We start from the raw sequence: 124,055 nt of genomic DNA on the forward strand, positions 1-124,055 counted from the left end.
GCTAGAGTAAGGCTAATTTTTACTTCCTCAGGGTTATACTGGAGTACACCCCTTACTTCCAAATACCATAATTCAGGTTTTTCCTTGGGCACTTCTTTAATGGCATATAAAACAAAATTTTCTTTCCTATAATAGGGTTTAATCATATTTGCATGCACAACTCTTCTGCCTTCTTCTCCTGAATTACATAATTCACGTCACTCAGTTTAGAGACCACTTTAAATGAACTTGCCAAGCCAATTGGAGTTTACTGTATTTCCTTTAATAGGTTTCAACATTAGCACTTCGTCTCCAGGATTAAATGCTCTTTCCCTGGCCCTCTTGTAGTACCAGAGTTTTTGCTTTCCTTGATGGCTCTTTACGTTTTCTGCTGCTAACTCAAGAGACTGCTGCAAGTTCATCAGTGCATCGATATATTGGACCACTGACTCAGGATCCTTCTATGTTCCTCCCAGTTTTGCCAGAGTAGATCTAGGGATCCCTGGGCTTTCCTTCCACATAATAGTTCAAAAGGACTAAATCCTGTACTTTCCTGGGGTACAGATCTATAAGCATACAATAATGGTTGCTGTCAGTTTCTACATCAGAACCTTATGCAAATAAAAAGTGTTTACTTGGTATTAAAATGATAACTGGCTTTGTGCATGAGGTGCACAGTTCACATGTTGAAGAGGATCTTCTTTCTAGTCACCACTTGGCTACCCAAATAGTTAACAGAAAAGAGCCTGCAAATGATGAAGGAAAACTTAGGCTTCTGTGGTAGAAGGTAGTCTTGCAAATTGTTCTGGTCCCCTTAAAGATGCATTTCATTACTAAAAACATACTTAATAGAGTAAGCACACCAATATTTTAGCAAAATGTTTCAGCTTCTGCCCTTTACACCTGGTCTGGTCAAAAACTATGCAGTTTCCAAAATGGTAGTTATAGAACTTAGAGGGCCTAGTAAATCACCTGGTGACACCAGATACATTACATGTGCTGCTTATATATTACTTCATACCACTTAAGGCACTCTCTGGGCAGTTTATAATTTAATTGTGCACACTAAACATTGCCCCCATCCCCCCCCCCAGCAAGCTGGGTATTCGATTTACTGACTTTGGAAGGATGGAAGGCAGAGTCAACCCAGATCCAGGTACCTGAACCCAGGATTGAACTCAGGTCATTAATAGAGTCTTGGCTGCACCACTGGGCTCATTTATATTATATTATGGGAAGTAGCAAGTATGTGATTCTATCCACAGTATTAACAAACTAGTACCACAACTGTATGCCATTTAATCTAATTTAAACTTAGTCCAAAGAATTAATGATAGTGGGTGTCTCAAAGATAGCTGGTACCTATTAAGATGATTCCACTCTCTTGTAAGGACCAGAATCATAGAGCGGGATCAAGTCTTATGTTAGATGCCATCAAGTCAGAATTAGTAATCCTTATATGGCTTTTAAGGTAAGTGATAGTCAATAAGCAGTTTTACCATTCTCCCCCATGAGTTTTCATGGACAAGCATAGATTCAAATCCAGATGTCATGAGTCCTCGTATGTCACTTTGTCCATCACACCACATTGGGTAACTGGTTCATAGTAATCATTTCAATTAAATGGATGGGGCCTAAGTTAGTCATGCAAAAACCATAGTAGTAACCAAACAGATGCATAAAGGAAGAGAGAGCTAACTTGTGCAAATGCTAAGTAAGCTACAGTTAGGGTCTTAACATTTAAATCAAGAATTATAACTACAAAATAACTAAACTTCTAGTTTTGGTAATGCTATGAGCCCTGGAAGACATTCAACACAACCCAAATGGCAGTGCGACATGAGGACATTGTTCTTCAGTAAATAATACTGTACAGTACTGTTGATTTGGTTAAAACTGCCTCACCTTGTGAGCAAAATAAATCTTATCTGAAATTATCTGATATGGGCTTTGTCCTATTTCTTGTGCTCCCCATCCCCAGCCAAAAGGAGCATTGTGTTTCAATATAAGGCAATGGGGAGGGGATATGCTATATGTCTGGCAGATTGCTGTATAGTCTAGCAAGATTGGGAAAGATTTGCCAATCAACAGGCTGAAATCTGAAACTGCACCTCAGACCTGAGTCTGAAGTCCCCATGTTGAAACTTGGTTTTAACAAAGGAGTTTGCCACGCACACCTCGCCATGAATTTATTTATTTGATTTATATACAGCCCCTTTAGAGGAACCCCTACTCTGGACAGTTTATAAATGAAAACTTAGAATACCACAGAACACTATATAATCAATATGGTGGTGCATCAAGCTAATTAAAACTAAAGCACCAGTTGTGCCTGTTTCTTGAGAGGTCTGATTTGGCCATGGTGACACATGCTCTAGTTACATCTCGGCTGGATTACTGTAATGTGCTCTATGTGGTGCTGCCTCTGGAAAGTGTTTGGAAACTTCAGAGGGTCCAAAATGCCACAGCCAGATTGTTAACTGAGGCTGGTTACAGGTAACATATACTGTACTGTAACTCCCCATTACAACAACTCCACTGGCTGTTCTGTTTCCAGGCGCAATTCAAGGTGTTGATTTTAACCTATAAAGCCCTAAATGGCTTGGGTCCAAGCTATCCAAAAGACCCTATCTACCTCTGTTTACTTAATTGGGCATTAAGAGGGGGGGGCTTTCTATGGGGACATAGAAGAGAGCCTTCTTTGTTACTGATCCCAGACTCTGGAAAGACCCCATCTTTGTAGTCCTTCTGCAAGCAGGCAAAGATATTTCTCATCAGACAGGCTTTCCTTTAGTGGCTGGCAGTCTGAGAGGGTTTTTTTAAAAAATTAGATTGTTGTGCTCTGTTGCTTTTAAGTGTGTTTTAAGTATTAATTTTATTTACTGATTTAATATGGTATTTGTTTAATTCTTTTCAAATATTTGTATATTTACTGTTTTTAACTATTAAATATTATCCTTTTAATGCTGTAAGCCATCTTGGGTCTTTTTAAGGAGAAAGGTGTAAAAAAACTTAAATCAATACATAGATATAAAATTAATACAAAAAGGAAAGAGAGCACAAGAAAAGAATAATTTAATTGTTGGAGTTTGTTCTCTTCTGCACTATGCATAACACTGTGGTGCCCACTCTGAAGACCAAAGCGTCTTTGTTTGAGGTCTGCCTGAGCTGTAGTTTGAAAATCACACATCTAATGCAACCAGTGCTTTTTAAAACATACTTCTAAGAAACTAGCCTGGCGCAACCATCTGCCACGAACTTTTGGGACTCTTAATTTTTCTGCACTATGGACAAAAGAAGACATCGGTGCATGCCCGAGAAAGTGGACTTTGATCCACGACAGCAAGCAGACTGTATGATTTTTTTAGTGGTCTAACAAAAGTATCACCTACTCTTGCACTGTATTGTGTAAGAACCACATGTCTCTCTTCTATTTTTTCGGTACTTTCTGTAAAATCACCCAAACTGACTCTCCCAGTTGAAGGAAATACGTCAGAGAAAGCAGCTGCAAGCTTCGTCTCCAATCAAGTCGAGCGCCGGTCTGAAGAGACGACGGCATAATCGGACCAATCCGCAAAGGTGAAACGCGTGACGTTGAAGACTCGTTGAAAGCTCGCTATAGCCAATCAAAACGATCCTAATTGGCAAAGAAGGCGGAGAAAGGGTGTGCGCGCACGGATGTCCGTTAGTGCTAAGGCAGCGCCCGCGCGCCTAGCGGGACTGGCGTGAAGACTGCGCGAGCGCGGGGGAAACCTGCGGTCCTGAGGCAGCGACGGGCAGAAGGTGGCTACCCGCCTTCTTCTTTGGCGACAACGGAAGCCGGTGGCGGCGTTGTAGCTCCACCCTCGGAAAGAGAAAGAGAGTGTGCCCCGAGGTGGCCGCTGAGGCAAGCGGTAGCGGCGTCGGGTTCGACATCTTCTAGGCCGCTGTGGGCGGGGCTTATTCGGACTTGGCCGGCCCTTTTGGGCCTAGCGCGCTTTCGGGATGTCGGCACAGGCCCAAATGCGTGCCATGCTGGACCAGCTTATGGGCACCTCTCGGGACGGTAAGAAGTGTCGCCTGCTCAGGGACAGCGGGGACTTGTCTCATCCGGAACCGTGGGGGAAGAGACCGAGCAGAAAAGGCCTAGTTCGATGCTTGGCAATGGTTGCGACTTGGTTCTTTTCTCCTCCCCCACAAGGGCGGGGTTTAGTCAGGGTGATAGGCCGGTGCTCTGGTGCTGCCACCACGAGTTGCAAGGCGGCAATGAACAGAGCTGTGTATGTGTGCAGGTGTGGAACGAGAGCGCCATGGGACTCAGTTGCGGGGGGGGGGGGTGGCGGCGGCGGCGGCGGTTCAGTGATGACTCTTCCTTGGACGAAAGAAAGATGTCTCTCTTATCTGCAGCGCTTGTAGATGCAAAATTGAATTAGCAGCCCTAAACAAAATATCTGGCCAAAATATCTAGTTAACATCAAAATGTGACATTGGTAATGTTGTAGTTCATCGTAGCTCATCAGTGAAACAGCAGTTCGCCTTATTCGGACTTGGAACTGGGAAGGTATTGGCTGGTTTTGGCCATATGCAATTATAGTGTCTGGTTTGTTTGTTTGTCTCTCTTTAATGGCAGTCCTACTGGCTATCTGGCCCAAACCAGCATTTCAGGTCAATACTGTGCAGCTAATTTTGAAAGCATTATATTGAGATAATTTGGTGTGGTTTTATGGTTAAGCTACTTCTGAGTACTCCATACCTTGAAAATACTGGAAGAGGTAGTCATAAGTTGTAATAGATTTGATGGCACATCATCGATTGATTACTATTTGGTATCAGCTAGTGGTGAGCAAAAATACAAAATAAAAAAATAAATTGTAGCTGGAAGTTTTTTGGCACTCGGGAATTTGGCATTAAAAATATGTCCTCACAGGCCTCTTATAAATTTGAGTAGGCACTGAAGGCAGATTTTATTTCCTGTAGCAGATCCTGTTATTAGGGACATACTAATAAATAAATAATAGAAAATATTCAGGCCTGTGTACTACAATGAGGAAAAACAGACTGCTGTCCAATAAATAGGCAGTCTGTCTTGAGGAGAGAGAGAGAAAAATCAAGCTACAGTACAGGAGTTTACAAATCCTTAGATTGCTAGGTATGTCTGTTAAGTGGTATTACATACTATTTAATATGAATCTGTTTTTATCCTTGGGAAAGGTGATGATAGATTCTTATCATTTGTGACATCATTCATTGTTATATTCTGATAGATTTATTCTTTGTAAAATCATCTTATTATAACAATTCAGATTCTGTTTATCCATTGTGAACTATAATTTTTTTCTGGGAGTATGGCTGCTGACTTAATTATCATTACCCCCCCCCAATTCTAAATTTGATTTTTCGCTTGTTTCCATTGTCTTTTTGTTCTGTTATCACTTCACCTTTTATTGTGAAGGCACTTGGGATTATTTTTCTGATTATGAATCAAAATAAGAAATCTTGAACTACACAAGTGAAATCAAACTTATGTAAAGAGCATCATACTGGTCCTCAAATTTTTGTGTGTGTCTTGATCCTTGTGTAATGATTACAAGCGAGAATTACTGAGGATTCTGGTTTTAGTTTACAAGTAGTGGATTTTTGTGTACAATTTTATTGCTTCTGCTTGTTTCTTTTTCACAGGAGGAGTGACTTAAAAACAGGAAGTAGTAAATGCAGTGACTGTTGCTAAATAAAATAACAGTCGAACAAACTGCAAGTTTTCTGATAAAATCAAATTAATTGTTCATAAAATATACATTAATTTGTCTTTTGTTGATAGAGTCAACAAAAGAGATTAGTTTTGCATTTAAAACTTATCCTATATGAAACATATTGCAGTAGATTAATCTGAAAGTTTGCAGACTTTTGAAAACATTTGTCTAGATAGCTGTTATATTAGGGCTTGTCCACACAGCTCAGTTGAAGCAGGGTGGATCAAGCTAAATAGGGTCACTTATTTAAATAAAAATACCAGCAAAAGAACAGAAGAAAGGGGGCAGCATAGTGTTCTTTAGAAGGGAGATCCATAGCTTGGTAACAGCTACAGGTCCTCTCTTGTATCACAATCAAATATAATTATGAAGATGATGGGGCAAAAGGAAAGCCTTCTCTTGAAGATCTTCAGACATGTGGAGCTTCATGCATAGAGATACAGGAGGTGGATGTACTGAATACTGAAACATAAATATGAGCTGAATAATCCCATAAACAAAACAAAATAACATGCCAAAGCCTATTAACCCTCACCTAGTCCATTACTGATCCTAGACACTCATTTATGCCTTCATTTGCTACACTGGGAACCAGTTGAGTGTCTGACAGTACACTCCAGATAACTTGATCCTGTGGTTTCACTAGATTTTGAAACTCATAGGAGACAGAAAGGTAAAATTATATGGAACACTATATATATGTCATGATGCAGAGCATTCCCCAGCTTTACCTTCTGTAACTAGGCTATTTAGAGAAGACTAAAGTCACTTGGAATGGCACCCATTTCAGAGAGACACATCTGGAAGTGTACCATGATACAGTACTGTGTCAGAAGCCCCGGAGCAGTCCAGAAGAATTAGCAGGATCCCTTTATCTAATTGGTTAGTTAGAAAGGTGGCCGATACAGTTTAAAAAAGCAACAACAGAGAGAGCCATGTGGTCCTTTGTACAATACAAATGTAGAAAAAAATGATACCTTTATTTAGACTATTAAAATCAAGTTTTCAACACAAGCTTTCGTGAATAAATTTACTTATTCAGGCATTGTGCAGAAAAATTATAAATGAATGTCCCAGAAATGGTCATGCCAGAAGTCTGCCAGCTGTATTTCTTAGGTGAGCTCATAGCTTGATTTTAAAAATAGGCAGCATGAATAGGGGGCAGGGGGGACATTCAGGAGCTGCCTTCTCTTGTGGAAGCTGAGTGGAAAATTTCAACCAAATAGTAAACACACACACACAAACTGGTTGAAACCACTTCTGAGTTCTAAAATGTATGTTTAAAAGAAAAAAGGTATAAAATATTATGACACTATTTTGTTCCCTTTATCCTCACTTCTTTCCCCACTCTAATTTTGGCAGTGCGCTGAGGTAGAATGATGTGGCTGGTTCTTTGGAAGTTTGTCAGTTATAGTTAGTGCAGTTATGAAAAGTGCAAAAATTTAATTCACGGTGACCCCGTGAATGACTGACTTCCACAATGCACTGTCAACTGCACTGCTCAACTTTTGCAAACTCAACTTTTATGGAGTCAATCCATTTCACAATTTGGTCTTTCTGTCTTCCAACTTTTCCCAACTTTATGTTCTTTTTTGATGAGTTCTGTCTTCTTGTGATGTGCCCAAAATATACAGTACAGTAATACTCTCAGTTTCATTGTTTTTGCCTCTAGAGAGAGTTCAGGCTTGATCTGATCTAGGACTAGTTTGTTTTTCTAGTAGTCCATGGTATATGCAAAACTTTCCTCCAGTACCACATTTCAGTTGAATAGATTTGTTTTCCTGCTGGCTTTCATCATTGCCCAGCTTTCATATCTGTACATAGTAATTGGGATTATAATAGTGTGGATGATCTTATCCTTGGTCTCCAATGTTACATCCTTACACTTGATGATGTTTCCTATTATGTTCATAACTGACCTATCAAGTATCAGTCTTTTGATTTCTTGGCTGCAGACTCCATTTGGATTGATGATTGAAATGATCCTCATTAGATGTTCTAGAGAATTTACAAATTCTCTAACCGTTTCAATATCTTCGTTGTCAACATTAAAGTTATTCTACAAGCATGCTTTTTGTCTTCTTAATATTCCACTGTAGTTATGTAGCGAAATGCCAAAAGGTGACATCATTCCTACCTGTCCATCACAGAAGCTCAAGGGGGAGGAGCCAAGGATAGGGCAGGAGGGGCAGAGTTAGAGAGAGACAGTGAGAGAGTTAGTTGAACAGTTAGAGAGAGACAGTGGGAGATGTGGAATGGCAGTTGGAGTTCAGGTTTAGGAGAATGAAGGAGAGGGTTAGTGAATTGAGCTGAGAGTGTTAGGAGAGGAAATTGAGAAGTTTAAACAGTACAGTATTGAAGCAGGAATGAAAGTAAAAGCACTACAAGAGAGATACAGTATTGATTGAAAGTACTGTATAATAAAAATGATTGCCTAGATGATCCGATACTGTACATGTTAACACCTGAAACAGTTCATATTTGATTTACCTTTATGATCTGTTTGACAATAAAAGAATACTTAATTAAACCTCCGATTCCTAAGTTCTATAACCCTTAGTGTTGGCAGCACACATGTATGACATAAGTTGGTATTACGAGAATACCTGGTGGCAGTGTGAAAGAGCGTGTTCCTTTGTGAGGGCCAAATAAATATGGGCAACAAAGGGTAGATTGCCACAAGTACTAATACTGAACTCCAGCGTTAGTTGACTGAAATCATCTCCTGTGCAAAAAATATGAGGAGCTGTTTTGAACTTAGGAGCTAGATTCCTTTCTAGCTAGTTAGACTGGGTCCCCCTAGCTTCCTCTTCAGAAAGAAGGCTCCCAGTTAGCACTGGGAAAGAAATAGAATGGGGGATGGTTACGCTTAGCTCAGCCTCAAAGCCTTCCAGTTGAGGCACATTTAGGTTTCTGCTAAAGATAAGCCCGAATTAATGTGGACTCCCACAACTAAATTTGTTGGCGTGGCAGCCCAGGGGCCATGTGTCCACTCTCCCCATCTTCTGGCTGGCTGGGCCACTTACCTTGTGTCATGTGCCACTGAAGTCCTTCTTCTCCGGTGGCACTCCAATCCAGGCAAGAGCTCAGGATGCCCATCTCTGCCTCCTCTGGCAGCCAGCCACTCCAATGAGCCGCCCAGAGTAGACTATGTCTAGATGGGCGGCATATAAATGCAATAAATAAATAAATAAATAAATAAATAAATAAATAAATAAATAAATAAATAAATAAATAAATAAATAAATAAATAAATAAATAAATAAATGAGGAGGCAGGATGGGGAATTCTCCCCATGCAGCCAATGAGTGGTTGACTGTCAAGGGAGGCAGGAACAGGCAGCTCGATACATCAGTGGGAATGGGGTGGGGGCAGTGTAAAAAGACCCAGAGAACTGACAAATTGATTCATGGTTTGTTGGATTACTGGGGGCAAATTTGTTGGTTGTCAACCTTGACGAACCAAGACAAACCACCATTCTAGCAGTTTATCCCATCTTTAGTCAAGATTAATGCAAAGCTTGTACAGTGGACCCTCGAATTACAGATGGCTCGACTTACAGACTTTTTGAGTTACAGACTTCTCTGGCTGCAAAATTTAGGTTCGACTTGCAGCTGGAGAATCGACCTACAGACCAGAAAATACCAAAATGGAACAAAAATGGAACAAAAACAGCCGGTTACGGGATTAATCAGTTTTCAATGCATTGTAGGTCAATGGAGACTTGACCTACAGACTTTTCGACCTGCACCCACCATTCCAATACGGATTAATTCCGTAAGTAGAGGGTCCACTGTAGCATTAAGCATCTGACTTCTACTTTATATCATCCTGAAACTAATGGACTTGTAGAAAGGTTTAATGTAATTTTGGTTCATATGATTGAAGCATATACAGTGGTGCCTTGACTTACGAATGCCCTGACCTACATACGTTTTGAGTTACGAACAGCTCCGGACGCTAAATATTGCTTCAAGTTACGAACGGAGCTTTGACTTACGAACAAAAAACTTTCCTGCCCTTTTTTTTTGACCTAAGTTCATTTTAGGTCAAAAGAAGAAAAAATAAAAAATTCTCCCCCTAGTGGTAGAGTATGGATTAACTGGCTTTGCATTAGTTACTATGGGAACTAATGCTTTGACTTACGAACTGTGCCTTGGCATAAGGACAAAAAACAGCCAGACCGGATTAATTTGTTTTCAATGCATTTCTATGGGAAATGGTGCTTTGACTTACAAATGTTTTGACTTATGGCCACCGTTCCAAGACGGATTAAGTTCGTAAGTCAAGGCACCACTGTATGGCTGAAAATCCAAATAGTTTGGATATAAAGCTACAACCTCTGTTATATGTTTATTGGGATGTACCCAAGGAGAATTTGGGATTCAGCCTCATTGAGTTGCTGTATAGAAGGAATGTTCTCTTGACCTTCTGAGAAAGAACTGGGAGCCAGAATCTGAAAAAGATCCTTAAGCTGTCACCAGTTACATGAACAATCTTTTAAACACTTTGAGAACTGCTTTAAAGGCTGCTGGAGAAAATCTACAAAAAGTGCAGTGAAGGCAAAAGAACTGGTATCATCAGAAAGCCAGAAGAAAACTTTATGAGCCTGAAGATGATGCTGATGCTTCAGCTGGGGGAATAAACTGCATTTGGCATGAACTGTACCAGTTAAAATAATATCAAAAGGGAATAATATAAATTATTTTATAGAAATGGATGATAGAAGCACTAAAATGGTACATACCAATATGATATTGTACTCTAACAGGAGAAACCTTTTGTTATATGCTGTAAATAAAAGAAAGTGGTGAGGAAGACCTGCATTTACTCTGTTGGGACAGAGCAGATACTCCCATGTGTGATCCAGAAGGGGAAAGCATTGGAGATGTCAACAAGTTTAATGATGTGGAAGGGCCCCTTGCGTCATGAGAGTTTCTAGAATCGCACTTCAGAAGCTCATCTCGACCTAATGGTAAAGCTACCTTGCAAGGTTGTCATTCACAAGTAAACCAACATGGAGAAATAAAGAATTTTATATGGAACAAGCACCAGATTTCCTCACCCGAGGGTACCCAGGGTTTGTTTGCAGGTTGGAAAAAGGGCTACCGTATATGATATAAAACATAGGAAAAAAACACACGAGTAACAACAATACCAATTTTGAAAGGATTTCAATGAGGTGTTGTGGATAAATGTCTTTTCAGAAGAAATGAACATCTTACATATATTCATTTGTAAATGATTAATTACTACTGGTAATGAACAATACTGTAACTAAATAGTAACATTACTAAGCTGTTGTCAAATGGTTTAGATTTAGGCATCCTTCAGTCTCGAGAGACTGTGGTATCGTGCTCTCTATGGAGGACTTGGAACAGCGTCTAGTGTGGCTGAGAAGGCCAATTTGAGGGTGACAATCCCTTCCACACTGAAGACAAATACAATCTGTACCCCGTCTAGCTCCCTGATTTTGCTGCTTTCGTGGCTGCCTCGTTGCCTCGGCCTGCTGGACAAGGGTCTCTTCAAATTGGGAGAGGCCATGATGCACCGCCTGCCTCCAGGCTGAACACTCAGATGTCAAGGTTTCCCATCTGTTGAGATCCTGCTTGTATTGCAGCTGTGGTCTCCCTCTGAGGCAATTTCCCTGCACTAATTCTCCATACAGGAGATCTTTTGGAATCCAGCGATCAGCCATTCTTACAACATGCCCAAGCCAACGTAGACATTGCTATTTCAGTAATGTATACATGCTAAAAATTCCAGCTCGATCTAGTACTACTCTATTTGGAACTTTGTCCTGCCAGGTGATACCAAAAATGCATCGGAGACAACACATCTGGAACGTGTTCACCTTCCTCTTCTGCCGTGCACAAAGGGTCCAGGACTCACTGCAGTACAGGAGTGTGTTCAGGACACAGGCTCTATAGACCTAGATCTTGGTGTATGCCGTCAACGTCTTATTGAGCCATACTCTCTTTGTGAGTTTTGAGAACCTGGTACTGTAGCTGCTTTACCAATGTGTTTATCCAACTCGACATCTAGGGAGAGAGTGTCAGAGATCGTTGAGCCAAGGTTCACAAATGCATGAACAACCTCCAATTCTTGTGTGGAGATGGTAATAGAAGGAGGCGAGTCCATGCCCTGGCCCATGACTTGTGTTTTCTTCAGGCTGATTGTTAGTCCAAAGTCTTGGCAGGCCTTGCTAAAACAATTCATGAGTTGTTGGAGGTCTTCAGCAGAGTGGGCAACAATGGTTGCATGATCGGTGAAGAGGAAGTCCTGCATGCATCTCAGTTGGACTTTGGTCTTTGCTCTCAGTTTAGAGAGATTAAAGAGCTTTCCATCTGACTTAGCTTGGAGATAAACACCATCTGTTGCAGTTCCAAAGGCGTTCTTCAGCATGACAGCATAAAAGATCCCCAACAAAGTTGGCGTGAGGACACAGCCCTGTTTCACTCCGCTTTGGCTGTCAAAGGGATCTGATGTTGAGCCATCAAAAACTACAGTGCCTTCATTCCCTCATGAAAGGACCTGATGATGCTAAGGAATAGAGGTGGACATCCAATCTTGGGGAGTATTTTAAAAAGGCCATCCCTGCTAACCAAGTCAAAGGCCTTTGTGAGATCTATGATGGCCACAAAGAGTGGCTGTTATTGTTCCCTGCATTTCTCCTGCAACTGTCTGAGGGAAAATACCATGACAGTGGTGGATCTATTAGCTCAAAATCCACACTGTGATTCTGGATATACTCTGTCTGCAGGAACCTGGAGCCTCTCAAGCACAACACAGGCAAGCAGCTTCCCTACAACATTGAGAGGAGAGATGCCACGGTAGTTATTGCAGTTGCCTCTGTCTCCTTTGTTCTTGTACAATGTGACAGTGTTTGCATCCTTCATGTCCTGTGGTACTCCAACTTTGCTCCAGCAAAGACGAAAGACTTCATACAGTTCGGTGGCGATGATCTCTTTACAGCACTTCAACAGGGATGTTATCCTTTCCAGGTGCCTTGCCGGAGGTGAGGGAATCCAAGGCCGCTTTTATTTCTGCTAAGGTTGGTTCGCTCTCCAACTCTTCCAAGACAGGTAGGCACTCAATGTTATTTAGTTCCTATTTGGTTACTACATTCTCTCTGGAATATAGCTCAGAGTAGTGCTGCACCTAGCGGTCTATCTGCTGTGCTCGGTCCTGGATGATCACGCCTGTAGCAGACTTCAAGGGAGCAGATTTCTTCTGTAATCAACCTAAAGCCTACTTGATACTATCATACATTCCATTGATGTTATCTGTTTTTGCTGCTAACTATCTGAGAGCAGAGTTGAAGCCAATAATCATTGGAACATCTGGCAGCCTGTTGGACTTTGGCTATGAGCAGCTCGAAGAGCTTGCAAGTTGTACTCACTAGGACATGCTTTGTATGCTGCTAGAGCTCTCTTTTTATCCTCGATGACTGGCTTCAACTCCTCTGAATGGGCTTTGAACCAGTCTGCTGTCTTTTTGGTCTTCTTGCCAAATGTGGACAAGGCAGTGTTATAAACAGCATTCTTGAAATGTTCCCATTGTTCAGGTGCATTTGCATCAGCCGGGCCTGGAAGGGTTTCCTCAAGCGCTTGGCAAATTCCTCCACTTTTCTTTGATTGTGAGTCTTGCTGATGTCAATATGTGGTCTTCCTTCCTTTTTCGTTTGATACTATCTCTTTGTTCGCAATTTTACTCTACTACACACCAGGGAGTGATCAGTATCACAATCAGCACTCTGGTAACTGTGTGTGATCGTAATACTAGGAAGGCTAGAACATCTGATGAGGATCAAATCGAGCTGATGCCAATGCTTGGATCTTGGATGTCTCCAAGAAACTGTTGAAGCTTTGTATTAAAGAACGTGTTGTTGACACAAAGACCATAATAACAGCAAAACTCCAGCAAGTGTTGGCCATTTTCATTCATCTTTCCAATTCCAAAATGGCTAGACAAGTGGGCCAAGAATTGTGATCAGCACCAACTCTAGTGTTAAAGTCTCCGAGAATGAACATTGGCTCTCTCCCAGGGACTTTTTTGATAGTAGGTGCCAGATTGTTGTAGAATTTGTCTTTCACTTCTGTTGTGGATGACAGTGTTGGTGCATATGCACTAATGAGGGTGTCCGGTCCTGCTGATGAGGGGAGCTGCAGAGACAGGATTCTTTCATTCCCCATAGTAGTTGGAATAATGGATCTCAGAAGAGTATTTCTGACTGCAAAGCCAACACCATATTCCATGGTCTCATTCAATGGTTTTCCCTGCCAGAAGAATGAGAAGTTTTTTTCTTTGACAGATCCCGAGTCTGGCAATCCTGTCTCTTGTAGAGCAACAATGTCCATCTGCAATCTACTCAGTTCCATTTCGTTGACAGCTGTCTTGCGTATGTTATCTATTTCCTGCAGGTTGTCAGAAAAGCCGTAGTCAATGACCAGGGGTCATTGTCCATACATTCCAGGTGCCCAACTTTAGGGCAGAAGTTTTCTAATGATTGTTGCATGGTGCAGGGTTATTGATCTGCTTGTTGGCTTTCACCCTAAACCCCACGCACCCCGCGAGGTTAACAGCGAGGTAGCACCTTTGCCATACCATTTCAAATAAATTATAATAAAGGTAAAGGTGCAAGAAAAAATAGATTAGAAAAGGTAAAGGTAAAATTGCTAAATATATATGAAATATATTATAAATTTGGAATACAATTTTATTATTTATTTATTTATTTATTTATTTATTTATTTAATTTTATTTATATCTCGCCTATCTGGTTGGTTAAGAACACTCTAGGCGGCTAACAACATAAAATAAGACAAGAAATATATATAAAAACAATTTTTACATGATAGAAACATTAAACAAGAAGGGAGCTAATGGTAGGAAAGAGAGTTCATTGTTCTTTATTGCGAACCTTGTTTGGAGGTTCGCAATGAAGCAATATTTTCTAAGGGGGGAAGGCATGTGACCAGACCCCTGTCCAGTGTGCTTGGTAACAGAGAACCAAGGTGATTAGCTGAGTGATGCATGTGGCCAGCATATCCTGGAGCCTGAAGGAGAAGGGAGCTGAAGGGCTGGAAAAAAGGAGAATAAAAGTGTAACTGAAGAAAGGGGTATATTGTTGGGTTGTAACTGAAGAAGAACTGAAGCTTAGATCTGTTTCCAAATTGATGTCGCTTTGTAGTGAAGAGAATATCAGTTTTAATTCTTTAACCACTGGATCTGTTGTGATTAATGGCTAATGTCAAACTTTTTAAGGGAAAGCTATTTTTAACAGTGACAAGCCTAGGTTGGGATTAGTCACATACATCTAATCTACCGTATGAATGAAGCCAATTGGGAGGGATAGCTAGTATTTCATAAGGCTGAATCAAGGTTCAGGATTGTCATAATGGATAATGGAGAAGTGGGTCCAAAAACCCAAAATGAGCTTCAACAGGGAAGAATGTGAAATTGACCAAGATTTAAAATACATGCTTTAGTTAAACACCACCAGGAGTAGTATGTCTACTTGTGGTGCATCATAAAGAGGATATTGAGCTGGAGCTTCTCCATAGGATGATGACCAAGATGTAAAGGTCTGAAAACTGACTGCTGTGAAGAATGGAGTTAGTCCAACTCCTTATCTTTTTAGACTGAAACAGAGAAGATTGAAAGATCCTGTGACAGCACCTCTGAAGGCAATATACTTTACAAAGCCAAACTGTGGTTCATGCCCATCTCTACAGTTTAACTAATTTTCTCATCATGTTGCCTGTATTTCAACAAAAAAATTTAAGTTTAAATAAAAAATATTAAACTTTTACAGCAGGACCCCTGTATCCAATGGGAATTGATTCCTAGCCCACCTGGGGAATGCTGAACAGTGCAGATGAAAGAGAGAGAATATTTTTTAACACTTTCAGACTGTAAATAAGTGAATCAGCAGATATTGATCTCATGTATATGGGGGTCCTATTGTATATCTGATAAAGTTAATTAGAGCAGGGAGATAGTGTTAGTGGGCTTCAGCATGACAAAAATGAGGGACGTGATGAAAACGAAAGCTTAGTCTAGTGTTACTAGAGGAAATTGCAGAGAACCTCAGGCTTTCATTTTTTTCTAACAGGCACAAGGAGCCAATTTAAAATTTCCACTTACGTTGTTTAGTGTTGTATCTAAGACTACATTCTGTGATGTGTTTGAGTGGGAGTATTTGGGAGAAACTTCCTGATCTTATGCTGTATCACTGGTATACAGTATTTAAAATACATGTTTCCCTGCACACCTTCCATCTGTGAAGTTGCAGAGAACCTCAGGCTTTCATTTTTTTCTAACAGGCACAAGGAGCCAATTTAAAATTTCCACTTACGTTGTTTAGTGTTGTATCTAAGACTACATTCTGTGATGTGTTTGAGTGGGAGTATTTGGGAGAAACTTCCTGATCTTATGCTGTATCACTGGTATACAGTATTTAAAATACATGTTTCCCTGCACACCTTCCATCTGTGGAGATGCTTTCAGTGCTATGTTTATAGGTATGTTAGTAAGAATAGTCTGCAAAAGTTGCAAGGCAATATAGATTTAAGCTGTTAGTGCTTTGTGACTTGTCCAGGTGTTGCATTGCTACTGATTTTTTTTTGTTTCTCTGGCTTCTAAATAGGAATCTGCATAGTCCGTGGCACAGTCTACATGCATCAAGTGCCAAAAAAGTTATTTGTAGGGACCCTGGTATCATTTGTAATGTGGAAGAAAAACTGTTGTGAATGGAACTATGAATGGAAGGGAAACTGTGGGTTAGTTTGAAGCGAGCAATTATCGGTAGGTAGGTGACATGTGTTGCCAGTCTTCCTGCCTGAATTGTGAACATCATCAGATCTTGGATGTCCACACTAATGTTGGACAGTATGTCCAGAAAGCCCAGTATGTTATAATGGATGCTGTGACTTAGACCTTATTTACTATGCCCTAACTTGATCTAATATTTTTCTTAATTGTAAGAAATTTTTCTTATGTGTTTTTCTTATTATGATCTCCACTGGGCTATGTTGTGGTAGGATATGAATCATTTAAAATTTACAGGGAGCTGTGCTTTAATATCTAGAATGGACATGCTATTAGAGACACAGCAATTATCCTCATGGTTAGGTTTTTCCTAGATGAATTGCTTCCTATGTAATTGCTTCAATTTCTGTCAGATAGCATATTCTGTGGAAATATGGTTTGGGCCAGACACCTTGTAAAAAAAGGAAGCTGCTGTTTCTAAAGATGAATTTAATTTTGTGATCACATAACATTGTTACAGTGGCAAGAATAAACCTCTCTGAGGATGTTAGAATAGGCAACACATAGAGTAATATAACCGTATTCTCAGTTCACGTTGAATTTTTAAATGACTTTGGTACAATAGTTGTGAACAAAGAGCTATACTGGCAATCAGATATGAACTTATCTTTTAAGTACATAAGCAAAATACTGTTTTGAGTTTGCTTATAATTTGTTGAGGCTCTTGTCACAATTCATTTTTGTGTAGGGGTTTGCATATTGAGATAAGCCACAACAGCTAAAAAGAAACCTAAGTGAATTTCTTCCGACACAAAGAAATATAAGCAAGACTGGATAATATTTCAGATACTAGGCATTAGGTATTTTGGATTGCTGGATTGTCTGAAGGAAAGAAGAAGCAGCTAAACAGAACATCTATACGTTGGGTTTAATTATTATTTTTTTTGCAGCCATCCTTTAAGGAAGGCAATTTCTTTCAGTAAATTTGCCCCTGAAAAACAAGTTAACACATGCCATTAAACATACAGTAATTCAGATTTCCTACTATTCTTTACATTTAACATGTTTTCCTAGATGCTTTAATGAAAATGCTGGCAGAGTGTATTATATACAAATTGAACAATCTGGCCCCTTGTTTTATTTATAAAGGTTCAATGTATCTATGCCTGCCTACTTCATTCTGCAAGGGAGTGTCAGAAAGGCCCCGCATTCGCCGAGCCGTGAGTTATTGCTGACTTTTCAGATGTGTTAATTAATGTGGAACCAGCAACTTGTGTCTTTAAAAAAGAGAGAGAGAGGGAGATAGAGAGGAAAACTGGTGGGAGAATACCCAGTTCCTCAAATATTCTGCAGTAGCAGGCATGACTTTTAAAGACAACTCTAAATTTCCAATTAGTGTAAAATTATTAAATCTAGAGATTTAGCTTCTGAAAACCTATTGTTGAACTACTCTGAAGCTGTTCTAGTTTGTTTATTACCTATCAAATTATACTTTTGATAGACCTTAATTTCCAAAACAAATGCTCAGTTTAAGTGGAATACAGCCCATCTGAAAGTGTTAGTTCTGCATAGGGCAGATAGTTAAAACTGGTATTACACATTGGAATGGCCAGATAACGCATTTGGACACACAATCACTACTGCTGAGTTGCCTGTTTCAAGCTTATTGGAATAAGATAGTAATTACCTTTGCAATGGGAAACATCTGTACACTTTGAGATGAATGAAGTTGAGAATGTTGCAAACACATCCCTTTCCTAGCAGCCTTCCTCTGCTTCAGTAATTCATCAGTAGGTTTTCATATTACATGACTACCATTTAAGGAATAAATAAAACAACCCAAATAACAAAGAGTTGTATAACTGCTGCTGCATCTTTACACTAAGTATACTTTTTGCGGGGACCTCCATTTCCAGTTTAAGATACTACCTATTCTGCTATACCTTTTCTTTACATCCTGCAAAAAATCAGTACCTAGGCTTTGAGTTTATAATATAGACCTAATGTTTCCGACTTGTTCACAGATGTGATTGATTAGACTTGCAATTGGACTTCCATGTGTGGTAAGCAGGCTGATGCTTTTGTGTTTATAGTAGTCTCTGTTAATGCAGATGCAATGTGCCCAGTTATGGTTTTCATTTCTCTTAAATACTGTTGCTTGTAGACATTTTTATTTCTTTCAGTGTTCTAGGTTTATAAAAAATTTTTTAGCCTTTCTTGTACCTGTCTGAAATAAAAGCATCAGTGCCATGAATAAGGTGAAGTAATGGCAACTGTTAATCAAGATATGTTTAGCAAATCTTTGGTAGGCTGTTCATGCTAATGCCAACTGTAGTTCACATGAGCAGGAACAGAGAATTGTGACATCTATGCACATGTTTTTTGAAGCAATGAATGTTCATCCAATGCAGATCTGTTTTTCACTTTTTCATTATTTTTGTGTTATGTGGTGCATAAATTAATGCCAACATATAATCAGGTTATAATACTATAACTTTTTCATATATTAGCTAAAGTCTAGTGGTAGGTCACAGCTAGAGTAGGCCCATTGCATCAGTGGAACATACAGAGGAATTAAATCACCAGATCCCTGCTAATTGAGTGGGCCTGCTCTACTTACGACTTACTACTGATTTCAGCTTCTGCATTATGAGATTCTTTCAGTGTGAAACAGAATGTTCATTTGAATTAAAGCAAAAGTACACCAGTGTGTAAAATATTCTCTATGTTTCTAATCAGAAATGTGTATTTCTGTGTTTCAGGAGATACCACCCGTCAGCGAATCAAATTCAGCGACGACAGAGTGTGCAAAAGCCATCTTCTCAACTGCTGTCCTCATGATGTCCTTTCTGGAACAGTGCGTATTTTGTACCATATTTTGGCTCTTATTTTTTTCTTCACAACAAAATAGACCTTAATATTAGCTCTGACATGGGAGAAATTTGTGATCCCAAATTATGTCTTAGAGTTGAGGCGGAGGGGCTAAACTATTTAATCTTTTGTGGGGGCTGTAAAACTAAGTTACAGTGTTCCATGAATTTAGGTCTCTGACATGTTTTTACTGTTGAAATGATTGGAAAAGAAATAAATATAATATTGAAGGTCCAGCAAAAATGTGTTTTGAAACTTGGGTGGAGATTAATTTTGCTTAACCATAGCAGAATAACGTACCTTACTGGAAAACATTATAACATATCCCCATAAATTTTAACCCATCTGGTGAACATATTTGCTTTTTAATGGATTTTTAGCATTGTTGCAATGTTATTCCATTGTACTGAATTATACGTACTGCTGATTTTCACATTCGAGTCATCTTTCTGTGTCATTTTAATACATGTTCTGCTTCTACTTTCCCGTTGCTGGCCACATAGCTAAATAACTCTTCCCCGTCAGTGTTTTTGTGAAGTAGTGTAAAGACTTGAATGCATTCTTTAATGTTGTTGATGTCTATGAGAATATTATCCAGACTCCAAACAACTCCCAATACAACAGTCTTTAATTATAAAATTTCTTAATCTTACTGTGCTTAAAGAACGTTCCAAGGGACCTGAGATTAATTTGATCTCTGCCTCTGAGGCAGAGCGAAAGAGAATTGTAATTGTGAATTTTTTTCCCCAGCTGCCACATTTGCACATTGGTTTCTTTCTAGTATTAAACTATAACTTTAGAAGGTGTGCTTGGAGAGGCTGTGTTTGGAGAGGCTGTGAATTCGTAGCTCTGTTGATCACTTGGCACTTTCCAATGTAGTATAGGGACTAAACTTAAATGATGCTATATAAACTTTTTTGCAGATTGTTAGATCCTACAGCAAAGTTGTTATCCATCAGCAAATGTTTTACAGTTATGAAACATATTTTAGTGCACTAGACTGTTGCATATACAATCTGAAAAGTTCAAATTAATATTTGAGTTTTCTCTTCTTTCTGTCAACTTAAATATGGTCGTATCTCTAGAGTTACTTTTAATAAACTTTTTACTGTGGTTGATTCATTGTGGACAAGACAAAATTAATTTAGGCTAGGGTTGTAGAACCTTGGCCTTCAAGGTATCTAGAACTTTGAACTCCCAAAAACCCCTGATAACAGATTGTGAGACTTGTAGTCCAAAACTTTTCAGGGCCTAAAGTTCCCCACCACTGTTCTGCAAGATAGATTTTGGTTGCAGATTGCCAGTTAGCCAAACAGTTTTGTTTGTGTCTTTGAAATGTTTTTCCTCACAGGAATTTGTACACATAATTCTTTTTCTAATAAGCATCATTCTGCTGTTGGAGAGCTTTCTAAGTTTTTCATCTCTAATGGAATCTTTGGGTGAGAGGAAGTATCCGTGATATCACTCTTGTGAGCACACATTGACACTTTTCTTGTCTTATAAGGTGGGGGTCCATTGAGGTTTCTGCTGTACACATCACATGGCAGCAGATGTTCAGATAAAATATTCTTGAAGTAATATCCTAAGGTGACCTGAATTACAATCTTATATAACCCTCAATAAGATAGAAAAAACCAATAAAAATTATTTGTTTCATGCTTTTGGAAACCTGTTTAGAAGTAGAGTTTCAGACTGAAGACTGTGCGTTTTGAAGCACTGAGTCCTTTCTTGCAATTTTGTAGGAAGTTTAACCTGTATGTTTCTTGTTTGTGCTTTCATCAAGGATAATTTCTGTTTTATAATTGGTTGGATAGAATAACTACATTATAGCATTAGTGATTCATATTTATTTATTTACTTCTTTTGTTTACATTTCTGTTCTGCCCAATTAGTAGCAGAGCCACTGCTCTGGGTGGCTAACACAGAAACATCAAAATAATATAATAATAGAAACAACAACAGCAGCAACAAAAATTAAAAAAAGTCCAACAATTCAGAAAAGAGATCATGGTACAATAATATTAAGCACAGACAAATTATATGAAAAATAAAGGTAAAAGAAAATAATAGGCAGCCAGTGAATTCATACAGCTGAGTATCTAAATCTGTTTCTATGAAGCAGGGTTTCACTTAAATAATCATGTATGTAAGCCAGCGGTGTCCCAAACTCCTAAGCTTTTAGGAGTTTTCAGCATTGTATCACAATACAGTGAGCCCACAGCCCATCAGAATTCATGCTTTCCAGACAAATTTGGTTCTGATTATACAGACTGTTTGCTTTTAAGGTATGTTTTAATCCCACTGAAATCAGTTGAGATTAAGTTACTATTAATGTGTAATTTAGTGGAACTAAGCATGATTAATAAGTGGAATAACTCCATGAGCTTGGAAGGGAGGGGAAGTGAAACAGAGGAACTGATTTTGCTGTACCTTCAAAGATGGATGTGTGAGAGCTTTGTTACTTGACTTAAATTTATTTTTTATTATTTTTATGTAGCTCTCTCTTTCTTTTAGAGTGATGTAATAAACCTGATCAGTTCCAGGGCTGGTGCATTCTCCACTCTCTGTGATTTAGAGTTAGGGTATCGGAAAAACAGAAAGGCTTTTGGTTCTTCTGTGCTGCCCTAACATTCTTAGAACCCCCGTTTTTTCTTTTCTCAAGTGTCAAAAGAGCACTAGCTGCAGACCTTCCCACAGTCTCACAGAAAAGGCTTACAGGTTGGACCAACATTTGCTCCCTCAGAAAGGGTGATTTTCTCTCTCTGAGTATGCTTTTTTAAAAATCCTAGGCCCCTTGTTACAGCCTCCAGTGGGCCATAAAATTGGGATCTAACCTCATATGTATAAAATTCAGAAATTGATTTTAAATATTTTTCCGTGTATAAAACAACACTTTTCCCTAAAATCATTAGAGGAAAAATTGAGGGTCATATTGTACACCAGGGGTCAGGGAACTTATTTACCCTTTACCCCCCCCCAAAAAAAAATTCATATAAGCTGACATTACCCCCTTGATTTGAAAGTAAGGAAATGATACAGTATTTGAATTCAAAGTCTTATTGAATCTATTCAATACTATGGTTCATAGTTTTGAGTCAGTCTCTCTCTCTCTCTCTCTCTCTCTCTCTCTCTCTCTCTCTCTCTCTCTCTCTCTCTCTCTCTCTCACACACACACACACACACACACACACACACACACACACACACACACACACACACACACACACACACACACACACACACAAAAACAAAACCAGCCTCCCTCCCTCCATTTTCTCCATATATTTAAACAAGCTTGATGAAGCCACTCTTTTTTCCTGCCTTAATTCAAGCTTTGCCTGTTCTTTTTTCAGAGTCAGTCTCTCTCTCACACACACACACATCCACCCTCCCTCCCTCCATTTTCTACATACATTTAAATAAGCTTGATGATGCCCTCCGTCTCTCTCACCTTCCCTTGCTAACTGGATCCTTTCCCTCCTCCTGCTTGCTTGCAGTCATCTACAGCGGAAGCAGTCATTTACAAGCCCCAGATTGATTGATTGATTGCCTAGGGCTATTCCACAGCTGTAACCAAACAAGCATGCTTATCTCTGATCTCTGAAAGAACGAATTTACAAGTGCCCTGCTGCAACCAAGGAAGTAACAGGGAGAGGTGGCTTACAGTTTGAGGTTTGGCTGCAGGGGGTGGGAGGGGGTAGTGTTCTGCTCATTACTTACAGGATTTTCACTTTCACCCCATTTGGGGTAATTAACCCCAGTTTCCCGACCACTGTTGTACACGAAAGGAGGCGGAGGCAAAGGAGCAGCCGCACTCGGCCGCCTCTCACAGCTATCCATTGACTGCTGCTGCTGCTGCCAGATCGCCTCCTCCTCCTCCTGCTGCCAGGGCTCATCTCTAGCTCACGCTGCCTTGTCACCTGCCCGAAAGGAGCCTGCGAGTAGCGCTGGCAGAGGCAATCTGGCAGCTGTGGCAACAGTTAATGGGCAGCAGCGAGAGGTGGCCAAGTGCGGCTGCTCGTTTGCCTCTGCCTTCTCCTGCTGCTGCCTCCTCCTCCGGATTGCCTTCTCCAGCGCCACTCGCAGGCTCCCTTCAGGCAGGGGACAAGGCAGCAACATGATCGGGCAGTGGAGGCAGCAGGAAACAGAGGCGGAGCCGCCCCTCACGGCTGCCCATTAACTCTTCCTCTGCCTCCATCAAGGGACAAGATTAGGAGGTCATCATATACATTGGGGTGTCGTATACACGGAAAATACGATATGTAGTGGTTGAAGTTTAGAAATAAATGGTTCCTATGACTATCATACTTGTATTTTGAAACTGCACATATGTTACTGCAGTCACACTGATTTGAAAACTGGCTGGGCTCAGGTAGCCAAAACCTGTAGTGACTGTAATGTCTCTGCTCCAGCTAGGAGGATGGGTATGATTTTATCTTTGATATCACATTAAATTTTTAAAGGAAGTCAGTTATCCTTAGAAGCACAGGGTAACTGACAAACCATCACAGCACACAAAGTGCACACTAGAAAGATGGGATATTTTCTCTACATGGTGCTTCCATAGAGCAGCATAACTTGAGAAACATTCTCTAGTTGAATGTGAGAAAAGAAAGGGAACTACAAGAACAAGGAGGATGAGCCAATTAGTAGATGTCAGGTGTTAATTTCTTTACCTCTCAAAATCAGCATTGTGATCTGAACTTTGTATCTAGAGAAATCCATACTTGCTTCTATTTACATACAAAAGCTGTTTCATTTTTGTCTTGTGGCAGCAGCCTGCATGCATAGAGGAAAGCTCCTCCAAAAGTTGGGAGCCCTCCAGAGCATCAGTCCATTTGGTACGAAGGACTGCTGCAGATAACAAAACTGACTCATCTCTCTTAATTCCCATGTGTGTATCAAAGCACTTTGTATCCATGCTTAGATCCAAGTGTGAATATTTAAATTTTCCAAAATAAATTTTGACAAGCAATTGCAGGTATTTGAAAAACATCACCAAGAATCTTTTGATCTGAATTTGAATGAAACTGTAGCACAGAAGTGACAGCTGAGCAGGAACAAAGCTAATGATGCAGTGGTTTTACACCCTGGGTTAATTCCCCAAGACTCTAAAGAAAAGAAAAAGTCACGACAGTTAAGCAGTTTCTTGGGCATGTACATCACACCACAAAAGTCCTTAAGTTTGTAATGTAGTTACACCCCTAGTGTCATCTTTGTGTTCTTCTCCTATAGGAGTGAGGCATCTTAGAATAGCTATACCACCTTTAGATGCAGTAGCTCCAAATAGTGATCTGCTGCGTCCAAGAAGCTCCTCTCATTCCTGTACTTCTTTCACCATTTATTTTATCTCAAAATTGTCATCTGGAACAATTTGTTCTTTTTATTTCTCATAACATGACTGATGTATTCTAACTTTATGCATATTATACATTTTATGATTTCTTGGTCTTTATTCGTTGCATTTTTCTTAGTCACGTTCTTAGCATCATGAAGTAAATCTACATTTCAAGTACTTCTGTCTTTTTATAGAAGAGTGTGTTAAGGTCCATAGTTCTATGCCATTCATATAGTAGAACCAAGTACACATAGGAACATATAGAATACATACCATAGAAATAATTGCATTAATAAAAACTTTGTATACGAAAGAATTTAAGGTGTTGAAGACTGTATTGAATGGTACAATCACTACAAAGCTAGATTCTAGTATATAATTTTAAGGACGTATCTATTTAAAGATAAAATAAAATCATTTTTATGTAAAAATATATAACGTGTAAGTTTTTTCTTTTTGAATAATTATTAATAATATCACTAATGATATTAATGATGATTTGAAATTATTAATAGTGTCAAATGATTGATCAATGAACGATAACCACTACTTTTTTGTCAAAGGTAAGAACTGCTCATTTTGAAATGGCTTTCAGAAATGGTTCTCTTCTGCACAAGGCACAAGACTTTGTTCCCTCCCTCTCTCCCTCTCTCCAAGGTCACCCTTACTGGAAGGCTATGGCATAGGTTTTTAGTATTTCTTTAGACTACATTGAATTTTTACAGTGTATTTGGAGTAGAGTTGCCCTTTTTTGTCTATGATCACAGTCATTTTCACAGCATTGCACATATTTTAATATTTTCAATGCATTTTTAGGAATGTAATGCCTCGGACTAGTGCTGGAAAACTTTGGGGGGCACATATTGGCCCCTATCCCCTACTGCTGACTGTATCAGATCTGGAAATTACTGATTTTGGCATATGTGTTTTGAAAAAATGAAAACAGGAAGTGCCTGAAGTGGGATTTAATCCTTTGGTATAGTGCAGAGATTTGAGAAATCTGCCCAAGGTCCCCAGTGCAAGAATCGTTGCTCTTGGAGTCCTTTAGGAATGGAAATACAGTGGTGCCTTGCAAGACGATTGCCTCGCGGGATGATTAATCTGCAAGGTGATGGGGGTTTGCGATCGCTGTTGCGCTTTGCAAGACTTTTTTTCTTATGGACAATTTTCGCAAGACCATGTTTGGGTCTATGCTTCGCAAGACGGATTTTTTTTTTTTAGACCGATGCTTTGCAAGATGGTTCCCCGCCCCATTGGAACGCATTAAGTAGATTTCAATGCATTCCATTGGGGAGCTGTGTTTTGCAAGATTTTTTTTTTTTTAAGACCAATGCTTCGCAATACTTTTTGCTTCCCCATTGGAACACATTAAGTAGATTTCAGTGCATTCCAATGGGGAACCGCGTTTCACAAGACAATGTTTTTTATGGACAATTCCCCCCCATTGGAACGCATTAAATTGATTTCAGTGCATTCCAGTGGGGAACCGCGTTTTGCAAGATGATATTTTTGCAAGACAGCGATTTTTGCGGAACGAATTAACATTGTCTTGCGAGGCAGCACTGTAGAGCTTTTTTTGAACTTCCAAAAATTTTTCAAATGCGTAGGTCTCAGGTGGCCCTGGCTACTATGAAAATACCTTTGGTGGGTTGCATGCAGCCATAGATTTCATGGTGCCAACCCCAGTTTAAGCTTTAAAGAAGCTAATTTATATATCTTGTGGTTGGAAGTTCTCAAACTGAAGTTGAGAGTTCTCTCGGGGGTTGTATCATTTTGCATCATTTGTTATCTTCATTTTTCTCAGTCAAAAGACAGATCCAAGAATAGAGAATCAATTTGTACTAGATGGGTTATGCTCCCCTTTGAAAAATAAGGTTAGCAGTTTAGATGTCCTCTTGAAAGGCATGGGTCTAGATGCTCAGATACTGTAGTGCATTTGCACACTTAAGGTCAGTTCATACCATGCATGTACCGATTTAGATATGGTGATCACCGTTCCCTCTAAGGTGTGTGCACGGGTGGGTGCGCAGAGCTCCATTGAAGCTGCTCGAGGGCAGCTGGTTTATTTCCCAATTTGGTTGAAGCCCCGACCCTCTGCGCATACATGGGACAAGGCTTCTGTGCAGCAGGAACGACAATTAGAGGGAATGTTGATGGTGATACATGGACACAGTTAAAACCTGTTCAGAGTTTGGTAACACACATTTTGTGGAGTTGACTTTGAATATTGTAGAAAGGTTTCAGCTGGTCCAGATGCACAAATTTATCAGGGAAAAGAGTAAGACTTTTTTAGGATTTACCAGCTTTTCAAGGGTTATTGAAAAAAGCTACATTGTATAGGTGAAGTTCAAACAGTTGTCTGTTGCAGTAGTTTATCAGCATATCTTTACTGAGGCTTGTGGATACTGTATTTTTCTGTGTATAAGATGCTACTTTTTCCTAAAATCATTGCACTAAATATTGAGGTGCACCTTATACATGGAAGTAAGCTGAGGTACCTGAGGAGAGAACAAAATGGCCTGTACCTTGCCTCTGTAAACAGGCTTCCTTCAGTCACGAGGCTTAGGTTCCTACAGTCAGGAGACTTAGCTTCCTCCAGTCATGAGCCTTATGGAAGTGACGTCAGCTGATGCTGTACAAACCAATTGGAACACACCTCATTGGAGGTGGAGCCTGTAAGCTCAGATGAAACAGAGACTCCTAATGTCTGAGTGTTCTGAGCCCAGAGGCTGAATAATGAATAAATTTTCTTAATTTGGGGGTTAGAAAGGGGGGGGGGGTTCCTTATGAATGGAAAAATACAATACTTCCATGCAAACTAGATTTGCTCACTTGCTGTTCTAAGCATTTCAGATACATTGTTTAGGGCTCATGTAATGGCTTATGTAACAGTGGAAGAAAATATGCCTTGCAAATATTTATTTAATGCTTTTGTTTAAAATTCTACTTCTTTTTTTCCATTTAGAGAATGGACCTTGGAGAATGTCTGAAGGTGCATGACCTAGCACTAAGAGCAGATTATGAAATCGCATCGAAAGAACAAGACTTTTTTTTTGAGCTTGATGTATGTTTTGCCATTGAACTGTTATATAAAGACTGGGAAAAACACAATGTGGAAACAGATTAATGTGTGGTGTAGTTAGCATTCCATCATATCCTCCAAAACATTGCACTCAGAATACTTGCAAGTTTCCAGAAGATTGGTTTTGAAGGCTCTGCCTTCTGTACCTTAGCACATATTAAGATTGGAATGTTTCCTTAAGAATTACGTTCAAGAAAGGTATAATAAGTGTAATCTCTTAAGAAGAATTCTTTAGCACCACTTCTTGTAGTACAAAACCTGATGTCTGTAGTGAGTTGAGTTTTCTTGGAAATCAGAAAAGTAGGTCTTACTCTTTTGACATTTTTGTGGGAAAGAGCTAGGCTTGGTGATGCTAACACTGTGCCTACAGGTGTTGTACTGACCCTGTTCGCCTAGCTGTCCTCATTCAGATTATTAATAGTGGCACCTATTACTGCCTTAGGACCTGCAAAATGTATTGCAGGTGGTATACTTTACAGATTCTGAAATGACTGCTATATGACAAGAAGTGGGAGCTGAGTGACTCTCACAGAAAGCTGCTATAAGCTGCCACACTAAGACCATCACAGATGCGGAAACAGAGCAACATTAATAGAAGACAGAGCAATTGGCAGAAAATTGAACAGTGGGAGGAGGAAGCAGAACAACCAGGATGGAATGGGAGTTGGGAGGAAAGAGAGAAAATGGATGCCATGGAGAGAATTGAGCAGAGGGAGGGAGGAAGCTGAGACAGTATGCATGTGGATAAGTTCAATCTTGAGGGGCTCAGGTAGCCGGCTCAGCCTTCTATCCTTCCAAGGTTAATAAATTGAATCTCCAGCTTGCTGTAAGGACTGTGTAACCTGTATAGTTAAACTGTAAAGTGCCCAGAGAGTGCTTCTGCTGGCATCCTGTGCAAAAATTACAAAGTTTTTTTTATATAATGACTACAGTTCACTCCAATATAACAAACTTACCTTAAGTCCTTGCAAGTCATTTCAGACATCCACCTGATCAAATGTTAGAATAATATGGCAGAGCTAAATCACACCTGAGACTTTCTTTGTATTGACAAAGAAAAGCAAATAGCTAAGAAGTATGGGCTTCATGTAAAGAAGAATAATACCCTAGCTTGGCAACCTCTAGTTTTAAAGAAGTGGTATCTCCTGGTCTGGGGAATGCTGAGCAATGAAATTTTGTTTCTTGGTGTGAAGTCAAGACTGTTCTTTCCACACTTTAATTACTGATTCTCTCAATTTCAGCAGTAGAGTTATGTGTGTTAGAGACTAAAGTGTTCATGTACATTCTGAACTACAGTATTTGCTTTAGGATCTCCTATAAAAGGTAGATGGTGAGTTGGTGATATCATTGGTAAAATAGATAACATAGGTAGTGAAACAGAAAATTTTAACAGACAGGTTTAACAGACACTTAATCTGCCCTCCCAAAAACCACAAAGACGTATTGTTAAGCCAAAAGCTTTGCATTATGAAGACTTGCTAATTTTCAGCCATGATAATCTTTTTATTGCTGTCTTAGGCAAGGGATCATCTGCAGTCATTCATTGCTGACTGTGACAGAAGAACTGAAGTGGCAAAGAAAAGACTGGCAGAAACCCAAGAAGAAATCAGTGCTGAAGTTGCAGCCAAAGTAAGCATTCTTACTATCTATATGGTATTCCCCAGATACATATTTTTCTGTTTAACCATTCACCAGAAAAACAAAACCCTCCAGGAAACATTATTTTTCAAGTAAAATTCTGTTGTATTGAAAACATTAAATAATGATTTATTGTTTGCTTGTGAATTCACACTACTCTGGGCAGTGTACAAACAAAGCCCTGTAAACCCTAACTCTTAACACTCAATGATGATTATTCCACTGTAACTTTCTGATAGTTTATTACCAGTTCTATTTTACTGATGTTTGTTTGTCTTTTATACTATACTGTCCATTTGGCTGTAAAGGCCACTCTGGGCAGTTTACACATTAAACAATTAAATTGAATAACAATTTAAAACAATAAACATATTAATTATAAAATCAAAATTAAGCCAAACACACCAATAAAATTTAACTGAAAATAATTAAGATTATATGGAAGCAAGGTGGCAGGACTGATAATATAAATGTTAAGACAACCACTGTATTAGGATGTTATAAGGTCCAGAAAGACCTGTCTAAAATGCATGTTTTTAGCAATCATTTAAACAGTGAACTACTGTAGTTCAGTCGTTGAACTACAACTGAGGAAGAATAATATACACAGGGCTATTCAGTATGATATATAATTAGCAAACTGATTTATTGTATGCTCATCCTGATATGATAAAAATGGCAACTTCACAAAATGAAAGGATATCAATATGCCGAATAAGTTTAAAAAGTAGGGGGCAAGCCAACCTCCTGAGTAGTGAATATGCATGGTGGCTCTAGAAGACTGACTGACTGACTGAGGGGAAATAATGGAAAATGTGAAGATGTGGAGGTTGAACAAGGTATGTCGGAAGGCTAACACATTTTCCATTACTGCCTCTTCTTTTGGCAGATCTCCCTCTTTTTTAAAAAAACAGAGGGAGATCTGGCTTCTATTTCTGAATTTTGCTAGTTTCAGGCCTCATTTTTCTTTCTCCAAAGGCTGAACGAGTCCATGAATTGAATGAAGAAATTGGGAAGCTGCTTGCCAAAGTAGAGCAACTTGGAGCTGATGGGAATGTGGAAGAGTCACAGAAAGTGATGGATGAAGTGGAGAAAGCAAGGGCAAAGAAGAGAGAAGCAGAGGTAATATGAATTTGCATTGTTTATATATTGCTTTTCAGGAAGCGGATTTAAAACAATAGTCCGTAATCTAATAGCCTACTAATTAATTAATTTTAAATGAACAGGTTAATTTACACTGTGTGCATATAGGGGATACAGTGGTGCCTTGCTTGATGACCTTAATTTGTTCCAGCGAAATTGCTGTAGAGCGAAAACTTCAAACGAAATTAAAAAAACCATTGAAATGCATTGAAAACAGTTTAATGCGTTCCAATGGGTTGAATACCTGCTTGTCCAGCGAAGATCCTCCATACGGCGGCCATTTTCAGTGCCTGTAAAGCGAGGAATCCATCCTAGAAAACAGCGGGTGGCCATTTTCTTCAGCTGGCTGCCATTTTTTCGCTTTACGACGATCAGCTGTTTGCTGATCGTCGTAAAGTGAAAATCGGTTCCCGAAAAAGGGAACCGATCATCACACAGTGAAAAAAACCCATTTAAAACATCGTCAACGTAAAGCAGATTCGTCGTCGAGCGGGATAATCGTCCAGCGGGGCACAACTGTATTTTCAATTGCTTAAGCCATATTTACTGTCCTATGGAAAGAATAGTTGGGCAAAGAGCGTAGTCTGAAGAACTTAAGTTACTTCTTCCCTTTTCTGGCATCTGATGAAAGGGTGTCCCCTTACAGTGGTGCCACGCAAGACGAATGCCTCACAGGAAAAAAAGCCCACAAGGGTCTTAGAGTTTTTTGGTGCCTCGCAAGATGGGCCAGGCTGTCTTGCGATATTTTTCGTCTTGTGAGGCGTGTTTCCCATAGGAATGTATTGAAATTTAATTAATGTGTTCCTATGGGGAAAAAAGTCAGAAAAAAAAGTCAGCAAAAAGTCACTTACTAGGTACAGTAGACTGAGCCCCACGCCTCACAGTGACTTTGTAGCCCCGGAACAGCCGGAAAAAGAGCGCCAAACAGCTGAGAGTCGGCAACCAGCAGGGAGGCGGCAGCCATTTTGTGGTCGCCTGCACTCCTGCCCCCCTCTCCCCGCCTCTTAGCTGATCGACACTGGGTCTAAGGGGCTTCCCGAGGCTTGCCTAACATGGAAAAAGGCAGGGCGAAAAATGTGGGAAATTAAAAAATGGTGCTTTCCCCCTGCCTTTTTACATGCTGGGCAAGCCCCGGGAGGCTTCTGAAAGCGGCGCTTTGCCACCGGGGGTGTGTGCAGGCGCCACTGTCCCCCACAACCAGTGCCGCTTTCAGAGGTCCCCCACCAGTCTTCCCAGCACCATTGGTCTCTCTCTCTCTTCAATCACCTCCCCCTCTTTGGTTCCCTTTTCTTCTTTAGAAGTCTCTATGGGTGAGGAGGGCTCACTATTCTTCTGTCCTTAACGATTAGTTTATTTCAACTTCTATGTTTGTTTTTCTTTAGTCATTAAGTCATCTAATACTTGCTCTCTGTATACTTCTTCATTCCTGTTACTAAATGATGCCAAAGGTGTCGTGACGATCTGAATCTCAGAGGTGATAAATACTTTTATGTAGAATTAATCTCTGCTTCCTTCTTAGTAAACAACTTTTACAATCTATACTGAAGAAATCTAGTTCACTTCACCTGGATTGTCCAGTTTTCAGTTTCCCTGGCTGAAATAAAGCTCTAAAGACTGTAGGGGCTCTTTGCTTCCAGGCACTCTAAAGCTTTTGGATTCTGGCCTAATTCTACTGCAATAGATTAACTGGGTATTAGATATGGACAGTACAACTCTCTTGGTCCTGCTGAATATCTATGTAGTTTTTGAAATTACTAATCACAGCGCCCTTCTGCCTTGATTATACGGATTGGCGTTAGGTGGCTCATCTTGATGGCCCATCACAGAATGTGACTGCATGAATTCTATTCCACTCTACAACCTTTAATTTTTTCAGTTCCTCAAGAGTGGAATACTTTCTCCCATTCAGTCTTCTCTTCTGTGCTTCTCCCATGTTGTTTAGCTATTTAGAAACTGCACAATCACTGATGGCATGCAGTTATCTTTTCTAGCTACAAATTCCAAGGTGGTTGTGGGTGTCCCAAATGCAGCAGCTGGACACTGCTTTCTTATGGTGAAGGAAAAATTTTGTGGCCTGGGGAACTGCCTGTTCTGCATGATGGTGTCCAGCCAGTTCTAGATGGTGAGGACTGTCCCAATGTACTGAATTATTCTTGTAAGCTTGAGTTGTCTGTGGGGTGGGTGTTTTTTTTTAAAGATTAACCTGAAAGCTGAGATTTAACAGCAGACTTTGAATGAGAAGAGCACTTTTCTGGGCACTGTCCTTTGAATCTGTCACAATTAATTAATGGTCGATACATGGGGTCACGTTAATCCATTGCACTTTTAGATAAGCTGGCACCAGAAACATGTGTCTGGTGAACATTCTGGGTGCCATCAGACCAAAGGGAGGAACGTGAATTTGAACATACAGTTGCCTGAGGAAATGGTGATGATCCAGCCAGATTGGAGATCTGGAAATGTCCATCCCTGAGGTCAATAATGGCAAATCAGTCTCTTCTTCAACAATGGCATTATTACAGACAATCACACCATTTGGAGTTTCTTGGTTTCTATGTAACTGTTTACATTGCTCAAGCAAAGGATAAGTCACAAACTGCTATTTTTCTTTGGGTCAGTGAAATAGGAGAAAAAACCCAACCCCCTGTGCACTGTAGGAACAGGTGTTATTGTTGTTGTTTAGTCGTTAAGTGATGTCCGACTCTTCATGATCCCATGGACCAGAGCATGGCAGGCCCTCCTGTCTTCTGCTGCCTCCCGGAGTTTGGTCAAATTCACGTTGGTAGCTTCGATAACACTGTCCAATCATCTCGTCCTCTGTTATCCCCTTCTTCTCTTGCCTTCACACTTTCCCAACATTAAGGTCTTTTCCAAGGAGATTTCTCACAAGATGGCGAAAGTATTGAAGCCTCAGCTTCAGGATCTGTCCTTCCAGTGAGCACTCAGGGTTGATTTCCTTCAGAATGGATAGGTTTCATCTCCTTGCAGTCCAGGGGACTCTCAAGAGTCTCCTCCAGCACCACAATTCAAAAGCATCAATTCTTCGGCGGTCCGCCTTCTTTATCGTCCAGCTCTCACTTCCATACAACGCTACTGGAAAAACCATAACTTGATTATGCGGACCTTTGTTGGCGAGGTGATATCTCTGCTTTTTAAGATGCTGTCTTGGTTTATCATCGCTTTCCTCCCAAGAAGCAGGCATCTTTTAATTTCATGGCTGATGTCACCATCTGCAGTGATTGTGGAGCCCGAGAAAGTAAAATCAGTCACTTCCTCTGTATCTTCCCCTTCTATTTGCCAGGAGGTGATGGGGCCAGTGGCCACGATCTTAGCTTTTTTTTTTATGTTGAGCTTCAGACTATTTTTGCGCTCTCCTCTTTCACCCTCATTACACGGTTCTTTAATTCCTCCTCACATTCTGCCATCAGAGTGGTATCATGTGCGTATCTGAGGTTGTTTAGATTTCTTCCGGTACTTAATTCCGGTTTGGGATTCATCCAGTCCAGCCTTTCGCATGATGTATTCTGCATATAAATTAAACAAGCAGGGAGACAATATATAGCCTTGTCATACTTCTTTCCCAATTTTGAGCCAATTAGTTGTTCCATATCCAGTTCTAACTGTTGCTTCCTGTCCCACATACTGTATAGATTTCTCAGGAGATAGATAAGGTGGTCAGGCACTCCATTTCTTTAAGAACTTGCCATAGTTTGTTGTGGTCCACACAGTCAAAGGCTTTTGTGTAATCAATGAAGCAGAAGTAGATGTTTTTCTGGAACTCTCTGGTTTTCTCCATAATCCAGCGCATGTTAGCAGTTTGGTCTCTAGTTCCTCTGTCCCTTCAAAATTCATCTTGTATTTCTGGGAGTTCTCCGTCCACATACTGCTGAAGCCTACTTTGTAGGATTTTGAGCATAACCTTGCTAGCTTGTGAAATGCGTGCAAATGTACGGTAGTTGGAATATTCTTTGGCATTGCCCTTGTGTTTGGAATGTAGATTGATCTTTTCCAATCCTCTGGCCACTGCTGAGTTTTCCAAACTTGCAGTGGCCAGAGGATTGGAAAAGATCAGTTTCTGTACCACCCCACTAATGTGATCATTCTCTGGGTGGTTTACAGCTGGGATGACATAATTACAAATCACACAAAACAATAATCATAATATACAATAAATACTGTACAAACCTTGTCACAAGCTAGATAAACCAGCATTTGGTTAAAATTAAACAAATTTGACATCTCAGGTCAGTTAGTTTAACTCTGATAAGGCAGCTTCATACAATTCTATTTTAATTAACTTTCTCAAAGCCAAGAGGGATGCTGCCTGACAGACCTTCTGTAGGAAGGTTATTCCAGAGGAAAGGAGCCACAACTAAGGAAGCACGGTTCCTGGTATTAGCTCTTTTGGCCTCCTTAGGTGTCACAATCTTTAGCATCAAGGACTGTGAGGAACAAATGGGGTGGGTAGCTATTTTGTGGGAGGGATATTCTGACAAGTATCAACGTCCTAAGCCATAAAAGACTTTATAGGATATAATTGGCACCTTGAATTGGACATGAAAACTAACAGGGAGCCAATGAAGGCATGCCAAGACAGGGAATGTGTGTTCATATCTGTTGGTACCTGTAATCATCCTGACAGCTGTGTTTTTGACCTGCCGAAGTTTCCATAGTGACTGATTCTGTACATAAGTTATGGTTTACATAGAGAAATAGAAATACAGTGGTGCCTCGCTTAACGAGCACCTCGCTGAGCAATGAAATCGCTTAACGAGGCGCTCTGGGCCATTGCTGGAGCATTCGCTCAGCGATGGCCCCTATGGCGATTTTTCGCTTTGCGATATTCGCTAAGCGATTCGCTTAGCAAATATCGCATAACGAAGCGGGGGAGAACAGCTGATCGGCGGTTCCAAAATGGCCGCCGGAAGGTCCGCGCCGCATTTTCACGCCCTGCCCTCGCTTACCGAGGGCGCAAAAATGGCGGCGCTATGGAAGAACCTCGCACAGCGGTGAGTTTTCAAGCCATAGGAACGCATTGAACGAAGTTCAATGTGTTTCTATGGCTTTTTTATTTCCGCACAGCGATGTTTCGCTATAGCGAAGGTTAATCCGGAACGGATTAACCTCGCTATGCGAGGCACCACTGTAGCTTCATAGTATCAGTTCATTCTTTTTTTTCAGTTCTTAATCAGTGTAAGTGTTGTTTAGGCTCCTTTTGAAACTGTTTACAGTATTATCTCGATCTACTTGTGTAGGCTTGTTTCCTTTGGTCTGCAGCCAGAAAAAGAAAATGTAGATATTAGACATTGTTCTTAATTTTAAATTGAAAGATCATTTATTTGGTCCTCAGTTATTTCATATTTAGACATTACATGTACTCTGAAATAGTAACTCCCACTAAGTTTTTCTTCACATTTCCTTTCCTTATATTAAGGGGCATCACACAGCAAGAATATAGTCATCAAGTTACAGTGGTGCCTCGCATAACTATGTTAATTGGTTCCAAAAAAACCATCGCTATGGGAAACATTGTTATGCGAAACACCATTTCTCAAAGGAATGCATTAAAAACCGGTTAATCCGTCCTTAAGTGAAAAAAACCATAGGAAACATCGTTAAGCGATACAATGTTTCCTCCATTGGAAGCCTATTTAATGCATTTCAATGGTTTAGTGAAGTCAATTTTTGCAAATTTAAGTGTGTCATAAAAGGGTCAAAAACGGTTTTAAATGCTTGGAATAGCTTCTGCACCTTCTAAAACGGGTGCAAAGTTAATTTGGCTTTGATCTGACTTTTCGTTAATTTTTGCTGAATTTTTTTCTCCCCCACCAACTTTTGACAGCTGTCAAAATTTGACAGCTCCATTATTTCCTATGGGGGAGGGAAAAATTCACAAAGGATTAACGAAGACTCGGAACAAAGCCAAACTTAGCTTGCACACGATTTAGAGGGTCCTCTAACGAACCCAAGCATTTAAAACAGTTGCTGACCTTTCGTTAATTTTTTGTAATTTATTTTCTCCCCCATAGGAAACAATGGAGCTGTCAAATTTTGACAGCTCCATTGTTTCCTATGGGGAAGAAAAAAATTCAGCAAAAATTAACAAAAAGTCAGATCAAAGCCAAATTAAGTTTGCACCCGTTTTAGAAGGTGCTCTAACGAATCCAAGCATTTAGAACCGTTTTTGACCATTTTAAGACACTTTTTAAAATGAAAAAACAAACATCGTTATGTGAAGCAGGGGACCTAAAAACGCATTCGCTATGTGAAGCATGGTCCCAAACTTTGCTAAGCGAAAATCGCCCATAGGAAACATCGTTAAATGGTGCATATTATTTTCTTTAAAAACCCATCGTTATGCGAATTCATCGCTAAACGAGGCAATCGTTAAGCGAGGCACCACTGTACTCTGCTTTCCTAAATTAATTCTGGCAAATTTGTTGTTGTTGTTGTTATTTACGGTCAGTGACCAGGGAGATAAAAATACGTTATTTAGATAAAATCACATAATGTCAAAGACATTGGTCAAGACATGATATGACACCAACAGTGCACTCTCTGGCTCTTTTACGACAATGAAGTTAAAAAGATCTTCTGAGTTAGCCAGCAGCATTGGAGGATATAAAAGCTTTTAAAACATCACAGCAAAGTAATTTTCCTTTAATGCTGAACTCATGACCCCTGTGTCAATACGGTTGAGACCACTGGAGAAAAACAGGAAGGTCTGCAGGAAGACAACAAGCAGTATATTTTGGAAAGGAAAAATGGGGTGGGGAGTGAGCAAAGAGTAGTGAATTTGCTTGCTTGATCGTCTTACAATTCATATAGCAGAAGACAGCTGAACAAGGATATTTCCACTTTTTAGAAATAACCCATATTTTCAAAATAAGATAAATTAAAACATTTCAATCTCTTACTAATCTAACCAGGGTATAGCAATGGCACATAAACAAAAAAAAAACTAAATATGTTTACCTAGGGTGGAAAACTATGAACATCACTGAGAAGAGATAGAGAGATGGTATGGGTTTTGAACTGTATAGGCTGGGGATTATGCACAGAGTTTGTCTAGATGAATCTCTTATTTCTGATTAAGGAACAGATGTGTTAAAACTGTTCTAGCTAGTAAAGATCATTCTGTACCCATCCAACTGTGCTTTATTCTTATGAGTGAGAGAAATATGGTGATGTGTTTTCCAGGAAGTGTACAGGAATTCCATGCCTGCTTCCAGCTTTCAGCAGCAGAAACTTCGGGTTTGTGAAGTCTGTTCAGCTTATCTTGGTCTCCATGATAATGACAGGAGGCTTGCTGATCACTTTGGAGGAAAATTGCATTTGGGATTTATTGAAATAAGAGAAAAGCTTGAAGAACTCAAGGTAAATGCATACTGTTTCCTTCAGACTATTAAAAGTTACTTTTTTTACTATTTTAATGGATTTCCATCAGTTGATAGCATATTTGAAATCGATATTCATGTGGTGAAGAATGAGAGGTATTTAAAAATCGGTGTAAATGATTGTTGTTCCACAGTATTTTTGAATGGCTATGGACTGGAGTTTAAGGACAGAGGTGCAAAAATCATGAGTTAGGATGCAGAATTTTTAGCACTGAAGATAACTGAAATGAACTATATTTATCCTAGTAGTTTTAGAAGAGATACACATGTTAGTCTGTGCTAGACTATCAGGCAAAAACAAAATAAAAATAAAAAATAAAGAAGACAGAAAGGTTGTGGCAACTTAAAGACTAACTGATATATTTTGATGTGAACTTTTTGTGGAGAAGTCCACTTCTTCAGATATGATGGGACTGATTTGTAAAAATATTTTTCATATAATCCCATTCTTTTGTCTGAGGAAGTGAACTTGTCCATGGAAGCTCACATTGAACTATAGCAGTTAATTTTCAGTGTGGCACCATGTTTTTGTCATCTTTATTATTTTCTTTTTGTTTTGCCTGATATATGTGTCCTAGCTTTTAGCTTTCAAGTGATGCCCCATCCACCCTATTCTCCCGACCTGGCTCCTTCTGACTATTATTTGTTTCCCAAACTCAAAAAACACCTAAAGAGACAACGATTTGGGAGTGTTCTGGAGCCAGCTATTGCTGCAAATGAGTGGTTACACCAGCAGTCAGAAGAATTTTATTTTCAGGGACTTGGGAAGCTGCAAGATAGATGTCGTAAGTGCATTGACTTCCTGGGGGAATATGTATGTAGAATAGTGTGGCAGTTACAGCTTCCTAACTCAATTTTTTCTGGAAAAGGCTCAATACTGTACTTATCAGCACCCCTCGTACAGTATATATAATGCCTTGGAAATTCTTTTGTACCCTTCTTCTGACTGATACCTTTTAACAGTGAGATCCCTCGGAGGGCTTTGGAAGCTCCCTGCAGACCATGGCTTCTGCTGTAGGATGTGACTAAGAAAATGTCAGGAAAGACCTGCTAGCACAGTTGATCTTTATTTGGGATTCCTCAGAGGCACTTTAAATGATGGCAGGGGTGTACTGACTCCAACTTAACGTGAGTTTGAATGTGATCGTTTACTGCTGAACACAGCTACATCCCCAGTTATAAGAGGCTGTGTACACTTATGCAATCATATTTCAGTTTTTAATTTTTACTTCCCTCCCCCTAAAAGATTTCAGTTTGTTGTTCAACTGAGTTGTACAGTTCAAAGGTCTCATTAAAGGTGGAAAAAGTTCTGAAATGATTTATCTTTGTCTCATTTTTTTTTACATCACAGACATGTCACATTTTAACAGGGGTGTGTAAACTTTTTATATCCACTGTATGGGCTTTTGCTTTAGAAAAGAAACATTCATTTTCTATGGCTTTTCCTAGTTTTGGAAATCCTAATAGATTTGCTGGTCTTGTGTGTTTCACCAGTCTGGTGAAACTAGCTGTTTGCTCTGAACAGCTGTAGCAAGCATTCGGTACATTGCTGTTCAAACCTCCATTTTATGACTACTTCCTACATTTCTAGGTTTATAATTCTTACTTTCCCCTTACTCATTGTAACACTCATTGTAACACTTTTTAAATACAAAGTGGATGTGGATGTGGTTGCCATGCTGTAGTTTTGTCAGCAATGATGACTTCCATAATGATAGCAGGAATTACTCACTTTTGTGTGACAGGATTAATATGGAAATAACAATTTAAAAATTAACTTTAAGGAGGTGGAACTAGAGCAAAAATATATGTATTATTTACTCCTTAGTAAATTATATAAGTTGTAATTCTGCTAGATTTAAGGCAGAAATGGATAAGAATAAAACTTTCTAAATGCTGATATTTATATCCTAAACGTTTCATATAGTTCTATTTATTTTTAAATTGCCTGTGTTTCAGAGGATTGTGGCTGAGAAGCAGGAGAAACGAAATCAGGAGCGCCTAAAGCGGAGAGAAGAAAGAGAGAGGGAAGAAAGAGAGAAGCTAAGGAGGTAAGGATTGGCTGTTGTTGACCAGGGTAGTAGTTTTTATTTCCACTTACTGTCAACAGTTGGGGCTTCTAAATAAAAAGTCTTGCCCACACCTTCAAGGCTGCTGATCAGGAGCAAAATATTGGAAACCCAGGTATAGCAGCAAAAATAAAAATATTTATATCATTAAATGTGTCAGTACTGTTTAATTCACATGTATTTGGTAAAGGTTAAATACTGGGTATGGAATTACAGGAGTTCTTTGAGATTGCAGGACTCCAAGTGAATTTTAGGAAATCAGATTTAATTGTTCTTCAATAAATCTGTCAGAACAGGTTTTAATATCTCAGAGGTTAAAGGTCTCACAAATAAAGGCTTTAAATATTTAGGAGTCTTCATAGCTAAAATCCCACCATGTTTTTCAAATCCAACTATGCACATACAGTGGTGCCTTGACTTACGAACTTAATTGGCTCAGGAAGATGCTTGTAACTCGAAATGGTCGTAAGTCAAAGCACCTTTTCCCATTGGAATGCATTGAAATGCAATTAATTCGTTCCGGCCGAAGAAAAAGATCACCAAAAAAAATCACTGCAAGACCGGTCGGAAACTCGATTGACCCCTTCCAGCTGAAGGGGTTAAAAAGAAGAAGAAGAAAAAAGCAATCACCCATGCAAGACCCGTTGTAAATGCAAACAAGACAAAGCAAAAAGCAATCAAGCGTGCAAGACCTAATTCAAAGAAAACAAACCAAAAACCAATCAACCACGCAAGACCCATTGCAAATGCAAACAAGACAAAACAAAAAGCAATTAAGCAGATTGTGCAAGGTTGGAAATGGGGGGGAAAAGCTAAAAAGCAAACAAACTCCCCAAGACCCATTGGAAATGGGAAAAATCCAAAAAAGCAAGGAAACCCCCCAAGACCCATCGGAAATGGGGGGGAAACCCCAAAAAACAAAACCCCCAAACCATCACAGCACAGAAACATAACCCCCAGCTCAAAACCACGCTGCAAAAACACCCAGAACAGTTTTAAAAAGCCGGAAACAGCACCTTACCTTACAGGCCAGCCCAAAGCCTCCCTGCAAACAGACACACACACACACTCAGAAGCAGAAGGAGGCAGTCCCAAGCCTCTGACGACGACACACACACTCTAACTACAGTTAGAAATTTGAATTTCCCGCTTTTTCCCCCTGCCTTATTTTTTTGTTTGTAAGTGGAAGCTCTGGTCGCAAGTAGAAGAAAAATTTTCCAGCCGTAGCTGGTCCTAACTCAAAATGGTTGTAAGTAGCGGCATTCGTAAGTCGAGGCACCACTATATTTGGAAAAATCCAAATTAGAACTGCAAAAATGGGATAAATATAAGATATCATTATCGAGCTGGATTGCATTGCTTAAGATGATGATTTTACCCTGGTTCACATATCTTTTTTAATATCCTACTATTAAAAATTCAAGATGCCACATTCAAAATGTGGCAGAAAGAAATTGAAATATTTATCTTCAATAGGAAAAACCGTAGGACAGCCAGATCATTTTGCTGTTGTACAGTCCGCAAAGGGAGTTGGCTATTCTGTTATTCCACACATATTATAAAGCCTATTACCATAACTTCATCCTGTGATGGAGTTAGACATAAGATTAGGCCGAATCCCCTTGTTTGAAATAGAAAGGGAACTATTGGGTATATCTGAGGTAGGAAAAATATTTTATGTGAGAAAGGACTTAAAATATCAGCTTCAAAATGACATTTTATATCCTGAGATGCAACTGTGGAAGCAAAGAAAGGAGATGTTCCTACCAGATGTTTCCCTCTAAGACCAATATTGTCACCCAGGTCTCTCGCAGGTGATGAGGTATCTAACCCCTGAAGTTTTTGAAAAGATCGGCCTTATTAGGTTAGTTCTACACAAGCCATCCCTCTTCCTAGAGATTTTTGGAGAATGGGGTATATTGTGGCTCACCTGGTACCAAATAAGCAGTTTTATTAGACAAGCCAACATCATGAAGCAGGCCAAGAGATACCTCACTCCCTTTGAAAATTTTTCTCCATTTTTTCACTGAAATAAATAAAGGAACAGTGGCAAAACCTAATTTGTGTTTATTGAGACAGATCTAGGCTCTTCATTGGGGTTGTGGGAGATGTGGGAAGAGGATTAAAATATTAAAATAAATGAAAATTTAGTAATCAGAAATGTTTACATTTCCATATAAAGGGGTCTCTGTTATTGCTAGGGAAACTGCATTGAAAATACTCCAAAAATGGTGTTTGATCCTACTTCTTCTCTCATATATCAACCCTGCAATGTCAGTTTGTGTTGAAGAGGCTGTAAGTATGAGGGATCATTTAAAAAAATGAAATGGTATTGCATAAAAGTAGAGCTGTTTTAGGAAGAGGTGTTTATTGAAATAAACAGAATTAGTCGATTACTCAGTCCCTGGAATTAGTGTTTCTTATTCTTTTCTTAAGGGAGAATGAGTTCATATTACATAAATCCTTAATAGACCATCTTCTGATGGCAGCAAGACAGATTAAAGTCAAAGGGTTGAAAAACACAGGGAGTATCAATCATAGCATGGTATTCTAGGGTATGGTTAGCATTGCAGGAAAAGCTAAACATCAAATGCATATAGCTAAAAGGATAAAACGCTTGAATTATTTTGCAATTGACCTTTTTTTATATGAATGAAATAAATAATAAGGGACTCTGATGCAGGCAGGATTTATTAATCTTTATAATGTACTTGGAATATGACTTTAATTTTCCCAGGAAAGCCTCATGGATATGACTCTGCCACGGGAAAATCGGTTTTTTAAAATAAATAATAAACAAAAAACAATAGCAATTAGATGGGTTTTAAAAAATTTCTTGGACTACAAATCTATAATTTTCCATTCTGGAAGTTGTGCCTGACAGACAGACACCTGCAGACACGAAAATGTAGCTCACCTGTGAGAAAGGCCTCAATTGGAAGGCTTTGAGGCTGTGCTGTGTCTACTTCCACCATGCATCCTGTTTGAAAAGTAAACTCCCAGCTAGTATTGAGGCAGGAACAGGGAGCTGGGCCTAGCAGAGCCATTTCTCCCAGGTAAATCACAGTTAGGTGTTTGTCAGATGTCTGTGTGTCATGTAGAGCTCCCATAATTGAGAATTAAGGGATTTGCAGTCCAGGAAATCAAGAACTCCCATCCTTATTAAAATTCTGAAAAACCACGGAAAGAAAAATAATCTGTAATAACAAATAGTTTATTTGGTATGTTATCTTTCAGTTTTGATCAGTATATTAGACTTGTTCATTCTGCTTACATGCAAAATCCATTGCTTCTTCAACAGTGTCCACTTTCAACTAAGATTTTGTACAAACTGACTTTATAACATAACACCTGATATTTTCTCTACCATTTGTTTTAGATCTCGTTCCCATAGCAAAAACCCCAAAAGGTAAGGTCCATCTCTTCTTTTTAAAAGTATTTCTCTATTAGAACCACTAAGTTGAATAGATATCTAGGTGATTGTAGTCCAGGAATAAGTGATGCCTTGACTTACGAACTTAATCCGTCCCAGAAGATGTTCGTAAGTCAAAATTTTCACAAGTCAAATCAGCATTTCCCTCTACCACTAGGGGGAGAATTTTTCTTCTTTTAACCTAAGTTGAACTTAGATTAAAAAAAGGGCAGGAAAGGAGGGAGGGACCAATGGGAAAAAGAGGAAAGAAGAAGGTCATCACTGGGGCACACAAACCCCTCAGAAAAAGTTTTGTGCTTTTAAGCACAAAAAGAGAGAAGACAGAGAGAGAGAAGACAATGGGGGGAGTTTGGAGTCTAAAACACATTTTAAACCCACACATTTTAAACCAGGCAAATTTTAAACAAAACACATTTTTAAAACAAACCAAGCACCTTTTAAACCCACCCACCAATACCTTTTAAAACAAAAGAGAGGTCACTTAGCTTTAGAGCCCAACAGCTAGACAGACCTTTGCAAAAAGTTTTCTGATTTTAAAACCAAATGACTAAAATACATTTTAGAGGCCAACAGCCAGCCAGACCTTTGCAAACAGTTTTCTGATTTTAAAGCCAACAGTCAGCACAGAAACATAACCCCCCCACCTATCCCAACCCCAAGCTGCAAAACCCCTGTAAATTAAATACAGTGTACTCACCCAGAACAGGCAGTCTCTCTCTTTTAAAAAAGAAAGTAAAAAATCCAAAAATAAAAAAGCCAAAAAAATACAGTCCATACAGTGCAGTACCAGGCAGTAGGCACTCTGAAGTCTCTCTCCACACTCTCTAACCACTGGGGTGAGCGAGGTAGCAGACAAGCAGCCTCTTCGCTGGCCAACGGTTAACTGAAAGTTCAAATTTCCAGCCTTTCCCGCATTTTCTTTTTTTGTTTGCAAGTCAAAGCAAAATTTTGCGAATGGAGCTGTTTGTAACTCAAAATGTTCGTAGGTTGGGAGGTTCGTAAGTCAAGGCACCACTGTACCTAGCGAGCAAGAGATTTGAATTTTTGACCCTGTGTTTCATCATCAGCCACAGAGAACTCTTAGTGGATAATACTGTGTTTTGTATTTCAACTTGGGCACCCTTTGGCCTGCTGTTATTAGTACTGAAATTGGAGTCCACATTTTATGTGACAAAAGGATACTGTAGGTTTGCTGCAGAAGTGCACTTGAATGAGTCCTCAGTATAACAAGGCTTAGTGGCCAAGATCCAGTAGGTACTTCCATATCCACTACCAGCTGAGGTAAAATTTTCTTCCATTCCTGCTATAGCCCTCTGTGGTGCCAACAACTTACACCAGATGGTTTCCCAGCTCTTCAGAACAGTTTTTTGGATTGCACAGAGGAGATGCTGAGGTGCAGGAGGAAGAAGGGGTCACCAGTTCTAGCAGAAGCACTGGGAACTAATGGGAGTGTACTCTTGGTATCCTGGTCACAGTGACTGTGGGCCACATTACTAGATATCTGGGCAGTAAGCTGTGACTGGAAGTTTAAGACACAAAGGGATTTGAATTAATTACTGCTGTTGGTTTTTTTAACCAGTGAATTTTTTTAACATTGGCATTTAACCTTTTATGGTCTAGATGTCGCAAATTCCTCCAATTCATAATGCATATCTTGGTACTAGTATAGAATTGGCCTTGCCAATAGAACACAGTAAAGGAAGTGATTGAGTTTACCATTTTAAAAACTGTTTAAAATTTTCATATGTTAAGGTGCAGGGATTTTCACCTGCCAGAATAGCACTTTGCTAATGTCCAAAACTTACAGACTTGTAGCAGCAGTTCCAGTAAGAAATTTTGTGCATACAAATGAGATGTAAATTTTCTTACTAGAGTTGTTAAAGGTTCCTTCCTTATTTGGAATGTACACAGCAAACTTTTTTGTATTTCTTTCATTTCAGGTTCTTTCAGGGGGGGTGCCTCTTTTGTTTTGTATTTTTCATGTACTGGTGGTCCTTTTGTTTTTACACAAAAGGGAAATATGCTTTCAAGTTTCCCATTATTGTTTCTGTAATTCCAAAAGACTTTAAAAAAACTATTTAAAATTATTCAAAAAAAGAGGCAAGAAAACAGAGAACTAGTCTACTCCAAAAACAACTGAACAGTATATGAGAAAGATAATTATAATCAGAGCTGTACAGGGACTAGTTTATATTGTCACATTAACATGGTCCAGTGGCATACTGGTGGAGTCCACCCCCAGCGCATACATCACCACAAAAATAGTTCCAAAAAACAACCAAAATATACACCTTTAGTACAATAAATACACAGCAAATAGAACACATATAGAGAGGGAAAATAGCAATAAATAAATAAATAAATAAAAAGCCACACACAGCTCTTTCTCTGAAAAACCAACCAGATAAAGGCAAAAACAAAAATCAAAGCCCGCCCGCCCAAATTACGAGAATACGGAGAGATTTCAGTCCTCCTACTGCTCGACACCTTCACTTCAGCAGGCAGCAGCAAAAATATTTCAAGAAAGAAAAGGCACACACACCAAGAAAAAGAAAAGAACAAACAAAGAGGGGGAAATATTTCCAAAGCAATTGGGGAGTGGATCCAAAATATATAATCTGGCACTGGCAAGATGCCTGGCAATAAGAAAAATAATTCAAAGAAATGAGGGAGGTAGAATCCCTCAAACAAACAAAAAATCAAGGAAAAAGGATCCAAGATGGAAGCAGGCAGGTGGCAACCCAAGATGGAGGGCACCAAGTGTCCAGCACACAATAATAACTGTTGGATAGCTTAGTGATTTATGTACAGTATCTGGCTGCGGAGCCAGAGGTTGGGAGTTCGATTACTCACTGTGCCTCCTTGACAGGAGCTGGACTCGATGATCCATAGGGTCCCTTCCAGCTTACAGTTCTAAGATGGTGATTATACCACACGGATTGGCTGGAGCAAAAAGAGCATTCCTCACTGGGTCTAGGCTCTTTTACAAATTGAATGTTCCGGTTCAGCTTCCCCCAAAAAACCCCACCCCGTGTTTGCTACTGATAGTCCTTGTGATGCTGTTAGATGAAAGTTTTCTGATGTAATTTGATAGACATTAGGTCACTGAAAGGTAACATGAAAAAGATGGCACAAAAGCAAAATAAAACTTTCATGTACCCTGTTTTCTGAACTGAAATCATTCATGTTATAAAGGCTCACTTTTGACAGCTGACAAAATAACACAGATTTCACAAAAGAGCACCTCTTTCGTGTTTTTGGATCTTTCATTTTAACACAAAAGGCCTAACCATGTTCGTTATCCAACGTAAATCCCTTTCAAGATCTAGATCCCGAGATCGCCGCCGACATCGATCTCGTTCCTCCTCACGTGAACGGAAGAAAAGAACTCGATCCAGGTCTCGCGAGAAACGTCACCGTCACAGGTCTCGCTCTATTAGTCGCAGCAGGAGCCGTAGTCACCAGAGAAGCAGACATAGCTCCAGGGACAGGAGCAGAGAACGAAGTTCTAAAAAAAGGTAATATATCAGTTCGCAAAAAACATAGTTAACAGACAAACACCATAATTTTAATTATTTTTGTGATGGAGGAAGGAAAATTATCATTTTTGATAGCAGTTATAACTCTTTCCACCCTTCTGAGGTCAGTAAAATAAGTACTCAGCTTGCTGGGGGGGTGGCAATGTGTTATTTGCATAATTAACATGTAAACCGCCACGAGAGCGCTTTAAGCACTGTGGGGTGATATATTTGCTCTAATACTACTAAGGAAGCACAAGTCCTTTTTCAGAAGCAAATTTGAACGATCTGCCTTAGAACATTTACTACTGCATAAATACTGCAGCCTTCTTTGTAGTCTTTCTAATTTTCAGCTCACTTTTGCTACCTTTATCCAAAACTTGGCTGTCAAAATCATTTGCCCTATCAATTATTCATATGTAATCCATATGTCCCTCATCAGCTTCGTCTCTTCTATATCTAAAGCATTCTTTATTCAGAGTACTCCATATCTATGAGACATTCTAAAATGACTCTAGTAATTTTGTTCTGAAGGATGATAAAGAAAGCTAATAGAAAAATTTATTGTAGGCCTTATTTTCTATTAGCATCTTTGCTAGAGAGGACACAAATCAGAAAAATTGTGATTCGTGACTGTCAAGCTCAACAAATCATTAATTTATGAATTCTGTTGATGAATTGATAAATTGATTTGTCAGTTCATTTTTTAAAATTAAAAACCCAAGCACCTAGAGACACCACAATCACAGAGAAGCTTCTACAGACTCTCCTCTACAATCCCACCATGTTTGGTAAAGATTGGGGTTCAGACATCCATGTTATATACCAACAAATTGGGTCACCCCAAAAAAGTGCCTTTTATAAGCTGGCTTGGGGAAACATGAGCTTCATCAAACATGGAGGAATTGTAGAGGAGAGTCAGAGGAAGTGTCCCTGCAATTTTGGTGACTGGGTGCAGTTTTATAGACAAACAAATCGCCAGATCAAAAATCACTAAAAGTTAATTGATTTGTATTTGCATTGATTCATATGAACATAAATGGATAAATTAGCGATTTTTGAATGAATTTGATTATTTGTTTTTTAATTCGTAACCATCTTTAGTCCCTACTCATGTGCTACTAGCAAGACTTCACATGCTATGGCTGCTGCTTGCTCCTCCTCAGAACAATCCCATCTTTTCTTTTGATAATAAACGTTGACTCTGACAGCACATAAGTCATTTTTCTCTATCAGGATGCTGCTTGTAAGGTATTTGAATGTGGAGTAGTCTCTGAAGTCCATGTGTATTGTGTGTAATCTTAAATAACAAATAATACAAGATAAAAACTTGAAGCTACAAATATGTATCTCTTGTTTCTAAATTTTGAATCAACATGTACATTGATAGGGCTGTATAAAAATAATATTTTGAACTTGGTGACGAGAACCTGCATCTTTCTGCAGATGTACAAACTTCTTATGCTGACTAGCCAGATGAGGAGAACGCTGGCTTGATTTCATTTCAGAGAGTTTCCCTATTTTCAGTGTATTAATGAATGTGGGCACATGAGGATGAACACAGTTTTATCATTTGACCATTAATAATGCCATGGCTTGGGTTAAATATATGCTAGGTGGCAATAGTTTGAGCTCCCTATCCTTTAGAATTTTGACTGAAGGGTGTTTGTCTTTGTCCTTGTTTTGGAATGTCAGATTTAGAACACGTTTAAATATAAACTTTTCTTCAGAGTCTGAATATGGTGCATTCTCTGTGTGCTACCTTGTGCTCCAGTAGTCTTGTTTTTAGCTATAATGATTTTTTAAATAAGATAATGTAGATTTTTTAAATTGATTGTGGTTTATTTTAGGTCCTCAAAAGAAAGAGCTTCCAGAGATCAAGAACGGTCAAGAGACCATACCAGAACATCACGTGACAAAGAAAGAAGCCCCAGAGAAAAGTCACCTGGAGAGCGAGACTGCAAAGACAGGAAACGTTCTTATGAAAGTGCTAATGGTCGATCAGAAGACAGAAGAAGCTCTGAAGAGCGTGAAGCAGGGGAAATATAACTGGCTGTACATTCATTTGATCTTTAGCTTCCAATGGAGTTGCATACTGTGGTTTAGTTTACAGTTATTCAAAGGGACACCAATGAGCAGTACCACACACTGATCCAACTAGGGTAGATGTACAGTGTATAAAAATGGTTATAATGAAGTATAAATTGACCCCTTCAACTGAAGATGACTTAAGCAGTGTCCTTTCCCCCTTTCCTCCAATAAACCTGTAAAACGTATTTTCAAAGATCTCCAAGAAAGACAACAGTTTTATGTACCAAGATGTAGATCTCTGTGTTTTATTCTCCTTTTTCAATACAAGTTATAGTGAACAAATTATATTGTGCTCTTTGCCTTGGATGCTTTCAAACCTTTATAAGCTCTAATTTTGCTCCTCTCCAACAGCACGAAGTGGTTTTTAAAGAGGGTGGGTGGGCGGGTCCTGAGCTTTTATTATCACTGAAAGATGGTGTTCTCAGTTAACTTCTTGAAAGCCTAAGATGTTTGGCAGTGTATTTAGACTGGGGCCATGTGATGGAAAAAAAATTAAAAAACAACTTTTTTTTAAACAGTGCCTATTTAGACTTGGAAATTGAACAGCTATTACATTTCATCCTTTTTAAAATTTCTATTGAAACTTTGAAATCAAAGCCAGTCCCATATCTCTACCATTTGATTGGTATGTGTTCAGTATATTTTGGTTTTTTTCCATAAAACTTTTTTCTGCTTTTTTCTTGTGGGGTGTTAACTGCACATCCTTAATTGTAAAACAATAAATAATAATAAAAATAAACAAAAGAAAAAACCAACCCCAACCAGTTTGTCCAGTGAAATAGTTGTGTGTTTCCCTCTGCTTTCTCCCAAGTAAATTGCATGTTGCTCACTATCAAGTTAAGTGTATCTCACTGCAGAGGGAGGTGGATCTGGAAGTTGTGAGGTGGCAGTTTAAAAAGAATTTGAAAGAAACTTGAGTTAAAAATGCAGATACGTATTAAAGAACATTTATTTGAAGCACAGACTAGGCTATTCAACCAACCCTTCAGAGGAAGATGCACTATTAGATTGCTCTTACACATGCACAGTGGCAGCTTCCACTGGGAAAGGTTAACCATAATGTCTTAAAGCTTGTATTAGTATGTTCAAGAGACCTAATTCAGTTTAAAGTGGCCAAGAAATTTATTGTTGAAATTGTGACTAACTAAACTGTACTTGGTATCCCAAGTATGGTTCTATGCACTGTCTTCCTTTATTTTTCCAAATACACAATATCTGATTTAGATTGGACTTGTGTTTCCATATGATTCTCTGATGAATCAGTGGCCTTTGTTAAAACATTGCTTTTCATCAGAGCTAGGTCAGAGTAAATTAAAAAGATTTCTGTAAACATGCACTGCTGGTTTCTTTTAGCTGTATGAGATGAGCCCAGAAGAAAACCATAGATACATTTAGTGTTCTGATTTTGGTTTGCATTTTAAAAAAATTGAGTTAGTTTGCTTGCAGTAGAAGATTAAACTTAATAGTTTTCCACAGTAGTGTACAACTTTCCATTGCTCTGAGTGTTCTGCATGTACCATTTAACATTCCACGAGTTTTCTTTTCTTTTCTGCATCCTTCTCTCTGCTGTGCTGTGGACAATAATGAACCACATTTTTCAAAGGGCTTATGTAAATTTGGTCAATGGCTATAGGCCTGATTTTTCTAATTGCAGAGAGACACTGAGCTCTGCTTCTGGAAAGTCTGCTATTATGGTTAAAGTAGTCTATTTCCCTGCTGCGTTAAAGTTGCATATGTCATGTTGGAATGGTAGCTTAGTCATTGTGTCCTGTTTGTTTGAATTACTTATGGAAAAAATTTAAAGTTTGTGTGTATTATATTAGACAGTGTTATTTTCTAAATGTCCTTTGCTATCTGTTCACTACCCTCATTTCTGTACAGACTGTGCTTGCAATTCTTTTGAGATTTAACTTGGTTTTCAAGCTGATGAAAAATCTGAAGCTACCCTATATATTCCATGGAAAGAAACACTTGGCCCTTCATATATCATTGGCCTGTGGTGCCTGTAGCCCTCGCCATTGTCTGTGCTGGCTACGGTGGATGGCAATTGTAGTACATCTTTTGGATAGCCACAGATAAATAAATATGAATTGTACTGTACTTGAATAGAACATTCTACTCAGCAATTTTTGAAAAGAAATACTAGTGTGATTCTTGTCCTTGTGGCTTTTCTAATGGTAATTCTTTTGGGAATCTTGGAAGTATTGGCTATTCCTGTTTGTTTTTAGCTACTGTAGTTGCAGATGCCTGTTCTCTTCAATCCCAAACACTTCTCTCTCACACACACACACAGTTTGTGAGACTAATGGCAAGGAATTATTAAAATTAAAGACACAGGAGTTAACTCTTTTACAGGAATAAACTTTACTTGACATTTTATTTAATACAAATAATACAACTATAACAGGTAATGTGGAAATATTGCAGTATCTACATTAAAAATTACACCTTTTAAATCATTTGAAAAATATCTCAAAACCATAGTTATGTGAATCCACCTTGAGCACAGAATGAATACAAAAACCTCAGCTATTGGTGGGGTTGGTGAGGGGAGGAGGCTACTACAATGAAGCAACAACAATACCCAAACTTGCAGGTTAGTTGTGTGGTTTTATTAGGAGAGGAGCCTGTCCTGTGAACCCTTTCTTCTCCCTCCTCCTTTAGTTCATTGACGTGCCAGGTTGGATACAGACCTGATTTGCTCCCATAAATGTCTGTTTTGCCAGTTCCTGTTGATCTTTTAAAATCGTCCGTGTAGTTTACAGTCTTCCTGTATTCCTTCCTCAAGTCCAAGATAATGGGTGATATATTTTTACTCTATTATGTGACAGAACATATATAATATATTGTCTGATAGACAAATATAGATTTATTTTATTGTCCATCTAGCTGTCTTGTATGGTCCATCCACCTCATTTTAATGATGCTATTTGTTCTTTTATATCTACAGTGGTGCCTCCCTTGATGACGATAATCTGTTCCATTCAAATCGCTGTTAAGCGAAATTGTCATCAAGCGAAAGTAAAAAACCCACTGAAATGCATTGAAAACCGGTCAATGCGTTCCAGTGGGCAAAATACCTCATAGTGCAGCGAAGATCCTCTATAGGGCGGCCATTTTCCAATGCCTGTAAAGCGAAGAATCTCCTGAACACAGCAGGGAGCCATTTTAAAACCCCGACTATCAGCTGTTTTTGATCATCGTGAAGCGAAAAATAGGTTCCCAAAGCAGGGAACTGATGGTCATCAAGCAGATTTTCCCCATTTAAACATTTTGCGATCGCAATAGCGATTGCAAAAAACTCATTGTAAAGCGGATTCGTCGTGGAGCGGGGTAATTGTCAAGCAGGGCACCACTGAACAGTAGTGCCCCACATAGCGACGATTAATCCGTTCTGGATTAATCATTGCTATGCAGAAACATTGCTAAACGGAACGGAAAAAGCCATAGGAACACATTAAACTTCGTTTAATGCGTTCCTATGGCTCCCAGCAGCCCTGAAATTAAAAGGCGCCTTCTTCTTGGGAGGAAAGCGATGACAAATCTTGACAGCATCTTGAAAAGCAGAGACATCACCTTGCCAACAAAAGTCCGAATAGTCGAAGCTATGGTTTTTCCTGTCGTGATGTATGGAAGTGAGAGCTGGACCATAAAGAAAGCAGACCGCCGAAGAATTGGTGCCTTTGAATTGTGGTGCTGGAGGAGGCTCTTGAGAATCCCCTGGACTGCAAGGAGAACAAACCTATCAGTTCTAAAGGAAATCAACCCTGAATGCTCACTTGAAGGACAGATCCTGAAGCTGAGGCTCCAGTACTTTGGCCATCTCATGAGAAGAAAAGAGTCCTTGGAAAAAACCTTGATGTTAGGAAGGTGTGATGGCAAGAGGAGAAGGGGACGACCGAGGATGAGATGGCTGGACAGTGTCTGCGAAGCAACCAACATGAACCTGACCCAACTCCGGGAGGCAGTAGAAGACAGGAGGGCCTGGCGTGCTCTGGTCCATGGGGTCACGAAGAGTCGGACACGACTAAAAGACTAAACACACACATGGCTCCCAAAATCACCGTTCAGCGAAGTTCCTCCATAGCGCCGCCATTTTCGCGCCCTTGGTGAGGGCAGGGCGTAAAAACACTTGCGGCGCCCATTTTGGGCACCCGGCGGCCGTTTTGGAACCGCTGGTCAGCTGTTTAAAAAAACCGCAATGCGAAGATCGGTAAGCGAAACGCTTACCGATCATTGCAGTGCGATGTTTTGCCTATTCAGAACATCGCAATGCAATCGTATTAGCAATCTAAAAAAGATCGCTATGCGGATTCATCGTTAAACTGTGTGCTCGTTAAGCGAGGCACCACTGTATTATGTTGGTTTTATGTCAAATAATCCAATATATTACTTTATCTTGTCCTCTAATATTTTACATCTGTCCATTGCTCTGAGATTTTTTGTTACAGTTTTTGTACAGACCTGTGCTCCATAGGTCAATATTAGTAAGACCAATTGATTATTATAAACCATTTTTAAAAAATTTACAAGGTTTTTGGTCGTTTTAATATAATTTTTGCTTTTAAGGATTTGGTTTTTAGGAATAAGCATAAATAAATAAGAAGCTGGATTTATAGTTCCATGGCAGTGGGTAAAAGAAAAAAACACCCTTTCGATGGAACTAGAAAACTATCTTTGCTTATGCTTATGTTTGTTAATTAATTAATTACATAACTTCCTCTTATGTGTATAGGGACATGCTTATATTATAAGGCATTACTATAAGTATTTCCCCATACACATAAGAGGAAGTTGTTTAGTTGCTGTGTCTGACTCTCCGTGACCCCATGGACACCAGGCCCTCCTGTCTTCCACTGCCTCTTGGAAGTACCCTACCATAATTTATATACAGACTGATAAGTTCTACTTGTTCTCTGGAATCCCCTCTATATAATTTTATGGTGTTTCAATTTCTGTTTGTCCGGTTCTGTAAACATTTTGTATAGTAAGCTGCCTAACAAAGAATTTGAAATGCAGATAGAAAGATACTAAGTTTCCTTGTGCTGGCTACTAGATCTTTCACTTCTTGTGTGTGTACACGTAGTGAAATACACTTAGCCAAAGCAGCACCTTGAAAAAAACAGCAGGATTCTAGGAATAGTCGTTGTTTCAAGTCTTGACACTGCTTGCTTCAACATTACTGTTCCAACTCCTGAGTCTATGTGAGTGATATAAAATGCTACAGCAAAATTCACTAGAAAACTTTGGGTCTTCTCAGCAAAAGTCTGAACTTTTAAGTACAGTATTACAGAAGAAGACATAAACTAGACCAGGGGTTGTCAACCCCCGGTCCGTACTGGTCCGTGGGTGGGCTTGCCGGAGACGGTTCGTGATAGACCAACCCTGCCATTCGAACGAATACAATAATTTTGCTCAAGCCCAAAAACGCTTAAGAGCAGCATCATTTTTTCTCTCAAACATTAACAAGATAAATCGGGCAGATCAAACCTCCCAGGCATCCTGCTAAGTAGGCGGGTCACCTTAGGGACGACCTGTACCCGTTCAAAAATTCTTCTCACATAAGCAGTGAGGACCCGGGCGTCACCCCGAATCATTATTTTCCTTACTCATAAGTTTAAGGCATGAAAACTCCTTTCCCAAGGAGCGCATGTGCTTGAGTGAAACCACTTTTGTAGTAACGATGACCTAGTCAAACTATTTATACCAGTTCTTGCATATAAAATCGTATTTTCCCCTCCGCCACTTTTAAATATGGAAAAAATTTAAAATCCTTTTAAAACTGCAGAATTTTTCTCTTGGCACCGCAGTAGGTATGCAAATTTTAAAAAATTGCCTTCGCGAGGGGTTATGGGAAGCTCGTGCCCGAGACGTTCCGACCTTGGGCGCGTTCTCTCAACCGCAGCCGAGAGCTTATTTACCATATTGTGCACGCGGAGGGAGGCAGACCGGAAGGAGTTGTCTCATGTCCGGGTTTCAGTCTCTGCGACTTATCTCGGGGCCTAGCGACAACATGGCGGACTTATCTCTGGATGAGCTGATTAGGAAGCGCGGCGTTAACGTGAATCTGAAAGGAAGGTGAGCTAAAGAACGGTTCTGTCCTCTAGACGCCGCGGGTTGCGGTTCAGGTGTCGACGAGGCAGGCCCTCTTCGCGCCGCGTACTGCAGCTTGTAGGCTGGGAAGGTGGCACTGGTTCCGGGAGGTTCTGGCCGGAGGGGCTTCTTCACCACTCTGATTGGCTCACCGGCCTGTCAGTCGTAGCCCACTGGAGCGTTCGGTTCTGTTGAGCCCTTCTGGGGTGGGAGGTGGTGCTGAGGGCCGGGAAGACCAGGGAGGCCCCGGGGCCCGGCACAATACTATGCGGTACATGGGGGCGGGTGCCGTGGCCGCCGAGGGGAGAGAGGGCGGCTGGTGACCACTTCAGACCTCTCGCTTGTTTACTGGGCGTTACGGCTCCAGAACGAAGAAGGCTCGCTCGCTGTGATCCCCTCACTTCTACAACTGGAAGCACGCAGAATATCCCTTGGATGGATGGATGGATTTAAAACATTTATAGGCCGCCTTATGCCACAGGATCTCGGGGCAAGTTGCAGAGTTTGTCATCCCAAATCTTTTGCCACGCGAATGCAAGAGGAGTATCTCAAGAGATGCTGCAGCCGGTACCTTCGGATCACCTCTTCAGCCTCTTGATTGCTGTTTCTGTTTCTCTGACACACACCTTTATTCGTCTCTGGATTTCACCTCACTTATTCTTTCACTTGCTGTTGTTTTAATACCCTCTATTAGCTGTCAGTCACTGAATCTCTGGGTTCTCCATCTGCTCTACACTGGATGTATTTCAGTTTTCTTCTGTTTAGCTCCCAATATAGTGGTTTCATGATTCCCAGTATAGTGTTGTTGGACTAGGACTCTGGAGAATAGGGTTCAAATCCTATCGTGGCCATGGAAACTCACTGGGGGAGTAGAACTGGTAAAACCACTCCTTAAATATTTCACTTACCATAAAAGCCCTATTAGGATCGCTATAAGTCAGTTCTGACTTGACAGCACAGTGTGTATGTGCACATGTACGCATGCACACAGTGTTTTCAGATCTGAACAATTGCTTTGTAGTTGGAGGAAGTTGAGCTTCTCACTCCTATATTGCTGCTCCAGATTTGACCCAGTCAACCACAGCATTTTCCAGTATATATTGTGTATCTTTCAGCTCTTAATGATTTTTTTTCTTGCTATCAAGTATTTTTAATGCCATTTAATAGTGGTCATGAATTCTTTTGTCATCCTGGCATAACATATGGTGAGTCCTATATCTGTTGGGCCAGATATATATATAGATATATATAGTTATATATCCTTCCCCCCCCCAAAAAAAGAGAGAGACAGAGAGAGACAGTACCTTGCAGTGATTAACCAGATTTTAATTACACTGTTTCTAGAACTTGCAACAGGATATTTATTCTGATTGCCTTTTAAAATACAAATGTTTGTCTGAGCCTCATTGTGAGATTCAGTGAAGGGCAATTCTGCATCCTGCTAAGGCAACTGTTGTGTTATTATCATAGAAAAGTGAAGTTGGAAGGGGCCTACAAGGCCATCAAGTCCACCCCCCTGCTCAATGCAGGAATACAATCAAAGCATATCTGCCAGGTGATCATCTGTGTTTTTCTTGAATGCCTCCAGTGTTGGAGCACTCACCAACTCCCAAAGTAACTGATTCCACTGTCGTACTGCTCTAACAGTTAGGAAGTTTTTCCTGATATTCAAACAAAATCTGGCTTCCTTTAACTTGAGCCCATTGTTGCATGTCCTGCACTCTGGAATGATTGGAACAGATCCTGCCCCTCTTCTGTATGACAGGCTTTCAAATATTTTAAAAGTGCTGTCATATCACCCCTCACCCCTCTTTTCTCAAGGCTAAACATGCCCAATTCTTTAAGCCTTTCCTCATAAGACTTGGTTTCCAGCCCCCTGATTAGACTTGTCGCCCTCCTCTGAACTTGTTCCAGTTTATTAGCATCCTTCTTGAAGTGTGGTGTCCAGAACTGGACACAATACTCAAGGTGAGGCATAACCAGTGCTGAATAGAGGGGAACTAGAACCTCACAGGATTTGGAAACTATGCTTCTATTAAGGCAGCCTAAAATAGCATTTGCCTTTTTTTATAGCCGCATCACACTGTTGGCTCATATTTACCTTATGATCTACAAGAATTCCAAGATCCTTCTCGCTTGTAGTTTTGCTGAGCCAGGTATTCCCCATCTTGTAACTGTGCAATTGGTTTCTTTTTCTGAGGTGCAGTACTTTGCACTTATCCCTCTTGAATTTCATTCTGTTGTTTTTCAGAGTCATTTTGAATTTTGTTTCTGTCTGCTAGGGCAGAGGTCCCCAACCCCGGTCCGCGGCCTGTTGCTGATCCATGGCCTGAACCTGACCAGGCCATGGAGACAGACCTCTCCCCCACCCCCGCACACACTCACCCCCGCACAGCCCATTTGTGCCTGTGTGTGTACTCCTGTACCCACATGAGCGTTCCCCCGCTCCTTTGTGCATGTGCATGAGTTCCCCGAGAGCCGCCCTTTGCGCACGAGCACCCCCGCTCCTTTGCGCATGAGCACGCAGGTGTTCCTTCGTGCATGCGCACTAGTGCAGGGGCGTACCCCGCCTTCCCCAGCCTTCCGCAGGGCTAGAAAGGTTAGGGACCGCTGTTCTAGGGTATTAGCTATTCCACCCAATTTGGTATCATCTGCAAATTTGACAAGCATTCCCTGCACTCCCTCATCCAAGTCATTAAAAAAAATTGAAGAGCACCGGGCCCAGGAATGATCCTTGGGGTACCCCACTTGTTACTTCCTCCCAGTTAGAGAAGGACCCATTAATCTTCACCATCTGAGTATGATTCTGTAGCTAATTGTGTATCCACCTGACACTTGATACTCCAGCTCACACCTAGTTAGCTTGCTCATCAGCAACTTTGTTGCAGTCAAGATATACTACGTCTACAGCATTCCCTCTGTCTATCAGGGAGGTAACCTGATCAAAAAATGAGATCAATTTAGTTTGACAGGATTTGTTCTTGGCAAATCTGTGTTGGCTTCTAGTTTTCGAGGTGCTTGCACAATGACCGCTTTATGATCTGTTCCAGAATTTTGCCTGGGATTGATTTCAGGCTGACTGGCCTGTAGTTCCCAGGTTCTTCTTTTTTGCCCTCTTTGAAGATAGGGACAACATTAGCCCTTCTCCAATCATCTGGCACCTCACCCATTTCCCATGATTTCAAGAAAATAATGGATGGCAGTTCTGAGAGTTCTTCGGCCAGTTCCTTCAGTACTCTCGGATGCAGTTCATCTGGCTCTGCACATTTGAACTCGTTCAAGGTGGTAAGGTATTCTTTGTTTATCTCCAGCTGCAATCCTATTCCCCCCCCCCCTTGCACTTCCAATTTGTTTATAAGAGTAAGCCATTTTTTAAACATTTGTCCCTTGTTCCTTTGACTGAAACATATAACCTAGATGCCAGGATAAGTTTTTTAGCTACTGACTCTGAATAAAACTAAATCAGAATCTTCAATACCTTAGTATCAGCAACAGATGTCTGCAATCACAGGTGGGCAGGCGTTTTATATATGAGGCATGCTGTCTTCTCATCTTTTCAGGTCAAGTAATCTCTATGAATTCTACAGAACTTTATAGACTTCCAGGAAAAAAAATCAGAAGCCTATGTTTGTCACAGCTGGCACTTATCCCCAAAGGGTTAATTCCAGTATGACCCAGATGAATATTTTGCATTTTGTGCAGTTCTCTCTTCTTATGAATATCCTTTAATTTTTTCGCCCCATGCAAGACAAACTGAATGTCCAAAAAATCTACTGTATTCATTTTATTGAACAGCCACATGCAAGCAGATACCTATGTCTTGTATTGTTTTTTTATCTTTTGAATTCTCTATTGAATATCCAAAAATCTTAACTATAAAAATTTTATACAGTGTTACAAGGATGTAACTGTGAAAACTTAATGATCTAATGGAAAATATAAGTAACTAACAAAACTTTTAGATGGCTTAACAAAAATTGATATGGTGCTTAAGAATGACATAAGACTCTAAAATGTTACAAATAATTATAAGGTATTACAAAGGCATTTTTCTAAGTTATAAAAATTAACTCTCAATTAAGTCACATCTTCACAGACTATGTAGTTAATAGATTATATCAGAACCTAAGCAAAAAATTTTGCATATTGGGGAAAAGCTTACCCTCCCCCAGCAGAGTTTTCTCCCCTCTAATGATGTTAACCTGCTATCCTTTGCTCCTTGCCCTGGCTATCTCTTCTGGCCATTTTCTAAACCTTTATCTTTCTTTAATCAACTATCAACAATCCTTTCTGCAGGGCTTGGAGATCTATAGGTCTGGAGCACCAAGGAAAAAAAACTATAGGAAATTCTATTGCTGTTGCACCTGCAGAAATTCCAAAGGCTTATAACTCAAAATCTGGCAAGCTGCCACTATGATGGCAATGTCATTGTTTTGACTAAAATTTTGCAAAGGCTAGAGGAATAAAGGCCTATAGCATAGATCATCTGATTCAGGGTCTTGGAATACCAGAATATTGTAACACTAAGGTGTTGGAATTGCAAAGAGTGTAAATTGTAAGTCCTGTGTCTTTTGTCATCATTTATAAAATTTGTTCAACTGTCAGGAATGTTACAGTATAGTAACCTTGCTCAGCTGTAAAGCTGGCTAATTGTTCTGCAATGACAGTGATAAACAATTGTTCAAGCCTCAAATTTAAAACAAATACAAATATCCCCGCACAAGTGGTGTTCACAAGGGTCCAGCCCCATGTGGCCGGACAGTCCACTCAACAATCCGCTGCGGACAGCGCAATTCTACAAATGGCTCTGCAGCACGCAATCTGCTCGCTATTCCTGGCAGGAGGACAAGTCTCACTGCAAGGTCGAAGAGTGATGAGCAGATCACACACTGTGGCGTCATTGGTAGAATTGCACTTTGTGCATCCACGGCAGATCGCTGAGTGGCCCATCTGGCCCCATGGGGCTGGACCCTCATTAACACCACCTGTGTGGAGATATTTGTATTCAAATACGAATAACCCATCTCTAGTAAAAATCTGAATTTTGGAAGCCAGGAAAGGCAAACAATTTTATCAGTGTTTCAGGCCTGTTGTATTTTACAGTGTGAGAAGGAGAAAGAGACTAGTAGTGTCAGTTGCTTTTGCAATAACCACAAGTTTCCTTGCCTGATGTTTCACCTAGTCTCTCCTCATCAGCTCTGGTGTGATGATGGCAGTGTTGCTCTCTACCTTAGATTTTTCAGTTCTGGCATTTAGCCTCTCTTTTCTTGTGAGTGAGTTGGAGCTATATTGGTCAGTTGTTTCCAACATGATGAAATATCTCAGTTGATATTCTGTTTCCATTCCAGACTAAACACCAGACCTGTATTTGGAGGTATCAGATCTCGAATTGGAGTCCCACAAACTTTCCTAAGCAGACCAGCATCAAGTGTTGGTTTTCAGCGGACATTTGATGCACGTCAAAAGATTGGTCTTACTGATGCCCGGCACAAAATTGGTGTGAAAGATGCCCGAGAGAAACTACTTCAGAAAGATGCCAGGTTCAAAATCAAAGGGAAAGTACAAGATGCCCGGGAGATGCTCAATTCCCGAAAGCAACAAAGTGTTGAGAAGGTGACCAAAGTTGTTGATGCTAGAGAAAAGATTAGCTTGAAAAGGAGTGCTCCGACTGCAGCTGCTGTGAACACTGTTGGGGAAACAGCGGCTCCTGCTGTGAAAATCACAAAAACAATTCAAGTAGGTTATGATTGTCATCTCTATGGTTCCTCCTTCTTCATTGGTAATAATTTTATAGACTAGTAGGAACTGAAAAGATTATATTACATATTTCAAAGGAACCGTTATGGAAAGCAGAAACATAATATAATTATAACAGAAAATGAGAAAGGAGGCATCTGAGTCCTCAAGCTTTTACTTGAGATCCTAATTTTTCTTCTTGAGTGTATCTTTTTGTATGATGAAATGTGCTGCCCGCATCATCAGATAAACAGATCACATCTGAGTGGTATGGTCTCCTGGGGGCTTCCGATGGTCTTTCAGTACTGGCATGAATGGAGACTTTTTCTCACTAATTGCATCAATTATCAATTATTAATTCACCTGAACTGCAAAATTAGGTTGCAGATATTTACCGGTTTCCCATAGAAAAGTCCACATTGGAGCTGTAGTAAATGCTGCCTGTATACACAGTAGGCCACTTCATGATTTACAGTCCTATGTTGTGTAAGCCATGCTAGCCCAGCCCCTCTCTATTGCAGTTTCCATTGCCTTGTATATATAGAGGGCAAGTTAATAAATGGGAGAGCTTCTGCGCCTGATTTTGAATCATGGCAAATCAGTGCTCAAAATCACTGCATGGCAGAGATGAAGAAGGCATAGCTGAGCAGATATTGGTGCACATCAGCTCCAGTCTGCTTGAGCCAGCATACATAATAATAAAGGAGATAATTGTAGTTTAGCATTTGTAGAGCCATATTTTCCCATCCTTACTCTGGATAGAGGACAATATCTTCAGATAGTCATGTTCCAAGCATAGAAAACAATATAGATGGTGAGGTTAGCATGTGTCTCCTTGTGCAGTTGCTGTGCACAGAATTAGGATGCCAGAATAAGGTTAAAATAGTGAAGTGTGGCTGGTCTTTGACTGTGATAAAGTTTTATCTATCTATCTAGTGAACATATTGTGTGGAAGACAGCTGTTGCAGTTATGTGTTGTACTACTTTGCATATCGATTTATTAAAAGATGGATCTTTCCTTCCAGGAAAAACTCCAAGTAGTAGCAGTTTAAGACCTCAGGAGTTCTGTATATGTTATATAAATGAGTGTCACATATGTTATGAATAGAATTAAATAATAATTGCTATTAGTTATTATTTATTATAAACTCCCATTAATTAAGACCAGGAGTTGGTGTAGTCTCACATATAATAATATGTTCTTCTTCCTTTGTTCACCATCACAGCAGAAGGCTGCAGTTCCATCACATACTCACCCTGCGGGTATGAAGGTCAACATTGTGAATAATCACACACATAAACAGGTGTGTATCCTTCAGTTGTAGGATGAGTGACACCCAGTTTTTGTCGAATTCGAGTGGTCTTTGAACATGATTTCAGTGTTTTAAACAACTGGCACAAGGAATGACTTAGAACCTTCATTGGTTTCATGTATTTTAAAATGCTTGTAGTCCATGGGCTGAGTGTCATCAGCATCCATATCATCTGAAAGTTGAGACATGGCAACTGAACTACTTATTAGGTTGAAGTGTAACCAACGTGGAGGATATATCAGTGGTTCTCCTACCAACTCTCCTCAGTCTGAAGAAGCTACTTGGATGCGTAGTGAAACGTTTCAACCTAATAAAAAAGAAGTCCAGTTGCCATGATGCAACTTCCAGATAACTTCACCTGGATGACTGAGAATCTTCACAGATGTACAGCACCCATGTCATTCAGATAAGCTACAGGTGCCTGTCTGCACATTACCATGAGGGGTGACTGTACGGCACATAACAACAGTAGCAGCAAACTAAGATGTCATAAGTTCCTGAATACATTATTTGGCTGAGGAATGCTGAGGTTTCTTGAGGGATACGGACTAATATACATGAGATCCACAACTTGTCTTAGAATAGCCATGTTATACAGGGATGGGCCATTTCAAGTTTTTGGACTTCCAGAATTCTCCCAAGACTTTCCTAGGCAGAATTCTGGGTGTTTCAGTCCACAAACCCATACCTACAGACACCAAACATTTTGGTCACTTGGACCAGGGCCTAGCCCCAAGGCTGTATGACCTAGTTCTAGCCTTCATTCCTGTTATTAATGTGCAACAAAGGAAGCTGCTGTGGGATGGCACGTCTTCAGGAGCCACTCTCTATGAAGTTTAAAGAGCAGCAAGACTGCCACTTCCAGGAACCATGATGGTAATGTCTTTTTTTTTTACATTAAGGAACCAAGACCAGAGGTAGGCCATGCTGCCTCAGAACTAGGCCCCGATCCAGATGAGCAGAGCGTAGGTGTGAGTTTTATAAGCTGGAACTCTCAGAGTTTTGTTAACAGATTCTTGGATTTGGAGTCCAAAAAAAAAAAAAACAAATGGCACATCCCCAACTAGTAGTCGAAAATTAGCCACATGACATTTGTAAGTCATTTATCTGTTTTCTGTCTTTAGTGCCTGTATGACGAGGAAGATGATGATGAGACTATGATTTCCCTTCCTAACAAACAGATGAAAATTACCACCAGAAACAGCTTTCTGCATAGTGCGGTAAGGGTCTGTCATATAGTGGTCTTCCCTTCTGTGTTCATGATGGACGTGTAAACAGATATGCCCATATGTGCTCACATTGGATATACATACTGGTTCTAACCTTATTCAAATGTGGTGTTATCCAAAAATCCTGCATCCATTCCTGCCTACAAGCCTCTCGCCTAAAAAGGATCAGCTTCGTCCTAAAGGACAAATGCTGTTTTAGTGGCCCTTTGATTTCTTGACTGGTTTCCCTTTCCCCCATGGAACAAGAAGATAGTTATGTTTTCAGCTTTCATTGATTTCATGTGTGCATTCAACCTCATCCTGAGAGATAAACTCTGGACCAAATTTCAGGCCACTAACTCCTTTTGCTAATGCGGCATTTGTATGAAAATACTCGCCTATGGGTCCTATGCAGTCAAGCCTGTCCAAATTAATTCCATCATTCAGTGGAGTGAAACAGGGTTGCATTTTAGCTCCTACGTTGTTCAATTTTTACCTTAGCCAGATTTAATGTGTGCTCTTCTAATCTCTTGGAACAGAGATTTCAGGGCGTACCCTATTCTGATTGTTTATGTCTTTGCAGTGGTGGTGAAGTAGAAACAATGGGGCAGTTCTCTTATACTGTCATTTCTATTGAGATTTCTGTAAGGCTCTTCTCTATTTTTCAAAAATTTCCAGGGGAATCCAATGAATTTTATATTCTTTTGCTGGTCTCTGATAAGGTTTCTTATATTACTAGTAAAGTGGCCAAATACTGCGCTGCCGCAATAGCTTGCCACAGTCTCCTGGCAACATAAGGTTTTCAAGTGCTCTTGTCCTTGTTAGAGATTTCTTGTTTAACTTATTTTCTAGGAGAGTTGAGGTGGCATATTGATGGTTTTATGTGTCTCTTAATTTAATCTTATATCATGTTACTGTTGTGATGTTTTAAAAGCTTTTATATCCTTCAATGCTGCTGTCTAACTTAGAACATTTTATAAACTTCAGTGTTGTAAAAGAGCCAGACAGTGCATTGATGGTGACATGTCTTGACCAATATCTCTGATATTATGTGATTTTATCTAAATAATGTATTCTTATCTGGTAATTGATCGTAATAAATTATTATTATTATTATTATTATTATTTAGTTTATCCTCTATTTTGAACAATAAATTTGTTTTCTTTTTCTCTTGCTGTAGACTTAACTTGCTAGAGCTGTCTGTTCTTTGTTGTTGGTTTCTGTTTCAAATATAAATGAAGTCATATTGCCTTTCATTGCTTTTCCAGTTCCTCTGTCTATTCTTGCCCCCTAACCAAAATTTGAGGTGTATAAGTTTTTAATTTCCTCAGAAATATTTTAATTGTGCTGGTACGGCTGCATTGTTTGTCTTAATTGCTGCTTTAATTTTTTATTTTTTGTGCAGTCCCATCACTGCTTAATGCCACCCTCCTACCTCATGGATGGTACATTTGGTTTTCACACCTGGAGCACAGTAATGACTCCTTTGAACAATAGGCTGTATGAGATTTTGACATGCTTTGGGCAGAAATGGTGGAATTCAAGTGAGCCATGACTGACTTGTTCTATTGGTGTCAGTACAGTACATCTGTTCTAAGCATATCCAGTCTGGATCTAACCTTACATCTTGATACTCCAGAGTTATCAAGCAGTATCTGTTGAAGGTTCCCCACTGTGATAGTTCTGAAGAAGAAAGTTCTCTTTCATTCTAACTTGGTTAAAGCTTGTTAATAGAATATTCCATCTGTGTGAAATGTTGATTGTGGAATATTTTAAAACGCAGTTACTTCTGGGCCAAATAACATTTCCAAAGGGAACCTTTGAATGCACAGTGGAATGCATTAAGTAAGGTAAAGGTTCCCCTTGACATTTAGTCCAGTCGTGCCCATCCCTGTTTCCAAGCCATAGAGCCAGCGTTTGTCCGAAGACAGTTTCTGTGGTCACATGGCCAGCGCAACTAGACACGGAACGCTGTTACCTTCCCACAGAGGTGGTACTTATCTATCTACTCGCATTTACATGCTTTTGAACTGCTAGATTGATGAGGAGCTGGGACAAGCGACGGGAGCTCACCCCGTCGCGTGGATTCGATCTTATGACTGCTTGGCCTTCTGACCCTGCAGCACAGAGGCTCCTGTGGTTTAACCCGCAGCGCCACCACGTCCCTGGTATGCAATAAGTAGACCTCAACAATTAGAAGTTGAGTGGCTGCAAGTCTTTTCTACAAGACTTGTGGAATGGGAAATTGTACTAATTGACTACTACTTTTAAAAGAAAAAAATGGCCTTGTTTTGTCACTCCTAACACTCAGCAATTTATGTTCTCTGTTTACATAGGCTGGACTTAGTGGCAACAAGTTCTCTCTGTCAAAGACCGTTCCCCTCACAAAAGTGGTCCAGAATGATGCTTATACAGCCCCGCCAGCTCCACCTTCCCCCATTCAGACAAAGGCCCTAACAAATGTGTCTCGAACCTTGGTGACCAAGGAAGAACCCCCTAAAGAACCTGCACCAGTTGAGGTGAGTCAAGAACACAAAAAAGATTTTGTATATGATTTTGTATAGTAACTCTTATTCAAATCCATTTATATATCTTGTTATGTCCTCTCAACTCAATGTACGGAACTTGATCTACTTGGAAAACTTCCTGTGGTTCAAGATCTATTTTGGTTCACATTTTCTGGGTAGAACTTCGTTGTCTTTAATAGATGAAATAGCATTCAAAAAGATGAAATAGGATCTTTTGAGGCGTTGACAATTTAATTCTGAGAGCTGGGTTTTGCTGAATTTCACTGCTTTGGAGAATTTTTATGTCCTTGTTTGTCATACCCACTCCAACAAACTGTCTTTTCTTTTGTAGCCTGTCTTCAGCCCTTTGGAAGGTACTAAGATGACTGTGAACAATTTGCATCCTAGAGTTACAGAAGAGGACATTGTTGTGAGTAACATATCTCTGAGATCTGGAGCCAACCTGAATGCCTGTCTTCATCTAGAGGGCTTAGAGAATCTTTTTCTGGCAATAGTATGAAACTAAGTACAGTGGTGCCTCGAGTTACGAATGCTCCTACCTATGAACATTTCGACTTACGAACAGTTCTGCTCACAGAATTTTGCTTTGACTTGCAAGCGGAGCTTTGATGTAAGAACAGAAATAGGCAGGGGGAAAAGGCAGGAAATTCAGACCGTTGATGGCAAAGAGGCTGCTTGTTTGTAGCTCTTTCGCCCCAACGGTTAGAGCAGGGGGTCAGGGAACTTTTTTACTCCTGCGGCACAGGAGGAAGGAGGCGGGAGGTGGCTGCAGATCACCACGGGGCGTGAGAAGCCGGTGCGCTCTCTGGTGTGGGTCTGCTCATGAGTAAGGCTCGCAAAGGTGAGGGTCTACTCATGTGTAAGGGCTGCAGAAGGAGTGTGCCTACTCATGAGTAAGGGCTGCTGAAGGTGTGGGTCTACTCAGGAGTAAGGGCCGCTGAAGGACCTGGGCTGGGGCGCGTGGGTTGGAGGGGCTCCTCTGTGGATGGGGCATGCAGTGGCCATTGCACTCCCTGCCCATCCCTGGTGTGGGTCTACTCACATGTAAGGCCCATCAAAGGCGCAGGTCTATTCATGAGTAAGGCCCGCCAAATGTGCGGGCCTCATAAGTAAGGGCTCCCTTCACCATGGCCGGCCCTGCCGCCGCCTCGGCTGCCTTACGCCGCCAGCCATGGCCGGCCCTGCCGCCGCCTCGGCTGCCTGTCGCTGGCCGCCATCTGCCAGGGAGTGAGTACCACTGGAGAAGGCTTCGGTCTGCCTGGTAAGGTCCTGCTTTTTGCTTTTTAGAAATTTCTGGGGGCGTTTTGTAGGGTGGGTTTCGGCTGAGGGAGGATTATGTTTCTGTGATGTGTTGTTATTTGGTTTTGGTGATTTTTATTTTATTTTATTTTATTTTATTTTATTTGGCAGTCCCAGCATGGGGATTGCTCGATTTTATTTATTTTTTATTTTTTTATTTTTTGCAGCCTTCAGGACTTGCTCTGTTTATTTTTGATTGTTGTTTTTTTAAAGCCTCAGTGCCTTCCGATGGGACTTTCTGTGTGCTTTTTTTTGGTATTTTTTTGAAATACTGGAACGAATTAATCCTGTTCCCATACATTTCAGTGGGATGTGGTGCTTTGACTTATGAGCATTTCAACCTATGAACACCATTCTGGAACGGATTAAGTTCGTAAGTCGAGGCACCATTGTAACTGTGTGAGTTCAAAGACTTTCAGGTACAGTGGTGCCTCGCTTAGTGATTGCCTTGTTTAACGATGTATTCGCTTAGCGATGAGGTTTTTGGAGCGATCTTGTGCTCCGTTTAGCGATATTTCCTATGGGGAAATTTCGCATAGCAATGTTCAGGACCTTGCTTCGCTTAGCGATGACAGTTTAGGTCCCCCTGTTTCGCTTAGCAATGTCCGTTTTCGCTATTTTAAGTGTATCTTAAAATGTTCAAAAACTGTTTTAAATGCTTGGGATCGTTAGTGCACCTTGTAAAACCTTTGCAAACTTAATTTGGCTTTGTTCTGAGTCTTCGTTAATTTTTGGTGAATTCCCCCCCCCCATTGGAATGCATTGAACTGTAGGTTTGACATGCCCCTGTTAGTTAGGCTTAGCTGTACCCCACACTGAAACATGGATGGATCTCTCTGAGAGGTAAAATAGTAGACACAGATGCTTTTTAAAATGAGCATTTAAATTGAATACAGCTCCATAATAAAAAACTACCAAACTTTGCTATTTGCTTAGGAGTTATTCTGTGTTTGTGGTGCCCTGAAGCGAGCCCGTCTAGTACATCCTGGAATGGCTGAAGTGGTATTTGTGAAGAAGGAAGATGCTATCACCGCATATAAGAAATACAACAACAGATGCCTCGATGGTAAGTGAGAAAGATGATTTATTGTTTGCTTGTGTCACTGCCAATCTCAGATCATACTGCCAGTGTGTCCTCTGTATGCAGATACCAGTATTCATTACAGCTTTGGTAGGATGAGAGTCATTCCTGGGAACCGTTTACTATAGCAGGGTTTGGCATATAGCCACAAAACTGCACCTGTGTGAAGGGACGGCAGCCATGCAGGCACATAGATGAAAATATGTCTTATGCTAGTAGCTATATAGACAGCACTTGAGAATGAATATCACTGACAGCTGGCAGAAAAAATTGTACTGCATTTTGGAATCTGTGTAATTATTGGGGGGGTATGCCACCATCTATAAAAGGTGCTTTCAGAATAGAGGGGCAAAAGGATTGCACAGTGTAAAATATTCTCTTCCTGACATTCCTCTCCTTCAGTAAGGTCATAGCTTCAGTGAGGGAAAAATGATTTGGGGGCAGTTTGGAGAGAGGTACAATGCAAGAGGTTCATTGCACTGTGTCCACACAGTCCTTCATTCTTATTAAAGTTGGTGTCCCCTACCTCCCTCTAATTTGGGGCAGATTTGGTTTTAAATAATACCTATAAAGGTAAAGGTTCCCCTTGACAAATTGTCCAGTCCTGTCCGACTCTAGGGCGCGGTGCTCATCCCCGTTTCCAAGTTGTAAAGCCAGCGTTTGTCCAAAGACACTTTCCGTGGTCACGTGGCCAGCACGACTAGACACGGAACGCCGTTTCCTTCCCACTGTGGCCGTCCCTATATATTTACTTGCATTTTTACATGCTTTCTAACTGCTGGGTTTGCAGGAGCTGGGACAAGCAACAGGAGCTCACTCCATCGTGTGGATTCGATCTTTAGACTGCTGGTCTTCTGACCTTGCAGCACAGGGACTTCTGCGTTTTAAACCGCAGCGCCACCACGTCCCTTAATACCTATCTTAGTATTCAGATTAAAGTGGTAATAGCTGCTCCTGAAATTAAATTGATTTTTTTTTCTAGCCAGAATCAGTCACTTGGCCATATTCTGTGGTATCTTTATTTTCTTAGGCTACTAACAAATTTCATGGTTATGGTGCCTGTTTAAGTTTCATGTTTTCTAGGTATGCATATATATGCATAAGTACTTATTATATCAGGCAAATAGACAATTTTGTAAATATTTCCAAGGAAACATACAGTCATGTGAAAAAGAAAGTGTGTCCTCTTTGAATCCTATGGTTTTACCTATCAGGACATAATAAAAAATTATCTGCTCCTTAGCAGGTCTGAAAATTAGGTAAATGCAACGTCAGATGAACAACAACACATGACATATTATACTGTGTCATGATTTATTTATCGAAAATTAAGCCAAAATGGAGAAGCCATATGTGAAAAACTAAGTACACCCTTACTACTTCCACAGAAATCAAGAGGCTAAGTAACAACTAGGTGCTGCCTTTGAGTAATTGATCATCAGCAAGTGTGACCATCTTTATGAAAGTCAATGTTTTAGCAGTTTTATGCTCAGGAGCATTCAGGTGTGTGTGTAACACAGTACCGAAGAGGAAATGCATCAGCAATGATCATAGAGAAGCAATTGTTGCTGCCCATCAATCTGGGAAGGGTTATAAGGCCATTTCCAAACAATTTAAAGTTCATCATTCTACAGTGTGGAATATTATTCACAAGTGGAAAACATTCAAGACAGTTGCCAATATTCCCAGGAGTGGACATCCAAACAAATTCACACCAAGATCAGACCATGCAATGCTCAGAAAAATTGCAAAAACAAAAACAAGAGTTACATTTCAGAGTCTACAGGCTTCAGTTAGCATGTTAAATGTTAAAGATCATGGCAGTACAACTAGAAAAAGACTGAACAAGTATGGTTTGTTTGGAAGGGTTGCCAGGATAAAGCCTCTTCTCTTTAAAAAGAATATGGCAGTATGGCTTAGCTTTGCAAAGTTGCATCTGGACAAATCATAAGACTTCTGGAACAATGTCCTTTGGACAGAGAAGACCAAAGTGGAAATGGTTTGGTTTTCACCAGATGTGCTGTACATTATGGCCAAGAATGGTGGCTTCTCCCTTTTGGCTTTATTTTTGTAAAATAAATCATGACACAGTGTAATATATCATATGTTGTTCATCTGAGATTATGTTTACCTAATTTTCAGATCTGCTAAGAACCACGTGATTTTATTATGTCTTGTTACGTAGAACTGTAGAATTCAAAGAGGGTGTATTTTCTTTTTCACATGACTGCATGTTCAGACTGATTCCTATTTCGTTAGGTTTTTAGTGCACAGATCTGATGTGTTTGTATAATGGATACGTTCCAAATGTAACCTGTAATTTGTGCAGAATTTTTGTTGATGTTTTACTTGATGCTTTGCCTTCTGTTATTGAAAGGAGGGCAGTCTTAAAAGTAGATGATTCAGACAGTGAGTATGGTGTGGTCCTTGACCATCCTGCTGTGCCCCCTTCTGATTTATTTGACAACTGATCTTTGCTTATGGCTTTTTTGCTACTGGGAGTAGATTTGGCTTCCAGAGGAATGTCTATCAAATGTCTTTAGGATGGTAAAATATAGGTGTGTTATCTTACTGCGTAACATATTAGTATATTATTATATTTTTATAGATTATAATGCTTAGTTTCCTTTGTTCTTCTCCACCAGGGCAGCCAATGAAATGCAATCTTCATATGAATGGAAGTGTTATCACTTCAGACCAACCTATATTGCTGTAAGTACCCATGAGCTTGTGTTTGTACAAAAAATTGCATATGGATCTGCAGCAGGACACTATAGAAAGAAATCTTGTACTCTAGCCAGATATCAAATGGGAGTTAATGAATAGGGGATTACATTTTATTTTAATTACATTTCCCTATATATCTTGTTTACTTGTTTTTTTCTATGCAAATGAGAAAAATGGCAGCAATACCACAAAGATTTTCAACTGCATGCAGTAGCTGCATTTTTACTGAACAGGGCAGCAGTCTTCTCTCAAATTATCAGTGTGATGATCTGAAGAATTTATTTGGTTCACTGTGTGACTTAATCTGTTTCACAGTTTAGTATATGTAGGCAGCAGAACTTCCTAAAGTTCCCTCTATAATTTACCCCTTTCTTCTCCAGAACATAATCCATCTTAAAAAAATTAAATATTGAGAGGTGTCTTAGTGTAAACTAGCTTTCAAGTACACAACTGGAAATAGTCAAAAATAATAAATTATTATGCTTATTTCAGTATGTTTTCTGTAGTGACGTTAATTCCTGTTGTTCTTCGTAGTCGATTGAGTGACACTCCATCAGTGAAGAAGGAAGGTGAATCACGTCGGACAAGTGCAGGAGCCTCCTCAAATCCACCACCTGAAGTGGATCCTGAAATCATTTTGAAGGCCCTGTTCAAATCCTCAGGGACCTCTGCTTCAGTGCAGCCTACAGAGTTCAAAATCAAACTTTGAGCAGTAAAAGGCGAGGAGTGGACTGGAAAATTAGTTGAGCGTGTGAAATGGAGAGATAGGTGCAGGGGTGCAACTGTTCTGTTGCCCATGCTGAAATCTTTCGTTTTGGGTTTTTTTTGTTTTTTTTTTTATAATTGCTACCTTCCTGTACAGTAGTGTTCTCCCTAATGTGTGTGTTCTGTTTTCATAGCTGGAGTTTTGTCCACATATTTCTAAAGAATAATCTTCCCTTTCTCCAGTAAGAATATGTCATCAAGCTTACACCTGTAATTCCTTTATTTTTTTTCCCCACCCTCTCAACCCCTTTGCAGTATCCATCCAATAAAAATGCACCTAACAAAGATTGTGGTAGGCATCTCTTCGAGCTTGCATCCTTTGAAAAAAGAAATCTTTTTTACTTAGTGATAAATTACATTTCATTTTTATGCAACTACATCTGGGGCTAAGGCTGCATATCTCATGGCACTCTCCTGCAGTTCAAACATTAGAGAGAGACAAGCACAAATGTTCTGCTCATGCAGGAGCTGACAGAAACACTTGAAAGCAGCAGAAGGATGTAAAAGTACAAGAATGCAATGTGTCCTGTACTTTTTACTCATCTTCCATTGTCATGGTAGTTTGCCAATGCCCTGAGAGAAACCTGGCATTGTTGTGAACCTTCAGTCCAACAAATCTCATGGATACACTTTTTCCATAATAAAACATCTGCTTTGTTTTGGACAGCTGTAAAATGTTTTTCTTCACTTTCTTGCGTCAGATATTACCTTCTCTCTAGCCTCTTATTGTGGATTAGTATATCTGGGAGAAAAGTGCTTTTGGTTCTGTTTTATAGGAAGAAGAAAGAGCCACCTCTCTTGCATGATATTTCACAACCACTGAAAATGAGTAAAGGTCCTTGTCATCCCAAAATCACACTTTTAGGTGTTATGCTGCAGGTTTGTGTTTTTGGATACTACTCCCTGAATTAATGGCCTGGGGAATTCTGGGAGCTGTAATCCAAATAGATATACAAACCTACATACCTCTAGTTAGGAGGTAAGTGACACCACAGTGAATGCCATCTATAGGTCTTTTGGAACTAGTTCAGTACAGCTTGTCACAATTGTCATTTGATACAATATTCTTTTAGCTGGAAGTTGGCCCAATCGTATATCATAGGCAGGAAACAATTCTTACTGTCAACTCTCAAGGGGTTATCAGTTGTATTAACTGCTTGAGTAAGAGTCTTCTTTTGCTATGCGGCATTAGTGCTGATTTGTGTGTACTAAAAAGTGGAAAGTGCACCTTGTTGACCAGGAGGGCCATCTACCCACCAATCTGAAACAGAAGAGTGAAAAAAGTGGGAAATGAAAGGACTTTCCAAGTAGCAAAGCAAAGAAGATGCACTTCATGTCCAGATGGAATGTTTGGGAGATAAAGATGCACTCCGTTAGGTAACATCATATTAATTCTGTAAAATAAAAATCTGATATTTTAATTAATTTTCATTTTATATTAAATCAAAACACAGAAACAATCTCCAGACTCTGGTTGGGGAATTGGATTTTTGACCTTCCAACTAAAAGATTTTAAGCATTTCTCTTCATCTGTGCTAAGATCCCGTAGTGTAAAAATATCTGCTTATTTCCATTATAGAATCTACTCAGTTGGTTCGACTTTCCTTGTACTCTTTGTTCTGTACAGTTTCTTAGTTTAATCTAGCAAAGACACGAGTTATGTTACATGGAGTTATGTTCCCAATGTGGTTTGCTAATCTGGATTACTGCTTTTGAATTAAACGTCACCTGTACTGGGGAAGGTGTGTTTGTAAATGCCAGATTTTTGTGTGTGCAGAACTGCTATTCCCTGTACCAATGTTTAATTAGCAACAGTGGTGGACTACAGAGGGAGAGATTGGGGCTGAAGGACACTATGTATTATGTTTCTGAATAAACATTTGTTATACAGATACCAATCTGCTCTTCTCCTTTTAACAGTGGAAGGAAACCAATAAGTTTATTACTTTTTCACTTTAAAGAGCTTTTATTTGGACCAACTGTTAGGATGAAATCAGTTTAAAGCAGCCGATTGATGCTGGCATGTTTGGATGCCCTTATGTATGTTCTGTGCATGTTAAAGATAAGATTTCAAGCTGGCATTTGGTTTAGAACCAGGAAAAGGGTGTAGGAGATACTTGGCAAGTTACAAAAGAATACGTAATTTTTGCCCATATACACATAAGACAGGTATATGAATATACACTACTGTTTAATTCTATCCTGGAGTGGTCAATTTCTGTTGTGTCTGACCAGATTTCTAAATCCATGCTTATACTTAAAGGGCATTTTCACCAATGTATCATGTTATTTAGTCAATTCTATAAAAGCAGAAAATGCTTTGTGCATGAATTAAGACGAAGTGCTTCACTGATTCTGTTTTAACTTTAAAATAATTTAACTGAAGAATTAATTGTATACATACAAAAATTGCACTTAATACAATAATGTACAAAACCCCCACAAAAATACCCACTCTATAATACAACCCGTGCTCCCCATCACTACTGGAATATTAACTTGTCAATTATTACCTTTTTCCTCTATTCTTCCTTCCTTTCTAATCAACATACCCCAGTTCTCTCCAAATAGTGAGTCTTGGGCTGAATTTTTCACTTTTCCTTTTACAAAAACATGCTCTATAAATACACCCCAAACATCCTTTAATAATCCGTTTTTAAAATTTTCTCTTCACATGTTATTAACAGCTAAAATCCACATTTCTTTATACTATTCTTCCAAATAATTTATTTTCCCCTTTTTTTGCAATAATTCATCTTACAGTTGTTACTATAATAGTAATTAACTTTTTCCTCAGTACATTTCCAAAAATATTTAGCAAAGCTATCGCTGGAGACATTTCCAAATGTATACCTATAATTTCCATGATAATCTGAGAACACAGATTTTGAAAAGGGTTTTCATCCTTGCTCAATATTCACTATTCCCCTAATAATCAGAACAAAACACACAATTAGTTTTGTCCGAGTTCACCGGAGTGGCACCTCACTTCCAGTCAGAAAACAAAATCTCTTCCTTTTCCAACCGTTTTGTTAATCTTCCGTCTTTCCTATCTCACTGATTACTCTTATCAAAAGAACTGGAGCTTTACAATGATAGGATTTTTAAAAAAAACACTTTTTAACTTGGAAATATATTCTCAACCATTCTGTTATTTGTACAGTACCATTAACGCCAAATTGGTAGGCCGGGAAGGGGTTAGGAAAACTCTGTATAGTATACAAGTAACGTGCCAAGAAGTACAGGTGCTGCCAGTGGAGTCTATTGCAGGAAAAGGCATGCCACGCGTGCATAAGGTCTGGGGGAGAACGACGGTTGCTGATTTTTTTTTTTTTTTAAATGAAGAAATCAGAAATCTTGCGTCCCACCGAGACATCACCACAGATCTCAAGGGCACCCTTTTCCACCCGCAGGCAGGCAGGCAGTCCTACCAGTGCTCACCTGGGAGTAAGTCTCACAGAATGCCGTCAAGAAAAAAAAAGGCCGAATAAACATACATAGGATCGGTCGCAGGAAGCCCCTGGCGGCAAAAAGGATGTTCTGACAGAAGAGAAAAGCAGGCCTTTCTTTCAGGGAGAAATCATGAGCACGAGATGCCCGCCTATTCCTTTCGCGCGAGGAAACTACCGGGCCCAACAGTCCTTGCGGCAAACAAAAGATTGGCGGAAGTGATGACGCTACTTCCTCCGGGGGAATGCGAAGATGGCGGCTTCCGCCAAGAGGAAGCATGTGAGAAGACTTGTCGCCCCTTTAGGCTACACGGGTACGTGAGCTTGGGGATACTTCTCCGGGATCGGGGTGCAGAATCCTGGGCGGATCGGCATGCATGTGTAGAAGGGCTCGAATGCTTCCCCGGGTTTATTCTCGCCTGGCAGCGCCCGGGGCTTCTGGAGCCGCCTTGCCTAAAAAAAGGAGCTGGATGCGTGTATTTTTTCTTCTTCTTGTCTTGTACATTTATTGTCGTTAAGATCCTCTTAATGGAGAGGTGTTAAACGCTGAATTATAAGAATACTGCAGTAGAGCCTCACTTCTACTATTTATTTTGACTTTTCACCTCTCCGGTGGAAATGAATACTTCCTCTAGGAATCAGGAGCGAATCCAGTGTTTCACTACATCTGTGAATGAGTAGCCCTCTCTCTCCCCCAACAGTTACAGAAAAATTGGAGTGGAAAACAGGTTTCGCTCTTTGAAACGGAAACCTTCCTTTGTTGGAAAAATAATTGGTTTTGTAGAGTTTTTGAACCATTCTTTAGTAAGTCAGTGGAAAGTGTGGCTTCCAACTTGGGTGCCAAGTTTACCCTGGAAGAAGGGCTGAGAAAATAAGCTGACTTTTGCTGCAACACCAGAGGCATTTTATGTGGTGGGATTTGGGGTTGGAATTCTAAATGAGCCTTTTGCCTATTTGACACGCGTTATTAACAGTGGTTTGCATCACTAAGATGTCACCTGTAACTTTTCTTCTAACATAGTCCTCTAATGTGCAGTGGAGACATAATGAGTGGAGTGTTGTGCAGGATTTTAAAAACACTGTCACCTTCAGCCCAGCTCCCACCAAATTTTAAAAGGCCAGTGTGGGAAAGAGAACTTTCTCTTTGCTCTTACTTTTTGTTTGGGGGTGCTTGCAGTTGAATCCATAACTCCATTAAAATCTTGGGTTTCCCCTTTGAATTATGTGAGTGGCCCACTAGTTTGTTACTGAAGCCTAGGAACAGATACTGTACCTTGAAACTGGCCTAAGTCCAATTAATTCCAACTAGAGTAAAATCAGTGACTGAACAGAATTTATGTAAGTGTTGATTTAACCAACTTTCCATTGATTCAGTAGGCCTGTCTTAGTTGGGATTAACAACTGGCTTTTGGCCAATGAGTTGGATCTCATATACTACCTTACATCCAAAGTACTGTATCTCTGTTGCTGTTTAAAAAAGACAAACTGAGAAAATATCTATTGAAAATATCCAAACACCCCAAATCTTCATAAAAAACTAGATGTCAAAGAAGTAAACAGAATTGCCATTTTTTTGTCTGTTTGGAAGACTGAAAGTGTGAGTTGGTATGGACCATTCAGTCACATGAATCTTTGTCTTCAGTCTGAAATGGTAGCCCTTCATTTTCCTAAGAGTCAAAATTGATTAATATGAGAACCACATTTTTTATTTACAGACTCATTTAATTTCTTTTGTTTAAATCATTTTTGAATTGTTCTTCTGTTCAAGTAGTGCTTAAGGTGATGTAGAATAAAATTAAGCATAATAAAATGCAACAGGTCCATCCATTTTTTAAAAAAAGGGGGTTATGTTAAGCAAGAAACAGGAATAATATCTGAAGTCACAGAACAGAATTAATCACTAGAAGCTTTATGGGAGATTATAATTTTTAACCAGCTATTTGAAGGTAAGAAAGTCAGCCTGGGAAGCAATTTCCACAATTAATGAAGATCGTATACAAAGTATGGAAAAGTCTGCCTTTTTATAACAGATGCTGAGAAGTGGGGAACAGAAGCTTTCCCTCTGCCACTCCATATTGCTTCAGGTATGACTGTCCAGCCCAAATCCATTGTACAGGGTGCTGGGAGAGAAAGTTCTGAAACAATAGAACATAGTGGCAGCCAGCAGAGGGGTCAACTCTCCACACCCAAGCTTATTTTTTGCTTTAAAAATAGACTTCACCCACTTGCCCTTACAGTGAGTTAGATCCTTGGTCCATCTAGCCCACTGTTGTCAACTCATTGCCCCATGATACTCTGATTAGCCAACCAACTAGGTGTGGGCTGGATAAAATGTCAGATGGATACACAGTTGGTTAGAGAACTTTGCTCTGAGAGTGCTCCTTCTCAAACTGGAAGGAGATAACAAGTAGGGTACCCTAAAGCTCAGTCTTGGGCCCTTCAACATCATTAATAATTACTTGGATGACAGAGTAAAGGGAATATTTACCAAATTTGCAGATGATACAAAATTGGATGGAATAGCTAATATCTTGGAAGATAGGAACAAAATTCAAAAAGATCTTGATAGGCTTAAGCACTGGGCTGAAAACAACCAGAAATGTAATGGGGAGAAGTACAAAGTTTTAGACCTGGGGTGATAAACCCAAGAACACAGTTACAAGATGGGGAATACTTGGCTTAGTAATACTTTGAGGAAGAAGGATCTTGGAATTGCTGTATATCTCCTCTATTCAGCATTGGTTAGACTTCATCTAGAGTACTGTGTCCACTTCTGGACAGTGCCCTGTAAGAAGGATGCCAACAAACTAGAGCACATTCAGAGGAGAGCAGCAAGGAGGCTCAGGGGACTGGAAACCAAGCCTTATGAGGAAAGACTGAAAGACCTGGATATGTTTAGCCTTGAGAAAAGAAGACTGAGGGGAGATATGTTAGCACTTTTCCAATACTTGGAAGATAGTTATACAGAGGAGGAGCAGGATCTGTTCTTGATCATCCCAGAATACAAGACATGTAATAATGGGCTCAAGCTAGAGGAAGCTTCAGGTTTAGGATGAATATCAGGAAAAACTTAACTGTTAGACTAGTATAACAACAAAGGGTTGGGAGGTGGTGAGTGCTCCAGTGCTAGAGGCATTCAGGAAACAATTGGACAACCAATTGTCAGATCTGCTTTGATTTGGATTCTTGCATTGATCAGGGAATTGGACTCAATCGCCTTATAAGCCCCTTCCAATTCAATTATTCTATGACTTGAATCCAGGGTTTCAGGGAAGATTTTTTTTCCTAGCAATATATGGAGATTTCTGGTCATCCTTGGTGCACCTGGCAAAGTACTGAGGATGCCTGATTCTGCATAATTTACACAATCAGACTAAATTAGTTGTGTTCAGGGTGGCACACTATTTCACTTGTTCCTTTGCCCAATCAGGTATGAGCATATCAGCAGACAAATATAGACGCTCTGTCACCCATAGTTTGGCTGTGAATGCAACTGTTTGTGTTTTGGTGTTTCCACCATTGTTCAGATGTCAGTGTACTTGTGGAAATTCTGATTAGCTTAGCACCATTATGGATGTGTTTCTTTAGGAATCTCACCCATCTACATTTTTAGAACTGCTGGATATTTCAGATAAATGGATCAAGTAATTGGCAAGGAGAGACAGAGGTGTCAAAGTTGCTGGGTATAGTCTGTTGGTTGTTGCGTGTGGTTTGCTTGTTTTGTTGTTGTTGTTGTTTAAATATACAGATTCCTCTCTGGGGTATGGTTCTTGCTCACAAAACTTTTCTTCCTCCTTTCAGCTATACCAGTAAAGTTTTCTGAAAAGCATCAGTCACCTCACTACCTCTATGTGAAGGAACACAAAGTCAGAGATGACAAAAATCATAGCAGGCCTCAAAACTGTACTCTTTTTGTCCTGAATGTCCCTCCATACTGCACAGAGGTGAGTTTATTCAACGAGGGGAAAAGGGCACTGCAAAGGCCATGGGAAGAAGGTTGTGGAGAGTACCAGCATATTTTGTGTGTGTGGCGAACTCTAGCCTTTGAAGGTCTGAATAATTAAGAGGAGTAGCACAAATAGTAAGAGACTGATCTTTGAACCAGGGAGTCTTTCTTACAGTTCTCACTATAGTCATAAATGTGTTACTGGTTTATCTAATGGTAAAGGAAAAACAACAGGCTTAAAAAACTAAGGCCAGAGTTCTCGAGAAAATTCACACATGTAAGGACTACTGCACACCTTTTTTCTCCTCCTGCAGGCTGCCCTTCCCATGATCAGTCACACACCCAGTTTTGTAACCTATGTGGCAACAGTTGTCCGGAGGAGAGCCTGATGGCGCCTCCATGATTGTGAAAACCAGTGGTCCCCAACCTTTTTGGCACCATGGACCAGTTGGGGGGGCGGGGGGCGTTTGGGGGCATTCATGCGTGTGTGGGCCGAGGGAAACATGCGTGCATCTGTGCTTCCGGGGTGTGCATGCGTCTGGGGGGTGGATGCATGCATGCAACCGTGTGTGGGCAAGGCATGTGTGTCTGCATGCATGTGGGGGGCATGTGTGCATGGGGGCTGTGTGTGCTTCCATGCATGGCGGTGTCCATGTGTCTGTGCATGCATGCGGGGGCGTACGTACATGTGGGGGGCTGTGCATGCGTCCCATGTGTGGAGGATGTCCATACGTCCACATTGGGGTGTGTGGTTGCATCCGCAGGGGAGGGGGAGGAGATCTGTCTCCATGGCCTGGTCCTGCCAAGGCCACGGTGGTTGGGGACCCTTGGTGTAAACCAATGGGATTTTGGTTCAAGAGGCTTATTTGAAACAAGCTTTTGTGGACTTCAGCCCACTTATTTGGGTGCCTTGGACTAAAACCCATTAAAGCTTATGCCAAATACAACTTGTTAGCCTTCAGGATGGCACAAGGGTCTCTTTTGGTTTCGCTGCAGCAAATTAACACATCTCCCCCCAGGAATTGTCTAACTCTGTCTCCCTGTCTATCACCACCCTCTGGGTGAATTACAGGTACAGGAATTTTATCTGACAGAAATTTTGTAAGGTTTGCTTAGGTATCTTGAACACTCTATATCAGCTGGGCTGGAGATGATAGAAGTTGTACTCCAGCACATCTACGTGAAGAAGTTTGCAGTTTTTTCAAGGAAGTGCTTCAGTTGATCTGTTCCAGCAAAACTTTGAATAAATCCTCTGAAAAAGGTCTTAAGCAAACAGCTGAGGGTATTTAAGAGAAAGCAAGGAGAAGTTGTCAGTCAGGAAGGTGGTGCAGGATTTAGTACAGGATCCATGGGAAGGTTCTTTAGATAGTAGAGATGATTTCTGAAATTGCTTCACCTGTAGCTGTGTGTCACATACAGCACTGATGGTACCTGTCTGTCATGGGTTTGGAGGGAAAGTTCCATCCTATGGGGAGTGGAAGGCGGGACATCAGGGGGGAGGAGCTGTACTGTATATATATTTGGAGCTGGTGTGGAGAAGGGGAGTTGGAGTCTGTGTGTCAGACTGGGTACAACTGTTTGTCAGTTAGTACATACCTGATAGGTTCAGGTTTCTATCTAGGTAGCCAGAACTGATAGGTTCAGGGTCTGTGCGTTACCTTAAAGTGTTCAGTGGGAACCAATCTGTTGCATGTGTATGATTAAGACTATCCCAAGTTCCAGTTTCCTATTTACCTGATTCTTTTATTTACCCTGTTTGTTGTTTCAATAAACCTTGTTCTTTTGTTTATTAAAATCCATTCCTGGTCTGTGTGACTCCTTACAGGGAATGGTTGGTGGCAGCATAACTACAGGGTGGGATACTCCAGTAGGTCTGGGGTTGCCACACTGTGAATTGTGCTAAACTTTTATTTCCTTGTCTGCAGGAATGCTTGTCAAGACTTTTCTCTACCTTCTGCTCAGTACAGTCTGTTGAGACGTGTGAGAAACCAACACTGGGAGAAAAAACAGAAGGCTCCAGGACCAAGTACTTCAAAGCTAAGATGCCCTTGGTAATCCTGCCCAGGGATGTGTAAAACCTCCAGTATCAGCATTTTGACAAGGAGAATGGAGAGCTTTTCATGTTGTGTGGAAGAAATGTGTGCATTGTGACCATTCTTTTCTTAGACACTCCTTGCAATTTGTTGCCTTCCTGTGCATCCAATACCCAACACTAAAGAACTGCCATCATCATATGCAGAACGGCACTGAATTCAGAATCTCTCCTTCCCAACTTTTGTTGGGAAGTACCCTTGGCAACTATTTAATGATGGGTTGAGTGAAAGGATGCATACAGTCTCCTGGCTGCAATCTCCATGCCATTTCTTTGTGTTCCTCTGTGGAGTCAGTGTGTGCTGCTGCTCTGTTTCCTTCTTTCTCCACACTTCCAAGCCTCCTAAAAGTCAAGTTGTGCACATGAAGCTAAACACACAACTGAGTCATTGAGGCAGTTAGCAGTCAGTCCCTGTGCAGATCTGTAGAGGAGAGGGGTCTGGCTTCCAGGTTGGAAGAAATACAGTGATGAAGGAGGGTGAACAGTCAAAAGGACTAAGGAAAATAAGAATGCCGCTTATGGAATCATTTCCACAACCGACTGAGTATTTCATTTGTTGGGCTATATGCAGATAAAAATAGACCCATTCCACAATAATAATGTGCTTTTCGATTCTTAGGGGTTCCATGTTGCTTACATCGTTTTCAAGAATCCTGCTGGAGTACAGGCTGCCAAATCCTTTTCAACAGAAGAGCCCTTAGTAATATCATCCAAGGAGCATCCTGTGCAAACTGGCATTCAAAGTAAGTTAAGCAGAGTATGTTAGCATAGAATTTGCCTCTAGCTTCTGAATCTGGTACAGTATATAGCTGTGTAGGGATTCATATTCAGGAAAAATAAGTCCCAGACAGACCAGCATTCATTTATACATTAAACCACGATGTTCACAGAATGATTTCAGATCAGTCTCTCAGCCTAGCTTAGTTCAAACAAATGATGCAAAGATGAAATGTAGGAGTGGATTGCAGAGAGCCCATGTCTGCTGCCTTGAGCTCCTTAGACCATGGATGGGGAAAAAATGTTGCTAGACTGTACAATAACTCCCTAACTGGTGGCCATGCTGGTTGGTAAGATTTGGAGTCCATCACCATCGGAAGAACCATCAACTTTCTGTCACCCAAATACAAAGACTGCTGTTGAGATTTTTCCCTCTCCATTTTCATCTATTCTCATTGCCAAGGGTACTAGCAAAAAGTCTTTGTGTAGTGTGTTGTCTGACTCTTTTTTTTTAGTTATTCCTCTGCAATTTTAACAAGCCAGGAAGTGACTACAGAATGAGTAGTGGCTTGGCAACCATCCAGTGTCAATGGCATTATGTTTTATAGCATTGCCAAGGACTACAGCCCCAAGAGGTAAATTCCGGTGACAACAGAGATGATATAATTTAGCAGTACCTGCCATGTTCTGGAAGGCATTGATTTGTTTTACAGTCCAGAGAACAGTGTTTTCAGGCCATTGGGCTTTGTTATAATAAAATTAAAATTTTTATAGCCAGATGGCTTGAGTAGTTACATGGTAAATTCCTTAACCGTGCCTGTTTAGCAGCTATTAAAACTAGCCAGTTTGCCAGTTATTGACCTGAAAGAGAAACAAGCTTCTTGTAAAGTTGTTATTGTACAAGTTGAAAAGAGTCAGATTTAGGAAAACAGAAAGCTGCTTTATCCTGGGTCAGACTACTGGTTCTCCTGGCTCAGTACTATCAGCTCTTAACTGGAAATAATGGCTCTCCCTGGTTTCAGGCAGTAATCTTTTCTGGCAGTGTTTGGAGTTCTCTGGTCTTTCTTGGTGGGCTCCCATCTAGGTACTCACTCACCAGGCCTGGCCCTTCTTGTTTCAAACATCAGACAAGACTGGGGGGGCAGTTGGAATGGTGTGATGATTTCTCTTTATTTCTCTTTCACTTTTTTGAGGGGGTGTTGCGCACCCATAATTGATTGCATGGTTTGGAATGTATGCAGAGAGAACTGTCAGGTTTCCAAAATATATATATTTTCCATATGGTATTTTAATGATGATTCCACAGTAACCATTTGTTGTCTTCCAAAGGGTAAGATCCCAAGTAGTAGATTCACGTTATGGGAAAAGAGATTTCGACTAAGCCCTGACAGTAACTGTTTGAGTGTGAAACAGGCTACCCTGGAAGATGGCTGACTTTCTTTCATTAGAGGTTTTTGGATGGCTATCTGTTAGGGATGCTTTAACCATAGATTTCCTTCATAAGCAGAAAGCAGACCTTTACAATTCTATTATTACTATTTTCAGAATGGATTACCCAGTATGCAGCTTCAGTTGTAGATCCTGCTGAGCTGAAGACAGAGGTGGATGTTTTTATGCAAGCCTACGACGAAAAGGTTGCAAAGGTATGGACGGCAAACCTCCCTTCAAGGTCCCGTAGATCTAAGCTGCTGTATGTTTTGCCATTGGTAATAGATGAGCAGAGAATTAGTGTGGTCTAGATATCAGAATGCTGCACTAGGTCCTGGGAGACCGGTTCTCTACTCAGCCCTTAAGTTATTGGGTGCCTTGGCTTGGTCAGCACCGTGTCTCTGCTATCTCAGAAGGTTCTTGTGATGTGCTCTGTTGAGCTCCTTGGAGGGAGAAGTAGAATATAATGTAATGCAGAATAAATAGAAAAACTGTGCAATCATGCACTACAGTTTTCCAAAAATAATTGGTTTCAGAATTTTTTTCCCCTTCTGCCACATCTGTTCCAGAGTATTTGGGAGGTTGCATGATCAGCATTTTCTGGCTAACCACAATCCTGTGTTTTGTTATTTTTTGGCAAGCCCATTTCTATCTACTTGGTATCTGATAAAGGACTTGATGCTGGGGCTGCCTCATTCAGCATTTAAGAAAAAGTTGCAACATGACCTTGTGCTTGTAAAATAATGTTTCTGAGATTGGGGGATGTGACTGCCTCCTCTCACGTCACAAAGGAGGTGTCACGTCACTCTTACATACACACTATAATCACGCTGCCACCATCCACTCCTTCATAAGACTCTTCAGACAAATGTATGATTTTAAAAATAAAAACTTGTATTTTATTGATAACAACAGAAGGAATGGTAAATCACTTTATTAACTAAAATAAAAAGGCAATCAGTAATAATAAAGTATCCCCTCATACACACTCTCTCTCAGACCTTCCCTAACACAGTACTTTATAACATATACAAGCCCTAACTCCCTAAGTCCCTACCAGACCCTATCCAAGCCCTATCTAAACCCTATCTCAGTCCCTATCTGACTCACACCTCATTCACTCCCCCCTTAAATACCATAGCTCCACCCTCTGAAGTCCCACCTCCCGTCCTGCTATAGGCAGATAAACTCTAGCTACAGCAGTGACAGGCAGATGACATCATCGCTACCGTCACATTACCTCCCCCCTTATAAAAGTTGTTTTGTGGGGGGAAAACTAAGATGCTTTTCACCCCAAAACAACTGCACATCAAATAAAACAATGCATACCCCAATACAACACTTAGCACAACCATATAACACTTTTATGCATAACCATATCTTTTTAAATATACTTACTTTCTAAACAAGCAATTGCATAAGTATATACACAGATAATAATGCAACAACAATAACACTTTTTTATAACTTTTACACATAGTTATATTTTAAGAGTCCATGTTTATTCAGCCGCCGTCTTCAGCTCTTCGGGATAAGGTGTCAGTAACACAGTTCATTGTCCATTTGACAACCTTACCCTCCAAGTCATAGTCATGCCAAAGCAGAGCCCACCTCATTAGTTCACTGTTCTGGGCTTTCATAGTCTTTGGCCATATAAAAGGTGAATAGTCCACGCACCAAATGAAGTGTCTTTTCCAGATGTAGGCCCTCACTCTCTGGATCACGTAAATGATGGCCCAACACTCTTTTCCGATGGTCGACACGTGCTTTTCTCTCTTTCGAAGTTTCTGGATCAGGTAGGACACAGGATGCTGGTCTCCGTTGTCATCACACCGGTACAGCACGGCTCCTACCCCGGCCTTCGAAGTACTGTATCGGTGTGGACGATGAATTCTTGTTTTAAGTCTGGAGCATGCAACACAGGATGGTTGGTAAATGCTTCTTTTAGCTTTCCAAAAGCCACCTTGCAGTCATTGGACCATGGAACGAGGTCCTTTCTCCTTTTCTTCATCAGCTCTGCATCAATCTGATGTAACATTCCTTTGGCTACATTAGGTTTGCTGTAGAAAACCTGCTGATACTTAACTAATGTTAAATCACTCTGCTGTTCTATGAATAGAGCAGGGCTGATCTGCACCTCCTCTGAGATGAACTTTTGCTGACCCCTCCATTCCCAGAGAGGTATCTCATGTTTTCCTTTATCAGCTGCTTTCAATTCAAACAGCACATTTTTTTCTTCACTACAAGAAGGCTTAAGGGCATTTACATGAACAACCCTTTTGTCTAGGTGTTCATCAAGAATGTCATTGAGGTTACTCATTTCATGAATCACTCTATATGGACCGTACCATCTCAGTTGTAGATTCTTCCCCTTGATGGGCCTCACCAGAAAGACCTCATCTCTAGGAATAAACTGAAGTTCCCTAGCCTTTTTGTCATACCACATTTTCAGTTTGACTTTTTGTGGTCTTAGATTCTCAGCAGCCAAATCTAGATTTCTTTCGAGGCTGTTTACCACAGAGTCTATACATGTGATCACATTTTGGGGGTTTCTTTTAACAATCTGATCCCAATATTGCTTACTTAGATCGAGTGGACCCCTCACATGTCTCCCAAATAATAGCTCAAAAGGGCTGAAACAAGTACTCTCTTGTGGAACTGATCTGTAGGCATATAAAAGTAACTGTGGGTTTTGGTCCCAGTTATTATGGTTCTCAGTTAAATAGGCTTTAATCATCCTCATGAGGGTTCCATTGAATCTCTCTGCCAACCCATCACTTTCCGGATGATAGGGAGAATTCTCTAAGTGTTTTACTCCACAAATCTGCCACACTCTAGTTATGAGCCTGGATGTAAAAGATGGTTCTATAATGTCTGCTTCAATATTTTTAACAGGTGTAGATACCTCTGGTAAAGGGCACATCTTAACCTCAGTCTGGTCACTGTTATAACTCTGTTTCTGGCACATATCAACTTTCTGACAGAAATTTCTAACCTGTTTTTCTATTTCAGGCCAATAAAACTTCTGGGTTATTCTCTGGTTGATTTCACTTATACACAAATGTGCATCAACTATGACTGAATACTTATCTGGTACCATTAACTGGCTTCTAATCTCAAGTTCCCCTTTTAAAATATTTAACTGTTTTTCCCTGTATATCAACCCTTGTTTAAGGGATAATCCTTTGCCAGCCACTTTTCCAAAACAACCTTTTAAAGTGGGGTCTGCTAGCTGCTTTTGGACAAATATATTTTCCTGAGGTATTTCCAGAGAAATTTCTAACTCCCTCTTGAAAATCAGTAATCTTTCCTGCTGCTTCATTTTGTTCTGGTAGTGATTGTGTAATCACAAAGGCACTCTTGACATGTTTTGAGAGATCAGTGCCTATAAGAACTGATGCAGCAGCAATAGGAATATTTTCATCATAACTTGAGATCTCCCCTCTAAATGTATCAATTTTAGAGAGCTTAGCTTCCTCTGCTTTCGTTTCTATGGCTACAGGGCCTTCTCTAGGGGGAGTCATCTGGCTGTTCTGAATGTAATACACAGACTTTGCCTCTTTTAAATTCACTTTCTGAGGTAAATTTTCTTTATTTTGTTTTGTTTTAAGACACTGGGAATCAATATGGCCCCTCTCTTGGCAGTTGAGGCAAATTTTTTCTTCCCATGAGTTTTTTCTAGCAAATTCTTCTAAATTTTCTTTTCCCTCCAAAACCTGGATCTTGGCTTGGCCCTGTTCTGAAGGCTTTCCAACAAAATGGCCGCCCACTTTCTGCTGGCTCTGAACTAGCCCTTTGGAATACTTAGGGTAGTCTTCCCATGTTTCCCTCATGTTTTCTTCAGAATAATTAAGGTTTTGAAGTTGTGCCTTAACCTGTGTGCCTTCTTTTGGTTTCGGAATAGTTTGTGGCTTTATCTTTCTTTCACACTCATAAACCTTATCCACTTCCACTTTGGATTGTAAATCTTTTCCCTCAGAAAACTCATCTATGCCGTATGCATCCTTAAAAACTTGCCTTAATAGAGTAAGCCCAGACCTCTGTTTCTCTTTCAGTTGTTCAATATATCTATTTTCTATTTGCTTAGATAAATTGCTAAGATTTTTCATATCTTCCATATACCTATCCCAGTCATCATCCCTATTGGATTTTTCCTCACTATTTATTTTCATTTGGCAAGTGGTGCAGCAGCTTTGATAAAATTCTTTTATTTCTTTTCCCATTTTTGGCCAGTAGTACTTCTGGGATATTTTCTGGTTAGTCTTCGCCATCCCTAAATGTCCCGATAGGGTGTCTGTGTGACATTTTTCCATTACTTTCTTCCTATATTTAGAAGGAACTACAAGCATTTTTTTCCTTCTTGGAGTTTATTAAGATCTCCCTACATAAAAGGCCTTCTTCTTCACAATAATATCTCTCACGGTTCTCAGGGGTTACTGGACAATTGCTAACCATCTTAAAGCACTGCTGCAAGGTTGGATCTATTTGTTGATCCCATTTGCTAAACTCAATAGAGTCCTCCCCCTTTGAGTTCTCCATTTCTATTTCTGTTTGTTTCATTCTGTATATATGTTCACCAGAGGACTCATCCTCTTGTGCTGAGGAAAATCTTTCCTGTTCACCATTTAACTTATCTCCAGAACTATCAGACATCTCTGGAGATTTTGGCTCAATTTCAGATGTTTTGCTGCGAGTTAAGGGCATTTTTAATCACAAAATTGGTTCTTTTCTATTTTCAAGCTTCTGTTTAAAATCACTTATTTTTTTTCTTTCCTGTGCTAAGGTCTGATATTTAGTTGCAGCCTTCAGCAGCACACAGCTAGCTGTAACTGTAACTATGCTTCTTTGGTTTTTCCCCTTACACTGGGCCCCTTGCCAAACTAAGGATACTTTATTTTATATTTCTGCCTTTGGCACCCTTTAATTCAGGCTTGTCCAACCTGCGGCCCGGGGGCCACATGCGGCCCAGGTCAGCTCGTAATGCGGCCCAGTGCAATTTTTTATTTTTAAAGAAATTCCAAAGTTTCAAGTTACACTACCGGCACTTGCGGCCGGAATGTGGCTGGGGGATGTCACAACAGTAGAGGGGGAGAGAGGGAAGGAAGGAAGGAGTGGGAGGGGAGGGGACAGGGAGGCTGCGTGACTGCATTGCACTGTCCCCATCAATTGGTGGACCCCCTTCCGGCCCCATAAAGCCGCCGGAGTCAAAGCTGGCAGCCTCTGCTGTCTTGAGATTGCAGCTGCCAGTAAACGCGCTTGGAGCGGGGCTGCGGTGGACGGCTAGGGCTGCCCCCCCATGCGGCCCAAACCAAATGTATGTGCGGCCCAAACCAAATTTTCATCTTCTAATGTGGCCCAGGGAAGGTGAAAGGTTGGACACCCCTGCTTTAATTTGTATTACAGCTCTACCCACTCACAGGTTCTGCTGTTTACAGTAGAGATCCCTCAGCTTTGCTGCCCTTGGTCTGTCCCCACATAGTTCACCTAACTCTGGACACTCTGACCAAACCACCACAGCCTCTGCTTTTGGGCCACTCTCCCTCACAAAATGGACACCACAGAGCTCATATATCAGTTCTTCCACTCTGAAGCTTAAGCGCCTCTCCACTAAATTTGCTCCCCTTGAGTCAAATTCTAGAGAGTTACCCATGCTTTACACTTCAGGTGACCCTAACTGAAATCCTTTTGCTCTGGTCACTTTGGCCAAGGCTTTACTGGACAACTCGTATCCCACCGCTGCCACCGGTTTTATTGTGACAGCCTCCTCTCACGTCACAAAGGAGGTGTCACGTCACTCTTACATACACACTATAATCACGCTGCCACCATCCACTCCTTCATAAGACTCTTCAGACAAATGTATGATTTTAAAAATAAAAACTTGTATTTTATTGATAACAACAGAAGGAATGGTAAATCACTTTATTAACTAAAATAAAAAGGCAATCAGTAATAATAAAGTATCCCCTCATACACACTCTCTCTCAGACCTTCACTAACACAGTACTTTATAACATATACAAGCCCTAACTCCCTAAGTCCCTACCAGACCCTATCCAAGCCCTATCTAAACCCTATCTCAGTCCCTATCTGACTCACACCTCATTCACTCCCCCCTTAAATACCATAGCTCCACCCTCTGAAGTCCCACCTCCCGTCCTGCTATAGGCAGATAAACTCTAGCTACAGCAGTAACGGGCAGATGACATCATCGCTACCGTCACAGGGGACAACAGTGAAATCAAAAGACATTTTCCTGCATCCTTGAGGAAAGACGCTTTCCTGCCTGAGTCTTTCCATTTTGACACATATTCCTTCTGTTGACACAGGAAGAAGCAAAAGCTCAGGAAGAAGATGGCATTCCAGATGAGGAAGGTTGGGTAAAGGTGACAAGGAAAGGTCGGAGGCCTGGATTACCACGGACAGAGGCAGCCAGCTTGCGGGCACTGGAAAGGGAGAAGCGCAAGCGAGCACACAAGGAGCTCCTCAATTTCTATGCCTGGCAGCATCGTGAGACCAAGAGGGAACGTGAGTAGTGTCCCTATAATTAGTTGGAAATCACTTATCTGTGCCTGGAGAAGAAGGAACACAGCCTGAGTAGTTTTCTCAGAGGATAGTAGAGAGGACACCCAGACCTTTCCAGAAACAGGGTTTTTTAAAAGTTTAATAAAATAGCTATTTAATAGATGACTGAAAGTTGTCCCAGAGATGAGGAGTGTTGTTGCAACAATTAAAAGGCTGGTCTGAGAGAAGAGGCACACACAAAACTGTATTACTTTGTTGTTATGCTCTGTATAACAGGAGTGTGCCATGATTCTTAGTGTTGGGCTAAATCCGAAAGATAGTGAAGTGAAAAGACTTAAGCTACAGCAAGACTTTATTGGTTTGAGTCTCTTGGATGTGGGACTAGAGAAAAAAATAGCTTTTGAGCTAGACTTTCAGGCTAAGTCCCATTGCACTTATCACAAGATTTATTTCTTTAGAAATATCTGAAGTTCAGGAATTTGGAGGTACAAAGAATGGCTTCCCAGCTGAACGCACTGAAATCTAGAAAGGAAATCAAAATTCACCAAGAACACCTTCAAAGGATTGTGGGTTTCTTCCATGAATTCAGAGTTTTGGGGACAATTAGACTTGATTACACAGACTCTGAGAAGAACAGGGTGATCCTGGCATAGCTCACGCTCCCAGACAAAAATGTAGTCTTTCTGAGCCAGCACTGCACATGCACAGGATGCACAAAAGGGGAGGGGAACGGACAGATGCGGGGGGGGGGGGGAGAGAATTGTGATCTAGTGATTCCTTTCAATAGAAATTTATGTTCTGAAGTAGTTGTACAAGACGTGAAAGACGGTGGTGTGAATTTTCACATGGCTGCAGCCTTTTTCTTTCCGTTGACTGCCCCAAAGATATATAACCTATGGCAAGAGTGAGACTTTTCATACCCCAGGGCGGAGTCTGGGAGCCACATGCCAGTGTTGGATGAAGTTGATCCTAATTTTCTCCTCTTCCTCTCTGCCCTGTGGACTGCTTGAGAGATTGCTTAAGCTGACGGCTGCAGGGTAGCTATTCATGGCCTACTGGTATGGAACAGAAGGCCTTCTATTAGTTTACCTAATTGAGGCAGCAGTGTCTAAACCAGAAGCTACAAAAACATTATATCCACCTGACATCTCCTACCAGTTCAGTTGGGCTATTTGCTTAGACCTGGTAGAATCACTTTTAAGTTGAGTTTCATTTGTTAGCCAGACAAAAATGCAGTTTGATTCTACTAGGGTGTTTTAGAACATAAACCTAGTAGCAAGTAAATTAACTACATGTTGTCAAGTAGACTGATTTATGGCAGTCCTTTCCTGGGATTTCTAGTATAGAACACTGAAAAGTTGTTTACCATTCCCTTTCTCTTGGGGCCTTCTGGGACTATGCAGCTTGCTCAAGACTACACAGGCTGGCACTTCTCCTGGGAGACACAGTTTGAACTTTGCAAATAAAAGGTTGACATCTTGCAGTTTTAAATATTAGAAATGTGAGATCTGTTGGGATTCATTAACCTCTGCTTATCTCAGTATCTTTCTGTGTCTTTCAGACATAGCCCAGCTGAGGAAGAAATTTGAAGAGGATAAACAGAAAATTGCACTTATGAGAGCACAGCGGAAATTTCGGCCTTATTGAGTTGCAGAAAGTTAGTCATTTGCAAAAGAATTGTGGTTGCAGTAAGCAGCGCACAGACAGGGGTTTGTGTGGCATTTTCAGGAAGCACAAACTAATCCCTGCTCTTTTCCTCTTCAATACCATTTTCATTATGAGTGAAACAAATGGATATGAATTTTTTAAAAACGGAGTCATTTTGTTTGCCGAGTATGCCAGAAGCTCACAAATGGGTTTCCCTGTACTTGAATACTATGTGAATTACATTAAGAGTTTCCCAGAACATTCCTGATTTCACCCAATGTCTTCCTGCCCACATTGGGTGATGTCTTCTGAGGCACTCCTTCAGAGCGACCTTCAGTTGTAAATAAAGGTTTCGATGTGCTATGGAATGCCTTTTGGTTTCTTAATCATCACTATTCTGCCACTTTTCTAGACCTGTGGTTGCCAGGTGTCTTACAAGACAAATATTCAGATAATCAGGTCTACAAGAGCTGCTTCTACAACTCTGTAAAGCTCTTGTCAATGAAGATGGGTAGTAAATATAATGTAAAATATTTCTGGTATTGCCAGAGAATAATGGTCATGGTGGAATATATCGTATCCTGCCTCTTCCTCATGGGGAAATGACCTGCTTATTTTACTGGTCAAGAATCTACACCATGTTGTTAATTGTCTCTGCAGTGAGGAAAAACTGAAGCATTTTTTGCTCATACTGAGTATGTGCCATAAAGTTGATTCCAATTAATGCAACCTTTCCTAGGTTTTTCTACCTCCCAAGTATAAGATGCTTAAAAGTTTTTCAAACATTCTCTCATTCTGGTGGTGCTCCAGGACTGTTCAGCTTTCCCAAGATTGCACAGGTCGGCCTTTTACTAAGGAGGCAGAGTGGGAAAACAAGCTTCCATCCTCCTCTGCAGCAAGGTGCTCCAACCCCTTGATGGTACACAGCCACCCTCCATGCTTGTAATTACCCTAAACACTTCAAGGAAATTGCAAAATCAAGTCTCACATTGAAAAGTCACTGGAGAACTGTACATGCTCTTTTCTCTGTCAGCTTGCCCTCCTGTTCTGGGGCAAAATCTATTTCAGTCCTGTGGGCACCACTACACAGTGGCCATTGGATTAGACTTCACTGAACCTAGAATGAAAACCAGAAGTCCAAAACACAAAGGTCAACTTTGTGTGCTGTCAAGTTGTTTCTGACTTATAGTCATCCTTTCAAGGGTTTTCTAGATCTAAGGCACTCAGAGGTGCTTTACATTTGCCTAAGTGTGCTTGTTTATTGTTGCACACAGCCCACCCCCAGATAATTTTGTTACAGTCCACATGCACCCCATGTACCAAGCAGCATCTCCTCAGCTCCTGCCTGCTTTTCAAGTTCCTGCCAAAGGGTTTAATTTAACCAGCATGAGTAGCTACCGTAATGCTTTCCCTTTGTTGAATTTACAAGTGTCGTCTTTTTAGAACATGAGTCTCTATGCCAGAAAAGCCACTGCTGCACAAAGGACATGAACATCAAGTACATGAATATATATGTTTTAGTACACCCACTCAAATATTATCCTCACTTCCTTTTGTTTATCACCAAATTGAGATGTTAAAAGAACTGCATGGGATTTGGTTACAAAATAGAAAGATAAATACCTATTTGTACAAAACACTTTATGAGTAATCCATAGAGGACTAGAAGCAGAAGAGTTCTTCGTGACTGAAAGAACCTTCTTGGCAGTAATAAATATAGCCCCGGTATTTCTTCAATCTCATGACACAAATCCTTTGTGCAAGCATGTGGCCCAAAGTTTATTCTTCTTGAAGGCAGCTGCACAGCAATCTTCTCTGTTAAGCAGGGCTGGTTCTTCATATGGAATTCATCTCTACGGTTGTTTATGTCTTCATATAACAGCTGTAAGGTCAGCCCTGGTTACAGCCTGGCTTTGAGGCTGTGATCCTTAGTTAGAAAGGTGCTGATGATGCCAGCCACAACCTCAGGCTCATTAAGGTGGACATAGTGATTCCCAGGAACACTGACTAAGTTGAAGTGCTGTGGACAAGTGAAAAATAAATAATGGGAAGGAAAAAAACAGAGATTTCAAATAACAAATATGCTGTTTGAATTATTACCCTGTTTCCCCGAAAATAAGACCTAACCTGAAAATAAGCCCTAGTATGATTTTTCAGGATGCTTGTACTATAAAAGCTACCCCCCCAAAATAAGCCCTAGTTAAGTGAAACCCCGCCCTCCACCATTGTGCAGCAACCAGAAGAAAATGACATGATTATATTTGAATAAATGTAGATTGATGTACATGAAAAAAAATAAAACATCCCCTGAAAATAAGCCCTAATGTGTTTTTTGGAGCAAAAATTAATATAAGACCCGGTCTTATTTTTGGGGAAACACGGTATTTACAGTATTTGCATGCTACTCCATTTCAAAGTTGTAGTTTATTACAAAACAGCATAACATCACACAATCAAAAGCATAAAAAGGCAGCCAAGTAGGAGAATAAAACCAAACTCACAGGACCCCAGAATTAAGCATTAGTTTCATCTAGAATTGACCCAATGAATCAGTGGAAACTTGGTAAATGAGCAGTTATGCAAGTGTTCTGCAGGGTCCATTGAGTCACAGACTGAAACTTGGTTACTAGCATAAACCAAAGCACAACTCCCCCTCCCCCCAGGAAACAAGTACTGCTGGCATGATTCTTGAGGGTTGCACACACCAACCCAGCACGCACATGAGCCCCTGAGAACCACGGCAGCCGTGCTTTGTTTACTAGGGATGAATGGATGGACAGTTATGCTATGAACAGGAATTCAGCCAGTGGGTCAATTCCTAGTTTGAATTAGCAACTGAATTTAGGCTTGGATCTGGAATTATGTGTGTACAGCTGATGAACAAAAGTGACTTCTCCATCATCTCTTTTCTGTGGCAGCTCTGCCAGAATGCTATACAGAGGTTGGAGGTGGGCGGGGTGTGTGTGGGTCTGCAAATGGGTTGGCTGTGGTGAAGGAAGAAGGAACTCCCCCAATAGGATAGGGGCACTTTTTATAAGATTCCCCCCAACCTGGGTGCCCCTACTTTCCTGTAAAACACAGCTGCCACCATTCAGAAGACGCACAGACACACACAACAGGGGAAATGGTGGACGAGACCTCCTTTTCCAGCCCAGCTTCATGGACCAGACCATAGAGATGCAGTCTATAGAAATCACTTGCAAGGTTCATGTAAGCACAGTGTCCTTTTTTGCCATCCTAGTGGTTCTTAAAGGGAGGCTGGGTAACTTCATACCACCACCCCCGTCCCCAAGTTTCTGCCTGGTACTGGCAAGTAAACAGGTCAGTACAGTAGTTCTACTGAAATCTTCACCAGGCCTCTGTACAGCAAGGGCTTTTTAAAAAATGAAGACAAAATGTGAATTCTGTCATTCATATGCATAATGTAGGATTAGTTTACACACTTCTCTTTCCACCAGGTCCGGAAAGGAACACAGGAATGCTCCGCAAATTGGAAAGCTTGTTGAAATGGCATGTGTTTATTTTACTCTCCCTCTCCTGTTTAGCATTATTTCCTTATGCATGACCTATACCAGTGATAGCGAATCTATGGCACGTGTGGGCATGCGCGCCATAAGTCGCCGGATCACTACTCCCCCACCCTGCAGCCAAACCTCAGGAGGCGGCTGCAGCCGTGGTGCTGGCGCTTCGACAGGTGGCGGGCCAGGATCCGGAGCAGCTGTTGCTGGCGGCAGGTCTGGAGTGGGGTCTCGAGGCACCTCCATGCCCAGGATTCCCTCTTCCGCTGCCACTTCCGGTTCTGCCACCCACTGGGTCTCCCCTACCAGTTTCGGGCACTTTGGCCTGAAAAGGTTCGCCATTACTGACCTATACCCTCTTCATGATTATCACAGCAGCCCTAAATGTCACAAAAAATTCCCACTGCATCACTATATAGCAAATTTGGCATGTAAAACCAAGTTTTGTGCAATTACAATTGTGTGACATACCTAAGTCAACTCCTATATACAGTATATATTTTTCTTTCCTCTAATATACATATCTCAAGGTGCACATGGCAGCAGCTACACAATAAAGCCAAAGCTAAGCAAAACCAAACCAAACCAGGACAAACTAGTGGCACCCTACTCCCAGCCCCAAGGTTGGCACTCACCTCTTTGAGGAAGGTCTTATAGCCTTGGTGAATTCTCATGAAAAAGTCTGCACGGAACACATCAGAATCTTTCTTAAAAAGCCCATTTTGTGATCTAAAAAAAACACAGTTCTTACATATTTCTGGTTGAAAGTAACAACAGGAGGACCTTCGATCCCCTGTGGGGAAAAAGTTGGCATATAAATAGTATAAATAAATAATAAATATGTGAAGCAATGGGTATGCTATATCTATGCAAGATATGAGCGGGTCTAGCTGAAGACTTCAGTGGATTTATGGTAAGCTTTCATTTATCTGTTTGACTGATACTGTTGATAAATAACAGATTATGGAGAGGGGCGGAGCAACAGGTGGCGAGAACAGGGGAATTCTCAGGGCTCTGAGAACACCTGGGGTTTATTCCGAGTCAGTGGACCCCCCAGGAAAGGGGGGGCAGGTTTTCCACAGGAAAAGTAGTCTTGCAGCAAGGGAGCTTGGAGACGCGGGAGAATCAGACTTGCAATCTGTTTTTTCGGAATAGTTTCCTCATCGCAACTAACTCATGAAGTCGCCATAATGAATTGGTCAGTAGCTGCCCAGAGAAGGGGGAGATATGAAGATTTATGATCTGACTGCATGAACAGAAGTTGAACAGCTATTTCCTATGGCAAGTAACAGATCAGATGGTTTTTTTTCCCCCTTGGAAGCCAATTGCGGAGATAGATTTCTAAGCAGCACAGAATCTTTGGCAATGTTGGAGTCTTTTTTTTTTTTACTGCGTCACAACTGAGAAAACTGAGAAAGTGAAACTGATTTTGTCTTTTCCACTTTAACCCTCCCTCCCTAAGAATTGTCATTTTATAAATTAGAATCTTGAGAATCTTGAATGACTCTGAACAATTTAATCTATGGAACTTTACTTTGAGCCATAAAGGTGGATTATAAATCAAATAGTCATTTTTATGACCAGACTGTCCTCTGCAAGACTTTGAATTCGGGCTGGCCAAGGAACCATGAGGGAAACCTAAACAATTAGTCTGTTTGACTTTTATGGTTACGGATGGGATATTGGGGGCGAGTATTGGAATTTACAATGGAGGCCTATTTTGTATGCTATCTTCAGAAATTTCAATCTCATCAATCATCTCAAGGCTCAAATTTCAGAAATGAAGGTAGAAATTAAGACAACATTTCTCAGCTTGGATATTAAGACAAGAGATAGGAGACAAACTGACTGAATTCACTGAACTTACTGAATAACTACTATTGTCAGAGAGAGAGGAAGAGACTATTGTTCTTAAGAAGCAGGAGATGGGAGACAAACCGACTGATTGTATCAAATTCACTGAACGACTGCCGCCAGAGAGGGAGAGAGACTGTTTTCCTTAAAAAGCAGGATGAAATGTTTAAAAACGAGGAAAGGAGGGGTGGGGATAAGGGGGGAAAGCATATTGAGATTACCTCGATTGAAAAGAATGTAAAAGGGAAAGCATGGGTGAATTTAGGGGCAGAAATTTATGATCAGAGATCGGAGAGATCTGTGTTGCTTCAAAATCAAGACATTGATTATATTGGGAGGAAATTAGTAAATTGGATAGAAAATGCCTTAAAGAGATCTCATAGATGGCATTTCAAAACTGGCAAAAGGGGAGCAAGAGACGAATCTTGGAATCTTAGAAGTATGATACTGCAGCTGAAAAGCAAAAATGAAAAGGGAGAAAGTAACCTGCTGATTAAATGATAAAAAAAATTGGTTTGAGAGATATATAGTCACACATAAACCAATATGAGTAATTATACTGTTGCAACTGCCACCTCCTCCTACGTCACCACAAGAGATGACAGGTCACGATCCTTCACTCACACATACACAACTTCGCTGCCACCAACCACACATAAACCTGACACATCAGACTTATTATGGATTTCAAAATAAAAATAATGATTTATTGAATACAAAAATAAAATGTAAATCACTGAATGAAAGAATCACTTGTCACACTATATTTCTCAGACCTTAACCCTGCACAGTTCTTTGTTACTTAACACTGAATTACCTAACCTATATCTAACCCTGTCTACAGATCTTCTTTCAAGCCCTCACTCAACTCTCTCTCCAACCCTATCTCAACCCTCTCACCCTCTTCTCTTTGCACTTCACCCTTATATACATAAACTCCACCCCTTTAAGACCCACCTCCTGTCCTGCCATAGGCCAGGAAACCCCAGCCTTAGCCAAGACAGGCAGGTGACGTCATGGCACACGTCACATATACTATGAGCAATTTTGGCCAGGTGGGAATCTCAACGGTAGACAAGCATATGTAATTATGAATTTTAGAAAGGTCAATGAAAAATAATCATATTAGATGCTTTTGTTTCTATGGTACATATATAGTGATGTGTGAATTACTATAGTTATATAGACAAGATTAGGTATACAATATATTTTTATCTGCAAAAGTGGAGATCTCTGAGAAATGTATTGACCTGGCTGAGAGGGGTTTTTTTTGGTGGATCAGCTATCTTAAAGATGAAATTAGGAATGCTTATGATAAGTATTGGATAGAGGGATATGCAGGTGAAAGAATTTATAGAGACTTTATAAATGGCACTTAAAAACTAGTAAAAAGAATGCAGGAAATGAACTAGATTTACAAGGCTATAAGTAATCAGAAATCCCTGCTCTATACATGGAGCTGAGAAATGTAACAAAAATTGGAAAGTTACTTGCTGAATGTCTTAAATGGTTGATAAGTACATATAATGCTTAAATTAGAATACATATCTTGATTATAATTGTATAGAAGTTATTGATGATAAGTCAGAGACATAAAAAACACTAAGTAATATATGAATCATAGTTGGTCTATGCAGTGAAGGATGGTTTGAATATAAGATCAATATAGATCTAAGTTTATATATTAGATAAAGTATGTATGTTACTCATTCTAAAGCTAGGAAGTAACTTTTTGATCTTAATGGTTTAAATATGTTTAGTAGGGTAATATGTTTTATGTAGTCAAGAATTATATACTAGATGGATATGGCCTAAATATGTTAGTAGGTAATATGGTTTATGTAGTCAGAATTATATTCCAGATCGATATACAGTATGGAAATTATCTCCCCACATATATGTTCGTGTTTGTTTTGTATGTCTGTGTTATAATTATAAATAAATAAATACATAAACAAACAAACAAATAACAGATTACATAGTAGAACGTAGATGCAGTTACTACCAATTTAATATTGTTCCATAAGCATTAAGCTGACCTCCACAGCAAAAATTGGTAAAGTTACTTTTTGTTATCACTATTTTTTGAATCTTCCAGACAGTACAAACCGTGAGTATTGTAGCTTGGAATAAAAAAAACCCCTAAACCTTTTCCGATCTTTCTTCTGCAGTGAAAGAAGATTTTTATACTATACTGATAATTTTTCAACCCTGTATTGCAACAGGTCAGTGAAGCAATCTCTCTTCCTTCCACCAGCCCCTTCCACTCAAGCAAAAAAGAGAGAAAATAGTAAGAACTGATTATGTTCTTACATAATCAGTGATTATGTTCTTACATAATCGCCTTCGCGAATACACTGATTATGATGATTTGTTACTTACATGATCATCAGTATATCAGCCTGGATTTTCCTTAGATAATTCACAGGCTCATCCGCAGACGTATAACCGTAGACGTTCTACATAGGGAGAACAAAATGGCAGATAAATGAGCAAAACAGACAAAAAGGCTTGTTTTCTAATATACAGGATTACTATAGAGCCTGACAAGTCACAGACAGTGCTTAACCAAATGTCTGTCTCACATGATACAGTAGCTACAGAAGTCAGATATTAGTAAATTCTACTTATTCTGGACTATCAGATACAGCATAGCATTCTGTAGAGCTCTCTAGTCCTGTGTTTTCATTCAAAGATGAAGCGCTTGAAAATTTTCATTTCTGAACAAAATTCCTAATATATATTCTTTGAATTGTAGTGTCTCAAAAACTCATTTATTTAAAATATTTTTATCCTGTCTTTCTCCTTTCGTTTCATTTAGTCGTTTAGTCGTGTCCGACTCTTTGTGACCCCTTGGACCAGAGCACGCCAGGCCCTCCTATCTTCTACTGCCTCCCGGAGTTGTGTCAAATTCATGTTGGTTGCTTCGCAGACACTGTCCAGCCATCTCATCCTCAGTCGTCCCCTTCTCCTCTTGCCATCACACTTTCCCAACATCAGGGTCTTTTCCAGGGAGTCTTTTCTTCTCATTAGATGGCCAAAGTACTGGAGCCTCAGCTTCAGGATCTGTCCTTCCAGTGAGCACTCAGGGTTGATTTCCTTTAGAATTGATAGGTTTGTTCTCCTTGCAGTCCAGGGGATTCTCAAGAGTCTCCCTCCAGCAGCACAATTCAAAGGCATCAATTCTTCGGCGGTCAGCTTTCTTTATGGTCCAGCTCTCACTTCCATACATCACTACAGGAAAAACCATAGCTTTGACTATTCGGACTTTTGTTGGCAAGGTGATGTCTCTGCTTTTTAAGATGCTGTCAAGATTTGTCATCGCTTTCCTCCCAAGAAGCAGGCGTCTTTTAATTTCGTGGCTGCTGTCTCCATCTGCAGTGATCACGGAGCCCAGGAAAATAAAATCTGTCACTGCTTCCATATCTTCCCCTTCTATTTCCCAGGAGGTGATGGGACCAGTGGCCATGATCTTAGTTTTTTTGATGTTGAGTTTCAGACCGTTTTTTGCACTCTCCTCTTTCACCCTCATTACAAGGTTCTTTAATTCCTCCTCACTTTCTGTCATCAGAGTGGTGTCATCTGCATATCGGAGGTTGTTGATATTTCTTCCGGCAATCTTAATTCTGGCTTGGGATTCCTCCAGTCCAGCCTTCCGCATGATGTATTCTGCATATAAGTTGAATAAGCTGGGGGACAATATACAGCCTTGTCGTACTCCTTTCCCAATTTTGAACCAATCAGTTGTTCCATATCCAGTTCTAACTGTTGCTTCCTGTCCCACATATAAGTTTCTCAGTAGGTAGATACGTAAGGTGGTCAGGCACTCCCATTTCTTTAAGAACTTGCCATAGTTTGTTGTGGTCCACACAGTCAAAGGCTTTTGCATAGTCAATGAAGCAGAAGTAGATATTTTTCTGGAACTCTCTGGCTTTCTCCATAATCCAGCGCAAGTTAGCAATTTGGTCTCGAGTGCCTCTGCCTCCCTTAAAAGGACCCAATGCAGCTTACAACAGTTAAAATACAGTATTGAAGTTAACAGTGAGTGACTATACCAATACTGAAAAAGATCAAATGAATACAATACTAAGCAACATCAAAACACATTCAAAGTGTTTGCGACGAACAGATAGGTGGGGTATAAATGGAATAAATAAATAAAGTAAGTTAAGGTACAACAATCCATTAAAAACCCCCACTCAGGCCGCCAATCACTAAGGGGAAACTTGTCTTTGTCTGCTTACAGAAGGAGAGCAAAGAGCCTCCTGTGGGAGGCAGTTGCACAGTCTGGGAACAGTAACAGAGAAGGCTGTCTTCTGTGGACCCTCCAAACGCACCTATCCAGGTGGCGGGACTAAGAGAAAGGTCGCTCATATCTCACCACTCAAGCAGGCTCATAAAGGGAGATGCAATCCTTGGGATAGCTTAGGCCCAAGCTGTTTAGGGTTTTATGGGTTAGAACCATCACTTTGATTTTTTTTTCTGGAAACAGATTGGCAGCCAGTGGAGCCACTGTAACAGGGGCTATGTGATCCCTGTGACCAGTCCCAATTAGCAATCTAGCTGCTGCATTTTGGGCCCACTGAAGGTTCCTGACACTTTCCAAGGGCAATCTGACAAATGAGTACTTAGTAGCTTAGCTTAGTATTGTCACTGTGCAAAGGATGGCCATTCCTTCTCTATTCACCAAATCAATCAAAAAATTTTTTAACTTTCAGTAAGCTTGGTTGTTGTGGGTTTTTCGGGCTCTTTTCAGTAAGCTTATCTGCATATGTATTCGCGAAGGCTTTCACAGCCGGATCTAAACCCACAACAACCACTTATCTGCATACTCACAAAACTGTCTGCCATTCTATCCATCTCCTTAACTTTTGTGCCCAATGTTTCATTTCATCCTTGATTTCTGCTAATGCTATATGTATCTCTACTTTTATTTTGGTCAGTTTTCTCCACTGTCAGAGTCAAATCATTTTAGATTGCTGTAGTGTTTTCCTGCATTTCCCCTTCCATTTCTGTTTTAATTTCCAATGCATTACTCTCCTTTTTTAAAAAAATCTGCTAACAGTACAGCTTCTTCTTCTGCATTTTTTCTTTAGGAACAGCTCTGAACATTTCACTCTGAGCCAGCACTATATTATCAAAAAAACCACTTCCTCCTCCCAATAATGATACTCCATCTTTCAATTTATCAGGAAGTTCAGAAAGATTCAAATCTCTGCAGCCTTGCTGAGCTGGATTCTAAACATTTTGAAGTCTGGCAAAGAGGTCGAGATTCATCATGTTCCCAAGTGCTTCTCCCATCCTTCTGTAATTTCAGCATTCACACTGACACTGTCAGAATTTTCCAGGGAGTGGGACAGTTCAATAAACATCCCTTGCCTAACAACTGCTGATATTCTGCCTCTCTTCCTCTTTCAAATATGAGTGGTACTCACAATATCATAGCTATATATAAGATAATATTTGTTAATCTGTTTTCGGAGATTGGGGCTCAACTTGCTGGTCATATTCAGACCAGATACGGAACCTCCATGTGCAGACATTTGATTGCCACAAACATTCCCTTGCAAATTAAAATGATTTAATTTGCAAGCCTGTGCAAATTAAAATGAATTAATTTGAGGGTCAGTTGCAACTTTCCAATTCTAAAAGAAACATATACACACAAGAAATACATTACACAAAAGCCAAATTACTTGGAAAACTTATTGATTGTGGTGGTTCTTCTGCAAGAGCTCCTGCACTTCCTCTCCCTGCACCCCAGATCACCAGGAGATCCGCCATCTCTGGGGGACCACAGTGTACCCCAGCCCCTGGAAGAGACATCCTCTGCAAGGAAACCACCATATTCCATAATCACAAGTCTTTGGACATGCAATTTTAATTGCAGGCTTAAAAATGGAATTGGTCCTCCACATGTGAGAAGCTGCAAAGGAGGAAAAAAATTGAAGACACAATGGTAGGGATGGACATATAGGGTAATTGATGGAGGACCATTTCGGGCAGTGAAGGGGATGTGGTTGAAGAGGGAAGCAGACAACTGGTAGGAAAAAGAGGCAGTCATGTACCACTTGCAACCACAGTGTATCCATTAAAAATAAATAACTGGAACAGAAAAGAACCAGTTTGTGGGCTATGGGTTGGTATCATGTGCTATGACAGGTTGCTGTGGATTTGATCAGGCTTTTCCAGAGACTGCAGTTTCAGCCCACTGTTGATGTCTACAGTTGATAAATGAGGTTCCTGAGACACCATTATCTGCACCTTGTCTCAGCTTCTGTAAATATGGCAGCAAATGCTTAGGGTACAGAATATGCATAGTCCTTGTTGCTATTACCATCTGCTTCAATTCCATTATCTTATTGGGAAGTTGTATTGCTGAAAATTTCATGTTTAGAAAAGCCCTGTTGGGTAGGAAGAAAAATAGCTGGAAACTAGAAAGAAATCTTTTCCATATGCTTCCATATAGCAAAAAACACCCTTATACAAATATAGGGTAGAGATACCAATGTGCCCAAAGGAAGCTAGAAAGCGTAAGGAGGGATCTGAGCCTTGTCAACAACATGCAAAAAAGAAGACATGCAGACGTGAAAATACACTAAAGCATAGCTTACCATGTGGATTCTCAGATCTCTCGTAAAAACCAAACCTGAAAAAAAGAACGACATTTTAAGGGTGTTACACAACTGTTGTTTTGCTGCAACACATTAATATCATTATCCTGTGAAAATAGGACAGTTTTGTGAATACAAACTGAGAGAAAGTTTGTTCAGTTCCATGTAACAGTCATGAAGAAATTCTGAAACAAGAAACTGGGTTAAAAATTGAAAGGATTAAAATTTAAGAGGCGGTGGCAGGGGAGTACCAAGTCTTAAGTGACTCAAATCAGCGAGCTTGTCACTGAAACTGGCAGCAGCTTCATGCATTTTTCTTTCACAGTCACACTGCAAAAGATGTTGTGCTGATGATTTCAGCTTACCTGAAGTCAAGTGCAGCACAACACAACAGACAACTTACTGTATTCATTTCTTACCTCCTGGGACTTCAGCAGTCCCTCGTTCCAGCAATATCTTTCCAGACTCTTCTGTTAGGCTTCTGTTTGCCTCTAATAATCTGGGGAGACATGGGCAAGTTTACAGCTTCTTAAAAAAAGGTTAGGAAGGATGTTCCCTAAAGTGTCACCATCTAATGAAACTACAGTGGTGCCTCGCATAGCGACGATAATCGGTGCAGCAAAAATCGCTGCAAACACGATTTCATCACTATGCGATATTAAAAAGCCCATAGGAATGCATTGAAACCCCTTCAATGCGTTCCTATGGGCTTCAGACTCACCTTTAAACGAAAATCCTCCATACGGCAGCCATTTTCGCTGCCTGGTAAGCGAGGAATCCGTCCCAGAAAACAGCAGATGGCCATTGTTTTTACCCAGTGGCCATTTTGGAACCGCCGATCAGCTGTTAAAAAAATCATCGCTTTGCGATGATCGGTAAGCAAAACAGGGTACCGATTATCGCAAAGCGATTTTTCCCCATAGGGAACATCGCAAAGTGATCGCAAAAAGTTAATCGCTATGCGATTTTGTTGTTAAACGGGGCACCCGTTAAGCGAGGCACCACTGTACATGTTATATTTTTTAAAACAGCCACCTTTGTCCTCCTTGTATCTCATTATTCTTTCATCTGCCCAGCTACCTGTTGCTATCATTTTAAATGTTTAACTCATCCTCTAAAGCAGTGGTCCCCAACCTTTTCTGAGACATGGACTAGTTGGGGGGTCCGTGCACAGGGGGTCAGGAACACTCCCCATGCTCACGGGGAACACCCCCACGCTCACAGAGCAGCAGGGCGTGCTAGCGGAGGGGTGGAGCGTGCTCGCACACATGTGCAAAGAGGCAGAGCATGCTCCCAGAGGGGTGGAGTGTGCTTGTGCGCATGCGTGAAGGAGGGCGTGCTCCCAGAGGTGAGGGACGCGCTCGCGGGTGGGAGGGGCACCCATGTATGTGGGTGGGGTGGATGGGGGGAATGCATGTGGGGCAGGAGATCTGTCCCTGTGGCCTGGTCCTGTCATGGCCACGAACCGGCATCTGGCCGCAGTCCAGGGGTTGGGAACCTCTGCTCTAAAGTATTGACAGTTTTTCTACATTTTATTTCAGCCAGCCACGTACCACCTGCATTTGTCCCCTATAATCCCTAATATTATAGAGTTCAACAGTATAACTGGGATCACAACCTCATGGTAGGTAGGAATTCATAAGGTTCCTACCTCTGAGGTTAATTATGATCACAGGTGTAACAATCAGGGCTTTGTTCTCCTACTGGTTAAGCTTGGGTCACATAAGACTGGATTATTCAGCGAGAGAATGGGGAGGAAAAGCTCGGTCTGAGCATGTGAACCACCATATTAGTTCTTTGCTGAGCCTGCCTCTTTTGGGTTTTCTTCTGCCTGGGAAGGAATGGCTGGAGGCAGCAGATGCGCTCAGGGAGGATGCTTTTGCACCCTTTCAGCAGCAAATGTTTTTTGCCTTTTAAATTCCGACACTTTGAGATGAAGCCCTGCTAACCCTGTCCCAGTTAGACAGTGATTAGGATATATGATGAAAATGAAAGAAAAAAGTACAAAAGCTGCTGCAGACTTTCAGAAAACAAAAATCATGTTTATAACTTTAACACTGTCATTGAAGAAAGTGAAATTATGAAAGATTTTCTATGCTTCAATTCAATCATTAATCCAAATGGAGTTAGCAGCTAAGAAATCAAAAGAAGCCCGAGACTCAGAAGGGCAGCTATGAAGGAACTAGTATAGATATCAAGTGGAAGAATGTATCACTGAAGGTCATCTACACTATGGTACAGTGGTGCCTCGCTTAACGGGTGCTCCATTTAACGAACAATCCACATACCGACGAAGATTTTGCGATCGCAAAAGCGATCGCAAAACGATGTTTTCAATGGGGGAAATTGCTTTGCGATTTTCCCCCTACGCCCCATTTTCGCGCAGCTGATAGGCGGGGCTTCGAGTGTATGGGGGGAAGGGATTCCCCTCCCCATCCTCCGGAGCTGTGCTGAAATGCCGGCTTCAGCGTCAGCTTCAGGAGGGAAGCGGGAAGGGATTCCCCCCTCCGGAGCTGGGCTGAAATGCCGACTTCAGCGTCAGCTTCAGGAGGGGAGGGGGAAGGGATTCCCCCCTCCGGAGCTGTGCTGAAATGCCAGCTTCAGCGTCAGCTTCAGGAGGGGAGGGGGAAGGGATTCCCCCCTCCGGAGCTGGGCTGAAATGCCGGCTTCGGCTTCCCCCAGCTGACCGGCAGCAGCGGTGGAGGGGATGAGGGGGTGGCTGGGGGAAAGCCAGGAGGCAGGGCAAGGCCCGGGTGTTCTGGCGGCCCTCCTCCCGGCGGCGCGGCGCCGGCGGCGGCAGAGACGGGGTGAGGGGTGCTTCGGGGAGAGCGGGGAGGCAGGGCAAGGCCCGGGTGTTCCGGTGGCCCTCCTCCCGGCGGTGTGGCGGCGGCGGCGGCGGAGACAGGGGTGAGGGGTGCTTCGGAGAGAGCCGGGAGGAGGGCAAGGCTCAGGTGTTCTGGCGGCCTTCCTCCTGAGCCCTCGCTCGCCCGCTGCCCAAGGACGCCTGGTGTCTCCCGGGCTGGCTAGCTGGCTGGTTGGCAGTGCTTTGCTATGATCGGTTCCCTGCTTGGGGAACTGATCATAGCAAAGCAATGCTTTTTTAACAGCTGATGGGCGGTTCCAAAATGGCCGCCTGTTTTCTGGACGTATTCCTCGCTTACTGAGGCGGCGAAAATGGCCGCCCCTATGGAGGATCTTCGCTGAACGGTGAGTTTTTGCCCCATAGGAACGCATTAAACAGGATTTAATGCGTTTCTATGGGTTTTTTTGTTCCGTTTAGCGACGATTTCACATAGCGACGTTAATCCTGGAACGGATTAACGTCGCTATGCGGGGCACCACTGTATTCCCGTTTACTATACACGGATGTAAAAGGTGGACAATTTAAAAAGCCAACAGGAAAAACACTAATTTGTGTGAAATGTAGTACTGGAAGATAGCTTTACGGATACCACAGACTGACAGAAAGAGATACAAATGGTTGTTAAAGCAAATCAAGCCTGAATAGAAACAAGACTGACAAAACTGAAGCTATAATACCTTGGGGAAATCATAAGGACATAAGACTTACTGGAAAAGCCATTTATGTTGAGAAAAGTTGAAGGCAACGGGAGAAGAGGAAGACCAAATTAGAGTTGGTCTTGACACAATAAACGAAGTCACAGACTTGAGTTTGCAAGAGCCAAGTAGGGCTTTTTGACAAAAAGACCTTCTGGAGGTCACTAATTCATAGGATCAGCATAAATCTTAAGCAGTTTGACAGGACATAAAAACAACAAGTTTCTGCTCTATTCTAGTTCAGGCACTGGTGTATTTTGCCTTTGGTAACAGCAAGATCTCTGAACTGCATCCAAACGTGTTTTTAATGCAATAAAGACCCACCACGGCCTCCCCCATCTTAGTAGGTATTGCTAGGTGTAATCTGATACTTCTTATCTGAAATCTCAACAAAAATGTATAGTATACACTGATTAAAAACCCACTGCTTTGCAGATAGTTACCTACCCAGAGTGCCTGAATAGAAAAGTCTTTACCATGTCCATACCCTGAACTACCACTGGCAGAGGAGTGGCTGCAACAGAAATAGCTTCGTGAGTGTTCCAAATCTTCTGTATTTCCCTTGCTAAGAAGCAGAACTTTTGAAACTGATGCTGAAGAAAGTTACCTACAAGATCACACATTGGGCAGGATAAACCTTGCCATGCTTTCAGCACAAACAGATCCCAGGAAAAAAAGTAACTTCTTGAAGCTTTAAGTACAAGACATGGACACAAATAATTGCAGAATACAAGAAAAGGACTTACCTCTGAAGTGCCGCTTCTGGGGTGTATACTTTGGGGGATAGGAGTGGGTTGGCTTCTGTTTTCAGCAGATGCTCTATCATAGCCCGCTTAAAAAGTAGGATCTTCTCTGACTCCTATAAAAGAAGCAGTTCTCTCCTTTCTGTAGTAGGTGCTTGCATGCAAAACATCTCACAAGAGACACAAAACCACCACCAGCTGCAGGAGCAGTATGTAGCCAGGTTTGAGCAGGCTCCCTTTCCCTCTTCCCACAAGCAAACAAAAACACACCTTGCAAGTTTACTACAGTTTGTGAAAAAATTGTTTTGCATGACTGTTTCCATTACTGTTTGAAATACCAACAAGTTACAGAAGATACTCTGATACATATGTGTACATTTTACTAGTTCAACCTCCTACAAGTTTAACGGAGCTCACCTAGGACAGCATATATACAACTGCGATCCATACGCTTAATTTAAGCTCACATGGCAGGAGTGGAATAGCTTATACTCACATGTGGGGAAAGGGAATCACAGAGTAACTGGCTACCTTTTGGTTCTAGGAAAGTGGTATAAAAATTCCCAGCTTCAGAATTCAACTCTCATAGACACGTGCCACTAATTTTTGAACTCTTGTATGTAATTTTTCTGCACTATTCATAAGCCTGAAGAAGTGGAATGTTCTCCCACAAAAGCTTGCAATTTGTTTTATTTGTAGTGGTCAACCCACTGTTACACTTGTGTGATCTTGGGGAACACACAGCCTTTTAGACTGAACCAATTTGATCTATTTTCTCATGCTAATTTGACTTTATGAGAAATCTAGATTTGAGAATGAGGAGGAGTCCTTTTTCTAGAAGGCATGGCTTGACAGAGCAATTTTCACTATGAACGGCTGGGTACCACAACAACTTTTTAACAAATGCCTGAATAACACTATCAATTGGTGTAATTCACCTAATGGATCTTTAAAATTGCATTGGAACAATTTTTGAAATTAACAGATGTGCCTGTTCTTTTTAAAGCTTTTATGTTCTTAGGAATTAACTACTGATCAACAAGAATTGATTCATCATAGATTTTTGTTGGCTATTCACTCCTATTCATAATGCAAACTTTAGTCCTTTTGGGGAGAAAGGCGGCATAGAAAAATTTTAAATAAACAAATAATAACAAATGTTTGCCTCCATTATTTGATGAACTGAGATAAAATAAAATCCTTTTGAATGTCTGGCATAACTGTCACCTTTGCATGGCCATAAACTGGATATCCGGTTGCCTTTCATTGATATTTATACATCTATTCTTTCATTATTAAACTTCTGGTTTTTTTCTTGGATTTTTGGTCTGTCTTTCCCTCCCTCTCTTGCCTTTTTTGCCATTGTACTTCCTTCTTTTGCCTTCACAAAATAAAAGCAAACATATTTACCTATATTCAAAATTCAATCCACAGCTATCATGATGCCTTGCTGGATTTATCACATTGCAGGAAACATTGCAAACATATTGCTATTCTTTTCCTACACCACTAAAAGTTGGGTTAGATCAGTGGTTCTTAACCTTTGTTACTCGGATGCTTTTGAACTGCAACTCCCAGAAACCCCAGTCAGGACAGCTGGTGGTGAAGGCTTCTGGGAGTTGCAGTCCAAAACTCCTGAGGAACCCAAGGTTAAGAACCAGTGGGTTAGATGACCCAAATCAATGGAGGTTATGACGGAGCTGACTTACCAAATCTCCACTTATTCGATGGGCCTAATTTAGTGCATCTTATTACACTGTTGTTGTTGTTTAGTCATTAAGTCGTGTCCAACTCTTCGTGACCCCATGGACCAAAGCACGCCAGGCCCTCCTGTCTTCCTCTGCCTCCCAGAGTTCAATCAAATTCATGTTGGTCGCTTCGATGACACTGTTCAACCATCTCATCCACTTATTACATTACACAACACAATTTCAGCCATTTCTGTAGCATATGTCCTTCTAGTTAGAAGTTGGAAAAATGCTTGGTTAAAAGGAAATTGTTAGGGTAAATTCCTTTCCTGTATCATGCACTCTTAAAGTAACACATGCTCTCAAGGAAGATAAAAGGTGAAATCAGTTCCTATCTACTTCATTTCAGGACCTGTCCAACTGAGTATAAAGATCAGTACATTTGGTTGAAATCAAATTGCATCATCCACTCATGGTTCTACTTAGATCAAACCATTCTGCTCCTTTAAGAGCTTTCACATACCTTTCTGGCACAACACTAGGGGTTTCTGTATTTTGGCATGATTCAGTAGGATCCTAATTATCCCGTTGTGTAGACTGTGCAGATGGCTAGTTCAAACCCAAATGGAGCTGTGGGCTGCATTATCAAAGCAAAGCAAAGCAAAGTGTGCTGCTTATATACCGCCCCATAGTGCTTCAAGCACTCTCTGGGCGGTTTACAAGTTAATTATGCAGGCTACACATTGCCCCCCCCCCCCAGCGAGCTGGGTACTCATTTTACTGACCTCCGAAGGATAGAAGGCTGAGTCAACCTCGAGCCGGCTGCCTGGGATTGAACCCCACATGATGAGCACAGTTTAGGCTGCAGTACAGCGGTTTAACCACTGCGCCATGAGGCACAGAGGTGACAACTATTTTAGTGTAATAGGTGAGCTGTGACAATAAAAGGGCAGATGGAAAAAATCTTCCTCTATTTTCATCTTCTTTTTAATATTTTTTTAACTGATGCAGTGCAATTGTGATACCATGCTAGGTTGATGTATTGCTCTTTTATATGCCACTTACTTTATTTAACAACAACAAAAAGGAAAGCCACACCAGCCAGATGAATGATGGCTGTGAGAAAAGGCAGGAAGGGAGTTATGTCAACTCCACGGGCTCCACCTCCACTAGAAATGGGAAGGCCTGGGTAGAAAATGGAAAAATTGGGGGGGGGGGTGACTATTTTTTTCCTATTTTTTTCCAAAGCCATTTTATATGGCTTCAAAATTTCTGGAAATTTCACATCTCTAGCCCCTACAAGGCAGCAGAGCCCCAGCTGAGGAGACAGACGCAAAGGGGGGTACCTCCCTTCTGTCTCCCCAACTTTCACCCCAACGTTTCCCCCTCACGTCACTGTTGCTTCCCTCGTTGGAAGTACACCAGGTAAACCTCACTTGCAGGCAAACCAGGTACACAAGAGTAAACTGGCGATCCAAAGGCTTGAATTAACCCCTCCTCACAGGAGAATAAACATCTCCAGTGTGAACAGAAGGTTTGCTCAAGTGAGTGATAAAATAGACCACAATGAAAATAAAAACCTTTTAAGTGTGAACCAGACCAATACAAATTCCCTGTCTGGACAGGGCCTCAGATTCATTTTTCTGCCTAACAATAGCTTCTTCTTTTTTTGGAACAGCAAGGTTCACTTCGTTTATGTCAAGTCTTTCAAACATATCACAACAATTTTAAAATCTAACCTTTGCAGCTGGATAAAAACCATATGATTCCACCAATATCAGCTTCTCCACCAGTTCAGGGAAAACACATGAGAACTAGGAAGATACAGGGAGAAAGAAGAAGTTCAATTCCTTTATTACAGGTATAAGTGTCCTACCTAGATCATATTTCTTATTCGCTTTTGCATCTGCCGTGGGGCAAAAAATGTTCCAATGAGAAATTACACTCTTACATGGTTAACACCCTATGATCAACAGACTCACCATGCCAGCAACAGTTCCACCTAGATGAAAGAAAAGGAAGTGGATTTAATACAGAGTCAGGACCAAGACTACTTATCATATGATCAACCCTGCTATGTGGGTAGGAACCTCCAAGTAAGGAAGCAGGCAAGTAAACTTTAGAGCGTACTCCAAACTAGACTTTATTCTCTCTCCAGCCTTACAGGACCCTGTGTCACCAACTGTCTGTGGAAAGGAGACTGATGCCTGTAACTCAAGGGTCCCCAGCCTCCGGTCCGCAGCCCGGTGCCAGTTTGTGACCATGGCGGGACCAGGTCACTGAGACAGATCTCCAGCCTGGTGCAGGTCCGTGGACTTTTTTAAATACTTAGAATCAAGTGAGGTGTGAGTTTTTGACTTCATGATACTGCCAATCAATGGAGGGTTAGCAGTATCATTAGCAATGTAGTTAGGTTTGGGGATGGGTTGCATGCATTTCCTGAACTGTCTTAGAATTTCAGTTCTTCTCACCAAACAAGCCAATCTATTGACAACCACAAAAGGTCACTTTTGCTTCTCAACATTATGGTTTGTACAAGAATAATTTTATTCTCCCACAATATTGATAATTACTGGAAGAAAAAAAAATTGCCCAATAGCAGAAAGCAGTGGATTTGTGCCAAAAACAAACAAACAAAAAAACCAGAACCAAACAAAATTGTACATAGCAAGGGGCTAAAACTTGGAGATACTTTTTGGGTTACCATGTCATAGAATGCCTACCATGTACATCTAATTCTGTGTGAATTCTACAAGAAAACATGTCTAAGGGACAAAGTGTCCAATCCTGGTGCTTGGGATGAAAATGTATTTTAATGATACTTACAAAGGTCAGCTGCCTAGAAGAGAGTTCTACCCTCAAAGGTGGATAAAATAATTGTAATAACATTAATAGTCTACCCTCCTCATCCAAGGGGCAGAACCTGAGTAGTAAGAAGAAAACTAAGTGTTTAATAAGCCAAGAAACGAGAGGAAATGTTTGCCTCTTTGAAATAGATGCTGTAAAGACTTCTGAAAGATTTGACTGAAAGTTAAGCATTCACTACAGTGTAAATAGGAACCAAGAGACATAGGGGACAAGAATCACTTACCCATACTGTGACCCATAAGGGTAAATCGGTTCCATTTCAGTGCTAAAAAAGAGAAAACAGAAAGATCCCGGCATCTGAGCAAAGATCCCATAGTTGAGGTCCTACATGTTGCATTCAGATCACCCAAATACAAACATTTGCTTACCTTGGGTCTTGAGAAGAAACCACTTGTCAGAGAATGACTAAATTAATTATTTGAAAAAAGAGATGGCTGTCAAACAGGAAGTGAATAAGAAATGCTTCGTAGGAAATAGATAATTAAAAAAGCCACCTTAACCTAAATATTAGTCCTGAATGATTAAGACTGGCAAATAGCCTCTCCATTTTTTTTAATTTTGAAAAATGACCCCATTATTAAAGAAGTAGCCATTACAGTGGTGCCTCGCTTAGCGACGTTAATCCGTTCCCAGAAAAAGTTGCTAAGCGATTTCATCACTAAACGGAATAAAAAAGCCCATAGAAATGCATTAAAATACCGTTAATGCATTCCTATGGGCTTAAAAACTAACCTTATGCGAAGATCCTCCATAGGGGCGGCCATTTTCGGTGCCTCTAAAGCAAGGCAACACAGCGGGTGGCCATTTTGTTTTTCTGGCAGCCAAGCTGGCCAGAAATGGGGGCTTTGCGGTGATCGCTTCCCTGCGATCATCGCAAAGCGATTTTCCCCCATAGAGACCATCGCTAAGCGATCGCTCTTGCGATGGCCAAAACCCCATCACTAAGCGATTTCGTCGCTCAATGGAGCGATCGCTAAGCGAGGCTCCACTGTAGTCTGTTTCACCATATATCACACATAAAAAAGAACTTTGTTTCAAATATTTTTGTAATGTTACAGTTACAAAAAGAGGACAGCAATTGTTGGTATCAATTAGATATATAGTGTTTGCTTCAATTATTGTCTGTGTGACTGTTACGGCTGCGTTCTGAGGAAAAAGGCATAAATTGCATAATTCTCCAAGTCACTGGCTGATGAATCAAACTTGAATTCTTTGGAAGATACTAGGGAGCAACGTACCAAGCTTAACCTTCACCCACAACTTTAATAAATTCCATTGGTATGTCCTGCTTGTACTAGAAATAGCAGCGGGGGTACTGAAAAATTCTTCAGCAACAATACCAGAAGTGGGGAATTTGTTCTAATTTCCCTGGTTTATAGGATGAAACTGACGGCACCCATAAACACACAACAGCAAGCAGGCTGTGAGTGTGGATGAGAAAGAGAGGACATCAGGGCCACCTTCACAAAGATGACAAGAGAGAGGAAAGAAAAGGAATCAAAGGACAACCCAGAGTTTCTGTCTGAAAAATCAGGGACAGCTGAAGAAGTTATCACTCAAGTGTTACGAGCAGAGCCCTGCTAATGCAAAGGATATAATAGCATTTCACTCTCTTTTTGTGTCAAGATATTCAATTCCCAGTTTTTGATCCCAATTGGTTAGAGAGACAGAAGGTGCAAGTTTTCAGTCAACAGTGTAGAAAAATACTCTGAATATGCTTAGAGGCATTCAGTATAGTACCAATTAAAAATTCTCCCTTAATTTATTGATGCCCCTGGAGAGCACATTCCACTGACCATCATAACATAGCTTCCAGAGGCAATCTGATGCCCTTGCCTTCTTTAAAAGAAACACACATATGAGTGGAGTTGGTGGTTTACAGAGCTACTAGCTGAAGCTACTTCCTCACCATCCATATAAGATAATAATTGTGCCTGGAACATGGCTCCACTGACCTTAACAGGCAACTTTCTTCTGCTTAAGTCTCCCATTATATTAACACTAGAGTGAACTTGGATATATCAGTGCAAGGTGTTATGTATTGATTCACTGCCACTAATATGAGCCTTACTTTATTTCTGTTTACTGCTGTATCCCTGCATTCTATTCTAAGGCACAGTATGAATTTTCCTAAAAGGAAGTAAGACTATGCGAGAAATACAGTGGTCATACTTTTTGTTGTTGTCTAGTCGTTAAGTCGTGTCCGACTCTCGTGACCCCATGGACCAGAGCACGCCAGACCCTTCTGTCTTCCACTGCCTCCTGGAGTTGGGTCAAATTCATGTTGGTAGCTTCAATGACACTGTCCAACCATCTCATCCTCTGTTGTCCCCTTCTCCTCTTGCCTTCACTCTTTCCCAACATCAGGGGCTTTTCTAGGGAGTCTTCTCATAGCTTTGACTATGCAGACCTTTGTCGGTAAGGTGATGTCTCTGCTTTTTAAGATGCTGTCTAGGTTTGTCATTGCTTTCCTCCCAGGTCATACTTTAGCAGCTGGAAACATTTTCATATTGATATTCATGAAACAATTCACTTTCCAGAGTAAACAATGGTCCTGGATTCAGTATCTGTTAACAAGTTGTACTGAATTAAAGCTGAAGATTTGTGCCTACACTAAGAATCATACACAACAATGGTGAGAAACATATGGCATATAGCTATTGCTGGACTGCAACTCCCACCCACCTTCGCAAGTACAGCCAATGGTGAAGGAAGATGGAAGTTTGAATTAAACAACCTCTCTGAGGGCCATACATTCTCCATTCCTTTACAGCCAATGCAACAATGCAATTCATGTGGACACCGTGTGCTTTGACTAGCTTTGTGTCATGTTTTATTTTGGAGAGTTTGATGGAGAGATCCAGCTAAATCCATGGCTATACTGTACGTTTATATGCTTGCTCTTGAAAATGGGTTGAAAAGACATCAGACAGAGGCCGGTGGAAACAAATTAATAAGTCTAACTATCATTGATCAGGAGTGAGAAGGAATCTGCTTGTATGTAGCTAGGAATCATACCAGTATTCAAACCACTGAGAAACTCAAACTGTCCGTATACTACAGACAAGTGTAACATGCTCACCTGCTGCTACCCTTCGCACATCACCCACATAATCCATGAGGTAATACAGAGATCCAGCTGGACGGTGGGAAGACAGGCCATGGCCCCCCAAATCTATTGCCATGTAATAGCAATCTGAAAGAGAACAAGGAAAGAAGAACAAGTCATGTGCCAACCCACACACAGAGTGTGGAAAAGCTACTTTTTAAAAACTACCTCCCAGAACAGCCACTCAGCCCAGTTGGGGACCTCTGGGGATACTAGTCCATGATAGTAACTTTTTGAATATCTTTCTCACAGACCCACCTCTAGGGAGTAAAGGAATGAGTTTGTTGAACGTGTTTGCATTGTCCAACCAACCATGTAAACACAGCACGGGTCGGCCTTTTGGAGAGCCCCATGCCTTGGCTGCAATGTGGCCCCAGGGGACCAAGAACTGCAGCTCTGAGACGGTGCCTGAAATAAAAGAACAGAAAATCATTGCATGGTGCAGGCATGTTTGTAGATATTGGGCTTTTTACATATGCTTTAACTGTATCTGCCCCTCTAAACTGAATGGTTCACAAAGCTGGCACTCTAAGCTATCGTTGCTAGCTTACTGGTTATTTTTGAAAAAGATGTTTTATAACTTGCAAGTGACTATTCTGTATAAAATATATTTAATAGATATGTTTCAGGAAATGTAACATTCCTATCCCATGATCCTTACTGTAGGAAAAAGAGCGAGCAGGAAAAAAGATGGACAAGAAAAAGCAAGCAATGACAATATTCAGAGATATTTCGGACTTTCCTTTTCTGTCGTACAGTTGACTAGTAAACGTGTTCAACTTCTGAAACAGCATTTATCAACTACAGTATCATTACATTCCAGGATATGTTTTAATACACATCCAGTAAACTGGGAAACCTTGACATCTGAGTGTTCAGGCTGGAGGCAGGGGGTGCATCATGGCCTCTCCCAACTTGAAGGACACTTGTCCAGCAGGCCAAGACAAAGAGGCAGTCCCAAAACCAGCAAAATCAGGGAGCTGGACAGAGGACAGATTGTATTTGTCCTCAGTGTAGAAGGGATTGTTACTCTCGAATTGGCCTTCTCAGCCACACTAGACGCTGTTCCAAGACCTCTATTCAGAGCATGTTGTCATAGTCTCTTGAGACTGAAAGATGCCTACATTAGGACTATGAAAATTGCAAAGCTAAGAAAATCCCACTGTAGAATGAATTTGAAACTGGAAATATTATTGCCTGCTGTCTCAACAATGGACAGAAAGTAATGTTTTTTTTTCAAGTTTGGTCATTCAATTCCTGTAGATTGAAGGTGGATAAGGTGGACAGCTCCATTTGGACACAGTAGACTACTACGTAATGTGTTCCTGAAGTCAAAACATGTTCAGAGAAACACATCTTCCCTAACTTGATCACATTTTCTCCCTAGAATCATGATCTAGTTTGTCATGTGTGACTCTAAAATTAGAAACACAAAGGAAGCTATTGAGGCTCACTGCACAGGCATTTAGACTGTTTTTTGGTCCACCACAAGGATGGGCTGGTTGGCTTCTAAAGATGGTGATCAGACCATGTCTTTGCTGGAATGAACCAGCCCACTCCCAAAGAGTTTGTATCCACACATTTCTGAGCCCTTCTCAGGGACTTCTACTACTGTAGGATCGATCTAGTTTGGTCCCTTTCCAAATTTGTCTTATCTTTCATTTGATGAAACCATATTGGCATTCAGGTCTATATGCCATTTGGATACAAAGATCACACCAAATGACATACCGGACCTCCCAATGGCCCTATTCAGCCCAACCCCACCCACTCTTTTTACACCATGTAGACAAGCCCATTGTTTTCTTCTGGGAGATAATCCAGATGACACATGCTTCTTCTTTTAATATTTGTTCACAATTAAATCCTTTCTGGCAATTGAGGGAGCACTACTTGTGGAATCTGGTTTCTCTGTATATCTGCTTTGGTCCTGAGGGCTGCGTTTCATGTAAGATGTGATGCTTGGTAAGCAAATAAAGCAAGATAAGCAAGTAAACAGTGCTCTGTGTTAGATGTGACTGCAGCACGTGTCTTCCCAGCAAGATATGGAATATCAGGCAGTGAGCTCCTAAGCCATCTTGGATGCCATTTCTCCGTATCTTTGCAGATTCTCTTGGTAAGCTGATAAGCAATAAATTAAGGGAACAGCCCTTCCCTCCTTGTTGCTGCCATCCAGAAGCAGTGTGTCATCTTGTGAAGAAGAAAAGCTGAAGGCAATAGGAGGCAAGAGTGAGCCGTCCCCTCCATCGTCCATGGCAGAGAGATACAAAACTGTTTATATCATATTGAAGGCTATAACAGAATTGCAATTACAGGGGATCAGAAAACCAATCTCAGGAGAAGAGGAAAAGTGCAAGAAAGAAATAGTGGGAATAGTTGTGGCAGTAGTGGTAGCGTTCCTGGCAATGGCTCAGGGGGAAGAGAAGGGGGTGATAATAGAGGAGGATATCAAAGACAAGAGAGATTGGGTAGAGGTGATAGAGAGAGTTGAGACAGACAGAGGGAAGTGCTTGAGGAGCCGCAGAAGATGCGACACCCACCCACCCCCGGTTGGGGTTGGTTGCTGCCCCAGTTGGGGCTGGATCCTGCAGGATCCCTTGACAAGAGAGATGGTTTGGATGAAACTAGCTCTGGAAAAGATAGAATGTAGGAATAAAAGTAAACTCCTGCTGTCATACTGGGGAGAATGTAAGAGAAGGCAAAGGAGGCGGCACCTCTAGTTTTTCCTAGGACAATGATGAGAGAACCCTTTCACACATCTATGAACCGGAGCTTAGGAAAGTCACTTTCTAGAACTACAGCTCACAGAATCCCCCTGCCATCATGATCATGTAACTCTTCCAAGATCTGTTCGGAATGTAAAAGTTTCCATTAAAATACCATCACAATGTAAACTTATTTCTAGAGTACTGTACTTATTTACTCTTAATTACATTTATATCCTGCCTTTCTACCAACAATAACAAGACCAATAAAATTTGTATTCAATATCAAATTTGAAGGTACTAAAATAAAACTGAAATGACAACATGAAACAGATTAAAACATACTCACCAGAATTCTATTGGAGTTCCTGCCAGGCTTGCATAACTTGTAGCAGCTAAGTATGACTACCTGACAAAGTGATGGAGCCTGTCTCAGATATGTGCCTGATACGCACCCAGCCAAGATGCACCTTTGTCAATAAGCTACAATTAGCTATGACAGGTTACACAAACCACGCCCAAACGCCAATAGGACTCTGTCCAAATTTTAAAGAAAAAAAGAAAGCCACCACCTATGTAATTAAAGACCAATTAAATCAACTGACTGACTGATTTTCTGTATACGCCACCTTTCTTCCCATAGGGGGCACAAGGTGGCTCACAACAGATAACAGATTTTTAAAAGACTATATAAATATATTTAAAAACAATTAAACATATATTAAATTAAAATTACATTTTAATTGATTAAAAACTCATGTTTAAAAACAAATTTAAAACATTTAAAAATCTGTAAGTTAAAAACTACCATTCCTGAGAGACTAACTGCTGAAAAGCCTGCCTGAAGGAAAAAGTATTTGCCTGAGGATGGAAGGACAAGAGGGCAGGGGCCAACCTGGGTTCTCAGGGCAGTTCATGCCAAAGTCCATTCTCAATAAAAAGGTCTTATTTACATAAAATGGCAGCACTCTTGCAAAATAGGGAGCCATCAGCAGGCAGGAGGAAACCAAAATAGTTGCAGAAAATCAAAAGAGAAAGCTTTACAGGGAAAATTATGGAATGGTAGCAGGGGACTCTAAAAACAGCTAACGGAGAATGCTTACTATGCCTTGTACTGACTGACTTGGAAAGGGAATGGAAAACTTAGAGGCAGGGTAACAGAGTGACTTGCAAAACTTCACAGTTACCCTGTTTCCCCGAAAATAAGCCCTAGTATGATTTCTCAGGGTGCTTGTAATATAAGCTCTACCCTAAAAATATGCCCCAGTTAAGTGAAACCCTGCCCTCCACTATTGGACAGCATTGGGCAGCAACCAGAAGAAGATGACATGACTGTATTTGAATAAATGAAGATTGTTGTACATGAATAAAAATGTAAAAAAAAATCCCCTGAAAATAAGCCCTAATGCATTTTGGAGCAAAAATTAATATAAGACCCTGTCTTATTTTTGGGGAAACACGGTATACAGCTGGCATTGTGAGGCAGCCATATACTGGCTGGAGCTCACTTGATCTTCCCCCTTTATTTGACAATACAATTCTTTTTTCCTCTCCTACAGAGGGTTAAAGGTCATCACTGCTTTTCTGGTTTCAGAATTCTTAAGCAATATTGTTGTTGCATCCAAACTAGATTCCAACCAATATGTTTCTCTCCTTCCTACACTTCTTTTCCTTGATGTAGAGATGAATGATCATCTCTAACAATCTGTACTTTTTGTTTCTCATTATGCAACTGAACCATTAAGCACCCTATGTGGTTTCATTATGTCTGTACATGTGTCTTAGTACTTCTGCACTGGTCACCTTCTGGATTTGTGGGTTTACATTCATTGCACTAACCTATGACTTACATATCTAGAGTGATGTGGATCTCTTGTACCAAGTAGAAAAATAAAGGGTGTTCCTTCTCTGCTCAAAAACTCCTTTTCATTACACCCATGCAAAAGATCCAATGCTGAAATTTTAAGTCAGGCTATGGTCTCCGATTAAGCTCCCTACAGCTTGTCTCACCAATACCACCGGTTCCTCACAGAAATTTAGGACACGTGGATATCTACTTCTTAAATTGTTGAGTTTAAACATATAGCATTTCCAAAAGCATTGGCTGAAGTCGAGGAAAAATTACTGTACTCATGTCAAGCTCTGACTGCTTCTGGCGACTGTCTTGCATTTTAATTATTTTTTTTTGCCAGTATTTTAAGGGCGCCCGTTATTTTGCATTATGCAACTCTCTGATACGAATAAAGAAAGAGAAGATATAACCGTCCAAAACCAGAATAGTCATGAGGTTGATCAGTTGAAGGAGGAGTGGCACGAGAAATGATGAAGAAAAAGAAATGACACCCACCTAAAGGTTGTGGACAAATCAGTTCATTTGAGATGGAAACTATTTCCAGAGTTCATTAGAGATTATTGCAAACCGATGTAGGGCCATAGCCAAAAAGTGTCCTTGTACAACGGTAGGCGTAAATAAGCCCTACAAGAAGAGACTTCCTGCGAGTTAAAGTTCCTACAGCAGCGTTAATGAGTTTTAATTAACCTGATGAGAGGAAAGGGGGAAGTTTAATCACCAGAGGTTATGGGAAGAGCAGAGCGAGTTTGAAACTATGAACCACCTGACCTGCCATCGCTACTGCAGCGATCCTGCCCACGAACCTCTCACTTCCTGGGTTTTAGGAGAATCGAGGTGACTCTCCTCAGCAGTTGCCGGAAGGCTACAATCCTAGAAGAGGAGGAGGAGGAGGAAGAGGAGGAGGAGGAAGGGCGGTCTTTACCCTTGTCGCGAGAATGGAAAGGGAGCGAGAGCGAGGCTGGAAGTTTTCCCCAGACCGTTGTTTTTTCTCCCCCCACCCCCCAACTTCAGGAACTCCGATAAGTGGGAAGTGCAGTCGCATCCCTGTTTGCTCGGAATTAGTTTGTTTGATGGTGTGTGTTTTTTTTCAGGTACGCTTGCACACTTACATAGCCTCAGCCTTTTAGTCTTATACAGTATTCCTCGAAAAGTGGAACAGAGCTAACGATAACTGGGGGGGGGGGGACCAAATACCGGTTAGAAACAGATTTAAAAAAGCAAATATGCTTAATTACATCTGTGTTCAAAACTGTACGTTTGCTATAAAGAAATCAGAACGAGGACAAAGCAACACACGTTTCCCACGACTCCCTTCCCCCACAACGGAAGCGGAGCACGAATAAGCTCTGCCCAGGGCCAGGAAGTGGGTTGAATGAGCCACCATTCTCCTGCCTTACTAGTATTCTATCACTGACCGAAGAAGAGAATGGGATTGTGTACAAGCGCCAGGCAAATGGAACAGCAGGCATGGCTGCTGGCTAGGGACCGGACTTGCAGCCTCCCAGTATTTTCCCCAAATGCACCCTTTTAGTAAGTGCTTCCTGAATGATGCACTAGTTACTAGGTCCATTTTCCATTCCCTGACATAATATATCCCAACCTTCACGGGGATTCTGCTTGGGTGTGTATGTACACCACTCATCCATGCATGGGTGCCTCACTCAAATGAGATGCGCCCAAAGAGATGCATTATATCATGAACTCAGGTTTATTACCAATGCAACATTTTCTGTCATGTCAGAGAACTACTAGCTCGGATTTGTCAAAAACAATATTGCCTTATGCTCATCATGGCTCATTTCAGGCTTGAAGGCTAAGTATAAGTGCTGTTGCTACAGATCATGTCTCTAGTAAGCAAAAAAAAATTATGTATGACAAGGAACTGCAGGCGTCACTAGAGATTCACATCAGAGTTTTCAGTCCCTAGGGAATACAGCAAGAGGCTCATTTTCCGTGTTTCCAGCCCTTCAGATATTTTAATTGTTGGATCTGAGTGAGGTTTGCCAATTTTCTTGCAGCAGCTCTACATTCCTGCCCTATACCTTAGCTATTCCATCACTAGTGGTATTTCTGTAAGTGAAAATTCCACATTGTTTCATCTCTGTGCCAGCAAAAGCTTCAGCTGTTGTTCTTTACACATACTGCTGTTAAAACACTAGAGTTGTGCCAAAGCTAGATTTGGAAACCAAACTGGTGTGCATTGATACCATCTTTAAACCAGTGCACCCAACTACATAACAGACAAAACAGATTTTCTGGGGAAATTCTAGTCCATTCACAATCTGCAAGATTACACTATTTTAGCCATTGTGGATGTAGTGGTGGCAAGGAATCACTTGAAAAATTCCAACAGAACGTCTACAGTTTCACCCTTTACCTGAAGCTCAATCAGTCCACAAAACAGGCACTTTTTAGACTCCACTCTGGAGCTTTACAATCAACGTTTAAGCATCACATTATTCTGGAAAATCATGGGTCACTGAACATGCCTACATTTCTCCAGATTCCATCCAGAAATCGTAATAAAATATACTGTCTACAACCATGGCCTCCAATATAGCCACTCTGATTCGCAAGACAGAAACTCAAAACTCATGGATTTACAGCAGGTATTCTTCAAAGCTTACGCAGATAATTCAGCCTAGAGGTAAGAAATGAAGCAGGAGCATGACTCATAGAAGCAAACAATCTATTGCAAATACTCCAATCAACCAAACAAATGACTGTACATGTGGACATCACTATATGGCCAATATGGCAATCAATTAGATTGTGTAATTGGAAGCAGAAGATGAAGAAGCTATATTCTCTCTGCCAAAGCAAGCCCAGGAGCAGATGTTATTAATATCGAAAATTAGAGTAAAGCTGAAAAAGAACATGAAAAGAATCCTAATGCCAATATATAACATTTCTGAAGAATTTAAAGTCTGCATGAAGAACAGATTACATTATTCAAATACACATAAAGAACAGATTTACATTATAATTGACTCAACCAGAAAGACTGTAGATTGAAATCAGATATATTATGTGTGGGATGAGACTATTCCTGTAATTAGAAGAAGAAGAAGCATAGATGGATGATGGGAGAACCTCTTAAAATGGTTAAAGGGTGAGAAGGAAACTTGGAAAGGTAATAGAAGTAGGGTCAGAATTGTAAATGCGACTTTTCAGCATCTATCATGTAGATGTAAAGAGAATTATTACAATGGCCAAACAAAAAGGAAAACCAGATCTTTTACAGAAGATTAAAGAAATCAATGGGAAATTTAAATCTTAATTAGGAATGCTGAAAGGCCAACAGGGAAACACATTATCTGACCAGGATAAAATTAAGAGAAGGTAGAAACAATATACTGGAGAATTACAGAAGAAATAAAATAACTGATTCCTTTGAGAACCTGATATTTCAAAATGTTAAGTGAAAGGTGCTCTGAACGCTCTTGAAGAAATTAAATTATCAGGAGTAGATGTAATACTGATAGAATTATTTAAAGCTACAGATGGAGAATCTGTCAAAATCCTAACAAGAATTTGTCAGCAAATATAGAAAAGACAATGACCTGCAGACTGAAAATGTTCAATATAAATCCCAGTATATTAAAAATAGATGCTAATGAGTGCACTGACTATAGGACCATTGCTCTAATTTTCCATATAGACAAAGTGATGATCAAGGTTTTGCAACTTTATTGAAATCCCATATAGATAGTGATACTCAAGGTATTGCAAGATTCTTATCCTATAAGAGTGAGAAATGCCTGACATTCAAGCTGGATTTCATAGAGGAAGAGGCATCCAATATTATATTGCAATACACACTGTCTACTGGAATGCACCAAAGACTTTCAGGAGATCAGTTTATGCTTTATAGACCTAGCAAAGCCTTTGACTGTATGGATCACAAGATGCTATGGATTGTTCTGAAAG

The 124,055-nt window shown here is 40.6% G+C and overlaps 4 protein-coding genes and 1 non-coding gene across 16 annotated transcripts; 3 read left to right on the forward strand and 2 right to left on the reverse strand.

Moving 5' to 3' along the window:
- The first annotated feature begins 3,679 nt into the window (after window positions 1-3,679).
- On the forward strand, window positions 3,680-51,201 carry LUC7L2 (LUC7 like 2, pre-mRNA splicing factor). 4 transcript variants are annotated; one of them, XM_020787936.3, is made up of 12 exons: window positions 3,935-4,024; window positions 17,631-17,701; window positions 18,506-18,544; window positions 19,244-19,338; window positions 27,656-27,754; window positions 29,291-29,401; window positions 30,389-30,532; window positions 37,754-37,930; window positions 39,910-40,001; window positions 43,399-43,428; window positions 46,776-46,970; window positions 48,821-51,201. In XM_020787936.3, the coding sequence occupies exons 3-12, from the start codon at window positions 18,538-18,540 to the stop codon at window positions 49,017-49,019; spliced, it is 1,149 nt and encodes a 382-aa protein (XP_020643595.1). In that variant the 5' UTR covers window positions 3,935-4,024; window positions 17,631-17,701; window positions 18,506-18,537; the 3' UTR covers window positions 49,020-51,201. The 4 variants fall into 4 exon arrangements, with proteins under 4 accessions (XP_020643594.1, XP_020643593.1, XP_078232240.1 ...); XM_020787935.3 differs by lacking the exon at window positions 18,506-18,544 and having other exon boundaries at window positions 3,680-4,024; XM_078376114.1 differs by lacking the exon at window positions 17,631-17,701 and having other exon boundaries at window positions 3,910-4,024.
- Window positions 51,202-54,537: 3,336 nt separating this feature from the next.
- LOC140707905 (U12 minor spliceosomal RNA) lies at window positions 54,538-54,687 on the reverse strand. The gene has a single exon (XR_012088039.1). It is a non-coding gene; the product is annotated as a U12 minor spliceosomal RNA (small nuclear RNA).
- A 240-nt stretch (window positions 54,688-54,927) lies between these two features.
- Window positions 54,928-73,706, forward strand: POLDIP3 (DNA polymerase delta interacting protein 3). 4 transcript variants are annotated; one of them, XM_073000186.2, is made up of 9 exons: window positions 54,928-55,139; window positions 60,503-60,890; window positions 62,117-62,194; window positions 63,328-63,423; window positions 65,749-65,931; window positions 66,272-66,349; window positions 68,176-68,305; window positions 70,966-71,032; window positions 71,582-73,706. In XM_073000186.2, exons 1-9 carry the CDS (start codon window positions 55,027-55,029, stop codon window positions 71,754-71,756), a joined length of 1,308 nt encoding a protein of 435 aa, XP_072856287.2. In that variant the 5' UTR covers window positions 54,928-55,026; the 3' UTR covers window positions 71,757-73,706. The 4 variants fall into 4 exon arrangements, with proteins under 4 accessions (XP_072856287.2, XP_078232239.1, XP_072856286.2 ...); XM_078376113.1 differs by having other exon boundaries at window positions 62,120-62,194; XM_073000185.2 differs by lacking the exon at window positions 54,928-55,139 and adding an exon at window positions 55,463-55,721 and having other exon boundaries at window positions 62,120-62,194.
- A 1,713-nt stretch (window positions 73,707-75,419) lies between these two features.
- Window positions 75,420-91,979, forward strand: RRP7A (ribosomal RNA processing 7 homolog A). 2 transcript variants are annotated; one of them, XM_020787886.3, is made up of 7 exons: window positions 75,420-75,575; window positions 79,063-79,205; window positions 81,133-81,258; window positions 81,919-82,042; window positions 83,562-83,659; window positions 89,774-89,972; window positions 91,531-91,979. In XM_020787886.3, exons 1-7 carry the CDS (start codon window positions 75,515-75,517, stop codon window positions 91,614-91,616), a joined length of 837 nt encoding a protein of 278 aa, XP_020643545.3. In that variant the 5' UTR covers window positions 75,420-75,514; the 3' UTR covers window positions 91,617-91,979. The 2 variants fall into 2 exon arrangements, with proteins under 2 accessions (XP_020643545.3, XP_078232244.1); XM_078376118.1 differs by lacking the exons at window positions 75,420-75,575; window positions 79,063-79,205 and adding an exon at window positions 79,898-80,609 and having other exon boundaries at window positions 81,095-81,258.
- Window positions 91,980-93,115: 1,136 nt separating this feature from the next.
- SERHL2 (serine hydrolase like 2) lies at window positions 93,116-121,053 on the reverse strand. Of its 5 annotated transcripts, none has more exons than XM_073000187.2 (12): window positions 120,894-121,053; window positions 115,827-115,976; window positions 115,542-115,655; window positions 112,683-112,724; window positions 111,574-111,593; window positions 111,331-111,405; window positions 107,907-108,019; window positions 104,022-104,101; window positions 103,603-103,637; window positions 99,371-99,447; window positions 95,770-95,863; window positions 93,116-93,636 (listed from the first exon to the last, which is right to left on the reverse strand). In XM_073000187.2, exons 1-12 carry the CDS (start codon window positions 120,898-120,900, stop codon window positions 93,517-93,519), a joined length of 927 nt encoding a protein of 308 aa, XP_072856288.2. In that variant the 5' UTR covers window positions 120,901-121,053; the 3' UTR covers window positions 93,116-93,516. The 5 variants fall into 5 exon arrangements, with proteins under 5 accessions (XP_072856288.2, XP_078232242.1, XP_072856289.2 ...); XM_078376116.1 differs by lacking the exon at window positions 120,894-121,053 and adding an exon at window positions 118,623-119,242; XM_073000188.2 differs by lacking the exon at window positions 115,827-115,976 and having other exon boundaries at window positions 120,894-121,048.
- Between the last annotated feature and the right edge of the window lie 3,002 nt (window positions 121,054-124,055).

Source organism: Pogona vitticeps, chromosome 5, assembly GCF_051106095.1.
Source record: "Pogona vitticeps strain Pit_001003342236 chromosome 5, PviZW2.1, whole genome shotgun sequence".
NCBI classification, from domain to species: domain Eukaryota; kingdom Metazoa; phylum Chordata; class Lepidosauria; order Squamata; family Agamidae; genus Pogona; species Pogona vitticeps.

Coding starts and splice junctions, on each gene's coding strand:
- LUC7L2 (XM_020787934.3), top strand. CDS start 3,964: ATGTCGGCACAGGCCCAAATGCGTGCCATGCTGGACCAGCTTATGGGC. Junction 19,339..27,655: donor ATGATGTCCTTTCTGGAACA/GTGCGTATTTTG, acceptor TTTTCCATTTAG/AGAATGGACCTTGGAGAATG. Junction 40,002..43,398: donor GAAAGAGAGAAGCTAAGGAG/GTAAGGATTGGC, acceptor CATTTGTTTTAG/ATCTCGTTCCCATAGCAAAA.
- POLDIP3 (XM_073000184.2), top strand. CDS start 55,594: ATGGATGGATTTAAAACATTTATAGGCCGCCTTATGCCACAGGATCTC. Junction 66,350..68,175: donor TTACAGAAGAGGACATTGTT/GTGAGTAACATA, acceptor CTATTTGCTTAG/GAGTTATTCTGTGTTTGTGG. Junction 68,306..70,965: donor CAACAACAGATGCCTCGATG/GTAAGTGAGAAA, acceptor CTTCTCCACCAG/GGCAGCCAATGAAATGCAAT.
- RRP7A (XM_020787886.3), top strand. CDS start 75,515: ATGGCGGCTTCCGCCAAGAGGAAGCATGTGAGAAGACTTGTCGCCCCT. Junction 75,576..79,062: donor CGCCCCTTTAGGCTACACGG/GTACGTGAGCTT, acceptor TCCTCCTTTCAG/CTATACCAGTAAAGTTTTCT. Junction 81,259..81,918: donor TCAAAGCTAAGATGCCCTTG/GTAATCCTGCCC, acceptor TTCGATTCTTAG/GGGTTCCATGTTGCTTACAT.
- SERHL2 (XM_020787887.3), bottom strand. CDS start 116,001: ATGATTTTCTGTTCTTTTATTTCAGGCACCGTCTCAGAGCTGCAGTTC. Junction 112,725..115,541: donor TGTGCGAAGGGTAGCAGCAG/GTGAGCATGTTA, acceptor TCTCTTTTTTAG/CACTGAAATGGAACCGATTT. Junction 93,637..95,769: donor ATAAGACCTTCCTCAAAGAG/GTGAGTGCCAAC, acceptor ACTTGTCCACAG/CACTTCAACTTAGTCAGTGT.